Genomic DNA, 143,297 nt, shown 5'->3' on the forward strand with positions numbered 1-143,297 from the left:
CTTTTATATTTGGGGTTAGAGATGCAAAAACTTTCTGCCTAATCACCTTCACTAATCAGCGGAGATCCTGAGGCTCAAACGGTGAGGAGGGTCATTCATACAGTCATTCATCAACAGTTCCTTCCTTCACTGCGCCTATCCATGTGTGCTCATCCCTGCAGGATACCTGGTGCTGGGCTGGGCTTTGGGCAGGACGAATGGGCAAGACCCCACCCCGAATACAAAGAGCTTTCTGGCTCCACAGCCACATCCGTAGCACACAGGAAGTCAGGGGAGGGGGTGCTTACTTCTCACGTACGCCCCAGAGAAGCAGAGCACTGAGGTTGGGCCTGGAAGGATGGAGGGGTCCTTGGCAGGGAGAAATACAGCGCCCGGGAGCTCTGGGTGGAGGATTTGACAGAATGAGCAAGCTGAGGCCGCCAGGAATCGGGAAAACGGAGTAGCTAACGTGGTGGCTGTCTGGAAGAGGTAGAGTGGCGTGGCGGGTGATTACTGCCAAATGGCAAAACATTGAGAACCTTTATATATATAGTAGCTGGGAACAGAAATGGAATGAGTGGGGACAGGAAAAGGATCTGGGAGAAGTTTAGTCTGGTTTCAGTATGAAGACTGGATTAACGAGATGGATGGAGGTGCAGACCCGGGCAGAAGTCCGAGAGCGGGGCAGTGAGGTGCTAAAGTGGGGCGTCACTGGGGAAGGAAAGAGGAGGTGGTCTGAGGAAGGTGCTCTAGACCAGGAAGCCAAGCTCCTGGGCTTAGTCCTGGTCCTAGGCGGGGCAGCTGTGTGACCAAGATTCAACTCCTCTGGCTCCCAGTTCCTCCAGGGGGGAGGGGAGGGGAACTGGACATCCTGGACGGCAGAAGCCCCTGTCACCCTTCTGCAACGTTGTGGGGAAGACAGCTCGACTAGTTTGGAAAAGAGACACTCGGAGCTGGAGATGACCTGGGGGTGGGGGGGTGGGTCCCACACTTTGGTGTAGGTCAGAATTACCTGGCAGCTTGTCTAGAGGCGGGTCAAGAGCCCAGGACCCTCCCCTGGACACTGAGACGCCGACCGGGGCTGCCTTTGGCGCTGCAGACTTTGGGAAACCCCAACCTCACGTCCAAGGGGGTTACCCGACCCTCTCGGAATACAAGAATTGGAAGGCCAGCCTGGGAGGGGCACCCCCCATCCCCCACCATGGAGTGTGGGGGCTCCCAGCAAGGTGGCTGAGCTCCACGGACCCCAGGAGCCACGACGTGACACTGCAGGGTTCAGAGCAGCTGGTCCCATGTGGCGCAGGAGCGGCTGTCCCAGGGCCACCGAGACGCGTTGGCCGGGACTCACCACAGTCAGCAGCCCCTGCGGGCCTCCTGAGAGCGAGGGGGCCTTGGCCAGCATCATCCCTTCATCCTTTTTTTTTTTTTTTAATATATTTTATTGATTTTTTACAGAGAGGAAGAGAGAGGGATAGAGAGTTAGAAACATCGATGAGAGAGAAACATAGATCAGCTGCCTCTTGCACACCCCCCACTGGGCACGTGCCCGCAACCAAGGTACATGCCCCTGACCGGAATCGAACCCGGGACCCTTGAGTCCGCAGGCCGACGCTCCATCCACTGAGCCAAACCGGTTTTGGCATCCCTTCATCCTTGACGCGCCCTCAGGCCCTGCTGCCCAGAGCGTCACCCAGCACTGACATCTGGAGCGGGTCGGACATGCGGAACCATGGGCTCGCCCACACCCACACCTCAGAGGCTGTGGGTTAACAAGATCCCCATGTGCGCCCCTAGACCAGTGGTTCTCAACCTTCCTAATTCCTCATGTTGTGGGGACCCCCAACCATAAAATTATTTTCGTTGCTACTCCATAACTGTAATTTTGCTACTGTTATGAATCGTAATGTAAATATCTGTGTTTTCCGATGGTCTTAGGCTCTACAGCAGCGGTTCTCAACCTGTGGGCCTAGACCAGGGGTCCTCAAACTTTTTAAACAGGGGGCCAGTTCACTGTCCCTTAGACCGTGGGAGGGCCGGACTATAGTTTTAAAAAAAAACTATGAACAAATTCCTCTGCACACTGCACATATCTTATTTTGAAGTAAAAAAACAAAACGGCAAAAACACCCGCAAGTGGCCCGCGGGCCGTAGTTTGAGGACGCCTGGCCTAGAGAATAGAGAAGCTCGGGCTCTGCCTCTGAGCTGGCTGTCCACAGTCCTCACATCCAGAGTGAAATGGAAGGGAGGGGAGGGGAGGGGAGAGAAGGAAAAGGGGGGAGGAGAACCCTAGACCTGGCTCTTCCCGTCAGGGCGGCCTCAGGACATGCCTGCTCTCCTTGGCCTGTCTCCACAGGTGAGCTTGGATGAGGTCAAGTGGGACCAGACGGCGGGGACTGAACAACCTTGAAGTAAAAGCCCTCCCTGCTTGCCTTTCACTCCCTAAGGGGCGCGTGCCCTGTTCCTGTAAGAGAGGTTAAGCTGCGGATTACGGGGAGCGTCACCCCGCCGTCCGAGCAGGAAGTGCACTGAGCCCCGGGGTTGCGAGGCGGTAACTGAGCCTCAGCTAATCGGGTTGGCGCGCACCTGCAGGTGAAAAGCAAAGACGGGGAAAACAAACAGCACCTGGGCTTTGTCCTCTTTTCTTCTTGTCACGTCGGCCGCTGGTGGCGCAGGGCATGGCACAGGCAGCGCCAGCCCCAGGCAGTGGGCATGGGGGCAGGGGAGGGCACAGACCCAGGTTTCCCTGCCCAGCGCCCTGGCTCCGGCCCCTGCTCCCCCTCCGAGAACTGGTTCCTGGGGGGGTGCATCGGGGATTAAGACTAATAACCCAGTGCGGCTGTGGAGGGGGTAGCAGTTTGTGGAGCGGCTCACCTGGGAGAAGTTTCCTTCCTTCACTCACTCCTGCCCGGAGCTGTGCTGGTGCAGGCGGAGGCCCGGGGCCGGCCGCCAGGTCGCGGGGCCTTCCCGCTGAGAACGCTTTGGGTCTGGCCAGCGACGGGGCCAACACCAGGGGGCACAGTGGTCTCCCCACAGGGGGACCCCAGGGAAGGTCTGCTGTGTGTTGAAGCAACAATACAAACAGAACAGGAGCCCTAGAGTCAGAGGAGCCCCACCAACCGGTTCTCTTTCAGGAAACCAGCGCCATCTCCTGGACGTGAGCGGCATGGGCCCAGGCCCCTGGTGGGTTCACTGTCCTCTCCTTTCTTCTCTCAACTGGAGTTTCAGGTTCGAACCGCCCCGCCTTCTCCCCAGAAAAACACTCTTAAATATTTCTTTACAAAGTTCTTGGGTATCTTCCCCCGCCTCCCCCGCCACTTTCTTCCATCCAAACCTTCCTTCCTTTCTCTCTAGTTTCCCTGGGCCTTTGACGGTATCTCTGAGTTTCAGTCCTGGTTTCTAAAAATATAACTCCCTCCAGACTTTCAAAGAACCAGCTCTCTAAGAGGACTGTGGTTATTGTTTATCACAAGCTCCTTCCTTCTGCCCTCGGAGCCCTGAGACCCGGGACTCCGCTGCTAGGCCGCTGTGGCAGGGTCCACCTCCACGCAGCCCTCCAGGCGTGTGACCTCGGGCAGTGACTTAACCTCTGGGTGCCCCGGTTTCCTCATCAGTGAAACGAGGCTGACTGAAGAATGGTTGCTGTCCCGTTAAAGTGTTCATACCCAAAGCACGGAGAACCTGTCTGAGTATTAAGAATTGCTGGGCCCGGCTGGCGTCGCTCAGTGGTTGAGCATTGACCCATGAACCAGGAGGTCATGGTTCAATTCCCGGTCAGGGCACATGCCCAGATTGCGGGCTTGATCTCCTTTGTGGTGTGTGCAGGAGGCAGCCAATCAATGATTCTCTCTCATCATTGATGTTTCTCTCTCTCTCTCTCCTCTCTCTCTCTCCTCTCTCTCTCCTCCTCCTCCTCTCTGAAATCAATAAAAATATATGTATTTTTGCCGAAACCAGTTTGGCTCATGGATAGAGTGTCGGCCTGTAGACTGAAGGTCCCAGGTTCGATTCCGGTCAGGGCATGTACCTTGGTTGCCGGCACATCCCCAGTAGGAGGTGTGCAAGAGGCAGCTGGTCGATGTTTCTCTTCATCGATGTTTCTAACTCTCTATCCCTCTCTCTTCCTCTCTGTAAAAAATCAATAAAATATATTATATATATATATATATATGTATGTATTTTTAAGAAGAATTGTAGGTTTTCGGTGGTTGTTCTTTCTCACAGCACTTACCAGGATGGCATATGATTGCCCTTGACTTGGGGGTCACACCCTCCAGGCCAGCATCTGCGGCGTGTGCAGAGGAAGCAGATGTGGCCTGGGCCGCACTGGGCAGTGCACACCGCCCACACGCACACATGGCGATTTGGATGCAGGTGCTCCTCGGCCTCACTTGTAGACCCACTGACAACCGTGAACCCCAGGGGCGGTGACCACCACACCCACGCCTGGCAGAGGGAGCACCTGCCCCTCGGAAGTGCTCAGCTCATGGTTTTCTTCTCCATCTCTTTTAAGACCTGGTTTTCGAATGAACCAAGGACAGGCCGACTGGGTATGATGTTAAGACAACAGGACACTCTCAAGGCCACCACCCATCTGCGGCTTCTCTCCTCTTTCACTCCGCCCCTTAAGAATACACGTGTGGCCTAACCGGTTTGGCTCAGTGGATAGAGCGTCGGCCTGCGGACTGAAGGGTCCCAGGTTCGATTCCAGGTCAAGGGCATGTACCTTGGTTGCGGGCACATCCCCAGTAGGGGGTGTGCAGGAGGCAGCGGATCGATGTTTCTCTCTCATCGATGTTTCTAACTCTTTATCCCTCTCCCTTCCTCTCTGTAAAAAAATCAATGAAATATATTTTTTTAAAAAGAATACACGTGCGTGCACTTCCCCTGTGTTTATAAACTACCTCTGAAAAGGGGATGAAATAAAACATGAGTCTCTCACAACACAAATATATGGAAACAGGTTGCAGGTGAGAGGGACCGGGATTCCGGCTCTGATTTTGATGACGTCTTACTGCAAAGGAACGATGCTTCCCTCTTGCATCCACCATCAAACATGTAAACCGATTCTTTAAGCTTAAGGACACCTGACTGAGAGAAGGACAAAGCAGACCCGACCGTCACAGCACGTCATGCTGTTGAGTCACAAACACGCCACACGCAGTTACAACGGGGGCACATCTGTGTGCTCTTCCCAGGGATCCGCAAAGGAAAACACTTTGTCTTCATTGGAACCGTGACGGCAGCCCTCGGCAAATAACCCTGGCCAACTCTGGCTGTTCCGTGGCCCCTGACACCTCTGCCCTGTGATACAGTAGGACATGCAGCCACAAGCATGACGAGATTCCACCGCACCCCCGAGGGACCGGGCCTGGGGCCTGGAAGTCATGGCAGGGCAGAACCTGCAGGGGGTGCAGGTTTCTGTGACTGCCATGTCCCGCCTCCCAGCCCCACCAGGGCCCCGGTAGGTCTGCTGTCCCAAAGCTTCCAACGTTGGCTCTTCTCTGCGGAAGTTGTCCCCATCAGTATGAGCTGAAAGGACATTTCAAGGGCATTAAGAGCTCTGAGAATGCAGCTCACAGGCCCCAGACACACACACACACACACACTCACACTCAAAACGCATGTGCCCACAGGTCCAATCCCAGGCTCAGGGGATGCCTGCCCACAGCACACTGGAGATGACCTAGAACTGGCCTCTAACTCACTGTAGGGAGATGAGTGATACCTTAACAACCACATCTCCCAGGTTGTGAAGGTAGGAACTGGGTCTGGGTTCCCAGCTGAAGTGCAGTCCGTGCACGCAGCTCTGGCGCCACCTGGTGGAAGGACGGAATTCGTCCCAGCACTTGAATGTCAGCCCACCGCATCCTGCAGGTCCAGAATTCCTCTCAACCAGTCCATCTTAAGGTTTGGTGACTCCAGGTGTGTTCTAGAAATAGTTCCAGCATTGCGCCTTCTTTGGGGGGCTTTCTCCAGCAAGGAGGGGGCGCAACTCGGTCGATAAGAATTGAAAATATATTTCAAAGGACTTAGAGCTGAGATTGAGGGCCACAAAACACACATACCCACACACATACACACACACACATACAGGGACACACACACAGACACACACACAGATACACACAGACAACAGAGACTAACATGCATATACACACAAATGCAGGGACCACACACAGGGATATACACAGACATACACACTCAGAAACATAGACACACACACACACATACACACACAGGGACACACAGACACACACACAGATACACACAGACAACAGAGACTCACATGCATATACACACACATGCAGGGACCACACACAGGGACATACACATACATACACAGACATACACACTCAGAAACATAGACACACACACACACACAGGGACATTCAAAACCACGAGTGTGTGCCCAGTTCCTATCCCAAGCTCTCTCGGCAGCCCCGCCCAGGCTCATGGGGGCAGCCTGCCCACAGCACACTGGCCTCTCCAAACCTGGTCAGGTTCCAGAGTCGGGCAGAAGCAATAAAAACGGTGATTCCTGATGGCCACAGCTGCCTTATCCAGGTCCCCCTCTGGTTTTTAAAAAAACCTTCTCCTGCTCTGCTGCCTCCGATAAGGGCCCAGGAGAGGGAACAATGGGAAGCCGGGGGTCTTCCGGAGGGAGCGGCGTGGAGGACAGTTTACATTTGCATTCTCTGCCCGCGGCCCTTATCAGGGCGATGGCGGAAGTCGTGGGCCGGACCACACGCACCCCACCACCACCCTCCTGGGGGGCTGTGGGCCCACAGGCTGCCAAGACTTTCCTGGTGAGGGCTAGTGGCTCCGAGCCCCCTTCCCAGCGAGGGAACGAGAAAGCTCGCCCTGACAACCTGCAGCCCCCACAAGGCTCACCCTGCGGGAGCGGAGGCCAAGTCACAAGAGGCGGGGAGAGCGGGTCCTGAGCCCAAGAAGGAAACCGTAGGAACAACAGACCTACCGTGCCAGAGCCCAGGCCCTGACAGCCCGGCCGCGGGCAGGAAACGGCTCCATCCGCAGGAAGCCTCGGCTGCAGGCCTGGCTGGGAGTCCTGGCCTCTGCGCTGCGCGACCTTGGGCAGGCCACTTAACCTCTCTGAGCCCCAGCTTCCTCACCCGCAGAAGAAGATGTGAATAGCATCAGCCTTGCCATGGAGACCCAATGAGTCAACAGTATGCCTTTACCCGAAGACACGTGGCTTCCCTCCCAGACCCACCCTCCATGGCAATACACCCAGATGCCAGGCGTTGAATGCACACCCCCTGACAAGTAAGGTGGCTCTTTAACTGTCACCTGGAGGAAATAGAGCCAATTTCCACACAACAGAGCAAAACTTACTAAAACCCCCAAACTTTACCCACTTGACTTGCTCAAATCCTGACCTCCTCTCTCTCTCTATGGTCTCATCTCTCTCCCCCTAAAATGCTTCCCAAAATATTATTGTCCTTCCCATGCACTCTCCATCCCCCCAGAACTCATGGCTCTCAGCCCTGCCTGCCCTGGATGGACCCAAAAAGTTTTAAGAAGACTGACTCCTGGGCCCCAGATCCTCAGTGAACTCACAATTTCAGAGCTTTTAGACACGCAGGGTGATTTTATACACATCTAGGATTAAACGCACTGTTCCATTTTTTTTTTTAAATATGAATCAATTCACCACTCTGGCTTCTGCGGATTCTCCTGTGTGTGTGTCCATGCCTACTGCAGTGGTATCTGTGCAATCAGCAGGCTGGGAATCATCCCACTTCCTCTACCAGGGACACGTCAAAGAAAGCATGGCCCATCCAAGCAATGGCACACCATGCCGCCATGAAAATGAACCAGAAGGCATTCTCCAATGGACGGGGCAGGTCTCCAGGGTCCATTTTTAACTGGAAAAAGGCAAGATACACAGCCGTGTGTGTGGGGGGGGGACCTATTCTGCGATACTTGATCCAAAATGTCAAGGAAGATATGAGTTTATATCCTTGGTTTCTTGCATACACACTTTACAAACTATAAAGACGCACATGCACTGAACAATAGTTGTTATGTTGTCGAGAGGGGACCTGGGAGGAGGGGGCACAGTTTGGGAATAAGACTCGTCGCTCTATACTATGTCATATTTTCAAATTTTTGAATCATTACTTATTCAAAAGCTAAAAATAGGTGACTTAAACAAGAGAAAAAAACAAAGGACAGGGCACAGCTCACACGTGCATTGCCAGGGTCCCGTCAGGTGTGCAGCCACCTGGCACTGAGCTGTGGTCCAGGCATCGCCGGAGGCCGAGCAGCACCTGGTCTGGTCAGGTCAGCGTCCACTGTGCCCCTGGCCCTCCCATCGCTGCTCCGGGGGCTCCATCCTGAGATTCAGTCCCATTGGGAGCTGTAGAGCCGGCCCATTGCTTTCCATCAGGTGCAGAGTTGCCCTGCCCTGGAAGCTCACCTGTTCTCTGTGTGAAGGTTGCGGGGTGCGGGGTGCGGGGTGTGGGCTGAGGCCTCACCCCTTCACGCTGTCCTCTACCCTCACGTTCCTACCTGGCGCCTCCAGCCCCAGTTTCCTCTGTCACTGGCGGCAGGTGCAGGCCAAGGACAGGACAATGGCTCAAGAGAATCCAGGGACAGTAGGAATAAAGGTGAAGGGGGCAAGGAATGCCCTGAAGGAACCAAAATCTCTTGGGGTCGGAGGACGAAGACCCCGGGAGCAATTCTAGACCCCGTGGCTGGCTCTGGAAACAAGACCTAGTCCCCGCGCTTGGGGAACTTTCCTTCTGGAGGTGGACACAGAAAACATACAAACAGGTGAAGGCAATGGTGGTGACAGGTGCGAGGGAGGAAACAGTGAAGCAGGATGCGGGGACAGGTGCCAGGCCGTTTGCACCTGGGCCTTGCCTGTCTCCCTCACGCAGTGTATACTCCCCACCCTGGGACTGTGAACTTGGCCATGGGACTTGCTTTGCCTCAAGAGGTGTGAGCAGATGCCACCTCTGAGCAGTCTGAGGGCCCTTGCCTGGTTGGCTGTTGTTCTTTTCCCTCTTCTACAAGAATGGCCGTCCCAAATAGGGAGACTCAGGGGCTCTCCCTCAGCACAGGCCCTAGAACAAGAACACACACGTGCAAAGCCACTCACGCAACCCAAGTCCAACTCTTTTCAACAAATATTTTGGAGTGAGAGCATCTATCTTTGGCCAGAACACCACTCACAGTGGAACAAGCTATGAAGATCCTGGATTTTCTGACATCAGGGGTGCCATACCAGGCCTATACCATCTACATTTGGATTTTGACACAAAAGAGACACAAACTTCTACCTTGAATGTACCATTGTTTTTCTGTTTTATATCTACAAACAATCCTAAGTAACATATATGTATACTAGAGGTCTGGTGCATGAAATTTGTGCACGGGTGGGGTCCCTATGCCTGGCTGGCGATCGGGGCCGATCAGGGCTGGTGGCCAGGGAGGGACCGCAGGAGGGACTGCAGGAGGGCTCCAGGGTGTGTCCGGTCCCATTTCGCCCAGTCCCGATCAGCTGGACCCCAGCAGTAAGCTAACCTACCGGTCAGAGAATCTCCCTCCTGGTGGTCAGTGCACATCCTAGCAACCGATCAGTCAACTGCTTGGTCAGACACTTAGCACATTAGGCTTTTATATATAGAGATATATATTGGGTGACTAATATCTGCTCAAAAAATAAGGAAAGAGAACTTCTGAGGGGCTAAATGTATACCCACTGCCAAACAACCAGCAAGTGACAGAACTTAATGCATGGCTTTGGGGTTTGAAAACCCACAGGAGTTCCATTACATTCTTCAAAACCCAGAATTTCAGAGCTCTGCAATGTCCCTTTATCATCTTAGGGGTGGGTATTTCTTTAAACAATATTATTTAGCCTCATAAAAGCTGTGTGTCAATATCTATTTTGTCAATGGAATGAGAGAAGAATCAGCCAAAGATATTTCAGAAGCAGAGGGTGCACCTTGCAGATCTGAGGTCACCCCGGCTCTATCAGCTTGGCCATTCTCAATGTCGGCAGCCATTTTCTAGTTTGGGCAGAACTCACAGGCAGCAGTCCTGGGAAAGCAAGGTGCATTCGTTATCTACTGCTGTGTGAGAAACCTGCCTCAACTCAGTGGCTTAAACTAACAAATTTAATTCTCACAGTTTCTGTGGGTCAAGAATTCAGAAGCAGCTGAGTTGGGTGGTTCTGGTTCAGGGTCTCTCATGAGATTTCAGTCAAACTGTTGACCAAGAATAAGGTCATCTGAAGGCTCGACTGGGGCTGGCGGACTGGCGAGGCAGGGGGTCTGTTCCTCAGCCCGTGTCCCTGTCCATAAGGCTGCTGGAGTGTCCTCATGACACCTCCCCAGAATGAATTACCCAAGAGAGAGGGCAAGAGGAAGGTTACCACATCTTTGATCACCTAAGTCACACACTGTCACATCTGTTCCACTCACCAGCAGCCAGTCATTGATTCTGGCTACACTCGAAGGGTGGGAGTTAAGCTCTAGCTGTTGAAGGAGGGGGAAGTCACAGGGACTCAGACAATAACCAACTTGCCCAGCCGGTGTAGCTCAGTGGTTGAGCATTGACCTATGTACCATGAGGTCACCGTTCAATTCCAGGTCAGAGCACATGCCCGGGGTTGCAGGCTTGATCCCCAGTAGGGGGCATGCAGGAGGCAGCCGATCAATGATTCTCTCTCATCATTGATGTTTCTCTCTCTCTCTTGCTCTCCCTTCCTCTCTGAAATCAATAGAACATATATTTAAAAACAAAGAAATAGTAAGTAATTGACAGAGGGCTCTGGCAGAGGAAGCAAGGCCTTTGGGGGAATACTGAACCCCATGGTGGTGGAAGTGAACTCTCAGTCACGTCCCAGGAGGAAGCGGAGCATCCTCTGCCAAGGGCAGTCAGGGCTGCACATGTCACAGTACCGCCAGCCACTGCTTTAGCACAGCACCCCCGATGGGAGGGGAGCGGGGACTCAGTATGTCCTTACTCTTTTTATCCCACTATTTAAAACGTATTTGCATTGGAAGGTACATCATCTGTACAGAAGAGTGATTAAAATGAACACACAGCAAGTAAATAAATCACCACTATGATGGGAAATAGAATGTTGTCAGGTCCTTAAAGACCTACTGACCCTCCTTGACCTCCTCTCTCTTCTAGCTGGTGAGAAAGTCCCTATCCTGACTTTGAAATAATCAGTCCCTTGCTTTACTTCATATATTCTTTTACCCACCGCTGCGTGATCTCCACACAACATATTGCTTGTCTTTGCCTGCTTTTGAAGTCTAAATAAATGAAACCAAATTGTATATGCTTTCCTATTTGCTTCTTTGACTCAATATTAAGTGTGGGAGGGTCATTTGTTGCTGTATATATTTCCATTTTGCTGATATACCAAAATTGGCTTATCTAATCTACTGTTGATGGAATCTTGGGTTGTTTCCAGTTTTTATTATTATAAGCATCTTGTAGGGACATTGTGGTCCGTGTATCAGAGTGGACTTGTGGGAGATTCCGTTTCCTTTGGAATTTCCCTAACAGAATTTTGAGTATACAGTTTATCTGTTCTCCAGTGAGCGCCAAAGAATGCCAATCTGTTTCCCAAAGAGATCAGACCAGTCTCCATTCCATCAGGAGAGCCTGAGAGCTCCCCCTGATGTAGGTCCTACATCCTACAAAACAGACATCATTTTGGTTTTAATGTATATGTCCTTGATCACCAGGAGCTTGAGTACTGCCCATACATTTACTGTACATCATCTGTTCACTCTTAAGAAGTAAGGCTTTCAATTATTTAACAAATGTTTCTACTGTTTTTTTCTTATCTATCATCTATCTATCTATCCTCTATCTATCTATCTATCTATCTATCTATCTATCTATCTATCCATCTATCTATATATAAAAGGCTAAGCAACCACCTGACCACCCGACCATCCGACCAGTAGCTATGATGCACAATGACCACCAGGGGGCAGACACTCAATGCAGGAGCTGCCAAGCTGCGGTGACTTGGCAGTGGTGGTTCTCAGGAGAACCGCCCTCTCACAATCCAGGACCCCTCAGGGGATGTCGAAGAGCCATTTTCAGCCTGATCCCCACAGGCCAGGCCAAAGGACCCCACCTGCTGTAGGGACCCCGCTCACTCTACAGACCCCCTTCTAGCCACGGTGCCAACCCAGGTGTGGCCGGCTGGGGAGGGACTGCGGGAGGTTGGCTCCAGGGTGTGTCCAGCCCATCTTGCCCAGTCTTGCCCTGCTGGCCTCCTTCTAATTAATTTCCTTTCAATGTGCACGAATCCATGCACCAGGTCACTAGTTAATTTATAATAGTTATACATTCTAACACTAGTGCTTTCGTTTGATGGGTTATAAATATCTTCTCTCAGGGTGCAGTTTGTCCTCTTGCTCTAAAGAAATCTTTTAATGAAAATAAGTTTTTAATGTTAACAGACAATTTTGTCAATATTTATTTTATAGTTTATAGGTTTTGTGTCATGTTTTAAAACATCCTTTTGCACCTCGAGGTCATCAAGGTATTTTTCTGTAGTATGTTTGAAATCTTCTCACTTTTGCATTCTAAACTTTAGTCCTTGACCACGTGTAACTGATTTTTCTGTGTGGTTTTATGTAGCAGGACTTTGTATCTTTCCCAATGTGGATGTCCAGTTGTTCTAGCTCCATTTATTAAAAAGTCCATTCTTCCTACACTGACATTAAGTATCATTTTGATTATATCAGTTACTCATCTATTTTGGATTTGTTTATGGACTTCCCTTCTGTTCCACTGATATATTTGTCTTTCTCTGAGTTGTCTCATACTGTGATTCTCAAATACTATAACTTTATAATAAGACTAGAAGCCCAGCCTGTGAAATTGCATGGCCCCGCCCACCCATGCCGGTCTTTGGTCATTATGGCGTTAGGGCCACAGGCCTTTTTATAATATAGACTAGAGGCCCAATGCATGGAATTCATGCACTGGGGGGGCGGTGTCCCTCAGCTCAGCCTGCACCCTTTCCAATCTGGGACCCCTCAGGGGACATCCCTCTCACCATCCGGGACTGCTGGCTCCTACCTGCCTGATTACCCCTAACCGCATCTGCCTGCCAGTCTGATCATCCCCTAACTGCTCCCCTGCCAGCCTGATCTTGCCCCCAACTGCCCTCCCCTGCTGGTCTGATCTCACCCCCAATTGCCCTCCTCTGCCAGCTAATTTGGTTCTGATTGGTTGGTTTCTATGCCAGTCAGCATCAAAAGCTCCACCTCCTAGGCAGCCATTGGCTCCTCACAGTTGACACAGATTTGGTTCTGATTGGTCGGTTTCTATGCCAGTCAGCGTCTCTGGGCCTATCAACAGGGCCTGATCAGAAAGGCGGGGCTGATCAGCAGCCCAGTGGAGGCCTGAAGAGAAATGAAGGCGTGGCTGCTGGCCAGGCCCGGAAAGAAAGAGAGAGGCAAATGCTGATCAACAGATGCCACAGAGGCTACGGATCAGACCCTGCTTCTCTCTTCAGGCCTCTCTCTGGGCCTGATTTGCAGCTCCCTCAGCAGTCAGTGCTGGGTCACCACGCCTGTAGCCATAGCAGTCAGTGCTGGGTCACCACGGCGACCCAGCACTGACTGTAGGACTGACTTCTGGTTGGTCGAGCCTCCAGTCATTGTGGATGTGTCGGACCCAGGGTTTTTATATATTAGGATTAAGTATCTGGGAGGACAGAAAACACAAAGCATAGGCTGTGTTTTCTACAAAAGTGTCTTGGCTAACCTTGCCTTCTGTATAAATGTTAGAATCAACTTGTAAAATAAAATAAAAAATGTTGGGAGTTTTTGATAGGAGTTTCAGTAAATTTCCAGGCCATTTTGCAAATAATAGAAATCTTTATAATACTGGATCATCAAATCTATGAGCAGAAAGTATTTCTTTTTATTTAAAGTATTATCTTTTTATGGAGCTATCAGCTGTTACAGTGTGGACACATTTTTGGGGGGACACCCTGTAGAAATACATTCTAGACCAGTGGTTCTCAACCTTCCAGTGGGTAAAACTCATGAATTTGAAAAATTTGCCTACTGGTTAATTTGGACTTTCTATCTGCACAGCCATACTTTCTGTACATAACAAAATATTTTTTTCTTTCTTCCCAATACTTATAAGTTTTATTTCTTTTTTCTTGTCTTAGTGTTCTGGTGAGAACCTCCAAAATAATGTTGGATAGAAATGGTAATAGGAGGCATCTGTCTTACATTTGACATCAAAGAAAAACTTTTGATTTTAAACCTTTAAATGTGACATTTGCTGTATCCAGGTAAAGAAGTCACATTCTGTTCTTAGTTTGATAATAGTTAATAATATATTGATACTTGATTATCCTATATAATAAAAGGCTAATATGCAAATTGTACTTTCGACTGGGAGTTCGACCAGGGGGCAGGGCTGGCCAGCCAACTGCCCTCGGCCACTCCACCTGGCTGGACCCCACCTGTGCACGAATTCATGCACTGGGCCTCTAGTATTAAATAAATTTTCTGTGTCTATCAGATGACCATAATTTCCCCCCTCTAATGTGCTCATGTGGGAGTTACATTAATTCATATTCTCATATTTAACCCAACTTTGTGTTATTTTGATAAACCCAACTTGGTCATAATGTAATTTCTTTGTTATATGTGGGTGAATTCTGTTAGTTAATATTTGTTTAATATTTTTGCCTTACATTCCTAAGTGTGATTGGCCTTTTTGCACTGTTTTTTTGTTTGTTTGTTTTGTTTTTTGGTATCCAGATTATTTTTTTAAATTTTTTATTGTTGAAAGTATTACATATGTCTCCTTTCCCCCCCATTGACCTCTCCCCAGCCGCTCCCACCCCCCAGCACATGTCCTTGCCCCCCTACTGTCTGTGTCCATTGGTTATGCTTATATGCATGCATACAAGTCCTTTGATTGATCTCTTACCCCTCCACCCACCCTCCTCTGCCTTCCCTCTGAGGTTTGATGGTCTGTTCGATGCTTCTATTTTTGAGTCCCGATTGTTTTAGTGTTACAAATTGTACTGAAGAGTGTTTCTTCTTTTTATATTCCCCACAATATTTTAGATAATTTTGGAACTATTTGTACCTTGAATATTTGGTTGACTTCACTGATGATGTCATTGGGCTTATAGGTTTCTTTGTGGGAAGATTTCTGACTACTAATTCAATTTCTTTAAGGTCTGTAAGGCATTAAAGGAATTGAACTAGTAGTCATATGTGGTCAGTTTATTTTTTATATGAATTTGTCAACTTAATCTAATTTTCAAATGAACTGACATAAATTGCTTGGCATTAACCTCTAATCTTTTAAAAGTCTCTAGCAAACATACTATTATCCCCTTTTCATTCTTAATGTTACTTGTTTATCTTCTCATTTTAAACCAATTATACCAAAGATTTGTCAATTTTATTAATTTTTTCAAACAACTTATGTTAATTCTATCGAAGCTTGTTTTTCAATTCATTAATCTCTGCCCTATGTTTACTAGTACAACATCTCACTTTCTCCGTTGTATTTGTTTGTTTTGCTGTTCTTGTACATCACCAATTTTATCCCTTTTGCATTCCAATGTAAACATTTCAGACTATAAATTCTATGTACTGCTTTAGCTACATCCCACAAATTTTGATATACATTTTCATTCTATTAACTCATAAATATTTTCCAGCTTTCATTATAATTTCTTTTTTTAAATGCTATCATGTTCCTTGAGTACAGTTTCTCTTCTTAACTTTTTTATTTGGCATCTAGCATAATTCCTTTGGGTCAGAGGAGGACTACACCGTTATTTTCAATCCTTTAAATGTGTTGAGATTTGCCTAATAAACCTACATCCGTGTTTGGGGTGATTTCTGTAAATGAGCCATGTGTATTTCAAAAGGATTTATATTCTTCAGTTGCTGGGATGGTGCTCTAACTCCATTAGGTCAAGTTTGTTCATCTTTGTACATCTCTTCTTCATTTTTCTATTGCATCATCAATAATGGAGATAAGTATATTGATAAAGACACATAAATCTAGTGCAAGAAATCACATTGTTATTTGTAAATAAAAATGAAATGGACTTCACAGAGGGTTGGTGGGAACTTTAAACGCATCATCACTGTGGGTTCCTCTGCATCCTTGGGTCTAAAGTGATTGCTCTCTGGTCTCCAGGGCACACTCACTGCCCAAACCTGAAGATTCATATCCTATGTAATAAAAGGGTAATATGCAAATTGGCCCTAACGGAACGACCGAGAACGACCCGTCGCTATGACACACACTGACCACCAGGGGGAAGATGCTCAACGCAGGAGCTGCCCCTGGGGGTCAGTGTGCTCCCATGGGGGTGTTCCGCTCAGCCACAAGCCAGGCTCATGGCTGCAAGCGCAGTGGTGGTGGTGGGAACCTCTCCCACCTCCTCGGCAGTGCTAAGGATGTCCAACTGTGGCTTAAGCTGGCAGGTGGACATCCCCTAAGGGGTCTCAACTGTGAGAGGGCACACCCCGGGCTGAGGGACTCCCCCTCCCCCGAGTGCATGAAAATTCTAGTGTGTGTGTGTGTGTGTGTGTGTGTGTTTGTGTTGATTTCAGAGAGGAAGGGAAAATGAGAGATAGAAACATCAATGATGAGAGAGAATCATTGATCGGCTGCCTCTTGCACGTCCCCCACTGGGGATCGAGCCCGCAACCCAGGCATGTGCCCTGACCGGGAATCTAACCGTGACCTTAACCACTGAACAACACTGGCTGGGCCCAAACCTGAAGATTCTTGCTTCAGTGTCAGCGGAGTCCTCCATGAGGCTGCAGTCCCCAGGGCTGGAGTCAGCTCTCCAGGAGCATCATGGAGCCACACCCCTGAAGTCCCGTCATTACCCTCCAACTGTCTTCCCCTCCTACCAGTTTCTTCCTGCCTGGCCCAGCTTCCCGCCATCATATAAATAATAATTTGTTTGCCGGCCTGTGATGGTGGCCCACCCTATGAGTCCTACTCTTAGTTCATCTTCCTCTAAGAACTCGAACAACACAGGGAGTAGGCATAGAAGCTTTGGAGTCAGAGAGCCTCTGACTCAAATCCTGTCCCTGCTGCTCAACAGCCACGTGAACTTGGATAAAATTATGTTAACAAGTGCTCAGCCTCTTTTAAGTGAATGATCTGGAAACTCCATTGTCTTCTTCTTCAATGAAATAAGGCAGCTTTCCTGTGAGCATGAACCAGAGAGCGTTGGTTTAAAGCCCAGTGACCATTGCATCATCCCACCTTGAAGTGCAGCAGGCTCTCTGCCTCGTGGCCATCCTCTCTGAAGCAGGTGGTCACTTCCTGCACCCCTTCTTCCGGCTTCTTGGAATATCCTGGCCTTCTAATCAAAGACTTTATCCAATTGCTGCATACCTTCTAGCCCAAATTCTTTCTCATATATTCAACCTCCAACCCCATCTCTTCCTTAGCTTCATAAGTGGAAAGCCAGCCTTGGCTGCCTGCCTGATGCCTGCTGGGAGGTGGAAGTGGTTAGTCTGGAGCTGGGTTGAGGCTCCCTGGGGCAGCTGAGCCATGACTAATGCTGAGCAGACTGTGACCAACAACCCCAAGGCGTGTGCTTTTATGGAAGAGCGGTACAGTGTGCCGGAGGGGTCTCCCTCCTAAAAGAAAGTGCCGGGCGGAAGTTCAGCAGCCCCATCAGCCAGTGCCTCTCACCCTTCACCGGGGCCTGCAGAGTGGAACAGATAGGATGCATTTTAACCTCCGAGCAGAGTGGGCTCAAGTCATTTTGGAGACAAGAGTCACAGGTCAAGCAAATTTGAGGGATTCTAGTGCTTATATAATGTTTAACTCACCAATGTGCTCCCGCCCTGAGGACTAAGTGATTCTGATCAAGAGTGAGCTTCCAAGCCATCATTTCAGACCCCTCTCCCCAACTTTCCCTGTATGCTTACATGACATTTCATCATTTTGCATAGAACCCAAAAAAAGACCTAGCTAGTCAAGTAGTCCACCTATCATGTGCTGCTGAGTGGTCACATGGTCCATATGAGCACGCCCACATGCAGGAACGCCTGGGTGAAGGTTGGCCATTCCACACGGTGTTTCTCTAATTTAAAGCTCTTTCTGGAGTTTGGCCATTGGGCATCCCTACTGCTACCTTTCTGATGTTCATTTGCGCACACAGGTGAAGACATGTCCTGGTCGCTTCATATGGCCGTGCACCATGCTGGGTCCTGGGCTGATGGACCATAAATGTAATCTTGCTTCCAGCGGGAACTCCGGACAGTCCTTCAGCTATTCCTCCAGGCCCTAGGATGGGTGCCCTCACTCCCCTCGTCTCTCCACTGGGCTTGCTCTCACTGGCCTCCCCTTCCAGACCGGTGTTGATCGTTAGTCTATACTCTGGCCATGTCCAATCAGCCAGTCATGACCTTGTAAAAATCTCAACTGTTTTATGAAGCCCTCTCGAAATTAAGTTCAGCTACTATTTTGTCTCATGTTCTTTAGGGAGCATATTATGTGTCCATGAAACATAAAAAAAAACTAACTCTTACTGATTTTTTAAATAAAGTTCTTACATTTAATATGCTTCCTGTATAAGTCCATAGTTAAACATGTTCTGGCACAAATCACAATCAGGTGATATTATGTCTTGCTTCGCCAGAATAATATTTTGTGAAAAATGTTTATGAGAAAATTAATTGAAGCTATTTTGCTTTATAAAGTTGTTTAAAATAAAAATTGTAAGTTAGAAGAGTCTGCATAGCTCTGTCTCTTATAGAACTAACTTGGGCTGGCTTTTTAACAAAATCAAAAGAAAACTAAATACTGTTGAGAAGCTGGCATTAGCCCTTACATTTTGGAGACAGACCATCTGATTTGCACAGAGGTCCACGTTCCCAGCGAGAGAGGGAGCCATGGAGCACAGGGCTTCGGGTATACGGAACTTAGAAAATGCTAGAAGATATACTTACCCATAATGTGTCAGCAGAATTCAGACATGGCCCCTCAGATTTCCATTTCCTGGTGTACATGCCCTGCCCAGTCCTCTGAAATGTGAGCAGCTCCTGTGACTAGAAGGGAGTCTGATTCCCATGACTAGAATATTCCCAGGGTATATTCTCTGGTAAAAGTAATGTTTCATATGTAATTAAGGCCCTAAACGTTGACGATAAGTTAATTATAAAAAATAAAAAGATTATCCTGGGTGGACCTGGCTTAATCAGGAGAAGCCTTAAAAGAAGTCAGATTCAAAGTGAGAGTCTCTTGCTGGCCTTGAAGGAGCAACTGCCTTGCTATGGAGAAGGCCACGTGGCAAGGACCCTAGGTGGCCTCTAGGAGTTGGGAGTGGCCCCTGGCTGGCAGCCAGTAAGGAAATGGGATGTCAGTCCTACAACCGCAAGGAACTGACTTCTGCCAACAACCAGTGAACTTGGAAAAGGATCTCAGCTTCAGATGAGATCACAGTCCTGGCTGAGTCCTGCATTTCAGCCTGTGAGGCCCCGGGCAGAGGACCCAGTTGTGCTGTGTCTGGACTCCTGACCCACAGAAACTGTGAGATAACCAGATGTGTGCTATTTCATGCTGAGGAGTGTGGGTTCATTTGTTACTCTGCAGTAGGTAACTAATACACACAGGACCAGTTTAACAGTCGGGAAGAGAGTTGCTCAGAGGAAGCATAACCCAGGATGACACTTCAGAGTAACTCGCTTAACCTCATGGTCAACTGCCATGTGTGGCCACAGAAAAAACTTCAAGGGATTGAGATTTCACACTGAATGTTCCATACCCGGACACAGATCATCTTTTCTTCCATTGCAGCGGTTCTCCAACTTCATCCGGCATCAGAATCCCCTGCCAGGCTTGTGGGAGCCAGTGGCTGGTTGGGAACTGAGGGCTGAGTTTGTTTCAGGAGGTCTGGGGCAGGGTCTGAGAATACGCACGCCTCACAAGTCCCCAGGGCAGGCTGATGCTGCTGGCCCGGGGGCCAGGCTTTGAGAGCCACTGCTTGTGATAAATCAGGAGGTCCTCATTATCTCCAATACTTGATTTCTGTATCCAACCTTTTCCTCATTGGACATGAAAACATGTTAACAAGATTTTTTACAACAAGGTTAAGCCCTAGCGGGTTTGGCTCAATAGATAAAGCATCGGCCTTCGGACTGAAGCGTCCCAGGTTCAATTCCGGTCAAGGGCACGTGTCCGGGTTACAGGTTCCACCCTCAGTGGGGGGCGTGCAGGAGGCAGCCAGTCAATGATTGTCTCTCATCATTGATGTTTCTATCTCTCCCTTCCTCTCTGAAATCAATAAAAATGCATTTTTAAAAATTAAAACAAGGTTAAAATAAAGAGAAGGAACAGAACCTGGTATACCTTGAGTAATCCAAAGTGCTTTTTATCCTCTAACTAGTCATCCGAGAACCAAGCGAGTGATGAGAGACTAGTTAAGTCAGGTTTTTAAAGAACTATCTTGTTCTGTTCCCACAGTTAAAGATCCTCTTGGGTCCCACGGACATCTGTGTTTCCCCTCTTTGCCGTCACCTTCCCAGCTCCGAGGGTCAGATGTCCGTCTTGCACCTGTCACCCGAGGCACCCCTCCGGGCCCCGTAACCAGATGTCAGTGTGGAGAGGTGCTACGGGGCAACAATAAGTTCTCCAAGCGCACCAGTCCCCATCCACGACCTCGCCTTGAACCCCTCGGAGATGCAGCCAGAGCATCCGCCTGGAGACAGAGTGAGGTTCTGGCTGAGCCTCGGGGGTACGCAGGTTCCCGGAAGTGCCCCAGAGACTGGGACGAGGCGAGAGGACCGATCTCCTGCCAGCAGGAGCGAGACCGCGCGGGGGTCCATGGTGCTGGGAGCACGAGTTGGCGAGAGCTTGGAAACCAGATTGTGATGAGGGCAGAGGGTCAACGTTCTTTTATGACATAATTTAAGAATGATTTATTTGGGAGGACTCAGCATTATCATCTGATCCAAAGTCACCCTGCGAGTCAGAAAGCTCGATAATCATCGGGGGCGGGGGGGGGGGGGGGGCGGGGGTCTAACTGGAAACAGCTGAGAGGTTGAACGTGACCAGCGTGTCTTGTTCTATTATTTGGCTCATGATACAGCCTGGAAGGAGTGGGCCTGAGTGCTTATCCGAGCGCATCTGCATTTCTGTGTAGAATGTAGGTGTGCCTGCCTTGGCACCCCAGAAAAAATGACTGATCTTTCCCATCAGAGCAGCCTGGGTCCCCCTCAGCCTGCTTTTAGTTATTCTCCCCCCCCGCCCCCGAGAGATAGAAGCACTTCGGGGGGCTTTCCCAGGCTGCTGGAAAATGATTGATGGTGGAACGTCTTTGAATCCGAGTAAGGCAGTGGGAATCGAACCCCACGGACTTTGAAGACCACTGCCAAACACCCACAGCACCGAGGCCTGGCAACTTCACCTAATCACAGCGCAAGGATTGCGGGGCGCAAAGCAAGCCCCAAACCAGCTGTGCAGCGGCCCCCTTGGGCTGAGAAACTGGTCAGTTTAGCTTCCTCTCACGTTGCTTCGTGTCCCGCCTCAAACTGCCCTCCCCTTGGCCGAGGGTGTCAAAGGAAACTGACTTTAGGTCAGAGAAATACACCATGTCTGGTGCTATGCCCGGCCCGGGGCCGGTGCAGCCCACACCGTGGCACCCAGACAATGCCGTGGCGGGAAGATCCAGGCCACAGGCTACCTGGCGAGATCCTTGGAGAGAAAAAATGAGTGGAAAATTGAGAAGCTGTCCTGTTTCTTTAAAGCGAGGGATTGATTGCAGCTGTCTCTGACGCTCTATTTACCAACAGTAATACAGCTTGCCCTGCCCTAACCGGTTTGGCTCAGTCGATAGAGCGTCGGCCTGTGGACTGAAGGGTCCCAGGTTCGATTCCGGTCAAGGGCATGTACCTTGGTTGTGGGCACATCCCCAGTAGGGGGTGTGCAGGAGGCAGCTGATCGATGTTTCTCTCATCAATGTTTCTAACTCTCTATCCCTCTCCCTTCCTCTCTGTAAAAAGTCAATAAAATATATATTTTAAAAAAGTTATAGTTTGCCCTGAGAGCAATAGCTTGTTCACCCTTCGACCACAGAGGGAAGTCAGGGTGATGTGTGCCCGTGCTAACCTGGGATGTCTCAGCAACCACCTCAGCGTCTCGGCCTGTTTCCACTCGGGGCACGGATGTGGAGGCCCCGGCGGGGAGCCTCCGGTCCTTCTAGGACTAGGAATACGAGAGAGTGGGCAAGAAGGGCGGAGAGCCCACGCTGTTTGGGCGCCAAACATCCCAGCTGCTTGGCTCTCCCTCCCGCACGATCCCGGGGAGGTGATGAGGTTATAACACAAGACCCTCAACCATCCACTCAGGTTTCTCTCAGGCAACGTCAGTCACCGAAAAAGTGCGAACGCAGACGCCGGGGTGAATCCGACTCGCCGTGCTAGGCCAAGCTTGTTTTATTACATACATTCTGCACTCTAAGAACTAATAACTTCGTATTGTAAACATTAAGCATACAGAGTGAAATTTCAAGGCCACATTCTATCACTGATTGTCTCTTTTGTCATGTATCTTTGGCTGGCCGAGATCAACTCGTAGTGTATAAATGCATAAGTTATATAATTATTATATAAAAAGGGGGGGGGGAACCGCATGGACTTGTATACTTCATTCTGACAAACGCACAGCGTTCGCGACTCGAAGGGAACCCTGGAGCCCGCCTGGCCCAGAGCCGGTGATGTCGGAGCGCAGCGGCCCAGAGCGTCTCTCGCCGGACCCCCCACCCCCGGGGAACAGAGCCCCCCTGAAGCCATGCTGTCCCGAACGACTCTTTTAAATATCAGACAATTCCAGTTACAATTTTTCTTTGGACAAACAAACAAAAAAAGAGATGCATGTTTTCGTGTCTGAATCCCACCACTGCCCCTCGCTCCGTTCCGCCGCGTCCTCCCTCTCACTGGCTTTGGTGTAGCACTGACCGCATTCAACCGCGAGTCCCCGTGATGCCTTCTCCGCAGTCCCAACACCGTCCCCTGTCCAGCCTGCCCTGCTTGAGCTCCTGCCCAGTCCTGCCTCCTCCGGCTCGGCCCCTCCCACCCGCCTGCACATCCTCCAGCCCTCGTCTGCATCCACACTCTCTCCACACACGTGCTCAGTCCCGCGTCCGGCTCCTGGTCCCTGGAATACTGTAAAGGAGTTGGAAACTCTGGGTCGTCTTCACAGTTTGGGAGAGCTGACCGCCCTCCGTCAAATGGAATGAATCCGATTTCACCCGGAACAGCAGACGCCGATGAGTTCCGTATCAACGTCTGTTGCACAGTCTCTCTCTTTTTTCTTTTTTCTTTTTTTGCTGGTTTTGTTTTGTTTTTGGTATGTTTCTGTTTTTAAATACAGGTAGTTTTCCTTCCAATGGCATTAGGAACGGTACGGTAGGTCCAGACTGTGTGTTCTGGATTGCTTTGGTTCTATCCCGGTTTGCATGAGCAGGATCCTGGACTCTGAAGTGTACACACGTCTCCAGACCGCTTTTTCTTTGGCACTGTGTCCTATGACCTCATGCTTCTACCTACAATGTCTTTTACAAGGTTGGCCCAGAGACTCCAGGTCCGTATACGTCCCATGGTTAGCATCCGCTTGATTCCTGTAGTAATACTTTGGTCATTCCCTCCCGCTAAGAGTCTTTGGATCTCGTCCCTGGCTTCCTTCCCCATCCCCCGCCCAGCTTTCTCCTTCCTCTTGAGGCACTTTTTTTTTTTTTTTTTTTTTGATTCCTGGTCTCCAATAGAGTGTGTGGCAATGTCCGGGCGCCCGCGTGCTGTTGGGAAAGGCCTCTCTCGGGTCTCTAGTAGTAAGTGCCCAGGTGAGAAGGCATGTGGCTGGCTGGCAGCCTCGTGTTAGGGTAGATGCCTCCGGTCGGGGAATTCCAGTACGGGTTCGGGGCCGCGAAGAAACTGGACGAGGTCACGGGGAGGGCCGGGGGGTGGGGCGCCACAAAGTTCATCTTCTGCGGGTGGGCGTGGTAGGAGCCCATGTACGGGAGGTCCGAGGGGTACTTGTAGAGAGATGACTCCGGCGGGTGGGGCTGGAGGGCCTGGGCGATGCCGTGGAAGTCGAACTTGTAGGCGTAGCGCTTCCCGTGCACCTTGGTCATGATGTTCTTGTCGTAGTAGTAGCGCAGGGCGCGGCTGAGCTTGTCGTAGTTCATGTTGGGCTTGCTCTTCCGCTCGCCCCAGCGCCGGGCCACCTCGTCGGGGTCCGTCATCTTGAACTCCCCGTTGGTGCCCTCCCAGGTGATGCAGTTGGAGTTGGAGCTGTCGGAGAGGAGCTCCAGGAGGAACTGCCAGAGCTGGATCTGCCCGCTCCCTACAGGGGACAGGAAACAGACCGGTGAGGGCGGGGTGCACAGAGAGGCGGCCTTCCTTCAGTGACAAGGGGGTGCTACGGGGCACCCGGGGCCCTTTCCCAGGCCAGCACCCGTCCCTCAGATGCCGGGGCCTCCCCTGTTCTGATGATAACTGCCCGTGGCTGGACAGGAGCTGCCTGGCCCGTTCCCAGCAGCTGCGGCCAGAGGGACAGACCAAGGCTACGGGAGATGGGCCCCCGTGCCTCAGGGAGGGGCACAGTCTGGGATGCTGTTCATGCTCCCGAGGTTCCCTGCGATCAGACTGAAGCAGGGGTCCACTAGGGCCCCAGTGTCCTCTTCCCCTGCCCTGTCCTGCTCCCTCCCTCCCTCTCTCCCAGAACATGCCCTTAGCTAGTCACACGCACAAGGATCCTTATCCCAAACTCTGCATCCAGGGAACCTGCCCTAGGACGATGGCCCTTGGTGACTATCGGTCTGGTTACAAACCCAAGTCCTTCCTAAAACGCAGAGAATTCCTATGGGGCGGGTGGAGGGCAGGCTGGTCCCGTCCATTCCTGACTTCTTAGAAGAACAGCCAGGTCAAGGCGATGTTTTCCGGGGTGGGGGGTGGAGGGCCCATGTTTCCTATGTGGTGAGGCAGCCTGTGCCGTTATGTGGATGGCAATGATGACTTAATGCCATTTATATTGGCTAGGTCAAGTGAAATAATAAAAGTCAGATTTAGGAAATGAATCCTAAAGAGTTTATGGAAAAAAAATAAGAGAATGGAAGTAAACACCATTATTTCTAACATAACATTGCGCTGGCACTCGGAAAGCCATTCTGTCAAAACTTTTCCCAGAACAGCACGCGCCCACTCGAAATGAGGAAGTTTGGAGAAGCGCTGGCCCTCTTCCAGACCAGAGCGCCCCTTCCAGCAGGAGGCCAACGCGCCGTCCCGGAAAGCCACGTGTGCGCCCGCCGCGCTGCGGTGCCAACTGCGCTCACGAGTTTCCAAGGGAAGAAGAAGTGCCACAGTGAGTGGCTGCAGGTCCCGGGGGGGGGGGGGGAGAGGGAGGCAGACGCCAACGAGGTCGAGGGGGTCTTGCTTGACTGGGGTGCCCCGTCCGGATTCTCCTGACCCCCTGGGAGCCAGCTTTCAGAGATGCAGCTTTTATGTTTCCTTAAATTCAGAGACAGCCATAACCGGTTTGGCTCAGTGGATAGAGCGTCGGCCTGCGGACTGAAGGGTTCCAGGTTCGATTCCGGTCAAGGGCATGTACCTTGCTTGTGGGCACATCCCCAGTAGGGAGTGTGCAGGAGGCAGCTGATCGATGTTTCTCTCTCATCGATGATTCTGACTCTCTATCCCTCTCCCTTCCTCTCTGTAAAAAATCAATAAAATATATTTAAAAATAAATAAATTCAGAGACAAATCGGGCACAACATCCTCACCACGATGTTACGATACCTTAAGCTGATTCATGGCTCGCTAAAGGGGAGAAGCATTAAATACTGACAGTCATACTGAATCCCAGGGGAGACCCAGGGGTGTCGGACAGATGTTAGATGCTCTGAAAATGCATCAGAAGCAGGGCCTTTATCCTAGACTCCCAGCGACAGCGGCCTCGGGCTTAGGGCCACGAAGACCACCTTTTACCATACTCTCAGCGAGAACCCAGGGACGTGACCGGACGGCCGAAGTCGCTTTAACGGGCAACCACTCGGGGAACCGATGTCACGTAAACCTCAATGACGAGTTTGTTTTTCACTCAGTCCTTCTCACCAGCTCCCTGTATAAGCTGCCTGGCTCGCAACTCCTCGTTCCCACGCTGGCCACGTGGAGAGGGCTGTGTCTGCGAACCCACCCCCCGCCGGCTCCGTGAGAAAGGTCAGCCTCTCCTGGCTGCGTCCCGCAGGCGAGGGCGTCCGGTCCAGCCGCACATTTGAAAGGTATTAGCAGCTTGTAGGGCGTCACCCCAGAGCCTTGGCTTTCTCGGGACCACAAACTGTTCTCAATCAAGACTTCTTGCCCCCAACGTTTCATTAATATGCATGTTACACACACACGAAGGATGGTATGGGAGGACCATATGGTTTTAGTGTATATATTGTAACCAAAGGATTAATACTTGGGGGGAAAAAACACCCATATGGGACCTGGGGTAGAGAAGAACATGGATTTTTGATTTTTTTGATTTAGCAATCTGACATATGCTTCAGGAGAAACAGGGAAGCGGCTGAAAATAAATATTCAGTGAGCCTCCTCCCGCGAAGAGCAACTGCACAGATTTGTACACACACAGCCCTTCCTATGCAGCCAAAAGAATACTCGGTATCGACCCAAACCCGGCACTGCCCCTCGGGAGCCTGTCCCTCGGCCGCTTCCTGTGCCCACGTGGCCCACGGGACCAGCAGGCAGCGGGGCCTCCGTCTCGCCTGCTTCCGAAACACACGCTGGCCCGGACTGGAACCCCTGGCTGGACACTCAAGCTCAAGAACCGGCTAAGCATAGCTCACTGTTTGCCCTAAATGAGCTTTCAGGGCCCGGGCTCCGGCCTCTGAGCATCCCCAGCGTCTGTGGGGATGAGATCTGTAAGCAGCATCCATCGCTCAAACCTGAGAACCCCACGTACATGCAAGCTCAGCAAACGTGCAAGAAACGGACACTACGCCCGGCTCATTCACAGCTGCATCTGACACCCATCACCAACGCCAACATCTGACACCCATCACCAACGCCACCGTCTGACGCCCATCACCAACGCCACCGTCTGACACCCATCACCAACGCCACCATCTGACACCCATCACCAACGCCACCGTCTGACGCCCATCACCAATGCCACCATCTGACGCCCATCACCAACGCCACCATCTGACGCCCATCACCAACGCCACCGTCTGACACCCATCACCAACGCCACCGTCTGACGCCCATCACCAACGCCACCATCTGACGCCCATCACCAACGCCACCATCTGACGCCCATCACCAACGCCACCGCCACAGCATGAGCACGCTGCCTCCCAGGCAAGAGCGTCGGGTGCACGCAGTGGCCGGGAAATCGCAGTGGCGGGGGAATTAAAGGGATGCCTCATGGCCACAGAATCTCAACAGCAATCTAGTCGGTTCCTTTACTGTCAAAGCAGTAACGTTGAGTGCATTTTAGACGAGTGAGAACGGGTTCCAAGGCAAGACACCTAAGGTGTGGGAAGTTTAGAGTGACTTGGGCCGCTCGCTGGCCAAACACACAAGTAAAAGGAGGAGTTCTTATAGGACACAGGCCTCCTGTAAGCATCACCACCGGCTCCTCACGAATAACAACTGTCTCAAGAACATCCTTACCGCCAGGAAGGGGTAGTCGGGTCTGACCAGGGCAGACCTGGGTGGTGGGGGTGCACGGGGGCTGCCCGCCCCCAGGAGAGCCGGGCGGGGTGAGCAGCACAGGGCTTGTCAGAGGCCGAAGGCAGCCCTTCCCTTGTTCAGAGGAGAGAAGAGAAACAGGGCAGCAAAGAGTCCAGACTGAGCACAAGAGGGCAGAACATCAGAACGGTTTATAAACCGCACAGCAGAGCGGGCAGGGAGGCAGGGAGGCAGGAGGCAGGGAGGCAGGGAGGCAGGGAGGCAGGGAGGCAGGGAGGGAGGGAGGGCGTCAGCAGCCGTGGGACGAGCAGGGCTGTCCCTGAGCAGGACCCTGTGGGGACAGCCGACGGAGGGCCCAGCAGGCTCCACGGTGGCCGCCGTCTGGGGCCACTTTCTCCCACGGCTGGGGTTCCGCAGAACACCGCGTGCACAGCCCCCACCGTGTGAAAATCAAGGCGGCAGGCGTGGCCCCAGGACCCGTGTCCCGGGCTGCGTGTGGCTCAGAAAGGACTTGCTGGAGGGCCAGGGTGTCCGGCGGCCGCCAGGGCCACTGTGGTGACCGCACTGCTGGCTGGATCCTGGCTCCACCACGGATGGGACCCGGGGCAGCTCCCCCAGCGCTGTGCCTCGGTGTTCTCACCTGTAAAACGGGCTGATGGCAAGAGCACTGCCTTCAGGTCACTCTGCGGATGAGCGCAGTAGGTGAACGCTCCTATCTGACTGGTTTGGGCTGAAAACCCAAGTTTAAAGGAAGGTACGCCCCTGCCTGGAGCCGGAGGAAGCCCTGGCTGCTTCCTGGGTGCTAGAGACGCAGGTGACTCATGTGCAGAAGGTCAGCGAGGGTCGGAACCCTGCCGCAGGCTGCAACCCTGAGTCACCGCACAAACCTGCTCTCCGGCCCACGCCTGCGAGTCCCCTCCAGTCCCTCCCGGGGTCCCCTCCCTGGGCCTGGAGTTGGGAAGTTCCCAGTGGGAGACTGGCCACGCCGGAACCCCCTAACAATGAGCAGAACATCCTAAAACGGTGTCACCAGCAGCCACCCAGCGTAACGCCACGGGGCTCTTTCGTGGAAAGGTGGCCTCGGTCCATTCAAGGAGCCACGTGAAACGCTCGGCCCGCCGGACGGACACAGAGGAGCCGTCCGGACACAGAGGAGCCGTCCGGTCCCCATGGAAACCCAGGGACACCTTTCCCAGCAGGAGGAACACGGGCCAAGCGCACACCAGTGAACGCTGGGGGCGGAGATGGCGCGACGCTGACATCGCCCGTGCATCCACGCTCCGTGATGCCATCCTCCCACCGAAAAGTGCGCGCTGTGGGAAGAGCCAGCACTGGGAGTGACGAGGGGTTTATTTTTCAGATGCGGAGTAAGGGACTCCGACAGGAAGGAGCATTCACAGGAAGATGGGACACGCTGGTAGCGGGGAAAGGCCGCGTGAATCCAGCTGATGGGGCCCAAGGCCGGATGGAGAGAAGGCCTACTTCATGACAAGCTGAGGAAACTCCATCTTCGTGTTTAGGTCAGGAGGAGGGTGCCGCCACCTCCCCCAAGGCCGCTGAGAGAGGGTTCAGGGGTAGAAGGCGGTCCTTCACTCAGACGCGAGTGTCCCTGGCTACTTAGGTACCAAGACATCGTCCCAGGCCTCCCGCCTCCGCCCAGGCCCTCTCCCCACAGTGGGCATCCCAGCTGCTGGGCACCTGTGCCACTGTGAGAGCCGAGGCTCTGCTCACGGGCCGGCCACTCTGGGGCCCCCCTCCCCTAAGCCACACCTTGGCGCTGTGACATGGCGGGGGCCGGCATCTCACTGGCCAGCGTGTGCGGAAAGGCCAGTTTGGCACCCCTGGCACTTCGCTCCCTCCATCCCTGACCTCAGACCCCCCCCGCCCCGCCCCAGGGCACCTGAACAGCTGTTAACCGCATGGCGAGCCTTCCTTTCTCTCCTCTCGCTCCCCGTTCTCCAAGACCTTACCCCCCCACCCCTCCCCGGGCTTGCGCAGGGCAGTTTAGGGGAAGGCAATGAGAGACGTTGCGGACTGAGTCCGGGTTCAAACCTGGCCTCCCCGCTGACTGGCTGTGTGACCCGGGGAAAGTTACCCACTGTCTCTGGTCCTCCGAGTCCCCTTCCGTTGGATGGAGGTAATGACCTCCGGCTGCCGGGCCCCCAGGCGTGAGCGCCCGCGCAGGCATCATGGGGGGGAGCGGTCAGAATGGGGTCTCACGTCACCGAACTAACGCTCCCGGCTTCCTCCTTTCCTCGCTCGTGTCTCCCCTGAGCGCTGCTCCAGGCCCACCTCACTAAGCACCTCGACTCACAGCCATCGCTTCAGTTCGAAGGCCACGGAGGCCGCTGCAGACGGAAAGCCGACCCCGGGCACGAGGAGGGACCGAGACCCCGGAGACGCGGCCACCAGGCAGGGCTCGCATTTGAGGGAAGCGCCTGTGGCCGCCCTGGCTGCACCGTGTGGCCACTACCTACGGCCTCTCCATCCACGTGAGCTCCCTGGGGGTCAGGACGAGATCTTATTGCTCTTGCACTTATTTCTTCAACGAATAATTACTGAGCACCTGCCCTGGGCCGGGGGCGGGCAGTAAACAAACAGGCCCTCCTAACCCGTCAGACGCTTAGCCTTTTGCACTCGGATGTCGAGTGTGACTCGACACGGTTAGCATGGAGATTAAAATTACTCTTTGAATGTATCAATAATTTGAAATATAAAAAAATCCAAATAAATAAGTTTGTATGAAAAGAAACTCCAGTTTTTTATTCTACTGCCGCACTTTGTAAAATCTGGGGTATTTAAAAAATTAAATCCCGAGTAGAATAAAGGAATCGAGAAAAAAGCAAGCGAGTGCAAAGGGTTAAAGAGCATTTGCTGAATTCGTTGACGTGAACTAAAACAGCATGTGAGGATGGCAGGCTCTCCGTCAACATATTTCACGTCCCCGAAGTGCAGCCTCCCTCGTGGGGACGTGTGCCGAGTCTGAATTCTTCCACTTCCAGCCCGAGCTTGGCCTCAACGTTCAGGAAATGCACGTTCCAGCTTGGGCCGGCAAGGCGCCCGTGCCATCCTGGCGTTTGGTTTGCTGCTGAGAAGACGCAGCCGGCGCGGTGGGTTTCTGCAGCCCGGCTGGCTCGGATCCGAGCGCCAACAAATAAAGCAACGGGGTTGGCGCTGACAGGCGCCCACAGGTGCCCACCCTCGCCAGGCCCGGGCTACGAACGGGCCAGGTAAGAACCCGCCCTTTCTCCTGGCATGGAAGTGGAGACACAGACCATTCTGAAGATAACCCTGAATTTGAAATCGTAGGGTTGAAAGTAGCATTCTTCTTTCTGAAATATGATTTACCTGCTTGTGTAATAGGTTGAATTGTGCACCCCCGCTTCCCCAAATTCACATGTTGGAGTCCTAACCCCCCAGAACCTCAGAATGTGACCTTATTGGACACGGGGTCTTTTCGGAGGTGATCAAGTTAAAGTGAGGTTATCAGGGTGACCCTAATCTGATATGACCAGTGCTGGTATGAAAGAGTGACAACACTGGGTACAGAGACCCACGCAGAGGGAAGACAGGTGAAGGGACACAGGCAGAAGGTGGCCGTCTACAAGCCAAGGAGAGAGTCCGCACCAGGTCCCTCCTTCAAGACCCTCAGAAGGAACCAGCCCTGCAGACACCTTGACCTTGGACGTCGTCCTTCAAAACTGACACAGGAAACATCTGTTGTCTAAGCCTCTGTCCCCCTCCCTGGCCCTTTTTCTAGTGAACCTGGGAAATTCAGGCAGCGTGGATGAGGTCATGATGTCCTTTGCGGGAGCTAAAATCTTCATTTATAACCCGACCCGTATTTTTCCGCTTGGGCGACTCATCCAGCGAGACCTAACCCTGAAACGGGTTCCGTGGAAGGAATTGGTCACCCTTGCCAACGTGTCCTTCACAACAGCCACTGCCATAAAGGTTAGCAACCACACCAGCCGTATCTCACCTGGGTTTGCAAGACGGCTACTCGTTGGTCCAAGGATCTGATAAGGATCTACAGAGAAAAGAAAAGAAAGGGAGTCAGACCCCGAAGACACAGCTGTGACTCGGGGATGGCACTGTGGGCGTTCTCCTGACCGTCTTGTGCTCCCCGATCTCAGAGCTGAACGTGTCCCCCACACCAAGGTCACTGGCATCACCCCTGTGTTAGATAAAACCTCCCAGGGGAGCCGAGTCAAGTGCCTTGCTCAGGGCCTCCTCGTTCGGCTGAGCTCAGACGTGGCCCGGGGTTCACCCAGCCCCGTGCTCTCTCCACCCCAGGACACAAATAGGGCGCACGAGTTACGTCCCCAGTCGGCCGGCTCCGGGTGGGCCGTGCGGACAGCATCACTGGTAACGTGGACTCCCACTGCGCTGCCGCGCAGACTGGGCACCAGTGTGGGCACTGCTGCACCTGTGGCACCAGTGGGGTGTGTCTAGTCTGTAAGATGAAATTAAAAGGACTGTGGGTCACACCGAGACACCCCTGTGTGCAAGCGGGATGTTCCCTCCACGTTCACGGAGCAGACTGTGGAGATGTTTAACCAACTCCCCAGTCATCCTGGCCGAGGAGACGGATCGGTCCGTCCCCGACTGACATAGGAAGCAGTTGTTGTGGAGAAGACAGAGCAGCATGAGTCTCGTTGAGAAAAGGACACATTTTAGAAACAGGCCCCCCAACCTGCTGCTTCTCTCATGGCCACCGGGGCTCCCGGACACATACCTAGCTGAGGCCGCTGGTCCTCGGATTTGGGCACTGCCGAAGGAGATGGCTGAGCAGCTGGACGTGAGAGAACAAGGGAGACGATTAGCTGTGACTTACACGTGGCCACCAGTCTTGGGTGCTGTTGTATCATCGTCCCATCAACTACCTCAGTGATGTAACAGCCCCCCTTTTATAGTAAGAAACGTCTCACAGGAAGGAAACATGTCTTTCCTCATGAAACCAAATGTGCACATTGTAGCAAAAAAAAAAAAAAAAAAAGCACTCTGTATTATTTAAAAAATGTATTTGTACCCCCCTTTTTCCAAAAGAAAAAAATCTGAGATGGCGTACAAAACAGATTTAAACGAATCACAATCTAAAAATAAGTGAAAGGAAAATGAAATAAAGCAAGGGACACTTTACACGTGGCCAAGACTAGGAAACCACTCAGCGTGTAATCTGTACACAGCTGTCCTGGGAGGCACACGTGAATGCACACTGACGTCCACGACACCAGTCGTTTCTGTGTGTGTGGAAGTGGGTGTCACCCCAACAGAGAATCACTGCCTCTGAAGACTCGTTGTGCCTGCCTTGCCGATGGGAGGAACACGTTCCATGTTGGAAAAGCACAGATCAGCTACAGAAATGACGTTGACTCCACCGGGAGGGACCCTGTGACTGGTCGGTTCAAGGCGGTCGGAGCCAACACCGTACCTTTCGACTGGGGGGCGGGGTGGCCGTGACCGGTCCAGGCTGATCTCCTGGGTGGTTCATAAGGTAAATCTGTAAAGACAACAAATTGACTAAGAGATCAATAATTTACTTTCATCACAAGTATCTTCTATGCCTTTTGCTTTGTGTTTATTTGAATAAACACTGTGAGAGAAAAGCCAGGAATCCAAAGAAATTTTCAACCTGGATCCCATTAGATTCGGGTTTTATTTACAAATGATAACTTTGTGCATTTTATTGATCTAACATTTCTAACCATTAATCTGCAACCCCCGCTGACAGATTCCCCCAGAGCCTGCGGACTCTCCTACGGTAACCTCCAACCACAGGTCATGGCCACATTGAATGTTTCTTCCCATCGAACGTGTCCTGCACCCCAATGGGACTGACCTGTATCCAGCCACCCCGCTTTTTTTTTTTTTTATCTCCAGGACCATCCGAAACCGAGCCCACAGCTCTGACGCATCAACCAGTTCTTGCCTGAGGTCTGCACCTCCGCCCACCACATGATGCTCGCGTTCCTTTTCCGTTTTCTTCCGTGGAAATGAGCTCTGCCTTCTTATCCTTATTCTCCGGCTGCCCCTCTCGGCCACCCCTCACTTTCTCTCTCTAATCTCAGCCTTTTACGTTGAATCACTCTTAACTGTCTCCTTCTTTTTCTATGCAGATGTCTCCTCTTTCTTCTTCTCGCAATGAATTTAGAATTCCTCTAAAATAAGTTGCATGACATAAATGGCAAGGCTGAGAGGACAGTGTCCCCACCACGTGTCAGCAATGAGCGTCAGGGCCTCCGGAGAGCCCAATCATCCCTTTGCATGCATCACGTGTGACCACTTGCCCCATCAATCTTTATGCACTCTGCACATGCCCATTTAATACCCACTTCTGCATCCTCGGGGCGAGCTCTAGCAATGGTTAAGAAGACTCTAAATCATTTTAAGTTTGTTTCGAAAACATATTCCCAGGACAGTGTTATGCACACTCCAACTGTGCACACATAAAGCTGCTCCTACCTCCATCTTAGTACAGAGCCATTTCCAAAAAACAAACGACTTCTCGGACTGAAGGGTCTCAGTTCAATGCCACGGGTCATTCCGGGCCAACCGAGAGGCCACAGCCAGATGTTTGGGACGTCTTCGCTGCCAGGCACCTGGAGGTGGCTTTAGCATCGCCCTTGGAGGGCGGCGCAATGCCGCTGGTTCTCAGCCTCGCTTTAAACAGCTCATTTTACTGTACTTAAAACTGGCAATTTGGTGGGCCCATCTCCCCAAAGCTGGACTGCGCTGCGGGAGACGTGTCTCTCCCTATTTTCAATCCCAGAGAGAAGAGCGGTGAAACGCAACGTGATCAGCACAGAGTGGCCGCCACTTACTCGGCCTGCTTGGCTGCAAGCCTCCCCGGGGGGTGGTCGCAGAAACCCTACCCTCGGGCTGGACGACTTTTCTGCTTAAACTCGGCCACGGCTCGCCACTCCCTGTCGGCTGGCACCGACGCCAGCCTCTCCCACCCGGCTCCTCAGTCTCACTTCTCTGGTGTCGGGGTTGGTTACCCGCGGGGATTAAGCCGGCAGCCGCTATCCATTTACAACGAACGGAATGCCAACGTAAGTTTCTGGGAGTGTTTTGCATAGGAATGCTCATCCAGTTGCATTTCGTCTGAAAAATGGTTAGTTAGCCGGAGTTTCCACGGGAGAACTGTTTCAGCACAAAAGACAGGTCTACCGGCCAGGCCATCCTCCAGCATCTAGCCCAGTTCAGGGGCAGGGATGACACGTTTGTCCTACTTGTGTCCTGGGATGGAGAGCACGGGGCTGGGGGCTGGGAACCCCAGGGGCTTCTGTGTACCTAATGCTGAAGCAAGGTAATATGTAGGGTGTCCCCAAAATTATATCCACCCACATTGAATACTCATAAAAGCCGTGTTTTTAAAATACACTTCATTTTCAACATGGAGCTATCAGCTGTTACAGTGCGGACACATTTTTGGGGGGACACCCTGCAGAAATACATTCTAGACCCTCGTTTCTCCAAGTGCGGTCCGCAGGCCAGCAATACGGGCAACATCTGGGAGCTGGTGAGAAGGTCAGAATCTCTCTGCAGATGGACTCTTCCAGAACCCGCATTTACCAGGATCCGGGGACAGTGCACACTGACATCAAGCATTTCCAGGCGTTTCCTCGGCTGATTCAGCCAATCACTCAGAGGCACTGTCCGAGAGTGGCCACACAGAGAAAGGAGGGTGTGCACAGAGGTCTAGATCGAATGGTTTTATCTGAGCTATAAGAACACTCATAGAATTAATAGCAAGTGTCAGTAGGTTAGTTTGCTGCTATTTTAAAGTAAAGAAAAAAAAAAGTATTGCGGCTGGAAAAAATTAAACACCAAACTACTAAGAGAGAGAAATATTTTTGAGACTCTATTTCCGCGCCCCCCCCCCCCTGCCAATAAAATCCTCCTCAGGGTGTGGCACCATGTCCATTCTCCCTTGGAAATAAGTCAGGACCTAAACGACACCAAGTCTGGTCTTTAGCCAAGAATCTGCCATGTTCACATGAACAATGACTGGCATGTTCGCAAACATGTGACCAGGGAAGATAAGCGGGCTTTGTTTGCCTTTGTGACATCCTGGCCCGATGCAGCCTTATCAGGTGCCGATCACAGCTGAGGGTGCCCAGCCCCCGCCTCCACCTCGGGGGAGGGGGGTGTGTGACAGGGGAAAGGCTGGGTCGGCCTCGCTGAGATGAGGCATGGCCAGCGGTGACCCGGTGACCCGGCAGCACCGTCGCCCTCGGGGCAGAGGCCGAGGAATTTACTAAAAAATGGCCGCTCCCTGCACAGGGGCTGCTTCCCTCAGGGACAGAGCAGGGCTTCGCACACGGACCTGTGCACACTCCACTCTCCGGGGCCACTCAGTGCACTCTCCACGCCTCCCCAACCTTGGCCTTCAAGGCGACTAACTCTTGGCAGAAGGGCCTGCTCGGGGAAGGTGGATTTCTAGCAGCGATCTGGCTGTTTATTTCTGTAACAGACTGTGCGTAAAAACCGAGCTTTCTGCACCCCATTCCACAGGCAGCTCGGGGTTACAGAGAGCATGCATGTGCCATGATCCACACCCCCACCTCTGGGTACTTGCTGGGAGCTGGGATCAGTTCCTGACTCTGAAAGAGCCTCCTCCCCCCTCCCTAGACATCACGCAACCAGGACAGCACCCTCCCGGCCCTTCCTGCAGTTCGCTTCCTGCAGAGCTAACCTCACCCAGTTTACATGCTCCTCCCTCAAGCCCTCGGAAGAACCGCCCTCTGGCCCTCTTGACATCCACCCTCCCACTTAGTTTACCAAGGGCCAGAACCAGGACTGTGGGAGAGCCCCCCTCATTCTGCAGGACCCACCCCACATTGACAGAGCAGCTCCCTGGATGGGGAAGGGCAGGCCTCGCTGGCTCCCGATGAACTCAGAGGCCAAAGGCAAAGGCAGAGAGACGAGAGCTGTTGCCAGAACCAATCTCTAACCCAGGTTTCATGGGAGGAAGATCCAGACGATGAAGTCGCTCTCCTGTTTTCCTCCAGACATTTCCACAGCCTTCTAACCGCCCCCCGCCCCCCGCAAGGCATGGGGAGCTGGGGCATTTTACATGCCCCCCCGCCCCAGCTAGGTGTGCAGACCTCTGGGTACAGTACAGCCATGGAAAAGCAAAGAATGTGTGCTTAGCCATTCGCTAAGATCCGGGCTTTCCAAAGCACCCCACAAGGGAGAAGGGTTCCCCCACTGTCTGGCTGTGCCTGGGGTGCTGAGACCGGCACTACACTGCCAACTCCGAGGGAGGGCAACTCGTAATTCCAAGAAACCCTGGAGAGCAGCCGCTGGAAAGTGAAAGTCAAGGCTGCTTGTCACTCTCTTTGATAACATCCTAGATGGCTATCAGGATGCCGGAGTTGCCATGGCAATGGAGGATGGGGGAAGGGGGTTATAGAACGTCCTCCTTGGCACACACGAGAGCTTTCACATAAACTGCCCCTAAGATGCCAAGCGGGGTGGCACGTGTCGCGGTCAGAAACCAGCTTGCAAGTTCCTAGGAGTCAGACCTGTCTCTGTCCATGCCAGCCGAGACCACGAGGGCCGTGGCTCCAGAGGCCCGCGCTCGGCAGCGGGGGTGGGGAGAGGGTTTCTGATGCTAATGACTGACAGCATGGGGAACACATGAAACACATAAAACAATGGAATGTAAGTGATGTGCCTCCGCGCTACCACCTCCTAGGAGTGGGGGAGGGGCTGCTCTGAATGCTGATGTGTAGGAAAGGGACGGGGGGGGGGGGGGGGGCGCCAGGGAGGAGGTGCATTCTGAATGGGGAACATTTGGGGAGAGTTCCTGGGTAGCAGCCTGGGAAGATGAGGGATGAGCGTGAACGGAGGAGTGAATGTCCACATGTGGTTAGTCGTCAAGTCCCTAAGTCTTGGCCGATCACGGGGTCAAACGGAAATGCCACAGGGACGTGACGGGGCAAGCAGTAGGGGACTCGGGAATAAGGGGTGCATTTGGGAAGATCAGCCACAGGAGGGTAGACTGGGGGCAGCGGCCCAGGGGTGGGTGACTCGTGGCAGGAAGGGAAGCGGGGAGGTGGGTGGGCAGCGGGACTGGGCGGCAGGACACAGGCAGGCGGAGGACGTGGGAGCGGGGAACTGGAGTGCACACGCCGATCAGGACACAGCCACCCGAGGGTGCCGGGCACAGAAACCCAGGTGCCTCCCCGGGGCCCCAGGACCTCTCCAGAGGAAGAGTCCACGTCACCTCTTCTGACAGCAGAGAGATGCCCGCTGACCACAGGGACACGGTCACACTCCAGGGACCCCCTTTCCCAGGACTCCTGCAGCCTGGGGTCAGCTTGGCAGCCCCCCGAGCTGTCACAAGGATCCCACTGACACCGTCACGGGCTGCCACGTGCACAGGACCCTTCCTTCCAGGCCGAGCGCTGCCCCGCCCCACGCCTACACCCTGCTCCCCGCTCCAAGGTCAGTCCCCGCCTCTGGCTTTCGGCAAGCCTGCTCTTCTGGCTTAGCTTCATTTAGCTCAGGTCCCACCCATCACCACGGCAGTCCTCAACACGGGCATTTCTGACACAAACTGAGTCTCAGGAACATACGCTACTGCTAACGGAGATACGGAAGTGGGGTCTCTCCCAGGTCACAGTCAAATGACGGACGGAAGGAAGGACATGACCCGAGCCACGGGACGTGCATTTGAGTTTGACGCCCTTGCAGTTCCCTCCACTGAAGCATAGAGAGGGAGACCCAGCCATCACCCTCCCAGCCACCCATACACCCGATGGGTCGTGGATCCCCCAAATCCACCGCAGCCTCAGATAGGAAACCTAGTAGACCCAGGATCCACTGTTCTAGCCACGTAGCTACAAGCAGCCAGCCTGCTGCTCTAACCACTGGGCTACCATCCACTTTGGCCAACGCTGTCGGCCTCTGGCAGAACTCCACGCCAGCTCGCAGTCCCGCTTTTGCAACGCATCAGAGGCATCGTGAGATAGCTCACGCAAACAAGCAAGCCCTGGCCAGAAGCCCCACAGACAGCGATCACTTCTCTTTAAGTAAGGATGGGGATGACTTTAACACGCACACATGCTAGATCCCAGCGCCCTCGGCAGAGCCTCCCACTGGGCTGCCCAGGGCCGGGGCACAAGCGTCTTCTCTGCGGTCGGGGAGCCGGGCTCCAGGACGCTACCAGGCAGTGTCAGGCGGAATGACACCCAGAACCTTCTTAACTCGGGCTCCTCGGCCCCCTACCCTGCCCCCCCTTTCTCTCTGGGGAGAAACTGCAGCTCCAAGCTTAGCTCCCTCCCCAGCTCCAATGAGGTTCGTGAGCGGACAGGCGGTTGGGGTCCAAGGGCCACAGCCCGGGTCTCAGGAGACTGCGTTCCAGATCCGCGTGGAACACGGAACAACGACCCGCCGCCCTGAGTCACGGCTCGCTCAGCTGTGAGGCTGCCATGACGACATCCAGCTTGTGGGGCTGTTGTCAGCGTGGGGAGGGGACTGGCTAGGGCACGCTGTCCCCAGCCTGAAATGCCACCCCCCCCTCCTCCTCGGGGGGCACGCCGTCCCTCTCTGAGCCCCCCACCCCCTCCCGCTGCCTCTGGTGGAGGGGAACTCCTCCTCCTGCTCCGACAGCGCCAGGCGAGAGGTGGCTCCTCTGTGGTGAAACCAGGACTGCCTGTCGCCTACATGTCCCTAGTGTCAGGGGATTCCTCTTGCCCGTGCCGTTCCCCGAGGAGCAACCTTAACCCTCAGGCCTGCAGTGAACGCAGAAGCAGGCGGGCTCCTGCCTGCCGGGCACCCACCCGGTGCATCTCTGCCCGCCCGGCTCCCGGTGACGGGGCTGATCTGCTTTTCATTCCCCCGGGGTTAGAGGCGCCCTGAGGAGTGTGATCTGTGAGTGACATCAGGCTCCAAACCCCCAGAGGCCCATCGGACTGTGCAGGGCCCCCTCCGGGCCCAGGATCGGCTCTCTCGGGATCGCGTGACGCGGGCCGTCCCGGGTGGCAGGGAGCACAGCGCACAGGGTGTTTCCGTACCTGGCCTAGTTGTAATTCTTTGCGTAGCTTCGGGATATACGGAAGTATTGGGGAAAATAAAAGCTGCACCCCCTGCAGACAAAAGGAGAGACAAACAAGTGAAGGTCTTCGGCTGCGTCCCAGGTCCATCTCCGCGGCTCTGCCCGGCGACAGGGAGCAGGGGCCGGGGGGCCTGCGCAGCGCGTCCCGGCAGGAAAGGCCGACACCCGGGCCAGAGGCGGATCCTGGAGCTGGGAGCGGACACGGGATTCTCCGGGCCCCACGGGTGGGCAGGTGTCCCGTGTTTTGATTTTACAGCTTCTTGCTGAAGGCCATCCTGGTGCCCCTGCCACGTGCCCAGCAATCTCGATTTATTTTTTAAAATCCTATGCGGGGGGAGGGCGGTGTTTTGATTTTGAAATTGCTCACTCAAAAAAAGTGAAATATCTTAGAGCCCTTGGAAAGCAGCCCCAAATAATTGTATTTTGCCAACGACTATATGGATCTTATGAAAAATGAACCCACATCTCCACTCGAATGCCTCTTTTCCCTTTCTGTCTCTCAATCAGCACGTGTGTTAAGTGAGCAGAAAATATTCCCTGCTCTCGGCTCCGTCCATGCGGAGGTGGGTGTCCCGGTCTTCGATCGCTTCTACGTTTATCGATAACAAAAGGAATGACATCAGCGCTGTTCTGAAACTTTCACTCACTGTTCCAGTTTGTAAATAACCGTGAAACGATCACCAACACATGCCACTCAACGGTGTTTCCTAAGAGGGGGAAGTTACTTTAAATTATCTGTGATTTCTGGCCACAAGGTCATTACTAAGCTAACGAGTGTAACCCACATGGGGAGAGTATCCTACACAAAACATTTTTTTTTTTTTTACTTTACTTTAGCTTAAAAGCACAATGTTCTGAATTCTGAGGACCAAGATCAAGTGGTAATTTCACTGTGATACTCAAACCTGGACTCCCAGGATACGTTTTAAAATCAAATGGCAAGTATTCGGAACACGGCTGCGTTTCTACGTGAGGGCTGACCCTGAGTTGCCTGGCTTGCTTACAGGGGTGACCTAAGCCTCGCCCTCACTGGCTTTACCCCCAGCCCGGGCCTGGGGGGATGGCAGAGGGTCCCGCAGGCTGAACAGTGGGGGTGGGAGGGGGAAGAGGGGGCATGGCCATGCTCCTGCTCCTGTCCCCTCAGGAGGGGGGAAAGGGACCCCAACTTCGGGCACATTCATGGGCAGGAAGCCCAGCCCCTACGCGGAGCCTCTGTGATGAGGTGAGGGAGTGAGGGAGGGAGGTTAGCGTGGGAGAAGCACTATGTTACCGGCTACTGGGCTCAGGCAAAAATAAACAAACAAATAAAAGGTAGACTCCGTGGTTAGAGACAGAAGAGCAGGTACTCGGTTAGTAACTCGTATCATAGCTTCCAAAATCCCAACGCCGTCTCCCTCTCCACAGACCCGCGCAAAAAACACCGCCATCCTCCGACCGCCTTTCACAGGTGTTCAAAGTCTGTGCTAGAAAGACGAACGGCAAGACGGTGGCCTAAGATTGACCCCAGAGGAGAAAATAAAACGCCTGCTTGTCCTAGTCAACATTCCTCGAAGAATAAAAAAGAAAAAGAAAAAGAATGCTAAGGGCCCCTCTGGATGGGACATGCTCTTGGTGACTACAGCCAGCACAGCGCCTCCTACCTGTCAAAACCCCTCAAGCGTCCACCTCTGCCTCTGCCTTCCTGACGCGCAGACCGGCCCACACTCCACCTCAAAGCATGCACCTGCGGGAGCCCCTCGCCCGTCCGGGGCGGGGCAGCATTACCTGTGTTTCTAGCATGCATTAACCGCGGAGAGTTTTGTAAGGCTTTATCAACATCATCTGAAGTCAAATGTGGAAGAGGAGCTACAAAACAAAACAGCAACGTCAAAATGAAAAAAGGGAGAGAATTACCTTCCTTAAAAAGAAAAAAAAAAAAGAAGAAGAACCCCCCCTCCCCCCCAGACCCTACCACCACAGCTGCTTGGCAGTCTCTCACAGCCTGACTGGTTAGCGTGTTAAAACTTAGACAGGGCCCCCATGTGACCAGGGAGTGAGTGGTGGGGATGCCAGGCAAAGCGTTTACCCCAGCGGTTCCGCCACCCCACGCTCGCCCTGCGCCTGTCCCCCGACCATGCTCGCCGTCTGAGGAGCGGAAGCATGCAGCAGACTCTGTGGTTCATGCCTCTCATCCCACCGCGCCACCCCTTCCGTACGGTCCCGCCACATCTCATGAGGCCAGGGGGAGACGCCCCTCACACGTGGACGTGGGGTGTGACGGGGGCTTGGTTTAACGCGAGCGAAGGTCAGCCCATACACTCCATCCTCGGGGAGCTCTGCCACATGCCTCCAGCTCATTGGGGCATCGTGGAGACAAGATAACGCGACCAGGTAAAGCTTCCTGTCCTTGGGTCTTCGCGGCCCAGGGGACCCTGCAGGAGGCAGCTGAGTGCTAAGGTGACTCTCTGGCTTCCTCTAAAAGCGCCGAGGATTTCTCAGCCTGCATTCGCCTACGGCATCGCCTTCTAAGCGACCCGCTCTCTCAGACGCTCTCTGGGGACTGTGTTAGGGCAGAAAGGTGCTGTCGGTGAACTGGACGGAACCCTGTGCAGCTCACGTTGACAAGAGCCACACCCACAGGGGCCTGGGTCTGGAGCGGGGGCCCTCTTACTCTCTCTGAGGTAGTGGAGGTGGGAGAGAAGGATGTCGGCGTTGTAGCTGGGCGTGAGCCTCTGGAAGTCGTCCTTGGTCATCTTGCACAGCTCCTTGCCGTCGATGTTCTGGAACAGCAGGATGTCGACGTCCGGAAGGCCGTACTCTTTCACGGCCCACTCCAGCCACTGCCGCACGTGGTCCGTGCTCCACAGCGTGGGATCTGCGGGGGGATGGAAACATGCTAGGTCAACTCCTGGAGATGGATTTCTGCGGCGGAGTCAGGGGTGGAGCCAGGCTCCGGGGCAGGGCACAACCTTGAACCATGCTCTCGGACAGGTCATGACCTTGAGTCAGGCTCTGGGATAGGTCATGACCTTGAACCATGCTCTCGGACAGGTCAGGGCCTGGAGCCAGGCTCCTGGACAGGGCATGACCTTGAACCATGCTCTCGGACAGGTCATGACCTGGAGCCATGCTCTCGGACAGGTCAGGGCCTGGAGCCAGGCTCTGGGACAGGTCAGAGAGAATGTCTGGGGGAAAGACAAAAACACCCACTGGCTCACACACACAGATCACTGTCCTTAGCATGAACTGCTCTGGAAGTTTAGGCTTCCTCCCCCACGTGCCCCGCCGTTGCTTGGATACTCTAAAGTTTCCTGCAGGGACGGGGGCGGGTATTCTTTGCCCCCATTTACATTCATTTTAATCTTTTCGCTTAAAATAAATATGAATAAATGGAAAACTTCCTTAGAACACGACCAGTATCTTTATAGGAAATTATGAGTTAGCAACACATGTCAGGAAGATGCTAATTATAGATTACAAAAAGATCCAAAACAGCATTTACACAAGGACAGAATGGGACAGGAAGCACAGGTATAACCCTGGCCCTGCCTGGGAGCTGGCCCTGCTGAGAGCGAGCCGTCAGTTCCATGTTTTCCTGCCGAGAACATGGCTGTGCAGCCAGCTCGCACCTGCAGGCCCCGGGCTGGCCTGGCCGTGACTCACATTCCGCAGCTGTGGCGCCCACACGCCCACAGGATGCAGGCAGGCGATGGCTTCACGCTCCCCTGAGTGTGAAGGAGGGGACCTGGGAGGGCAGGGCACTGGGGAGAAGGAGCTGGCGATCCCCAACAGAAATGCAGCCAGGGCGCCCCACCCAAACGCCTGGGGGCCTGGGACTCAGGGCGCCCACTGGCAGAGGGAGCTCCTCCCCAGTGGCCCTGGGTTCCCAGACACCTGGGCCGGGAGCAGGAGCCCGGAGCTGTGACCCCAGCGCCTCTCAACTTGCTGCGGCCTCTGCAGGTGCCTCTCTTCTCTGTTTTACATGTAAAATGTGAGCTTAACCTCGGCCCGCACAGGCCCGCGGGGGTCAGGCTGCCAGGATGCTCTGGTCACGGCAAGTGAAATGTTCCGGCGTGGGAGTCAGTCATCCTATTGAATCACTGTTTAGCTGATCATTTTAGCCCTGTTTGGTCTTACTAACGTCTAGGCCAGTGGTCGGCAAACTCATTAGTCAACAGAGCCAAATATCAACAATACAACGATAGAAATTTCTTTTGAGAGCCAAATTTTTTAAACTTAAACTTCTAACGCCACTTCTTCAAAATAGACTCCCCCAAGCCGTGTTATTTTGTGGAAGAGCCACATGTGGCTCACGAGCCGCAGTTTGCCTACCACAGGTCTAGGCTACCCACGAATGGGGCATGGCGTGTGCCGGTGAAATCAATTTAAGTTTACAGGAGCAATAGTGATAGTGAAAAATCTCCAGACGGTCGTGTATCTGAGTTCTCTTCCCTCCCTCCCTTCCTTCTTTCACTCATTCCCTTCTCTTTCACATCTTTTTAAGAAGTTAAATGCATTGGGTGACATTGGTTAATAACATGTAAGTTTCAGGTGCACAATTCTGCACTACATCACCTGTGTGTTCCATTGTGTGCTCACCACCCTGAGTCTAGAGTCTCCTTCTGTCACCATCATATGTCTGACCCCTTTTAACCTCGTCATCCTCATCCCACCCGCTTCCTCTCTGATCACCACCCCACGGGTGTCTGTGTCTATGAGTCTGTTTGTTGCTTTCTGGTTCGTATCCCACGTGAGGGAAATTATAGGGTTCTTGTTTCATGGATATTTCTAATAGAAAGAAATGACTTCAAATCCAGTGCATGCTACCCTCGCCCCACCCCCTCCTGCACCCTCCAGGAGTAACCACTGAAGTGCATGCTTGCGTCACGGCTATGGATGCCAATACTGTCACCCTACCACGCACACGCATTGCTTTTAGAGTTCACAGCAGTGGCAGCTGACTGGCTTGGGGCTCTCCGCCCTGTATTTTCAAGATGTGCCCAAGTTAATGCGTGCAGGTACACTCAGCCATCTAAGTAGCTCTCCGCACCCCTCCCATACAAATATGTCCAATTTACTGATCGATGCACCTCATGTACTGTTTCTGCATCCATGTACATGCGAAGGAATCTGCATGGTCCACGGGAGATGGAAAAACTTCAGCTGCCTGGTCTTGCCCATGGAGGTCCTGACTTAATGGCTGGAGGGCAGCCCGGACATGAGGGTTGTGCAAAGCTCCCTGGGTAATTCCAACGTGCAGCCCAGGTCAGGGCCCCCTACCCGGGCCTCTGCTCAGTGTGACCCTGGGACCAGCAGCATCGCCATGACCTGGGAGCTCATTAGAAATGCAGAGTCTCTTGCCCTGGCCGGTTCTGCTCAGTGGATAGAGCAGTGGCTTGCGGACTGAAGGGTCCCAGGTTCCATTCCCAGCCAAGGCACCTGCCTGGGTTGCTGGCTCGATCCCTAGTGTGGGGCGTGCAGGAGGCAGCCGATCAATGATTCTCTCTCCTCATTGATGCTTCTCTCTCTCTCTCCCTCTCCCTTCCTCTCTGAAATCAATACAAATATATGTTTAAAAGGAAAGAAATGCAGAGTCTCGGGTGCCCCCGGGACCTGCTGAATCAGGGTGTGCATTTCCTCAAGCTCCTCAGTGACCCCCGTGCACACTAAGCTTGGGGGAGCCCTGGTCCAGGGTGCGTACCCAGATGTGCGACTGCCGGGTCACAGGGCGTGTGCCCGGTCACTTCACCAGCTGTGCTGGATTTCAACCCATATTCTAACCCCCTCTCCCCATCAGCAATCAGTGCGCCGACCCTGCAAACAAAGCGGAGCCCGGCTCTCCTGCAGAGACCAGATCATCTACAAAAACCCCCACCCCACCGCCCAAGACAGGAAGGCGTGCCCCCTCCGCCGTCCAAACACATGGGAACAGTCTGTGAGTCTGCAAGCCGAACGTGAGGTGCAAGGTTCACTCTCTCAGGCTCACCGGGGTTCAGATGGCTCTTTTTTTTAAAAAAAAAAAAAAAAGTATGTTTTTATTGATTTCAGAGAGGAAGGGTGAGGGAGGGAGGGATAGAATCGTGGATCAGCTGCCTCCTGCACGTCCCCTGTGGGGATCAAGCCCACAATCTGGGCATGTGTCCTGACTGGGAATCAAACCGTGACCTCCTGGTTCATAGGTCGGTGCTTAACCACTGAGCCACACTGGCCAGGCCACACAGCTCTTTGTCACTGGGGCAGGACTCTGCTTTCAGGGTGACAACGTGCACGACTCCAGACTGTGTTCACAGGTCTCTTCTCGCCTTTCCCTCACGCACGTCATGATGCTCACACAGACAGACACGCAGGGAACAGTGGCCCGGGCCCCTCACGCAAGTCCTCCTGTCCTCAGGGCCGTGCAGAGGACAGGGCCACCTCTGAGGCAGCCTCCCTGCCCCCCTCTTCTCCCCAAGGCATCTCCCCGTGACTCCTCCGGGAGACATTGGCCAAACTTGGCTTCTTTTCGCTTTGCTTTGCCTCGAACCACAGGGCAGGGCCAGGGTAACCACTGCCTAGAAACCAGCTCACCGGGAATGTCCTCCCCTCAGCGGCAGGACCAGAGTCTAAGGATGACACACAATTCCCTGAGAGCCACGGGGCCCTGCGCCACGGCGACAGGACGTCTTAGGAGGGCAGCCACCCAAGGCCAGGCCCTCCCTGTGGCCGTCAGCGGGTCTCCCGCCCGAGCCAGGCGGCTCCGGCTCAACTGTCTTCCAGTGACGCCGAGGCAGGACGCCAGGCACCAGCTCCTGCACCGGCACCGGCTCATCTGAGATTTCGGTGAACACCGTGTCCCCGGGCTCCGGGCGGGAGGGTACGCTGCACCCACCCCTCCCGGGAGCCCTTCGGCCGCGCGATCTCCGTGCCTTCTGAAAGAATAGGTGCACGTTCTCCGGACCGCAAACCCCACTCCCAGAAACGCATCCTAAGACAGTGGCAGAGGATGTGGGAAGTGATGTATGCCCACGGATGTCCTCTGTGGGGCTGTTTATGATGGTGCAGCGCTGGAAACACCCGAACGGCCCACAGGGCTGGGAAAGCGAAACCCCCACGGCTGAGCGCGTTTACCGGCAGGAAAAGCCGCTCGGGGCGGGGGATTCGACTGAAAAGTCTGACAACACTGCGGCGGCAGCATCGCATCTTGCGAAAGAAGAGAAGCATGTCCCGGGAAAGGATTGTGGAGGAATATGTAGCCAAGTGGCAACTGCCTTTTCTGGGGAAAAGGCGATGGGGATTTTAGATTTTTATTTTTTATTTTTCACGAAACTGTGTCTTCTCTTTACTTTTTCCTTCAAAAAAAGCAGATAATGCCTGGGTTAAAAATTATTTATTAAAAAACAATGTATCCTCCCCTCTGTTCCAAATCAAAACAAGGTCTTACGGGGATTAACTATAGATTTATATGGGTACTTATTTGTCACAGGGTTTTTATAAAATTTCAAGGGTATACAATTTTCATCTCGGCCCGGTCAGTGTGGCTCAGTGGTTGTGTCGACCTATGAACCAGGAGGTCACGGTTCAAATCCCGGTCAGGGCACATGTATGGGTTGCAGGCTTGATCCCCAGCGGGGGGCGTGCAGGAGGCAGCTGATCCATGCTTCTCTCTCGTCATTGATGTTTCTCTCTCTCCTCCCTCCCTCTCCCTTCCTCTCTGAAATCAATAAAAACATACTTTCAAAACATTTTTCATCTCACTTGCTTAGCTTGTTCATGGGAATTGCTTCATTTGAAAAGAATATAATTAAACAAAGTCAGGCTACGTCTGTGTGCTTTTGGGATCTGACGTCCAGGCCTCTGCCCTAAGAGTTTATAAGTAACAATTATAAAAAGGAAGTACGGCCCCTTGCTGGGGTGAATGAGGACCTCCCTCTGCGGCCTGGGCACCCCAGCTCTGCGACGACTCTCCGGGGGGTGTGACAGAGACCAGTTTGCGAGGGACAAGCCCACACTCTGCCGCGTGGAGCACGTGGCCCTTAGCTCATCCGGCCCTGCGGTCTTCCCAGACACTGCCCACCCCTCTGTCCCACAGCCACACACTATCACTGCCATCTCCGAACCAACACCCAGGCCTGTGCCCACACAGCACCCACTGCTTCTGCTGCCACCTTCACCCGCACTCACCACGCCCTGGGGGGCTACCCTCCGTTGCTCTGGAGCTGTAAGTACTTAGAGCGAGTCTCTGGGCAGGGAAGTGATAACAGGACCGGAGGCCAGGCCCCGCCCCAGGGACAGCCCACACCGAGCCCCGTCCGGGCTCCCTGGGCCAGCAGGGGTGCTGCAGCTGCAGACTGGAATTTTCTAGGGCTCAGGCCAAGGTGCTGGGACCCAGCTCACCCTTCCACTCCCCAGAGAGCCCAGTCGAGTCTCTGGGTCTCCTCTGAGACCCATGACATGTCAGCAAAGCTTTCCTGCTTCTGTCCCACCTGCCGTCTGTCCCACCTGCCATCACAGAGGGAGCTCACAAGGTCCCACAAGATTCAACGGGCCTCGCCCAGCGAGCGTGGGTCAGTGGATGAACGTCGACCTATGAACCAGGAGGTCACGGTTCCATTCCCGGTTGGGGCTCATGCCGGGTTGTGGGCTTGATCCCCAGTGTGAGGCATGCAGGAGGCAGCCGATCAATGATTCTCTCTCATCACTGATGTTTCTCTCCCTCTCCCTTCCTCTCTGAAGTCCATAAAAATATATTTAAAAAATGATTCTACAGGCCTTCCCTCCTTCCCTGACCCGCAGGCCTGGGCATGAAGGAGAAAGGGGAGGAGGCAACAAGGGAGTCCCCACGAAGCATCAGCTGTGCCCGCGTTCAGACGTGGCAACCACACCGTCCGCCTCCAGGTGGTGGTGCGCCTCGGGACACGTCACCTCACCTCCGACGGAGCCAGGTTTTCCCGGAAACGACTCCAGCAGGATAAGGGCTGAGATGACTTCAACTCAAGGAAGAGCCATCACTGAGGCTTACTCTGTGACAAGGACCCCAGGGTCAGAGGCGGCCAACAAAGGGATGCTGAGGACCCTCCGAGGGAGGCAGCTACACACACAGCGCAGAATGGAATGTGTTGTCCAAGCAGGACGTGCAAGCCCAGAGAAGCTGCAACTGATCCCAACCGGGAAAAAGGCGAAGGTTTCACCAGGGGAGGCGGGGGGAGTAATGGCTTGAGTCTGCAATAACGGAAAGGATGTGACAGAAGTAGGAGAGAAGCCCTTCAGTTTAGGGGAACGGCTTGAGCCCAGCATCAGACCCACGGAGGCACGAAATAGCTCCTGTGTCCAGGGAGACCTGGGCGTGGCTGGAGGGGAGGGGTTTCGAGGGACCCCAGCCACAGACAGATGGCAACGGAGATGAAAGGTGGGGTCCGGTCAAGGGGAGCCCTGAGTATCTTGCTAAGGAAGCTGGACTTTATCAGAGTCTTCGGAAATGTCTGAGGAATCAAAGAATGTTTTAAATTACATCAAACACCACGAACTTGGTGACAAAATAAAAGGCTTTACTGGGGGTCAGGATACCCATATGTGGGTCTGATTCAGCCACTTATGGATGTCAACGTTAAACTCCCGGGGCGTCGTTGTCGGTGGGGGGTTAAGCAGTGAGCTGTTAGGCGACCAGAGAAGTAAGTGAGATAATGTATGTGAAAGCACTCTGCCAACATGACGTATTGCAGCGAAGGAACGCACCCACACCCTGGGCTCTGCACTGCACACTCGGCTAAAATGAAATAAACAATCTATTATCGCCGGCAGCCTCTTCCTTTAAGCACAAAAGTCTGAGTTATCACTTTATTTTAAGAAGCTCTTGGAGGTGCTTCTGTCAGATGAATCATGAGCCACCGAAGATAAGTGGTGTTTTCAGCCTCCAGGCCAATTGTTTTGAAAACATCTGTGTCATCACTCCGCGTTTCACGGACATCCACGCGGCGAATCCCCGCACAGGGGCGGGGACGAGGAGCCGTCGCTCTCTGAAGCCTCTTATTGGCATCTTAGCCGACATGGTTAATATCCCAACGTTTTACGAATGCTATTTCAGTAAATTGGAATTTAAAGAATAAATAAAAGCAAAGCATAGAGTTCTGAAGTTGCAATGTTTCCTGTACTGGGTGGCTGGGCGGAGAGGCAGTGGATGGGAGGAGGGTTGAATTTTTTTTCACATTTCCCTGCCACTGGATTCTGACCTGGAGTTCCGCTGTTGCCAGGAAAGTATTAAGTAGATATTTAAATTAGCTGGAGGGTATTGCATTGCTGCAGACAGACTGTACACCGTCAGGAAACCGAATCCCTCGTGCAGGCAGGCATCCTATTTCGAAGACCCCTCCTGGGGAACGACTAGCAAGCTTAAGCAACAGCCAACAGAGTTCACTGGCCTGAACTTGAGCTTTAATCCGCCAGAAATTGAAATGTGATCTCTTTACAGCCTACCTTCAAGGCTGTGTCTGAAACCCTTGATTTCCAAACTTATGGGTGGAGGTGTTATCATTCTGATCATTATTAATTTCTAACTTTATTGCACTTCAGCTGGTGAATGAGGTCATATGACATGGATTTTCTTTTATATTGGCTGTTTCCGTTTTTGTGGGGGTTTTTTGGGGTATTTCTGTAGATGTGTCTTGAGTGCTCAAAAATTATAAGATCTCTAACTGTTGGGTGCAGGTTTCTATACATAACTACTGAATCAAAATTGGTAACCTGTATGTAATTTTTATGCCATCGATTTATCAATTACTGAGAAGGGCACATTAAAATCTCTCACTAAAGTGGATTCATCTGTTCTTTATGTATTTTTAAACTATCTGATTAGGCATAGACAAGTTTGTCATTGTCATACATTTCTGTAAATGCAATCCTTTTCCATTGTGTGATAATCCTCAATTATCCCCAGTAATGCTTTCTGCTTTCTATTTCCACTGTTGTCAGCTTCCTTTTTATTAGCATTTGATAGTATGTCTTATTCTGTCTGTTTGCTGTCACTCTTTCTTTGTACTAGATATTTTTGTAGAGAGTATACAACTCCTTTTGGAGTGTTTTTAAGAAATCTTTCACTCTCTGTCATTAACGACCAATTTGGTGTATTTACATTTATTGTTACTGATTTAGCTATTTCTACCACCTTATTTTGTGCTATTGACCTTGCTTTGTTCTTTATTTCTCTTTTCCAAATGTCTGATTACATGGATCTATTTTTCTTCATTTTTTTCCCTTTCTCTACTGGTTTGGCTGTTTAACATTCTAGCTCTATTCTGTTTCTTTACTTGTTAACCTTTAAACAAAACACATTTAATCATCAAATACATCCTTTTCCCAAAGAATGCAAGGAATGCAGAAATCTCCAACTCTCATCGTCCATCCCTAATCTTACATGATAATGTTGTCCAATGTTTTTATTCTGCCTTATTGTACTCCCTAGTTAGGAAGCTGTGGTTGTCACTTTATAGCCATTTCTCTTTAATCTGCCCTCATGTTAACCAATGTCATTGCTCTCACTTCCTTCTTATATCTCACTCCTTTGCCCTAGGGCCCATTTTCTCTCTTTATTAAATCCTGTTATGTCCTGAACTGGGGGGTCAGTTAGCAGCAAACTCACTCTTTGAAAGAGTCTTTATTTCACCCTCAATGGACCTCATAGATTAGACTGTGCTCTTAATAAACCTGTTTCATTTGCATCTTCTCAAGTTTACTTTCTTCATCTAAACGCATTATTCTAAAGAACCCATTACTTCCCCTGGCTACCATGACAGAAAAAAAGAAAAAAACAAACAAACAAACAAACAAAAAACGAGTTAAGAGCCCAGAGGACAGCTAGAATATGCCTGTTTCTTCCAGTCACAGGAGATCTTTCGTCTATGGCCCTGTCCTCCGCTCTGTTGCTGAGGAGTGTGTGCCCTGTAACTGGCATTATGTGCAGATGGTCTGTGCTTTTTCCTGAGGTGGCATTTAAGTGCTTTGTCTCTGCTCTTGCAGGCTCACCAGAATGTGATGGCTGAGGCTTATTCTTACTTTTTCCTTCCCTGGCTGGCGCTTCCTATATTTGGGAACCGGTCTTGTTCATCAATTTTGGGAAGGTCAGCATTTATCTCTTCAAATACTTCATCTCTTTCGTCCTCTGTTTCCTCCTTTCTGGAACTTCATCAGATCTGCACAGGACGCTACCCCGAGTCCTTCCCACTCGGACCGTCTCATGTTTTCCATCTCTGTCACGGTGCTGCACTCTGAGAGCAACCTCAAGTCTACTTCCTTCCAGTCACTCGTCAAATCAACTGTTTACCGCACCTTCTGAGTTTCTAACACTTTTTTTGAATCTTTTTTTGTGTTTCTAGCAGTTCTATTTCTTCTTCTTCAAAATAATATGTTCTTTTCCAAATTACCTTGTTTCTCTCCTTTTTGGTTCCTTCTTGTATGTATTGCATCATTTTAAAATCTATTTACTTTACATTCCCCATCCTATACTTCAATTATCTACCGTTCTTGAGAGCTTAATCATGTCAACTGCTGTTTCTGCTGAATTTTGGTCTAGGGAGACTGTCTCTTCCTATTTTTGTAATTTGGGGTTGCAGAGCCATCTTTGGTGGGTCTTTTCTTTAAAAAAAATGTTTTTATTGATTTCAGAGAGAGGAAGGGAGAGGGAGAGAGAAAAAGAAATACCAATGATGAGAGAATCATTGAACAGCTGCTTCCTGCACGCCCCCTACTGGAGATTGAACCCATAACCCGGGCATGTGCCCAGACTGGGAATTGAACTGTGACCTCCTGAGTCATGGGTCGGCAATCAACCACGGAGCCACACCAGCCCTGCTTCGGTGGGTCTTTATCTGCAGGAAATGTGTAAGGCTCAGATGGAAAACATGCCCCCCCCCCCCCCCCCCCAGGGAGATTCTGTATCTACTTCTGTCTGGGTTCTAGGAGCACCTTTCAGTGGTTAATTTCTCAGCCTGGGGGTTGCTGGGATAACACAGTGGTGTGCAGGTGTGTATAGGGATTGGGGAGGGAGCCAGGTTCAAATCCCTGTGAAAGCTCAAAACCTCATCCCTGCCCTAACTGACCTTTAAACTCCAAATCTCTATATTATAGGCACTGGTACCCCAACCCCACCCACGCCACCTAAGCTGACCGGTGCCAACGTGAGAATGGGCTGCTGTTCCCAGTTCCCTCCTTGTTTTAGTCTCTGAGGAACTCACTTCTTCCCGGTTCAGCTTTGCATTGAAAGGATGTGAGCCTCTGGGCAGCATTTCCAGGTTAGAAGTTCAGTGTCTCACAGAACCAAGAGCCTTTTCCGCATCGTTTTCACCTATTTACACCTTTTCCATGTTTACAGGAAGAGGTTCGTGATCCTCAATACCTGTCACCCTGACTGGGTCACAGGCCGCCCAGATATTTGGTTCAACATTATTCCTGAGGGGGTGGGGGGGGGGGGTGAGGGTGTCTCCAGAGGAGATTAGCATTTGAATTGGTGCCTGAGAAGCAGGTGGCCCTCCCCTGGATGGAGGGAGTCCTGACCTGGGGGCCTGAGTAGAACAAAGGGGTGGAGGCAGGGAGGACTGGAGCTGTCTGACTTGGGCTTGGGCTGTCTCCTGCCTTAAGACTCGGGCTGAAGGCACCACCGTCAACTCTCCTCAGTCTCAGTTTGCAGATGGCAGGTTGTGGATTCTACGATTAACTCAGCCTCATAATCACATGAGCCAATTCCTTATAACAGATGGATGAGAGAAAATGAGAGATAGATATGAGAGAGCGGGAGGGAGAGAGAGGGGGAGCTCTGCTTCTGTGAAGAACCCTAATACCAAGTTGAACAAAGATCATCAAGACTCTTTGCACCCTCGGTGATCCTGACTCCCACTAACTAAACCCGACAACCATTAGAGCCATAACTGCCGTTCACTGACCTCTGCTTGCTGCTCTGTCTGCTGACTAAGATGCAAAATCGTAATCACCATCCCACGAACCTTATAATCTAATAGACTGGCTCATAGATAACCAGCTCTAACAAGTTTGAAACATAATGTGCTGGCCTTCCAGGCGTGGTCAGAGAGCAGATTCTTCTATCCCTTGTCCTCCATCTGCTTTCGAAGCTCAGCCCCGAGATGCCACATGCAGGGAAGGTCCTGTGAGAGCAGCGGGAACCTCTGCCAGTGTGAGAACTCAGAGCCCCGACTTTGCACCCACCCTGGGCACGTGCTGGCTGCTCACCGAGCGGCTCTCCGATGGAACCCCTGCTCCCTGAGGGTGGGTGTCTCAAGAACCAGGCTGGTGGAACGGGCTTTGCAACCGGGCAGGAAGGGGGTCACGTCTCCAGCCTGGACAGGCTCGAGGGTCAAGCCCAGGGGTTCCTCCCTGGGACACACACTGCCCTCCCTGCGACACTTCTACTTGAACACAGGGATTGCTTCCCCAAATAACTCTTCTCACATCTTTGTTCTGGCTGCCAGGAAACTCAAAAGCCACACTGGAGCTCAGCTCCAGCATCTTGGCTGAGCCGGGTCAAAGGGCTGCATTCCCCCTCCATGGGGGCCTGGCTTTCCACAAGTCTTTTCATTTTTGTGTATTGAGTTTGGAGAGTGAGGAAGGAGGCAAGGGGGCGTATCAGGACGACACTTGAACCAACTGAGCTGCCCAGCCAGGGCCCCACTAACATTTTTAATTGCCTTCGTGGTGCCCCTAATTTCTATTGGAACAGGAGTCTGGTTCACATGCTTATCTGTAGTTCCTTTCACAAGGCATCTCCACTCTTTCATGCAATTAAACAGTGTACCTGTATGTAAGGAAGGATAGAGAATATAATCTAAAGCAGTGGTCGGCAAACTCATTAGTCAACAGAGCCAAATATCAACAGTACGACGATTGAAATTTCTTTTGAGAGCCAAATTTTTTAAACTTAAACTTCTTCTAACGCCACTTCTTCAAAATAGACTTGCCCAGGCTGTGGTATTTTGTGGAAGAGCCACACTCAAGGGGCCAAAGAGCCGCAGGTGGCTCGAGGGCCGCAGTTTGCCGACCACGGATCTAAAGCAAAATGAAGTGTTGTGATAAAAGACTTGCTAAGGTGCAAGAGAAGCTATTCGTTTGCCAAAAGATCAAGGGTGGGTTTCAAAGAAGCCTTGAGGAGTGAGAAGGGTTGCGGGCACAGACAGGAGGGGACAGCACAGAGGAAGACGCTGCGTTGGGACAATGCAGGGAGGTGACTGGCGGGCAGGACGTGGCGCAGGGAAGTGGCGGGGGCGGCAAAGGGATGCGGGAATCAGGTCACGAGGGGGAGAGGAAGCTGTTCTGGACCAGTCCTGTTTCCATCCATCTCGGTCCCCAGATGCCTTGAGGCATCTGTCTGAATCATTCATGGAAGTCTTAATCACACACCTCCTGCTCTCAGAGTGGGTCTTATCTACTTGTTCTTATCTCCTTCTGTCAGGGCGGGTCATTTCCTCGGTGACTCCTGTGAGTGACAAGTGCTCAGTGAATGCTGCTTGAATTAAGCAAAAGTCCCCGGCATGCAAGGTCTGAGTAAGACACAATGAGTAGTTTCAACCGTGTGTGTTTGGGGCCATGAAGAGGGGGTTTTAAGTTGCATAAAAGCTTTTATTCATGGTGACTGGAGCACAGTAAGTGCTCTGTGAATGAATGAATGAATGAATGAATGAATGAATGAACGAACGAAGAGAGAAACCAGTGAAGAGATGAATGTGGCTACTCTTTCTCTCTGAGACTCATCATTACCACGAGTTCTGAAGCCCAAGGTGGATAGTCAGAAGATAAGAGCAGCATCTTTGAAAAACCCAACACTTTGGCATCCATTTTAGGGAATAAGAACAGAGAAAAAGAAAAATCTTTCAAAATAATGTCAGCGGCTAGAACCAGAGGCCCGTTGCATTGTCGACAGCATTTTGCAACTTTTGAGAAAAGTGGATGCAGACGGTGCCTTCCTCTTTGTGAGCCTCCTGGTTAGCACATCGCGAGCACAAGTCACAGCCCCCAGAGCAGCAGAGGCCGCCAGAGGCACCCGGGCGGAGGGACAGCATCCCCGCGGAGCTGACCGAGCCACCCACTCACGCTCCTGAGAACAGGCCTGTTCCCGGGTGCCCAGGGGACCCGCTGACTCTACACACGGGCCTGTGCTCGCAGCCCGGGAGGCAGCCCTGGGGATACTGCCAGCCGGGGGCCGGCCGGGGGCTCACGAGGCCGTGGCTGCTGATAGGAACGCAGTGCCATGCACCCGGGCCTGGCTGGTGCTGATCCAATTTGTCCAAACGGAGCTCTGCGCTGACACCAGTGGCCGTTGTCGAGGTGCCCTCGGCGCTCAAGCTGTGTTCTGGGCCCGGGTGTCCCTGGCAATGCCTTGTCCCATGGCCTTTACCCAAGTGACTGTGCCCACCAATGACTAAAACCACATCATGAGGGAGAACTTTAGGAAGACCAAGTTCCCTCCTACCAAATGGGGGATGACGATGATGACTTTGGAATGTCAATGGGAGACTACTGCTTTCCATTCTTCCTTTGTGCCGCCCCCTGTTCTGAAAGTGACAGAGCATGCCTTTATTAAGAATAATTAACACGGATTAAAGTGAACTTTACTTAGTGTCTTCTGTCCAGATTAGAGGTCCTCACACTTTATGATGTGTGAAACCCACCCAGGAGCATGTTAACAAGGCAGGGCCCTCACCTCCCACCTGGAGGCAGAAAGTCTAGAAGCGCGATTCTTAAATCAAAGCTCCCAGGCGTTCCTCGTGGCCGTGGTTGGAGCAGACCTGGGGAAGCAGTCTCTAGTCGGGCTCCAATCAAGCAGAGCCACCAGGAGCTGTTTACCGGGCACAGGTCTCGGGCCCCTCTGATTAAGCAGATGCTAGAGAGCTGATAGATGATAGACAGACAGATGATAGACATATGGAAAGACAGACAAATAGATGGCACACAGACAGACGGATTAGAAGTGCAGATGTGATTTACTGTCTAACTAGTATGCTCTGAGAGGGAGAGGCACAACCCAACAAGTTTGCCAGGGCAACAGGCATAAGCCAGGGCCTCCCAGAATGTCTGCCGGCCCTGCCGATAAGGGCTTTTCTCGTGACTTTCCTGTAATCTTCCTGTAACAAGCCAAGGAACACGTTTTTCTCTTGACTCAGTTAATAGCTGGGCTTCATCTTTCCCACATTAGTTTCCTGCTGGATACTGAGCCATGAGTCCCCTTTGCACTGCCCGCTGACACCTGGGAGCCAAATAACACCCGCTTTATAGCTCGAGTTAAAGACGGTATCAAAGGCGGGGACACTGAGAAGTGAGGGTCCAAGTATAAGAACGCCCTCTGAGCACAGACAGGCCCGGGCCTGCTTTCGTGCCGCCCTGTCCACCCGCCGCTTTTCTGGCCAGTGCGTGTCAGGACTGTCAGTGGGTCTGGGACATGAATGTCGGTATGCAGCTGCTTGCTGGTACAAATACTTAGAAATAATCTTTTCTTTCAAGCTATCTTTCCGATGTGCACACCTAGTGTTCAGCAAAGCATCTAACTAGCACAACCACATAAACCCCTTGGACCCCCAGGTCTGGAGCAGTCTATCTCTGTATGCAGAGCCCCCATGCCCAAAATGTGCCTGAGGGGGGCCTGGATCCTGGAGCAAGGGTGCAGGTAGGGGTGCAGGTGCAGGTGGGGGTGCAAGTTAGGGTGTAGGTGCAAGTGGGGGTGCCAGTGAGGGTGCAGGTGCAGGTGGGGGTGCCGGTGAGGGTGCAGGTGCAGGTGGGGGTGCAGGTGGGGGTGCAGGTGCAGGTGGGGGTGCAGGTGAGGATGTAGGTGCAGGTGGGGGTGCAGGTGGGGGTGCAGGTGGGGGTGCGGGTGCAAGTGGGGGTACAGGTGAGGGTGTAGGTGCAGGTTGGGGTGCAGGTGCAGGTGGGGGTGCAGGTGCAAGTGCAGCAGCTGACAGAGTGGCCTCAGGTCCTGCAACCTCAGGGCCATGTTGGGGAATGATCTGGATTGTGCAATGCAGCTGTGTGTGTGCGTGCACGCATGTTCATCTGTGTGTCTGTGTATGAGCACAGATACATGAAGCTTGACCAATAACTGAAAGATACAACTTGCAAAACCAGCCACAACTAACTCTCTTACAAACACTGTTAACTGAATAACTGCCCGCACTCGCGTGAAGCAACCCCAGGCGGGAGCCGCTGAAAGAGGCCTTGCCTCAGGAGCTGAAACCGGCCTTTACACAAACGCTCTGAGCCAATCTGCGCGGCCAGCCCTCCACCCTCCGCACCGGCACCGGCGATGGATCAGAAACGGTGGGCGCTCAGACTTGATTAAACTGGCTCTTTGCCACTTGCCCGTGTGAACATCCCTCCTGTTTTCTAAACATGGTACTCAGCGAAGAAAGCCTCAGGTCGGGCCCATTGGGAAGGGGATGGATGATGTCAAAGCACAGCGATGGCGGCGCAGGACGATGGCCGCCCTGGCAAAGGATGGAAGGGGCACCAGGTTATCTCCTGGGCCTGTGATTCCATGAGGAACCAAGACAAGAATTTTCTTTTTCTTTTTTTTTTTTTAAAATATTTTCATTGATTTTTAGAGGGAGAGGGAGAGGGAGAGGGATAAGTGATAGAAACATCAATGGAGCGAGACATGATTGACTGGCTGCCCCCTGCATGCCCCCTCCTGGGGATCAAGCCTGCTTCCCAGTCATGTGCCCTGACCGGGAATTGAACCAGTGATCTCTTGGTTCACAGGTCGACGCTCAACCACTGAGCCACACTGGCCGGCAAGACAAGAATTTTCAATGCAGACCTTTCTTCAGACTGATTCTCTCATCTTAGAAATCGAACGACTTTGCTCTGCCTCCACGGAAGCAATTCCATTCTTGAGGAGGCGGAGGAGGTGAGGTGGGCCTGGGAGGGAGTCCCCTGGGTTTCCACCTCATTCTGCCCATAACCTGCTGGTGTCAGTGGCGCATCAGCCCCGCCCCCCACCGGCCTCCCAGCACAAGCCTTTCTGAGACGCCACACATGCAGGATGGGTACCACGGCCTGTTCGTTTCTATATTTCCCCGGTTCAAAAGGAAATGCCTCCTGGCCTAAGGCACAGGGTCAAGGTGACACAAAGTGGGTGTGCACCTCAGTGGCCACGATCAAACCAAATACACGGCATCTGTATAACTGTCCACGGTGCATCCATCATCATCAAACCTGTTTGACCCTAGCCGAAGGCACACGTGTCCTACGAGAGTCTCACAAGGCGCTTCAAGATCAGGGTTGGCCACCACTGAGGATGATCCTCTCCACACCAACTGCATCAAATCGGCTTCCTAGTTTGCCGAGAGCCACCCAGCGACAAGCCTGCAGAAAAACCGAGCCCACGAACCCAAGGCCAAGTGCTCTGCACTCTCCACTCTCCTGTCTGGAAGGAGACAGAGTCCCACTGGACGTGAGCTTCTGCAGAGTAAGGGCTGGGAGTCGTACCGCGCAGGGGACTTGAACCTGCCTGCCGTCACACTGCCCTGATGGAGGGACGGCTCAGTCTGCACACAGATCACCCCGGCATCCCTCTCAGGACCTACCACGGCCACAAAGAGTAGCCGGTGCGTGCAGCCCGGAGGCGAGGCTTCCTCCATCACTCACTCTTCCCTCAGCAATAGTCACTGAGCACCTCCCACCTGCCGGGCACTGCCCTGACCCACCAGACAGGCCTCTGTGGGGCTGATGCTGCCTGGAGGGAGGGAGGACATAGCAAACGTCACCTCAGTGCACTGTACTGACAGATAGGAACGAATGCACTCAAGAAAAACAGGCGAGGGGGACAGAGAGTCCCGGGGTGCAGTGGGAGTGACTGGAATGGTGTGACAGGAAGGGCCTCTCTGAGGGGGTGTTTGCACAGCCCCAGGAAGGACCCGACTACCTGGAATCAAGGGTCTCCGGCTGAGCGGACAGCAAGTGCCAGCCCCAGGAAGAAGGGCAGGGTGACCAGATGGCCGGAATGAGCAATGCGAGGAGCCCACAAGGGCTACCGTCAGGCGCTGAGATTTAATCCCACACCGAACGCGAGAGAATGAGGGATTCGGGCAGATCTGTTCACATTCCAACGTGGTCTCTCATGAGCTGTTTGCCCCGGCCAACGTCAGCCGACCTCTCAGACCTCCCGGGGAAATCGGGATAAGATACCTGTTTCCCAGGACGATGTGAGATGCTGTCTCCCCATCGCTAAGGAAACGCCCTGCGCAGAGCAAGGCCCACCGGGCAGGGAGGGATGGACGCCGATGCTGCCGTCGTGGTGGTTCTAGGTTTACGTCACCCAGTCCCTCCCAGGAGCTCTGAGTCCTCCGTCCTATCACCTTTAGTTTTGCTAAATAAATAAGTTCCTGGCATTTCCCTCAAACCCAGAGTCATGCTCTGGGCTGGGTTTGGAATGAATTTCAACCAGACTTTCTCTGGTTCTGGAATCTGTACGGTGGGCCAGTGAGAGCGGCGATTTAGATTCTACGGGCCCGCAGCATACTGCTCCCAACTGTTTGTTTTCCCAGGTAAAGAAACAACTTTTTAACAACCAGCAAGGCTACCACCTGTTATAAATAGCACTTCATAAAAGAAAAGATCTTTAACACCACATAATCGCAGGGAAAGGGCAACTCCTACCTGTAGGTCACTTCCATGGACATCCTCTCTTTCTCTCTCTCTCTCTCTCTCTCTCTCTCTCACACACACACACACACACACACACACACACACGCACACCAGTGAACGTTTCACTGTATGTGCACAAACGCCTGCTGGCTCCCATGTACAACCCCTGCTGTAGACCAGGGAGGGGGCGGGCGCCACAGGCGGGAAGGACAGTTCGGGGACCCCTGGGAAGGGCACCTCACCTGCGGGGACGATGACCCTGCGCTCGCTCGTGGTCATGTTCGGGGGCGGCAGGTGCTTCTCCTCCAGGTAGCTGCCGTAGCTCATGCCCACCTCCGGGCTGCCCACCATCTTCCCGCCTTTCGCCACACTGCACTCATCGGGCGAGTTTCTGGTGGAGAAAGAGAAATTGCTCCATTACTGTGGCAACGGACACCACCCTGCCTGGCGCTGACCTGAGACAGGGAAGCAGGAAGGTGAGGCGGAGGAGACTGGGGAGAAAGGAGGAGACGCGACAAGGCAAATTCAGGGCCCGCTAGGGACTGAAGGTGTCCCCCAAAGTCCAGAGGTTGACGTCCTGATGCTCAAAGTGATGACATTTAAAGACGGGGCCCTTCTTTCTTGTTTTCTTTTTTAAAAAAATATATTTTGTTGATTTCAGAGAAGAAAGGAGAGGGAAGAGAGAGAGAAACATCAATGATAAGAGATGTCCCCCAACCCGGGCATGTGCCCTGACCAGGAATTGAACCACCACCTCCTGGTTCCTAGTTGATGCTCAACCACTGAGCCATGCCTGCCGGTCAGGTGGGCCCTCCTAATTAAGTTTAGATGAAGATGCAAGGTTGAGGCCAACACATTGGACTCGTGTGTCCTTATGAGAAAGAGGGGAGACCAGAGAGCTCGCTCCGCCCCATGAGGAGCTGGCCCTCCACAACCCGAGGAGAGGGCACTCCCAGCCCACGACCCGGCTGGCACCTTGACCTTGGGCTTCCAGTCTCCAGAACCGGGAGGAATCCTGTCTATTGTTCCAGCCCCTCTGAAGTGCCCAGGCTCGGGCCCAGCCAGGAGCGGGCGCGTGGGAGCGAGGCGGCCACCTGGCTTCTATTTCTTCAGCAGCTCCTCCTGAAACTGTCATGTCAAACCTCCATCTGCAACAACGGATTGGAAACACGTGCAGAAAACGGCGAACCGCCGTCTGTTCTCACTGCGTGACAGTAAACAGGCCACGCAGACAGATGCTGGGACGGACGCCGGCGCCCTCCGCCAGGCTCAGCCTAGAACCAAGTTCCTCTTTCTCAAAACCTCAGAACACCATCCTCGGGTGGAATTTCCGATTCCAATTTCACGCCCATCTTTAGTTATGGGGCTTGGAGCCTCACCATGTCCCAAGCTCGGTGCCAGCAGGCAGGCTGAGGGGGGAGCAGGGGTGGCACCCTGAGAGGGGGGCATGCAGCGAGCTGTGAGGATGCAGAGGGACTCAGCCGCTGGCCCCCGGGGCCAGTTCCCAGGGCTGTGTGAATAAGGCAGCCACAGCCATTAGGATAAGGACCGCCTGCCTTGCTGGACAAAGAAAACAGGGAATTTTTTGAGATTCAAAAAACTTGAATTTTTTGGTACAATCATATTAATATTTGATATAAATAATATTAATAAGGAAACTCCAAATATAAAATCCAGCTTAACCAGGAAACAGAAAAATACGTAAAATCCTTCTGAGAGGGTCCCCCACGGACAGCGAACCCAGGACTACTGCAGAAGCCTCTTCATAGTCAGGTCATGTCTTCCCAGGTGGCTTTCTAGACATGGCCTCTCATCCTCAACCCTACACATGCTTTCTCATTTTCCCAGGACACCCCGAGGCTCCCCTGGATTTTAAACTTCCTCCCCGTGTCCAAGGCCTGAGGGTGTGTGGGTGTCCTCCAAACTTCATTAGTGGGGGATGTGCCAGCCACCCGGCATGGACTTGACCTTCATGTCTGAGAAGGTCACAGCCAGCCAAGGCAGGAAGGCCCTCTCTGGGTGGCGCGGGGCTGGGGTGGGATGCAGAAGGTCATTCCAGACCCCAAGGCCACAGCGGGGGAGTGGACAGGAGGGGCAGAGAGAATCCCCTCAGCATCTGGGACTTGGAAAATGTACGTCTGTTCCCAGCGCCACTTGCTCATGTGCCTGGTGCTGCTGGAGGGAGCTCTGGGCCGGCCATGAGCGAGGAGCCGTTTGTGTCTGTGGATGGAGGCTGCAGTCGGGGCCACCCAGGCCTGAGGCTGGACCACGGGCCTGGAAACACCCCGCCCTGCTCCACGGCATCCTCGCAGCTGTACTAACACGAAGGAGATTTAAAAATAATAACGGTCTGCGTTCCCATGGCGAGGACCCGCGAAGTTTCCAGCGCTGCCTACACATGCATTATTTCCCCTCGATGCCGTTTTTCCTGGCTTCCCACGTTTATCTCCGAAAGACCCATCCTAATATCAAAGCACAGAGTGTCTTCGCTTCAGCCTTGGTTTCCTATCCCTTCGGAAAATTCCACCCGTTGAGCGGAGGGTATGTTTGGGTCTATTTGTCTCAAGGAGAGAGAGTTACTAGGCGAGTGAGCTACAGGGAACTAGATGGGACTCAGATGAGGGGCCTACCTCAAGTGACAACCCTAATGTCCAGGCTGAGACTGTTCAGAGTCCTTCAGGCACTCGGCCATTCAGGCCATCGTTTTAAAAAAATATATATTTTTGTTGATTTCAGAGAGGAAGGAAGAGGGAGAGAGAGAGAGAAACATCCATGATGAGAGAGAAACATTGATCGGCTGCCTCCTGCACACCCCTTGCTGGGAATCGAGCCCGCAACCCGGGCATGTGCCCTGTCTAGGAATCAAACCGTGACCTCCTGGTTCCTAGGTCAATGCTCAACCCTGAGCCACACCAGCTGGGCCGTGCCATTTTGATTGAGTGCCTGCTGTACACCAGGCACCCTAAGTTCTTTCTTCTCCAACAAGGCAGTTACCTACCTAAAAAGTGAAAGGTCAAAGAGATGTATGGAGCCACAGAAATAGGAGACTTGGGGGTTATGGACCCTTCTGATCAATGCTTTAATTTTCTTCTAATTCTTAACAGTTGCATTTCCGTTATCTGAGGACACGTGCTCTGGGCATGGGTCACAGTAGTTTTCCCACAGCTTTACAACAGAACCCCCGTCAGATCCCGAGAGGTGACAAGCCCTTAAGTCTCACTGTCCCGAGCTTTCCAAAACCGTGTGCAAGTATTTAAAGTCGGGGCCGTTTGAGTGAAGTTCGTTTGTTTTCGTGCTGTGACCACAAGACATAATTCATCGCCTGAAGCTTCCCCATGCCCGCTGCCGTGGTGAAAACAGGCCTCCGGACCCCATGTCAACAGCCGCCCCCTCAGGACAATGAAAACACAGTCCTTTCCCACCGTGTCTGGTTTTAGCTTCGGGGGAAGGGAGGATGGAACTCTGCTTTGGACCATTTCAAATAGCTGTTGTAATAAATCTACGGGAACTCCCACCGCAGAGTGGGGAGAGGGTCGCCCGTGGGGCCGCGTGCTGGACTCAAGGTCGACGTCGGCGACAGGGGCCCAAGGCGTTCTAGTCTCAGTGTTTAGTCATTCCCCCCGGTTTTGACTCTTGGAAATTCCAACAGCAAAAGAGCGGCGTCTGTTGTGCGGGCCCTGATCTGAGAGGGGAGCCGTGGGCCTGGTGTGGTGGGTGCAGCTCAGCCCCTGTCTGGAGGTGTGGACAGGAGAGAGGGGCTCGCTCCGGGACACAGAGCCAGGGGGACGCGGAGGAGCCAGGCTAGAGGCTGGGCAGCCTGAACTCACTGTCACTGCTGGCCCCTGCCTGCACCAAGGAAAGCTGGGACGCTGCCCCTAAAAGGTAAAGGAGCCACCGGCCAGTGTGGCTCAGTGGTGGAACACGGGCCTGTGAACCAGGAGGGCACGGTTTGATTCCCAGTCAGGGCACGTGCCCAGGTTTCGGGCTCGAGCCCCAGTGCGGGGCGTGCAGGAGGCAGCTGATCACTGATTCTCTCTCATCACTGATGTTTCTGTCTCTCTCTCTCTCTCTCCCTCTCCCTTCTTCTCTGAAATCAATAAAAAAATATAGTTTTAAAAGGTAAAGACAATCGTAGCTTCAGAAAGGCATCAAGAACTCCCCACCCACGTGTCCCTGGGCTGCAGCCCTGCAATACCCTTGCCAGTCCTATTCCAGGACGCCATCCCCGGGGACTGCTGCGCCCCCAGCACGGCAGGCGGCAGACACAACCAGCACGGGTGTAAACAGACATAAGAAACGGAGGCAATTCCTGGAGGAGCACATTTTTCCAGGGGCGTCCATTAGGCACAGCTTTAAATAAAGGAATCCTGAACATGACTCGGAGAACGGGAAGTCCGCACTGAAAGCCTCCATCGCTGCATTTTCACCCCGTGCCCAGGTGTGGTGACAAGGGACCCACGCGGCGGGAGGCCGGCCTCTTTGCCGACGGCGCTGTACACGGCCATCACGCATCCTGATTCGAGTCACGGGGGGACTTCCCACCACATCCCGGGGTTCCACCCACACCAGGCCCTGCCTGGAGGGAGGGCCACGCGTCCTCCGCTCTAACATCACAGGGATTTGCACGTTCCACGCGTTGCTCTGGAAATGCACACGGCAAGGAGCGTTCCTGTCAGCCCTGGATTCTCAGTGTTCATGTAGGTGCTGTCTAGCAGCTGCCGTGAACATGCCGACGCAAGTCAACAGATGCTCGCTAAACGGAGCCTCGTCGGCGAATAGGAAGTGCCTCTGTCCTACTGTCTGGGGCATAAACGTCTTTATTGCAACTAAGCACGGTTAAGGCATTTCTCTCAGACTCTTCAGAGCACACGCAAGTTGTTATGCAAATCAGAGCCGCAACGAGCTATCACCTCGCACCTGTCGGGAGGGCTGCCTGGGAACCAACTCATGCTGGGGATGGCTCCAAACTCCTTTCATGGAATATTTACATCAGAATAAATACGTGGGCAGAGCACTTAAAATGCTGCCTCGCACACACGATAAACGCTATGGGGTAGCTGTTCTTATCCTTTTCATCAGCACGCCACCACGAGGTACCTGCAGCAGGGATGTTACAGGTGAAGCCCAGAGAGGGGGATACAGGTCATGCCCAAGGTCACATGACCAGCAGTGGAGGAGCTGGATTGGAACCTAGACCACGGGAGTCCTCAGTCCAAGTCCTTGACCCCACACTATAGGGTCCCCCCTGGTAAGGCCACGGGCGTGGCCTCTTTCCCAGACATAAAACACGATTGAAGGGCCCCTCAGAAGACTCTGGAGGGTTTTCCGAAGGACATCCTGGGGGGCCCTGAAGACAGCCGTGCAGAAGGCAGATGTGAGCGCGACAGGGGAGGTGCACTGTTTACTTGGACGCACGTGTGAATGTTGGTAAGTCCGGCTCCGGAGACGTTGGCCCCCTCAACGTGCAGCTGAATGTCATATGCTCCTCCCCAGCCCTCCCTCGAGGGGCTCGGCGTGGGGCGCGCTCTGCAGGGGACGGGCCAGCATTCCTGAGTGGGAGAGGGGCTCAGAGGCAGCGTGGGCCGGAGTGCACTCAGATCCTGGGCCTGGGCAGAGAGCGAACCGAGGACCAGGGCAGAGGCTGGGCCCCCGGGAACGCAGTCAAGGTACGTCTGTAAGGTCACCTGGGACACAGCCCAAGACAGAGGCTCCCTTCAGCTGTTCCCACCCGTCATGCCTTTTCTGAGGGAGGGGCGGCCTCGGGGGCAGTGATGTGCCTGTAAAAATGCGCCGAGGAATTAAAAGAAGGGCTGTGGTTGTTGAAAAGCGAAATGAACTTGGCATCTGACATGGGTTTTCAGAGCCGACTGAGAGCAGGCAGTCCATCACGGACAGAGCCCCCAGCGACTGGCACCGGCGGGGCCGGGGGCCTGACAGGGATGGAGCCCGGCCGGTGCTGTCGTCTGTGCCCGGTGAATGGACCTCGTTTATCCAAGATCGACCCCAAGGCAGCCCCGAGCCACGACCCCGGGCTCGCCAGCCACAGCAAGCCTGTGATCCCCCCTCGGTCCAGAACAGTGAGCGGAGACTCGGGCCTGACGGGAAGTCCAAGGCGTGCCGACGTGGAATTGAGGAAATCAGCAGACCTCCCTCCTTCTGGGGGCGGAGGCACGGCTCATCCCCAAAAACCGACCCATCTTCCGAGACCCATCCTCCAAGACCCGCCCTCCTTCCTGTTCCGAATTCCTCCTGCCCCGGGAGACAGCCCCACTGCCCTGCTCTCCACCACGTGCTGGGGGGGGGGGGGGGGGGGTCCCAGCTTTACTGCAGAGTGATCTTCCCAAATACAAACCCACCCGCCCCGTGCAGCCCAGCCCTCCCTGACCCCAGGCGCCCACGGATGAATGCACACTCCCTAGATCCTCCTCGGCATCTGGCCCTGGGCCTTCTCTAGTCATCATTCCTTTAACAAATATTACAGAGTAGCCCTAGCCGGCTGGGCTCAGTGGATAGAGCATCAGCCCGCGGACCAAAGGGTCCCAGGTTCGATTCCAGTCAAGGGCATGTACTTTGGTTGCAGGACCAATCCTTGGCCTTGGCTGGGGCACGTGCGGGAGACAATCAATGTGTCTCTCTCACATCCATGTTTCTCTCTGTCGCTCCCCCTCCCTTCCACTCTCTCTGAAAATCAATGGAAAAACATCCCCGGGTGAGGATTAACAATAAGAAAGAGAGAGAGAGTGTCTGCCACCAGTCACTGTCCCAGGTGCTGGGGATACCTGAGTGTCCCTATTGTCATAGTGGCTGTGATTGTGTGGCTTAAGTCCCTCTCCTGACTCCCCGTACTCTGCCCCAAAGACCCCAATCCACGTCACCCCGACACCTATGTGGGTACGCAAGCCCCTGCTGCCTCCCACGCAGTCTCCATCTCCTTACTGCTCATTAGAATGTCACTGTCTTCACGAACGTTCTTCCGTTTATTGGGTGGTTTCATGTGATGAGCTCCAGGGCGGGGGGAAGGAGGGGGGGGGGAGACAGGAAGTTTCCCAGGCAGCTCCCCTCTGTGAGCCCAGGATGTCAGTTCCAAGGGAGGGCTCACCGCTCACCGGGCCGGCTGGCACTCCAGGCCCGGCTCACACCTCGACACCAAGTTCCCTTTGCTGCCCAGCGGTGTGTATCAGTGGTCGACCCATGAACCAGGAGGTCGCTGGTTTGATTCTGGTCCGGCACATGCCTGGGTTGTGGGCTCGATGCCCAGTGGGGGGTGTGCAGGAGGCAGCCGATCAATGATTCTCTCTCATCATTGATGTTTCTCTCTCTCTCTCTCCCTCCCCCTTCCTCTTAGAAATTAATAAAAAAATATTTTTTAAAAATTCCCTTCACACGTGATTTTCTTCCCAAGAACCCTGAAAGCACACACTTAGCCCTACTCGAGTGAACAAACGCCTAATCAAGGTTTGGAGCAGGAATTGAGGCAAGTCCCCACAAAAGGTATTTTTAGGCCCGAGACAAGGAGGGGGTTGTCTGGAGGGCTCCGGGGTGCGTGGCGGGTCTGTTTTGTTTCTGAATCAGAGGCGATGGAAAAGCTGCTTCAGGCCCCGAGGCCGGGCGGCGGGGGGGAGCGCCGTGATTCATGGACGGCCCGGCTCGGGCTGACACTGGGGCTCTGTCTTCACAGCCCAGCACTGCTCTCACCCTCGTAAACACCCCCTGCACCTGGCATCGCAGCCTCTTCCCACCAGCCCGCCGCCCCCTCCCTTTTCCCAAAGAGCTGAAGACCAAGTTCATTAAAAAGTCACCACAACCCACAGCGGGCTGTGTCCCTCCCTCCGCGGCCTGAGTGTCCGGGGAAGAGCCTCGATATTCAAGGACACATTTCCCCATTTCTCTTCTCAGCTGGGAACGGGGATTGGCAAGGCCAGCCGACAGTTAGGCCTGGAAACCTGGGGGTAAATGCATCCTTCCGGGGGCCATCATTTGGAAATGAAATGCTCTGTACGATAAGGTATCCACAGATAGTTACGCGACAGAGATGGGTCGTGACATCTTTTCTGTGTAGTGAGGTTTTGTGTTTCTTTTTGTTTGTTTGTTTGTTTTGCTGGGAACGCTTGCATTTCTCAAGAGAAAAGACGTAAGCCCAACCATTACGGTGCTTTGGGTTTTTCCCTGCCTAACAGGCTATGGAAATTCTGGTTAACCCAAACCATTTCCCTTTCGAGGCTAAAAAGTGCCCAGGCCGTGGCCCAGTGCCCGCTGCCCGAGCCCACAGGGACCCTGTGGGACTCCCCGCACCTGGGCCCTCCTACAGGCGGTGCCCGTCATCTGACTTCCGAGTGATGGCCAAGACCAGGCGGAGAGCCCGCCTCCCTTCCTCGCCTTTCCCCGCGTGCGGCTCTCCGTCCCTCCGTCCCCTCTCAGCTCCGCAGCCGGTGAACTGACATCCCGAGTCCCAGGCCCCTCACCAGCCAGACACGCTGCACCTGGACCTCATAAAAACCACCCGTTTGCGGGTCCCCAGCACAGGGCCACCCACAGCGGGGAAGGTGCCAAGCCTGAGTGGGAAACGGTCCGGCCAATCCGCCTCACACCCCGGGCGGAGAGGGGCACGGGCGGCCTGGCTGTGACTCCCGCTGCCCTGCAGTGATGCCCAGGCTCAGAGGACCGGGAGTGTGGGGGGGGGAGGGGGGAGAAGTCAAACCTCAGTGAGTCTCAGGAGGAAGGCCGGCAGGGGGCGGGTCCCAGTGGACCCCTTTCAAAGAGCAAACCCTGAGTGCTGCACGCGAAGCGGGAGAACCGGACGTGCCAAGGCCATTAGCCGAGACACCACCCTGCAGCCGGGATGGGGCACAGCCCCTCTTCCCCCACGGTGACAGCCACCACCCCGAAACGGACACGGTTTGTTTCTAACTTCAGCCCAACAAGTGTCTGAGGAGGCTCCCTCACACGGACTCTAGGAGGTGGCTGGCTGGGAGACGCCCCCTGAAGACAGCGGAAGGGGAGGCAGGGAAACCGGCCTGCTGGGCCAGAACAAACCGGCCCTCCTAGGCCAATGTCTACCGTGCAGCATCTACAGGACATCACAACACTGTCTGGGTCCGTGCCCCTCAGCAGAGCGGAGAGAACATAGTGCTTGCCCGTCAGCGGAGAACACTCGGCTGTCCCAGCCGAGAGAGAAGATGCCACTTTACAAGGAGCCTGGAGGGCGTGAGGAAGAGCACAGGCTGTGGCCGCACGGCCTAACGGCAGGAGACTCGATGGTCTCCATCTGTGAAATGGGTCTAGGCCAGTGGTCGGCAAACTCCTTAGTCAACAGAGCCAAATATCAACAGTACAACGATGGAAATTTCTTTGGAGAGCCAATTTTTTTAAACTTAAACTTCTTCTAATGCCACTTCTTCAAAACAGACTCGCCCAGGCCGTGGTATTTTGTGGAAGAGCCACACTCAAGGGGCCAAAGAGCCGCATGTGGCTTTCGAGCCGCAGTTTGCCGACCACGGGTCTAGTCCAATGGTCCCCAGGGGGGCAACTGGAGAATGAGTTATTAACAGTGAACCTTCTTCATTTCTTATGGTCCTCGGGGCCTGATATACAGTGTATAAACACATATTGTGACATATGTGTGCATTTCAGTTCTCTACTATGTTTGGAAACTTTATTTGCTATGTTTTCATATCACTTCATATTATTTTTTTAAAACAATTTCTTAGTGATTCCTTCCTCAGTACCTCAACTGTCATTTCATTCTTTGATTTTTCTCTCTCCTGGCTGCCACGTTCTTTGGAAGCTTGTTTAGACCAAGTTCATGGCCTTTTAGGCTTCCTCCACGTGAATAGGAGTTCACTTTTTGAATAAGAATTACATGTCACGGGGATGACGGGGGGAGGGCGGGCATCAGGATTTTAGAGATGCTTAGGTGGGGCATGGCCTAGTCACAATGCCATCTCCTAGATTTAATGAGGAAACTGGATGACATCGTGTGTATTATAAATCATGATGTGCTATAGAAGTGTTTAATATTACTCCTCAAAGACACTCTCCTTCCTGCACAGGTGGTGGGAGTCACCCCCTTACCCCCTCCCCCTCCCCCCGCTGGGACGGGGCCCTGAATACCCCTCCGTCCTTGTAGTTGCCCGTGTGACCTCACGGGACCGTCTCCACCTCTGCTGGACCCATCCTCACAGCAGCCAGCCCCGGGCGCAATGCAGAGGAAACCCCAATCACGGCTGCCCTGGCGCAGGGCTCCCACCTCGCAGATGGCTGGTGCTGGGCCAGCTCATTCCTTTGGAGGGAGGTGCTACCCTGTGTTTAGGACATTGAGCCTCATCTCTGGCTTCCTCCCACTAGATGCCAGGACACCCCCACCCCCGAGTTATGACAATAAACATGTCTGCAGACATTGCCACATGCCCCTGGAGGCCCAGCACTGAGGCCGAGAAGGGACGTCCTGTGTCCAGGCAGCGCGCAGTCAGCTCAGTGACAGCGAGCGCTGTGCCCGCTGAGGCTGCGGTGGCGATGACCCCACTCACTGGCTCAGTCGTGGTTCCTTCCTTCCCTCTTCCCTCCAGCGTCTTATGGAGATCTGTCGTCAGGGCAAGAGGTCCCACCGCCCCACTGCCTTTCATTTCAGGAGCTCTGAGCCGCAGGGCTGAGGTTTTGTGGCATTCCACCGTGGGGTCACAAACGGGCCCTCCCTCCTCCCAGAGCCCGGGGCCTTTTCCTCCAGGGCGGCTGATGGAAGGACACGGAGAGGACCGTCCCCAAGGAAGTGCTCTGCGTGGGAGGAGCCGGATCCTGTCCTGGCAACTCCTCTCCCGAATCCCTGTGGGCACCCCTCCGGCGGGGAAGGCTGCCCACAGGGCAGGTGGGCATGGCGCTGGCTACTGAAGGCGGCCCGGGCCCACATCAGAGGCAGGTGGCTGCTCGCCCTCCTCCTCCTGCTAACGCAGGAGCAGCACAGAGAGAACAAGAGAAGCCCTGTTCCTGCGGCCCCGCTCTCACCTCCGCACCGAGGCTCTCCGAGGCTCCCTAAATCCGGCCTCGGGGAGCTGGCCCTCGCCCCACCCGGGAACAGGGGCCAGGCACGCCCGCCCTGCCACTGCCAGCTGGGCAGCATCTCGGTGCCCTCTGCCCGAAGTGTGCTCTCTCTCTCTCTCTCTCTCTCTCTCTCTCACACTCTCACACACACACACACACACACACACACACACGCATTTCCTGCACACAGAAACGGGGGTTCGAAGAAGAAAGCTCTGGAAATGCATCTTGCTCTCAGTGTCCCCCCATGACTCTCCTGGGTGAATGGGGGGGTCACGTGACCCCACCGAGAGAGAACCCACTCAGTTCCCAGGGTTCTCTCCACCCTCCCCTCCATCCCTCCGCTGCGTTCCTCACCACACGGCTACATACACTCCGTCCTCCTAAGTCCCAGAAGTGCAGGGCGGCGGGGGAAGTAGATGTGTGTGGAACATCACACAATAACTAACTCATATCCACGCAAGAGTTCACTCCGCGTTTCGTGCGCTTGCCACGGTAAACCTGCCTTGGCCCCGCCCGCACCTGTGCTTGGTGGAAACACTACCACACGGGACAGGACGGACCTGTAGGATCATCACACGCATCACGTAAGTACCCGGGACTCAGGGATCCTGGACCCGGGGCGGCGTTTTCTACCCGGGACCTCTCGGGGGTCTGGGAATGAATCCCTTGGCGAGGTCCGACGTGGCCTGCCTGGGCCTGAATTCCACGTGAAGCCCCCTCGCCACAGCAACGCGCCCCTTCAGAGCCATACTCCCAGAGTCAGGGAGAAAGCAGACCGCAGAGGCCAGGAGAGGCAGGCTCTGACCAGCGCCCTGCACGCACGCTCCACACTCACGATCCCCTCTAACGTGCTGGGACCGGCACCTTCATCGAGGCCACCCCAGAAGCGGACACACCGTTTCCAGCTCCTATAAAAACGCAGTTAGCGTTAAAACATAGGGTGTGCCCCAAAAGGTATACACACACTTTGAATAGTTCTAAAGGCAGTGTTTATGAAAACACATTTCATTTTCAAAACTGAGCATGCAGCGGTGACTCAGCTGTCACTCAGCTGCTAAGCTGCGCGTCCATTGTTCTGGGACACCCTCGCCACGCGCGCAGCAAAAAGGGCCGTTTAGTGGACAGCGCCCTCGGCGTGGAGTCAGACACCCTGGGTTTGAATCCAAATGGAGCCCCGTTAAGTGGTGATCTTGAGTTAGCCAGAACAAGTCTAAGCCTCGATTTCCTCACCCGTCCAATGGGGACGAGCACCCCTCACCGGGCGGCTGGGGGGCGCGCGGGGGCACGGGAGGAGGAGGGCCTTGCGCACGGGGAGGCGGCTCCAGGGCGTGCGAGCTGTCTCGCACCTCCATGTCGGATCCTGCAACATGTTAAGAAATTACCCTTTCTTGGTCCTGCGATTTTATATGCTTCTTCCTGAATATAGATGGGGTATGATATCATAATTGAAACCAACTTTACTTTTCAAAACTACATCCGACGAAACGCTTGCGAGGGCCAAGGCTCGTTCTGCGTTTGAGAACACATTCTATCTGACAGCCCCGGGACGGTAACGACCAGGGCGCTAGGGGAGCCCGGCTCTCCCTGTGAGTCAAGATGAGAAGCAGCAGCGAGCGCGGAGAGGAAGGGACAGAGGAGGGGCGTTGGGGGGGGGGGGGGGCGGGCTGGTGAGGGCGGTGAAGGGCAGATGGCTAAGCTGCTCCCTCAGCGAGGGCAGACGGCTCGGACAGATGCTGCCGCCTGGCCACTAGCTGACACTCTCTCTCCATACAGACGTAACACAGCCTTCTCTTCCGGACAATAAAAGCCAGAGATGAACTCCGCCACATGTGTGCAGGCCCCCCTCCCACAGCGCCCTCACGCCTGGAGAACTGGATCGAACACCACATCTTCAAAGCGAGTGCTCGGTAAACACACCACCAGTTTTACAACCTCCGTCCTCAGCACGGAGCCGTCGGCGAACACGTCTCCTCAGCCGGGGCCCACGGGACCCCTCCGCGGCCTTCCTTCCCGAAAGGATCTTTGTGGGAAAGAGGGGCCGAGTTCCCCTGGGCCTCCACAAGGGACAGGGAAGCCGGGGGAGGGACAGGAGCCCGCTTACCTGGAGCCGTTCACCTGGTTAGGGTTGCATTCCATCTTGATGGTGACCCTGGCCGGGGGTTGCGACAGCCAGTCCTGCTGAGGGACGCGCGGGCTCATCTTGGAGGTCTGTCCATAGTCGCCGGAGGAGGAGGCGGTCATGTCCGTCTTCGCCAGGTGCGGCGTCCCGTAGGCGCACTCGAACAACGACTGGTCCTCGCTCACCACCGACAGCGCTTCCTGCAGCCCAGAGAGACCCAGTCAGCGCCCTGGAGGACAGGCCTGCCTCCAACGGGCCTTTCTAACCGGGACCGCGGCTCAGGGGGTTGGAGGGTCTACCTTCCAGAATTTCAAAAAAAAAAAAAAAGAGGACCTGGCTTTCTCCCCTGCAGACCCTGGGAGCGGGAGCAGGCCGGCCCAGGGAAACTTTTCCGCAGGTCTCCGCGCGGCCCGGGCTCGACTGCAGCCGCCGAGGGACAGCCCACTTTAATCTCCACTCAAGGAAGTTGGATTTCAAAGGTCTTCGAAGACATCCAATTGCATGTGTCATTATTTGACAAATGCAATCTATAATTCAAGCAGACAGGGTACAGGACGGCCGTGAAGATGAAAAAAAGAAAAGCGACGGCTCACACCTAAGCATCTGGCGGAGTGGCCACATTCCCCGGAGACGCCGAGGAGGAGGAGGCCCTATGGGAGGAGAGCGGGGGGAAACGGAGCGCGAAGGACAGACACACAGATATGAATTTTTCCACTTTGGAGTTATTAGCTGCAATAGGCTCGCAAGTGGTGGTTCCATGATGGCGAACATCTGGATGATAAATGAACCAGGAAAAAAAAAAAAAAAGCTGTGAATTATCCAGATGCCTCCCGATACCAGGATGTTTAAAATATCTGGATCAGCGACTCACTCGTCTTTCCCCCTTCCTCCCCATCACCATCTTTGCTCTTTTGCGTAATGTGGTGAGAAGAAGTAGACCGTCGTTGTGGGTGGACCATCCTTCCGTGGTTTTAAGCCAAACAAGTGGCCAGCCCACGGCAGAGGCGACGTGGGGCCCTCCCCTGCGTGAGCGACACGCTGCACAACACCCACGCGCCACGGCTGAGACGACCCAGTGGTGGTTTCTGTCACACACACAACACCCACGCGCCACAGCTCCTTCCGATCCCAGCCTGTTGGCGAGCTCAGGGCTGCTCTCAGCTAGAGAGATGCGGGTGCGGGCTGCGTCCCACGGTTTTTAAAAAGGGACACTTTGGAGCCTGGGGGACTGTGGAGACAGCCTCATCCCCACGAGAAGATCTGAGATCAGAGAGATCCAGACCTTGATGTGCGTGGCCCAAGGTCAGAGGGGCATCAGTGATGGAGCTGACTGGTGTCTGGTCATCTGCTCCTCCTGCCCCACAGCCCACGATGCCCTGCTTCTCTGTACTAATAACAGCCTAGGTCAGTGGTCGGCAAACTGCGGCTCGCGAGCCACATGCGGCTCGTGAGCTGCCATTTGCCACTCTGTTGGCTAATGAGTTTGCCGACCACTGACCTAGACTCTTGATTCCAATAATTACAGGCTGTCGTTGTTCCTTGTGATTAAGCCCCTATACCAGTGGTCGGCAAACACATTAGTCAACAGAGCGGCAAACTGCGGCTCGCAAGCCTCATGTTTGCCGACCACTGGCCTAGGTGGTCCTCACGCCATCACAATCCCACAATTCATCACCAGGAGGCTGCGTGAACAGCGGGTGCACGTGGGTGGGCGGGGACTTGACGCTGCGTGCCCTGTGTGCCGTAGAGGCGGGGCCCGGCAACCGCTCTGCACAGCCAGGCCTGGGGGTCCCACGGCCCCGCGTGGCACAGAGGAGGTGGGGCCCGGCCGCATGACTCCCGGCTCTGGCCTACCTCTTTGGGGCAATCCATCGAGGAGCCCCGGATGGGTGGGTGGGACCTACCTCTTTGGGGTGATTGATCGCGGGGCTCCCGCACTGCAAGAGAACACAGGCCAGGCTGGGGGACCGCCCCCCCAAGTGCAGCAATTTCGTGCACCAGACCTCTAGTATGCTGATATTTCCTGATTTCAAATGTGTGCTCACATTTGCACTCCCTTCTTATTCTTTGAGTTGATACTTAAATAAGTAAGGATGCTCCCCGACAGTAACAGAGCCTCACGGAGCAGTTGTTCTAAGACCGAGACCTCCCCCCAGCCCCCGGCCCAGGAGTGTCAGAATCTTTGTGGAACACATGGGATTTCACAAACCCAGCCCGGAGTGCTCCCGGCCACCTATCCCACCGGCCACCTATCCCACCGGCCACCTATCCCACCGGCCACTCTATCCCACCGGCCACTCTATCCCACCGGCCACTCTATCCCACCGGCCACCTATCCCACCGGCCACTCTATCCCCACCGGCCACTCTATCCCACCGGCCACTCTATGCCACCGGCCACTCTATCCCACCGGCCACTCTATCCCCACCGGCCACTTTATCCCCACCGGCCACTCTATCCCACGGGCCACTCTATGCCACGGCCACTCTATGCCACGGCCACCTATCCCACCGGCCACTCTACCCCACCGGCCACTCTATCCCACCGGCCACCTATCCCACCGGCCACTCTATGCCACCGGCCACTCTATCCCCCACCGGCCACTCTATCCCACCGGCCACTCTATCCCCACCGGCCACTCTATCCCACCGGCCACTCTATCCCCACCGGCCACCTATCCCACCGGCCACCTACCCCGCCGGCCACTCTATCCCACCGGCCACTCTACCCCACCGGCCACTCTATCCCACCGGCCACTCTATCCCACCGGCCACTCTATCCCCACCGGCCACTCTATGCCACCGGCCACTCTATGCCACCGGCCACTCTATCCCCACCGGCCACTCTATCCCACCGGCCACTCTATCCCCACCGGCCACTCTATGCCACCGGCCACTCTATCCCACCGGCCACTCTATGCCACTGGCCACTCTATCCCCACCGGCCACTCTATCCCACCGGCCACTCTATGCCACTGGCCACTCTATCCCCACCGGCCACTCTATCCCACCGGCCACTCTATCCCACCGGCCACTCTATCCCCACTGGCCACTCTTATCCCCACTGGCCACTCTATCCCCACCGGCCACTCTATCCCCACCAGCCACTCTATCCCACCGGCCACTCTATGCCACCGGCCACTCTATCCCCACCGGCCACTCTATCCCACCGGCCACTCTATCCCACCGGCCACTCTTATCCCACCGGCCACTCTATCCCCACCGGCCACTCTATCCCCACCGGCCACTCTATCCCCACCGGCCACCTATCCCACTGGCCACTCTATCCCCACCGGCCACTCTATGCCACCGGCCACTCTATCCCACCGGCCACTCTATCCCACCGGCCACTCTATGCCACCGGCCACTCTATCCCACCGGCCACTCTATGCCACCGGCCACTCTATCCCACCGGCCACTCTATCCCACCGGCCACTCTATCCCCACCGGCCACTCTATGCCACCGGCCCCAGGACGGACTCCTTCCTTTGCTTCCCAAGTACGTGAACGTCTCGCTGTGAATCGGTGAGTGGGGAGAATGACAAGGACCAAGCTCAGTGCTTTGGCTCAGAGTGTGGACACACCACCTTGACTTCTTCTTTTTTTTTTTTTTAATATATTTGTATTGATTTCAGAGAGGAAGGGAGAGGAAGAGAGAGAACATCAATGACGAGAGAGAGTCATTGATCGGCTGCCTCCTGCATGCCGCACACTGGGGATTGAGCCCGCAACTCAGGCCTGTGCCCTGACCGAGAATCAAACCCTGACCTCCTGGTTCACAGGTGGACGCTTAACCACTGGGCCACACTGGCCAGGCATGACCTCGACTTCTTTAAGATCCCTAGAATCTGCGCCCTGGGACACGTTGGGAAGCAGTACGCTAGGGTTAAGCAGTGCCACCAAACATACCAAAGGACAGGCAATGCCAGCCAGAGAGCCAGAACCAGGCACAAGAAGAAAAAACAAGAAAGGCATGGCGGACACACAGCGGCTCAAAGACAGCCACAGACTCACAGCAGCAGCCTGAGGCTCCAGCACATTCGGGGTGCAGAGCCTGGCAGGCCGATGTCGGGGGACCCGAACGGCAGGGCTCTGTCTTCTGGTCACAAACCGAGTGAATGATTTGGAGGCATCTAACATCACAGATGGGATTTCCAAGTAACACTGGCCCCCTGGATTTAGGTAGCCGTGCTCATTCATCAAGACAAGAATGGCCGCTTCCGAAATCATTTTGGCCAAACAGACTCGCTCCCCTCCCGTGGCGGCACCAGAGAGAAGGGTTTTACACACTTGGACCAGGGACGGGGCCGGGGCTCCGCGGGGAGTCACACACTCGGCGATGCTGGCGTTGGCTCACCGACCAAGAGGACCGTGAGTAATGGTGTGGTTTATGTCAGAAATTACAGAAACAGGTTAGACAGAAGAACCGGGCTCATTTTAAAATTACAGATAACAAAAGAAAAGGGCTTTGAGGGCGGAAAGAGAAGCAATGCTACCATCTCACTCTGCCCCTCAGAGAAGTCCGGTGCCCTTACAGACACATCGAAGGGCCACGTCCACAGAGTGTGGGGTTTTGGAAACGGACTGGAATGTCAGAGCTGAGATGAGGCCAGCGTGTGCTGGGGCGGGGGGGTGGGGGGGGAGCCCGCGCCCACATCTGGCCGAGCGTCACTTCAGCACATGCTGTTCTAAAGGAAGGAATCAAAGTTAACTGAGATCGATTCAGGGGAAAGTGCATGAAAGCTAGAGGTAAGGGAGACACACATCTTTTCCCTCGGATCTCAAAGTCCTCCTCAGAGTCCCTGGTGCAGTGGTCGGCAAACTCATTAGTCAACAGAGCGGCAAACCGTGGCTCGCGAGCCGCAGTTTGCCGACCACTGTCCTGGTGCATAAGCAGGAGGGCGGCGGTGTGACCAGAGCAGCCAAAGCTGCTTTTGTTCACCAGAGGGAGAGAGAGCCCAGAGACGAGGCTTCAGGGTGAACATTTCCGAAGGAGCGAGAGACAGTCCACAGCTCAGAAAGACAGAGCCCCCACAGTGTTCTTTTATAAAAATAAATGTATTTTTTATTGATTTCAGAGAGGAAGGGAGAAGGAGAGAGAGAGAAACTTCAATGATGAGAGAGAATCACTGATTGGCTGCCTCCTGCTTGGATCAAGCCCGCAACCCAGGCATGTGCCCTGACAGGGAATCGAAGCATGACCTCCCGGTTCATAGGTGGACGCTCAACCACCGAGAAGCGCCGGCCGGGCCAAAGTGTCCTAACCCACCCGAGACTGCCCCAACGTGGAATTAAGTGCAGGTCAGGAAGAGAAAGCAAACAAAATCACGCGCGCGCACACACACACACACACACACACACGTGCGCACATGCCAGTGGAGCATGCTTTAACAGTGGGGAGTGAAGAGAAGCCGCAGGATGGTCCGGAGACCTGCTTGGACAGGGATGATCTCTACAGACAACACACGCGACAGACCAGGTGTGTCTCTGCTCCCCACGGCCCCCCACATCCTGCCCAGCAGCCCTGGGACGCCAAGGCAGGGAGCGGCTTAGCCCGGGGGATTCAGACCAGAACGAACAGCTCTGAGCGCAGGCTGGCACCCAGGAGCTCGCACGCCAGCCCCCTGCTCGGGCTCCAGCAACTTCCTGCCTTGACGGAGGCTGTCCCGCCTCCCCCCTCTGCGGCCACCTCGCTGCCCACCTGCCTACCTGCCCGCGGGGTCGCCTCAGCTGGCGGCACAGGCGGCTCTCCCAGGACCTTCGGCCAGCCGCGGGACTTGGGGACTGCGCTGCTTGCTTTATAACAGAGAATTCCAAAAAGTCAGACCCTGGCAGGAACGGGGCATAATAATTTAATATGCCTGCCTCTATGTTGCTATAAAAAGACCTGAACTTTAGATTGGTGTGTGCGCGCGTGGGGGGGTGTTTTTTCCTGCAGCTCCAGGAAAGCTGGGATATTCTGATGTGGCGAGTGGCAGGCGACCAACGCCATTTTTTATGAACGTCGGAGAAGCACATAAATTCTAAGCCAATGGCCCCCAAACAAAGGGGCCCGCTGTGGGGGTGCACGGTGTTTACGATCTCATGTGAACGCCAAACACACGGATCACGTGTGAAAACGATGCCTTTGGGTTTCGGTCAGAGGGTAACAGCTGACCCATAGTTCCAGAAACTCGGCGAGATTGGATTTCATACCGTAAGACTAAAATATGCTTTTATTTTTTCCATAACAAGATAGATTTGGGTATATAACAAAGGATCCAAAATGTTTCAATTAAAAACTAAAAAAAGAAAAAGTAAAACGTTGAATGTTCTTTGTACGCAAACAACCATTTCCAGCCCGCGGTCCCCACGCCTCTCCTAACAGGTGGGTGTTCAGAGAGGCCCCTTCATTTCCAGTGAAAGGATCTGGGCTCAGATTTGCTAAGTTGTGCCCGATGGTGATTCATAAAAATGCTAGAATGTTAATATAGAGAATCCAACACGCTTAAATGTTCATGACGAGCTGGGTGCGGTCCCGTGTTGACAGCAAGAACGTCTTAAAGAACGACGAGCTCTCTCTCTCTCTCACAGCTGGAGCCTGGGGAGCCCACACAGGGACGTGGGCCGTAGGAGGTTTTAAAAAATTCAGGAGAGGCCCAGCCAGCATGGCTCAGCGGTGGAGCTTTGACCTATGAACCAGGAGGTCATGGTTTGATTCCCAGTCAGGGCACAAGCCCGGGGTTGCGGGATTGATCCCCAGTGGGGAGGTGGGGGGGGGGGGGGGGGGGAGAGTGCAGGAGGCAGCCAATCAATGATTCTCTCTCATCACTGATGTTTCTATCCCTCTCTCCCTTCCTCTCTGAAATCTAAAAAAATCAATAAAAAATAAATTCAGGAGAGGCCAGAACTGGATGTGCAGGGACCAGATTTCCAGATCGCTCTCTGGTTTCCTCAGGCCCGTGCACCGCCCGTGGCTACAAAAAGCAAATGGGATGATCGTCAAACCTCAGAGGGAAGGCAGGGGAGGTGGGGGGGAGAGATCAACCAAAGGACTTGTATGCATGCACATAAGCCTAACCAATGGACACGGACAGCAGGGTGGTGAGGGCATGAGTGGGGGAGTAAGGGGTAATGGGGGGGTAAGGGCACATATGTAATACCTTAATCAATAAAGGAAACAAATGGGAAAGCTGAGCGGGGCAGGCCTGCTCAGACCGTGGTCCTGCTTCAGAAAGTCATTCCAACCAGAGTCCTCGCTGTCACACGCAGTGTCCACGCGGGGAAGCCAATGTCAGCGTAACCACCAGCCCCCTCTCCTCGGCAGGTTCTCATCTCGTTCCCGCCCAACCCTTCCTGCCTGAGCTTCCTCCCGCACACAACCAGCCCACGTGGGCTCAGCCAGAGCTCCCTGCACTGCACACGGGAGAACTTTTAGCCTCTCTCTCTCTCTCTCTCTCTCTCTCTCTCTCTCTCTCTCGGCTCAGAAGCAGCTGCTCCGTCTCCTAATAAACCAGGTGACCTTGGGTAGCACTTTGCACGCATTATCTTTCCAATGTCCGTGTCGCTGCTTTTAAGAGAATCCCATTTTTCACGTTTCACCAGCTCTGGGTGCCTCTCACAACCCGTGGCACGTCACAGCTCGTCGGCCGCGTTCCTTCTTCCTTCGTGGCAGATACCAGGATGGCTCATTTGACAGCCAAGGGCGTCTCACATCTTATGAACTACGGCCACTCCATCCCGACCACAGTCCGGTGAGCTCGGCCGTCATTCCTGCCCTCAGAGGACTGAGGAGGACGTGAGCGGGAGGACGAGGCAGGAGCTGGGGGTGTGTCTCTAAGCGGCATCACCTCCTACAGGCTGGACACTCACTACCTGGGCGTGACCAGAAGAAGGAGGAGGCTGGGCTCATGGAGGCCTCGAGCAGAGGGTCTGCCCCGCCCCAGCTGCACATGGCCTTGGAGAGAGCAGAGACGCTGTCACAGAGAGGATGGAACCACCTAGAAAGGCAGAGAGGCCGGCAGGGAGAAAGGTGGGAGAAGGGAAGGGATAATACCGACTCCGGGATTAGGATGGGATGCAAGGGTCGGGAGAGTGGGAGTCCTTGGCAACAGTAAGGGGCTCCCCTGCAGCCTGCTCCCCGCTGAGCGCAGCAGCCCCGGGTCCCAGACACACCTCAGCACCCCTCACCGCACGGCTGGAATCAGCAAACTGCTCTTCCCTTGGGTCAGTCAGGTTATTCAGATGCAAGCGGACAGCCATATAATGGGGTGCGTTCATTCTGGGGGGATGCCTGACTTTCCTTAGTGAATAATACACAGGAAAAACCGGGCAGGGAGGAACCCCGATTATAAACAGGCTCCAGCCAGTCCCCCCCCCCCCTCTAGAGGCCGTAACTGGGGGTCCGCAGACCGAATGCCATTGGAAACTCTCTCTTAGGCTGCCTCAAGCCCCAACGTCCATGGCTTCTCCTCAAGGCAGAGCGCACGCAGGCGAAGCTCTGGAGCAGCGGTCGCCAGCCGGTGGTCCATGGGCCACTGGTGGTCCGTGAGGTCCGAAAGGTTGGCGACGGCTGCTCTGGAAAGTCTCCTCCGCATCCCACGTGGAGGAGACAAAAGCCACGCAAACCCCACAGACGACACCCCTGTAACCGCCCGCCCAGCAGCGTGCGCCCCGGCCCCTGGGTTTTATTCTAGATGCTGACAGAGCGGGCGTCAGGGGGACGGGAGATGTATCTGGCCGGCGTGTCTGTGACCTGCGGCCCGCAGAGGCCAGCGCTATACGGTACAGATGCCTCGTCACGCGCATGCGAACCACTTGCCCCTCCGACAGGCTTTTCCTTTCTGCAGTGGCGGAGACATTAAACCACATATTAAAGGCAGCATCCAGCTTTGTGCTCACGTTTTTCTCATTTAACACGTTGCTATTTTAGTCCTTCAAAAATATAAAAAATCTTGGATTAGCCTCAAAGGAAAAATGTACATAGGCAAACGAAGTCCATCTCAAGAGCGTATTTCTCCAATGTGGTATCACTTCAGTGTCAATCAAGTTTACAGCTCGCAATAGCTGCCGGCGGGAGGAGAACGAGAACCAGGACTGGTGTGAAGGAGCATCCACACATATACGCCACGCACATATAAACACATTCACATATATGTGCACATACAGCACATGCATGCTCATACACACATACACATATACACATACAGAGCACATATACTCTTATGCACATATGTATGCACACATATACATATAGCACATATATACTCATATGTACACACACATACACACATATACACATATAGCACATATACGGCCATATACTAGTGCACATATGCATACATAAATATAGCACATAACACTTATGCACACATGCATGCACACATGCACATGCATACATACTTATGACGCATATACACTCATGCACACATGCATGCACACATATACACATACATGTATATATATATACGTATATACATATGCACATGCATGCACACAGACATACCTATCTACCCATCCTTATTATCGTGGTTCACCCAGCACTGTTAGCAGGTCCCAGGGCAGATGTTGCCTGAGAGATGGAGACGACCTGGATTCCCCCCTCTCGCCTTTACTTGCGCCTCCTCCTTGTCCTGGAAGGTGCTGCCTTCCGCTCAGCACACCCCTTTGGCAGAGAATGCGCTGGAGCCGGATCCCCGGGGACCTGGAGTGGAGTTTCCTGCTCTGAACTCCCTGGCCTTCTCCTGGGCTCAGGCGTGGCCCCCGGAATTCTCTTTGCTCACATACTTCTCGCCCCACTCCCGCCTTTATTCAAATATAAGCATTTTCAGGGCAGGATGCTTTGTGTGTGTTCCAGCATCCAAACAGCTTCCTCACATCACATGTTTGTTGATATCTTATTAACCATAGAACTAAGTCAAGGGAGGCTGTGCGAGGACTGGGCCGTGCTCACTGCCCTTGGCCTTTCCCTGCAGGCCTGGTACCCCGAGCACATGGCTGCAGGCTGTCCCTGAGATCCACGTGGCTGGAACCAGGGACCCCACACAGCCAGGGAACATACGGGAAACATGAGACGACGCTCCACATAATGCAAGGTAGACTGAAGGGAGCCCTGAGGAGCCAGAAGCCCATTGTGCAGCCCGGTGTCCCAGCCTCTCCATTCCCCCCCACCCCCCCGACCCCTCGGCGCTCTGCAGGACGCCCTTTGAAATGCCTGGAAGGGGGACTGATGGGACTAGTTAGCCTGGCTATCGAGGACCCACGGTTTCACATATGCAAGAGGAGTAAGTCCTAGAGAGCTACAGCTCGGCTCAGTGCTACCGTTAACCACACTGCACGGTGAACCTAAAAATGTGCCCCGAGGTTAAATCTTACGCTGAGTCTTCTTATCGGAACAAGTAAATCAGGCGAGAGGAAGTAAACCTCCCGAGGGGATGGATGTGTGCATGGCACTGATTGTGGTGATGGGTTCCTGGAGTCTGAAGTACTTATCTCCAACCTCCCAGAGTTGTATACATTAAATTCGTGCAGCTTTTCGTAGTCAGGCAAGCCTCAATGAAGCGGTTCGAAAACAGCCCGAGGAACACTGTGTAAGGGATGTCGATAGCTTCTTTGTTCTCCGGGGAAGGAACGCCCTTTTCCCACAGGCTTCTTTCCTTGTTGGTGATGAACAGAAAGTGTAAAAACATGTGTGAAAACATCCTGTTTGGGCATCCGAAGTCTGAGTGCAAAGGGTGCCGTCGTCCTCCGGGGTCTGTGAGGGGCTGGCAGTCAGCACTGATGTTTGCTTTGTGAATCATATCCATCACAGGACACTTGACTATATTCACCAAAAGCCTTCATCTTACTCATGCCTGGTTTTAGATAACCCACTGGATATACAAAGGTCACTTTCATCTCGCTTTTTATAAGCACATTTAGGATAAACACGGAGGCGCACCCAAATGCAGGAGACAGCAGCGTAGAGAACCGTGGCCCCGCACTTGGGATCGGAAAACCCGAGTGGGAAGCCCGATTCTGCCCCGGCTGTCGGTCTCCCCTGGGGACCTTCTGGGACCCCTAAATCCACCTCCTAACATCACCCCCCACCCCGTGAAGGGGGCCAGGCAGGGCCCACCCGCATATTCACATTTATTCTTGTTTGAGTCTCAACTTCCTCAACGATAAAGGTGGTGCTAACAGCTGCCCAGCCCCCGGCCAGGGTTGTTCAATGGGCCAAATGAGCGAGGGACGGAAAAGGCTTTTCTAAGCCTTAAACTTCAGTATTGTCATTGGGATCACATTATAGAAAGTTGACGTGATCGCCCCAAATCCCCCACGCGGTTCAAGGCAGAGGTTTGGACCATCCACTCCCAGTCACGTTACCCTAACAAGCCACAGCCAGGAAAAAGGACAGTCTCTCCTAGGCGATGCCGCTTACTCCTTACTGGAGGCCCGGTGCACGAAAATTCCTGCACTGGGGGGGGGGGGGGGGGAGCCCTCAGCCCGGCCTGCGCCCTCTTGCAGTCCAGGAGCCCTCGGGGCTGTGCTGCACATAAACCCACCGTAATGACTAACAGACACTGGGGCTCAGGCCAGGGAGGAGCACAGGCCCGGAGCCCCCGATTTCTCCAGGGGCACCAGGGACCCCCTTCTTCCCCTCCATCCCCTCCCCGAGTATCTGTTGGCACGGGCCGCGCTGCATAAAGCAGACAGCAACACGGACACTCTTTTTCTTGGACGTGGACTCCCCTGTGGAGGGAGCCAAGCGCTCACCCACGGCGAGGGCCCGCCCCTGCCGAGCGCTGGCCTGACTCCCGGAGCCGTGACGCCCCCTCCTCCCCGGGGCTGGGGGGCTAAGCCCGTGCTACAGACTTCCCAGCGCATCAATCCGCCTGGTGCAGCCCCGGAAGGGGACCAGGGTGTCCGGCCTTTGTTCCTGCTCTGCCCTGAGCTCACTTCTCTCCCATGATGCAGTTTGGGGCTGCAGGGACACCCCGTCTCGTTGGGGACAGTCTCATGCACCAGCGAGCTGGCTGCTGCAAGACCTGGTTATGTGTATGACCCTGGGAGCGCTGAGCTCCACCTAAGACATTGTCAATGCGGCCACGAGTTGCAGACGACACGTACACGGATCCCACCCAGCAGGGCCCCCCCGGCAGAGCTATAAATGGGTCCCGGGGGCAAGTCAAATCGCCCTGAGAGTCTGGGGACCCATTCACACCAAACTAATCCAACCTGCAGAGCAGCTCGCTGGCCTGCGAAGCCCCATGGGCCCCCACGAGGGCCCACACCTCGGGTTTGGGATTGCCTCCTTATCCGGGACCTCTATTCCCCTTACCCCGAATCCCCCAGGAAGCAGAGCCTGGGAAGTCCATGTCTGCCCCTCCTATCCATGAGGAAGAGGAAGTGGCCAGGGCTACGGGCCGTGTGCACCACTGTACAGCCCCCTGCTGCCCCAAGACACTACCGGACAGGTGAGGGAGGGCGCCGGCCGCCAGCCCTGTGGCCTGGAAGAGCTACCTCCCCTCAGAGGTCAAGGGGTCTAAGTCACCCCCCCATCCACTTGGCACAATGAGCTTTGAGGATGGCGAGTGTGGCTATGCCCGCTTAAAAGGGCAACTGGCTTAGGACAGAGCTGATTTGCCTCCCTTGTTGCCCAGCCTGAGGACTGGCACCGACCACAACCGTAAGCACAGGTGCACTTGAACTTAACAGTTACCACAGGTGTGGAGACGGTGCAACCGGAGGTCCCATCTTGAGCTGTAAGCTCCTGATCTAAAAACAAGCGGACGGGAGCCCCGCTGAAGTCCTGGCCAACGGGGGTGAGGCAGCTTCCCAGGGGCCCCCACATCTGAGGCCAGATTTTTATTCATGCATTTAATGCTGGTGCAGTCTTTCTACAATCGGAGGCCCTTCCACGCATCTATCCACCCACGTGGATCATACTGATCACTTTATTTTCACTTGGGTCCATGCCTCTAACCTGCATACTTTGCTTTCAAGCAAAAGAGAGAGAGAGTGTGCGTGTGTGTGTGTGTGTGTGTGTGTGTGTGTGTGTGTGTGTGTGTTTCATGTCGGTGCCAGTGGGTGGGGTGCAGCGGGTGATGGATGGACTGCACAGGGCCACACCCCAAGCCTTGCAGTGTGGTCCGGTGGTGCCTGCCAAGATCAGCACTGAGCTCTCTGTACACCCTCAGCTCTGCACTCCCAGCCGTTCCCTTCATCATCCACTCACGGACAGGCAACAGAAAACGTTTTAAATGCAAAATAAACATGCAAGTTCTGGAGCGGATTACAACCTTGCTTTTCGAAATTTGACGCTGGACCAGTCGCACCCGCAGCACCTGGGACCCTGTGGGATGTGCAGAAACCCAGGTCCCACCCCAGAGTTAGAACCCGGGTTTAACAGATTCACACGGTGGGTTGCACACACGTTACGTTTTGAGAACTGGGTTAGAAGGTGGGTAGGTGCTCTGAAAAGATAAAAAACAGAAAGGCAAAACTGAACGAGGAGGGTCAGGAGGAGAGGGGCCGATGGGTGCTTTCACTATGGAGTGGTCGGGGAGGCCCTCCCGGAGGAGGTGTGGCCTGAACAAACTTGAAGAGAAGGAGCCAGTGGGCTCCTGGGGAGTGAGCCTCCCAGGCCACAGCAGCGGCTAGAACAAGGCCGGAAGTGGGCGCTGAGGTTTGAGGGTGGGGCATGGGGTTCAGGGACCGCCAGGGAGGAAGAGCGGCCACTGGAAAGGAAGGGGAGAAAGTGCGTGGCGTGGACGGGGAGGTGGGCCAGGTGAGGCTGGGCAGGCGGAGCCGGGCAGGGCGCTGGCAGGGCCTGGGCTGTGCCGAGAGGGAAATGGGCACCTCGCCAGCTCCTGTGACTAACAACCCAGGAATTGTCTTCGTTCCCGAGATGTATTCATATTTTCCGCCTGGCAAGGCCTCTGCACAAGAACATTCTTCGGAATTTTATTATTTGCAAAACTGGAAGGATCAGGATGCAGGTGCGCTGCGTGCCCTGTGCACACGGAGCCGCGCCCGCGAGGACGTCAGCGCCGCCCTTTGCCCTGCGCCGCGGGAGCTGCCAGCCTCTCGCCACCTCCGGAGCGAGGCCTCGGGAGGTCGGAAGAGGCTGCACCGCTGTGACCGCTTTTACAGGGGTTCGCCCACGTCGGAGACGCCTCCGGAGGCTGCCCTGCATCCCTACAGCGGGCGGCCCTCGGGAGACCCACCACAGGTCCCCCTGCCCGCAGGTCCCTGCCGACCGTGCAGAGCCTTGGATGTGAGGCCTGCGCGTGGCGTGGGGCTTGGGCACGCGTGGCAGCTGGTGGCCTCCGTGCCTCTTGCCCTCCCCGTGCTGGAGCTGGGGTGGAAGCTCGAAGCTGGAGCAGGGAGGCCGAGGGCCAGCGTTTCCTCTCTGGACCAGATGATAAACTGGCCTTCGGAAGGAGCATTTATTTCATGTCTCCAGTTGAAGTACAGCGGGCGCACACTGCTCCAGGTTCCAGGCACACAGCACAGTGACTGGGGATTACCTCCCGATGCAGTCACCTCCCTCGGGCCGGCAGCCGTCTATCCGCCAGCCGAGTTCTCACTATGACTCCCTTCCCCGTCCCTTTCTCACCATCCCCCCACAGGCGAGTGTGGGGACACACAGGTCAGCCTGCAACAGGCTGTGAGCTCCAGGGAGCAGAGGATGTGTCCCTGCTGGATCCCTGGGCCTAGCACTGCACCAGGGGCCAGACTAAGCACTGCAGGCCAGTAGTTCTCAAAGTGCGTCCCAGGAACCCCCAGGGGCCTCCAGACCCTCCCAGGGAGTCTGCTGCTCGGCGCTGCATTCATAATAAACTGTTATCTGCCTTCCCTGCGCTCACCCTCCCCCAGGTGCGCAACGATTTTCTGGAGGCCGCGTGACCCCTGACAGCCCAGCAGATGGGCGGAGGCGGGCCTGGGAGCCTGCCACTCAGCCAGAGGAGCAAGAATGTGAGTCTGGGCCTCTTCTCACCCAATATCTTTTTGGAAAACGTACTGATTTTTCATAACCTGTTACTTAGGTTCACACATGATGGGGTGTTATTGTTATGCTTCCATGAATCCATAAATACCTGTTTAATAACATCTCAGCTTCTACTGCTCATTCGGTGAGTGCCAATCTCTGTGACCCACCTAAGCAAAGGCTCGGCAGCACCCTCACGCACTGCTCGGCGTGGGGAGGGTCCTGGGACCGGAAGTTCAAGGACCGCAGCTACGACCAAGTGGCCAAGAGAGTCTGCTTTCTCTGATGCCACCACAGCTTCCCAGTGACAAGAGGCTTTATAACAAACACAATTTTAGTAACCAAGTGTCACGCAAAAAGCAAGCCTGCTGGCCAACCCCTTAAGCTGACAAGAGCTCTCATTAAAAAAGAAAAGAAAAGCCACCCTCAGCGCTCCCACGATCGCACTAACTGATGTGTTAACTAACCTCAGCGCTTACACGCTTAAACCACCCAGTCGGGGGCCGGCATTTCCATGCACCCCAGCTGCTGAGCGCCGGCCCGGACTCTAACCCTGGACGGAGCTCCTACAGAGGCAGGCTGCCCACCCCGCCCTGGCTACCAGCTACCTGCGGGCCTCCGTTCCCAGCTGAGCCTTCTGGAAAGCGCTGTGTCCATGGCGACGTGGGAGGAGATGTGTGAGGGGCCCCAGACTAGCGGGAAATGAGCAGAGGCTGCAGACCACTGACCCGCTGCCAAGCCCCAGAGAGCGGTCCCGGGGCCGAGACTGGAGAGCCCGGGCGCAGACGCCCTGCCCAGCTCCCGCATGTCCACCGTGGCACATTCGGTGCGTCTCTGGGTTGGCGGGTGGCGCTCTCCCATTGATGGTAGGGACCACCAACGACGAGGTCAGGCATCGACCAAAAAGCAGGGCTTCTCTTCCAGAATGTAACTCCACCATGTCACCTGCTGCCCCCCCCATAAAACCCAACTTCCCACTGTGTTCTGGCCCCTGAAGTCCTGCAAAGAGGGGTCCTGAGCTTGTCGTTCTCACTAAGGGCTCTGGCAGTCGCTGTGAGTGACGTGCACTAGGAAGGCAGCTTCCAGTGAACCAGAGGGGCAGGTGCGCTGGGCAAGGCCTGGCCCGCACGCACGGTCACTGCTGGAAAGCCCGCCTCCTGCTCCCTCAGGAAACACCTGGATGCACCGGTGAGCCTCAGGGCCCACGCTCGGGGTTCAGGTCACGGAGTTCAGGAGCGTGTCCTTGATCTGGATGAGGTCCCACCTTGTAGCTCAGAGAAAGAGCCACCCAGTGAAAGCAGAAATGACACGCCACAACCACCAAAAGCAAGAGGCGCATCCGTGTACAAGTCGTGTGCTGCGAACACTTCCAGGCGCGTGCTGGAGGGCAGGGGCCGGGGTGCTCTACCATGGCCCCAGACAACCCTCTCTCCTGCTGGCCCCGCATCTCCGTACACTACACAGCCCCCTAAAACCGTCAGAACCAAAGTGTGGAATCAGAAAGACACATTTTCAAAGAACCAAGAAAATGCATTATCCTAACAAGTCAGGTGAGGAGGGGCAGTGGGGTGGAGGGAAGGAGAGAGAGGAGGTCAGGAGGGTGTGCGTGAGGATTGGAAACACGCGACGAAGAAAGAACCTCAGCAGACACACGGAGAAGGTGCTGTGACTGGCCACGTGCTCTCCAGAGCGCCAGGTCCAAAGGACGCGGATCTGAGGCCAGACAGTACCAGGGACTTGTACCTTGACCTTGGGGCTCCCAAGGATTCAGTGGTTACACCTCAGGGCCAAACGGCAGAGAAACAATACACATGCAAGTCACACAGTCATTTTGGTTAATTCTAAGGAAAGCCGCATACCAACAACACAAAGCACACTTTTCTGGCATATGCTGTAGACGTCGCCTAATTAATGCACGCGCAAGCTCCTGCGCGGTGTGTGTGCGCATGTCACCCACGTACGGGCTACGCGCACACCCACGTCGTGGCCTTTCGTGCCAGGGCCTGCTCCCCACTCCGGGAGTTCCTCAGCCTTTGTCTTTCTCCTTCCAGCTCGGGCCTTCTTCAAACAGGCCAGCGGCCTCAGCCAGTGCCCGGAAGCTGGGACACAGGGAGGAAAGGTGAACCCCTCCGAGTGCACAGGGTCCGCCTCGGCTCTCCAGGTGAAGGTTCCCAGTGGGAGCCCGGGAAGCCAGGTCTGTGGTTTATGGGGACCTGCGCCTCCCTCACCCCCCCAGCAGGCCGGTCAATCACCAGAGCTCACCCCCGAACCTCCCTGGGCTCACCCCCAAACCTCCCTGGGCTCACCCCTAAACCTCCCTGGAGTTCACCCCCGAACCTCCCTGGAGCTCACCCCCAAACCTCCCTGGAGCTCACCCCCAAACCTCCCTGGAGCTCATCCCCGAACCTCCCTGGAGCTCACCCCCAAACCTCCCTGGGCTCACCCCCAAACCTCCCTGGAGCTCACCCCCAAACCTCCCTGGAGCTCACCCCCAAACCTCCCTGGAGCTCACCCCCGAACCTCTCTAGAGCTCACCCCCAAACCTCCCTGGGCTCACCCCCAAACCTCCCTAAAGCTCACCCCTAAACCTCCCTAAAGCTCACCCCCAAACCTCCCTGGAGCTCACCCCCGAACCTCCCTGGAGCTCACCCCCGAACCTCCCTGGAGCTCACCCCCAAACCTCCCTGGAGCTCACCCCCGAACCTCCCTGGAGCTCACCCCCGAACCTCCCTGGCGTGCCTGCCTGCTGCTCTCCCCGTTGGCCTGAAGCTGTGCCGAGGGAGAAATACGTGCTTGGATATTGGGGGGTCGGGGAGTGGCATGGCCTGGACACTGTGAACTCAATTGCTTTCTAAAGGCACAAATTAAACTCGGGGGAAGCAGAGCTTTCCTAAATGCCCACAGCACCGGTCAGTCCCTAAAGACGGGCTCCTGGATAAGGATGACGGAATGGCTTTGAGGGTCTGGCTGTCCCGGTGAGCACAGTCAACGAATCTTCAACACACGTCACAGCAGAGGCAAGAATGGAACATTCTAAATCCCCTCTTTTCCCTTTTTTAAATCGTTACTGTTGGGAGTGTTACAGATGTTCCCCCGCCCTTTTCCCCTCATTGTTCCCCTCCACCTGGTTCCCAAGCCCCCCCAGGCCTTCATCACCCTATTGTCTGTGGCCCTGGGCGATGCATACATGCAGCTAAGTCCTCTGGTTCCTCTCTTCCGGCCCCACCCCCTGCGCTCCAAGATGCTCAGTCTGCTCCATGACAACTGCAGCCCAAAGGGAGCCTCGGGGGTCTTCCGTTCCCCTCGCAGATCCACGGGAATGAACCGCCCCCCCCCGCCCCCCGCCTCCCAAAAGCAGGTGCCCCACCACGAGGTGAGGCTGAAGACCAGCTCAGGTCCCACCCATCCCCTGACGGAACTGACGGTGCCACTGGGGTCATGGGCTCCGTCTCCAGTGTAGATGCGTCTCTAAGAAAACCGGTTCCGGTCAGAGAACCCGAGCCACTTGGGCCGAAGCTCAACCTCTTCTTCAGACTCTGGACGTTCTTGTTGTTAACATTCCAGCTCCGAATCCTGGGCCCGTTCATTCACACGTCAATCATTCACATGTCAATCATTCACATGTCAATCATTCACATGTCAATCATGCACTGACTCCTCCCTCTGTGCTGTGCCCTGCAGCACAACTTCACCACTTCCGACCGACCACCCGGGGCCCTGGCCGCCTGCCTGGCAGGCCGTGGCCCGAAGGCGAATTCCCATCTCCCTGGATGGGGACGGTTCGTGGAAATCCAGCCGCACATGCTCATTAGATCATCGGCATGAGCTGGATGCTGGTGCGGGGAAGACCCTGCTCTCTGAGAAAAATGAATGAGGGCCTACGGGTGCAATTAGCCGCATTATCATTTCCCCTGGAATCGTGGTATTTATTGCTTGGGGCTATTCTCTTTCTTTTCTTTTAGGAAATAGTACAGACTATTTCCTCGTGGGCATTATTAATTATGTAAGAAACTCAGGCTGATGACATGATGCCTTATTAATTATGTAGGAAACTCAGGCTGATGACATGATGTTGGAGTAGGAATGATAACCCCTCCTAGTCCCGCCTATGAGCTCACAGAGTGTGTCTACTTAACCATCTCATCTGCGTCCCACAGACACACGTCTGCTACCCGCACTGCGCTACGCGTACTGCGCAGGCTCCTCGGAGAGCCGGAGTGCTGAGATGAGGAAGATGGAGCTCTGAGAGGCAGGAGGGAAAGGAGAGAAAGTGGACATTCTGAGAAAGGCACCCAACTCCTGAACCACAGTGGGAGGGGGAGACAGAAGTTCTTTCTCCTTTTCAGGGCCTTAGAAGAAGGACATGACGGCGCACGGGCCAACGTAGAGCTCCGGCCCGTGGGACTGTCGAGGTTTGCCTGCCGTGTCTCTTGGTGTTCGCTCTGCTCCCTCTCAGGAGCCCCCTGGGGCCACACTTGACCTTGGCACCTTGGGCTGACCTCGGCTCCTTGCCGGCAGCCCCAGCGTGGGGCAGGCAGCAGCAGGGCGGGGCTGCCGATGCCGAAGACCTGCCTGCATCCTTCTGAGCTGGGATGTTGACGTGTAGCATGTTTCCAGAACAGTCTGCAGAAATGTGCTTCCAGATGAAAGGGCAGAAGCACTCAAGAAAGAGGCGGAGACATGTCAAAAGTGCTCAGGGACCAACGAGAGAGAGAGGGGGGGAGGGGGGGGCGGGCTCCCGGTGGCTGAAACTGGGACCAGGGGAGCAACAAGGTAAGTAAAGAGAGTACTGGATTCTAACCCAGAGAATAAGTATCCAAATGCCCACAGGGCTGTAAGTACAAGATGGAATTCAATCAATAAGTGGGGGAGAAGGAGAATAGAAGAGCCCACATAACGGACACAGAAGGAACGCGGCCAGTACGAATCACCGCCAGCACTCCGGTCTAACTGCTGTGGGCAGGATGCTCACATTCGTGCCTGCCACCTTAAGGAGAAACAGGCTGTCTGAACACCTCCCCTCCCATATTGATCAGTTGCCGTCATGTTAACACATGTCCACGGCGTCTCTGACCATCCTCCCTCCAGGGGATGGCGGTGGGCGCCCGTCCCCGAGTGGGGGCTCACTTGGTGACGAGCTTTCAGGCATAAAGCATGGGAAGGGAGAAACAGCCGCTCTGTGATGGGGAGAACGGGCAGGCGAGGCGGCCCCTGAACCCAGGATCCCGGTCAATGCCACCAGCAGGAAGAGACTGGTATCATGGAGCCCTGCCCTGACGCAGCGAGATGCCCACGCCAGGTCCCAGGGACCCTCTTCTAGGCACCTGGAACCCCCGCCTAGACGGGGCCGGCCCATAGGAGGCACGTCCCACCAGATCCCTGAGCAGCGCTCGTCAAAGAGGTCAAGGTCACACAAGACCAGGAAAGACCAGGAAACAGTCCCGGGTGGAGGAGACTGGTGCAATGCGGCATCCGGGACCGGAAAAGGGACATCGGTGGAAAATTGGGGGAATTTGAATAAAGTGTATCTTTTCCTTAAGAGGGGGAGGTGGCAATTGTTTATTTTTTTCTATCAAGAGCCAATATGTCCTAGTAAATGTTTTTGGCTTTGGAGACCACTTAACCCTGTCACTGTGGCTCAAAAGCAAGGACAACATACACTGAGTGGCCAGATGATGATGATCTCTGAACGCATAATAATCTGGCCACTCAGTGTATATCCTATATAATAAAAGGCTAATATGCAAATTGTCCCCTCGACCAAGAGTTCGACCAGCAGGCAGGCCGGCCAACCGCCCATGTCCCCTCCCCCTGGCCAGACTAGCTGGATCCCACCCATGCATGAATTCATAAACTGGGATATATATATATATATATATATATATATATATATATATATACACACACACACACACACACACACTGAGTGGCCAGATTATTATGCGTTCAGAGATCATAATAATCTGGCCACTCAGTGTATACATGAATGGGCATGGCCATGTTCCAATCAAACCTCACGTACAAAAGCAGGCCGTGGGCTGGCTTTAGCCTGTGAGCCAAGTGTCCTCACTCCTGGACAATGACATTAAACCCGTGTTAATCTCTTCGTTTTGATCGCTGTGCCTGGTGATGTAAGATGGAAACACCGGGGGAAGTGAGGGAGAAGGGACTTGGGAACTCCCTGGGCTCCCGTTATGACTCTTCCGTACATTGAAAATTATTTCCAAAACGTTGCAGAAATAACCTGGTGATGGTCTTGGTCACCCCTACCCTGCACCTCTTCCCCCGGGGGACCCCACACACGGGTCCTGTGAACATGGCCCAGTCCGTGAACTGTTCTCCGTGTCTGCTCTGCACAGAATGAGAGGAAGCAGGCTCATGACATCACACGAGTGATGAAAGCGATTGCAGGACACACTTCCTGAAAACGAGGGGTCTGAGCCCCAGAATGGATCTCCGGAAGGCGGGAAGAGGGGTGACTCTGAGCAGCAGTAGTCCCCCCCACACCGTGCCTCTGTTCATAAAATGCTGGGCCGACATGGCTCAGTGACGGAGCGTCGACCTATGAACCAGGAGGTCTGTGTGCCATTCCCAGTCAGGGCACATGCCTGGGTTGTGGGTTTGATCCCTGGTGCGGGCTGTGCAGGAGGCAGCCGATCAATGATTCTCTCTCATCACTGATGTTTCTCTCTCTCTCTCCCTCTCTCCCTTCCTCTCTGAAATAAAAAAACAAAACAGCAACAAAACATCCTATCACCTTGGAACCCGTTCTCCAAGCGCAGTCCGAGGCGGGATGCGGTGCATACAGTGAGCAGCTCCCAGAGAAGGGACATGGGCCTTGGAGGATGGCGAGGGCTTTGGCAGCACGGGAACTGAGTCTGAGAGCCCCCCACGTTGGAGAACCCCGACTGTGGCCCCCGGTCGGGTGGTGGGACGCACCTGCGTGCTGCCCTGAGCAGTGTGGCCTGTCAGGGGCTGGGGGCTGGAAGAGGGTTTTCTTCCGGGGGGGGGGGGGGGGGGTCAGGGGAGCGGGTGGCACGGCCACGCTTGTATTTTGGAAAGAGGGCACCATCGTGGAGGTGGGTCCCCGAAAGGAGGCTGACATGCCCAGAACCAAGAGGACGAGCTGGCTGGACCCTATGGGGTCCACAGCCCCAAGCCCGAGACCCCGGAGCAGGCCTGGCCGGGAGAACGCAGCTCATTCTCCTCGGGCCTGGGGCGGGTGCAGGCCTTGACCTTCTTAGCGGAAGGACGAAGGTCTTGAGCCCGGGGTTCCCCTGCGCCGGCCCATTTGGGTGGGGTCTGAGCCCCCGAGTGGGCCACCTCCGGGAAGCTGCGTCTTCCCCTTGCTCTGCACCGGGCTGCTCGGGCTGGGTTAAGGAGGTGCTAATTGCCTCTGAAATGTAAATTTACGACTCAGATTTCATAAGTCAGAGGCACAGCCAAGAACACCCTGTGCTGACGGAGCCCGTCGAGCAATTTCCTGCACTGGGTTCCCAATCGCCTCGGCCCGTCTCAACATCACGCACTCCGTCCCGGCAGGGGGTGCGCTGAAACCATTCGGCCTGAGGACTCCCCTTCTTCTGTCTCGCTCAGCGTTGCACTTTGCTGTGGGACACTCAGCCCATTTTTTTATATTAACACTAGAGGCCCCATGCACGAAATTCATGCAAGCGGCTCGGCCCTCGCAGCCCCTCGCAGCCCCGCCTTCGTCCGGACAACCTTCCGGACGACCTTCCGGACAGTCGTTCTGCTGTTCGGTCTAATTAGCATATTAGCTCTTTATTACATAGGATGATCCTACATTTAGTTCCATATGTGAAACTGTTCTCTCTCTTTTTTTTTTTTTAAGAATCCTTAAATAAGACAACAATTATTTTAGCTACCAAACTGTGATAAAACAGTAATGGTTCAAATGGAATCCTATCTTGACGAGCGGAAAACGGACTCAACTTTGGGAGTGTGAAAAAATCAAGAAGCATCGACAAACGCCTGGAAGGGGCTACCCCACTTCGGGGACAAGGAATCATAGTGGAGCTAGGGGAAAGGGAGGAAGACAGTCGGACGACACCCCGATTTTGGGAAATGAAGCTGCTGCGTTTCAATGTGTGGTGCAGATATGACTTCAAAGTTCACTTACGTTCTACCGATCTGTAAGGCAAGGGAGCTTGGGACCAAACCAAGTACAAGTATATTTTTTAAACATGTTATATACGTACATGATATATAAATGATGTAATGAATAATAAACATGTACCTATAACATCAGAAGAGGAAGCAAGTTGAAAAAAATAAGCTACAGATTTTTTTCCCCCTCAGAAAGGCATGAGGTCGGGGCTAACAAAGAATGGTGAACAGTCTACTCCTGTAAGTCTGTCTTTAAAGGAGTATTTCCTCCCCACAAACAGCAGTGGAGCCGGGAGCGAGGGCGGCTCCTGGCGATGCCTGAGTCATTCACGGGCTGACTGTAAGAGGTGAGGCCCACTGCCGGTCCAGGAATCCACTGACAAAAATGGTCATGCCCGAGGACGCCCGGTCCCTTCCCTGGGCCGCACCAGCCCTCCCGGCTGTGCATTCCTGACAAGGCCTTGCGACGCAACAGGAAGTGAGAAAGCCATGCCGATGGGCCCCACCGGGTGCAGCCTCCACAGGTGTCCGGAGACCGTGCAGATCTGCATGTGGGCCGAGCATCTTCGGCTCAGGTGACCTCGGGCACAGAGCCCTGGGGGGTCCAGGGGCCGGTCCCCTGCCCTCAGAGGCCCCGGAAGAGACTCTGCACCAGCCACTCGGACTCCACCCTGCCTCCCTTCTCTTCCTCAGCTTTTTGCCCTGAAAACCATGCACGTCTTGTGGGTTTAAAAATCTCACGGAGCCACGTGACGGCTTGTGGGACAGATAAAGCACTTGGTCTTACAGGCCACGGGGAAGCACTGCGATTCCTGCCTGGGGAGGCGGTGGCTCTTTAGCCCTGGTTTGGAGAATACGGAAACAGGGCAAAATGACAGCCTTAGCTCCGGCTCTCTCTCTATTTTTTTTTTTTTTAAACATTGTGATAAGTCTCTAGCCAACAAAAAAGTCCCCGGCCTTCATGATAATGTATCCTTCCCTTTCTCGGGGAGAGAGATGCCTCTAAGTAAAGGAAACACAGACCATGTGGGGGATCTTCGTAACACCAACAGCTAACATCACTGACACAATCACAGCGTGGCAGGCCCGTGACAGCTGCCCCTGTGAGTTCACACTTCTAGCCTGCCCACTGGCCTTTGAAAGTCGGAGCTGCCATTATGCCCATTTTAAAGATGAGGAGACTGAGGCTCAGCAAGTTGCCTGGAGCAGAATGCTGGTAAGTGTCAAACCCGAACCCAGACGCCTAATTCCACGGGTGTGTGTTTACCCACAGAACGCACTGCTCCAAGTGGCCTAGGACGGACGTGGCTGCGAAGGCCCTCAGACATGGGGGGAACTGGGGGGAACTGGGGAATAGGGAAAACCAGCCCGGCCCGTGGGAAGAGGCCACGGAACGAGGCGGGAGGACAGGGGAAGGGAAGGGAACCGGAGTCACTGAAGTTTCTCTCCAGGTCTTTCACTCCGGGCTCCTGAAAAGGGACCCCATTTCACCGCTCCCCCAGGGCCGCGTCACTCCCCAGTCTTTCCACACCGGGTCCCCGCCGGCCCCTGACGGACACATAAGCCGATGGACCTCTTCGTGAGAGCGGGACTGTTCCTCTTACGGCTGCCGCTGGGAAATTAGGCTCCGAGAGGCCGTGTGCCACCTCCCGTACGCGGCTCCCCTGAGCGCCCGCTGTCCCTGCCTCCGGCCTCTCCACTCCCTCGCCCACACACTGTTCCCGGGCCCCACCTTTCCTGCGGGGGTCTGCTCCCCGATCCCCTGACCACACCTGCTCCCCTGCCCCCACCTCTGTCATGCTTGCCCCCCACCTCCTGACACAGTCTGTCGTCGCTGCTGCCCCGTGTTCTCCTTGTCACACCTTCCCCATCCCCCGTGAGCCTGGCCCCCAGGCCCGTGGCCCCCGTGAGCACCAGGACATGGTTGGTGACTAAATCAATGAGTTGATTCACACACGCCAAAGCGATCAAAGCTCCTTGGCCATGCCCGTGGGAACATGTCTTGTGACAAACCGAAGAAATAAAGCCACTAGTTCCCAAATAAAGAAAAGCCTGCCCCCCCACACACACCCTGCCCCCGTTTTGGGGAAAACGTGGGATGATGGCATCTCAGAGACCCCGGACACAAAGCAGAAGCCGGGCAAGCGCACGGCTGTTCCAGGGAGGGGTCCCCGGAGCGGCCCCCGGCCACAGAGTCCCGTGTGGACGCTGCACAGAGCCAGCTCCCTGCGCGGAGGGGCCGGAGGAGGGGAGATGGGATCAGGGCGAGGCTGTTCTGAAACCCTCAGAGGCAAGCACAGCCCCGGCGTCTCCTCGGAGAGCGGGTCCCGCCTGCCTCGCGTGATTTCAGGGAGCACTGGCTGGCGTGGCCCCGTCGTCCCCCGCCCACCCCCCCCCCCCGCCGTGGATGAGCCCCCATCTTCGCACCGTCCCTGGAACGCGTCCCCCTGAAGATGTCCCCTGAGACAGGACACGGCGAGGCATTGTTTCGCCCACGCCAGCGCTCGGATCCCGGAGCGATCCGCCCTGCTGTCAACGGCCGCTGACAGCTCCGAGAGCTGGGCAGAAATCAGTTGAAGGAAAGGGAAGTCTTGTCGGAAGCGAGATTAATCTTGTAACGAGTGTTCAGCCCTGATAACCCATCTGGGCACACAACTGCTGAAACTGGAGAGCAATTAACCTTCACCCGACAAGCTCTGTCCAACCGTTATAAACATTAAAGAGACAGAGGCCGCGTAGACTAAACAACCAGATTGGAATTCCACGTACACGGCCTCTCTCCGCAGATGCGCGGCGGGGACAGGGTCCCAGGGCAAAGGTGGGCTCGGCTCTGCCCGGCTCAGGTGGCCGGGCCACCGTGGGGGCAGGCTGAGGTCACTCGCGTGAGAGACAGACAGCTCAGGGCGTCCTTAAGCAAAGCCACGCGCTTTGGGGCGCCGGACGGAGTCGGTTTCATGCGGGAACATGTCTGCTAATGGGAACACCCTACGGGGGGGGGGGGAGGGGTCCTTCTCTCTTCCTTCTTGCCCCACAGCAGGCATATCTGCGTGAGCTCCCTTCCCACCTGCCTCGACTCCTCTTCCAAGCCCGGCGGCACCTGCCTGAGCGACGCAGGTTGTGGTCGCGGAGGGAGATTTTCTTTTATCGCTAAGAAGTCACTGGCTTTCACGGGGAGCCAAGCTGTGACCTCGCCTTATCTGTGTGCCCTGTACCCGAATGGGCTGAGCAGGCCGGCCTGTGTGGAATTCCGAGGGGCGGGGAGGCGGCCAGGAGCCCTCCACTTAAAAACTGCTTTCTCCACTCGGAGGGGACATCTGAGGCCGTTGAACTCCCCACTCGGGCAAGAGCTGGCCCTGGCATCGGTGTACACTGAGCCTCCGACTGCGTTCTGGAGGAGACCCATGCACCTTACAGGGGGGTACAAACCAATGTGGGTGCAGGACATACCCCCCCACCCCCCAGAGGTATGTTTAAGCACAGGCACAAAGTACCATGAGGGGCAGGTGCTCGGGGCACCTAACCAGCCTGCCTGCTAGTGTGACCACACCCAGAGTGTAAAAGGCAGTAAGAAGGTAATTAAAGGGGGGAATGGACACACGCACCTAGCATGTTGTCAACAAACTTCTCTCCGAGGTGTGAATCGGCCTTCGTGATGGCCAAAGACAGCTCTCAAAACCGTCCCTCCAGCACGAGATCGTCCACCTCCGTGAGCCCGTTTCTCTCTTCCCGGCGGCCGGGTCATGACCTCCCGCCTCAGGGATGTGTGCACACAGCAGGCTCAGTGTCCGAGGCCCGTGTCCCCGGGGTCTCAGCGTGGCCTCTGATCACAGCCCTGGGGAGCGGCGAGAGAGAGGTGTGCGAGGTCCAGGGCCAGGGTCCCAGCCCCGGGGTCTCGCTTTCCCGCCTGCCTTGCTGCGCCTTCTCCTGCCATCAGCCACAGAGAAACCCCTCACGCTCCAGGGCAGGAGCTGTGACAAGGGAGCCTGGGGGGCTGACGCCTGCATCGCAGGGACTATACCATCAGCATCAGCAGCTGAGGATGCCACGGCCCAGCTCTCCCCCTCACCGGTGCCTTCGCCTGAGGTGAGGGGCGATGAACACAGGCACCTGAGCCGCCAGCTTCCATCCCCAAGGGCCCATCCTGCCACCTCGGCGCAGACGGGGACACGCAAACAGCATGGCGAGCCCCCTCCCCTCCCCCGCCCCCCCCCCCCCCCCCCCGCCCCGATCTGGATCTCAATTTAAAATGTGCGCGTCTTTCCCAAGGAAACCGTGCAGAGCCTTCCCAGCCGGTGACCAGATGAAGGTCAATGTCTGGCTGGGAGTCAGGTGCGTGTGACCACGCCTCACACCAGAACGCCTAGGGGCGGTCCACGTTTCTGGGCCCAAGTCCCCTGCGTGTACACCTCCGTGGACATCGGAGACAGAAGACAACAATGGAAGCACAGCCCGGACAGTGACCCAGCCTACGCCACCACGGCGTGAGTTCCGTCTCGGAAGCACGGGCTCCATCGGAGGACTTCAGCGCAGAAGGACGCCCGCACCCATTTCATAAAGGCAGGCAGCCCCTCACCCATCAGCCTGGCAGCGTGAGGACCACAGGCTGCCGAGGAGCAAGTGCCCCACGTGGCCTGAGGGGCGGGCGGGGGCTGCCCCAACCTCGTCGAGCTTCTCGGCACTGACCGAGGAGAAGCGGGAGATAAGAGAAACCGCAGCACCCACGCCGGGGGCTTGTGAAACGGACCCGGCTGCAGGGTGAGCGCTCTGCCTGACCGTGATTTCTGCTGTGATCCCCGCACGGGATTCCCCGACGGCACGGCCGGCGTGGGTGCTAGGAGGCTGTGTACTTTTTCTTCCAATGAAACCCAGTGCATTTTCAGGTTCCAAAACGGCATCTCCAGGTCAGTGATTCCCAGGTCCGGAGGAACGTGAGACTCCCGGCTTCCCCGCCTCCGTGGCCAGGCATCCTCAGGGGGCAGTGTCCTGCTCGGCCAATGGGAAAGCTCCATCCAGAGGAGAAGCCGGTACCCTGGCAACCCGAGGTGTCTCCCACCTACCCGCAGCGGGTTAGAGGCGTCCCCTCCACCACCGCCATCTGAAGGCCACCTTGTCTGGAACCTCACTGTCCCCACGGATGTAAGTGAAGTAAGGACTGAGAGGAGATCACACTACACTAGGGTGGCCCCTCCCCTGAATGCTACCGAGAGCATCCTGAAAGGAGACCCCAAAGAACAAAGACTCAGAGAAGGCAGCGGGGTGAAGACAGGTTGGAGTGATGCATCTACAATGCAAGGAACACGAGGGTGTGGGAGGCCCCGGGGCTGGGAGGGGGCTTGGGAGAGGTTCTCCTCGGGGAGGGGGGGAGCCCCAGAAGGAACCAGCCGCTGACACCTTCCCTCGGACTGCTGACCTCAGAAACAGCAGGAGAATGAAGGTCCATTGTGGTAGGCCGCCCGGCGGCGGGCGTTTCCATGGCAGCCCTAGCAAACGGAGCCGCGACCAGGGCTAGTGTTTTTCACCAGAGTGTTGCCATTTTAGGGCATTCTATGGCCCATGCTTTGATTTACAGCGTTAGAATCGCTTTCAAAAGTGCGCCAGACTGTGCTAAGAATTAAGGAACTTCCTGGTTCCAGCGACCAGATCGCCTTTTTTTTTTTTTTTTTTTTTTTTTTTTTCAGAAAAACACTGGTTTTGTGAAACCTTTCCATGTAAACTCCTCTGGTGGACCATGCCCTGCCTTTTCTGCTTAGGAAAACATGCCCTCAGACCACTGGGGGGTGGGCGGGGGGAAATGTCTACTTCACATCCTAATGGAAGTCGGGCGGGGACGTGTTTGGACAACTATCTTTAAATCTCCCCCGAGTTTCGTTTGAAAATAATGTTAGAAGTTTTTTTTTTTAAAAAATGGAAGTTAAGATATAATTTCTTTAGTATGTTTTTCCGACCCACATTTGTGGGCAAATTAGTCCCATTTGGATGGCTTCATGTTTACTCCCCAAAAAAAGCCTCGTTCTCTGAGGAGTTCCTTGTAATTATCCCCAAAACAAGAGTCTAGCGATCCAAAGTATCACTGGGCCGGGAAACACTGGAACTCGAGAGGACCCATCGGGTTTCTTCCAACGTTTGCACTCCCCAGTAAAAGCGGCTTCCTCTCCCTCGCCTCCTTACACACCCGACGGCAGTTCTGCTGGGAGAGCCACCACGCCAGGTTCCTTTTAATCACGTGCCCTGCTAGAGACGTGCCTCGCCCAGCGAAAGATCTGCCGCCCCATTGGTCATTCACTCGTAGGTTCATTCACAGCAACTATTTATGGAGACGCACTGTGTACGCCACGCGCTGTGCTGGGGAAAAATCCTCTCACCAAGATGAAAGAATACTTCTGGTTTTATGAAAGACCTCATTTTCTTAGGCTTATACACAGGGTGTCCCCCAAAAATGAATCCACACTTTAATAGCTGATAACTCAGTTTTGAAAATGAAATAAATATAAATACTGCCTTCATGATAGTTTGACCAGTGAAGCCTGTTACGTTAAGCAATATGTTTGCTAAACTTAAAATTTCAGTAGGGAATTCCATTTTATTATCTGACTTAGTGACATTGATTGTTCACGGCTATGAAAGTTCATCATTATCATAAGGCAGATTATCTTGCCCTTGAATACGAATAACTTAGCTATTTATGAAGATGCTCTAGCACCTCATTTCTACTGCAGATGTCACGTATACAAGAATGACAGTGCACCCGACCAGCGTGGCTCAGTGGTTGAGCTTCGACCCATGAACCATGGGGTCACGGTTCGATTCCTGGTCAGGGCACATGCCTGGGTTGTAGGCTGGGTCCCCAGTAGGGGGCGTGCAGGAGACAGCAAATCAATGATTCTCTCTCATCATTGATGTTTCTATTTCTCCCTCTCCCTTCCTCTCTGAAATCAATAAAGGTACATTTTTTAAAAAAAGAAGAGTGACAGAGCTGGAGGAGCTGCCTGGGTTACAGGGAACACAAAACCCTCGGTGGAATCCACGTGGATACGAGCAGATGTGCCCTAGCGACTAAATCACAGCTTCACTGACATCCCAAAGGAGGGACGACAGTCCAGAGGAAAAGCCAACAGCGCCCATCAGAGCCCATTAAAGACAACCCGTCATGGCGTCGGGGGTGTGCAGCGCGTGGACATTGAGATAACCCCAAGCAGACCCTGGCTGTGTGAACACCGGGAGGTGCTGCCACTCCGTAAAAGCCGAACGCCCGCCTGGTGCTGGGCCTCGCGCAGACAAGTGTCACGGAACACAGTGCGGCCCCGAGGGCTGTGTCTCTGCTTGTAGGAGTCAGAAGCATCCCCAACGATGGCCCCGCAGAGAGTGTGTGCTCATCGCTCAGGTGCTCACACACGTGCAACACCCAACCCCATTCCGGGCAGCGGCACCATCCCCCCACCCTCCCAACACAGGCAGGCTCTTCAGGCCACACAGACACTGTGTCTCACATAGGCACTCAAATCATGCCGACGCTGGGCCAAGACACATAGTAATTCTCTCCTGACCAAGAAGCACCACTTCACCCAGCCGGCGTGGCTCAGTGGTTGAGCGTCGATCTATGAACCAGGAGGTCACGGTTCGATTCCCTGTCAGGGCACATTCCCGGGTTGCAGGCTTGATCCCCAATGGGGGGGTGTGCAGGAGGCAGCCAATCATGATTCTCTCTCATCATTAATGTTTCTATCTCTCTCTCCCTCTCCCTTCCTCTCTGAAAGCAATCAAAAAATATAATTTAAAGAAGCAGCAGCAGCACAACTTCCCTCCCATCTCCTAGAGGCGACTTACAGGATGCTCTGCACGTCAGCCGTCAGCAACTGCTCATGGGTTAAATGAATGCATTCTCTGTGACATGGGATCAGGTCCCACCTCGCTAATGAACGCGCTCACTCATGCACTTATCACCAGGCAGATGTCCATTCACTTGTGGAGTTTTTATCGACCAGACACCGACTGCTTCTTACAGGCATGGTCGGCCCAGACACAAGATGACAAGACGTGTAACTCAAGGTGGAGAGTGCTGAACGTGAACTCCCAGAGCTGCAAGAGTCTCTGGTGGTCGGTAAGTTCCGTCATTCGGAAGGATGACCATTACCTGGCAATGTGACCGCTCAGGACATGCCTGCCCCTCTCCTTCTCTGCCGAAGGTTCCAGCGCTAGTCGTCAGTTCTACAGAGCAGCGGACGCCTTCCTCCCACCCCAGGGCCACTCCAGAGACCAGCTGTCACTCGCACTGAAGAACCTGTCCGTTCGCTGGCCAGCGGGGAGGCTCAGGAAGAGACCGGAACACCTCCGGGCCTCCAGCGCGGCTTTTCCTTGCAGCCTCACACCATCGGTCTCTTGAGCTCCTGAAAATGCGGCCAAGTTCGGCTGCTGGAAGTTGGGTCGACCTGTTGCTTGAACCAGTAAACGGGCTCGTGATGGGGACTCTACTGTGTTCCCTCTACTGTCCTCCAAGGAATAGCATGAGATGGAAACAAATAACATAGAGGGATGTGCATTCATCTCTTCAGAAGCTATAAATACCCAAAGGGTATCGGAGGGGTCCCTTCAAAAGGCAAACATTGGAAACAAATACAGTCACGAATGGGTTACGCCAGAAAAAGCACATAAGATAGGAGAGTGAATTAAATACTAGGATGAGACCAGCATAAGTGGCCAAAAAGAGCCCCTAACAGGGAGTACTCTTTGCACACTAACGCACACGACTGTTCAAAGCACGCACAGGTATTGAGCGGTTTTATCCCTGCACCACCGCCAGGAGGCGGGTGCTGTCATCATTACGGAGTCGATTCTCCAGATGAGGAAACTGAGGCACGGGAAAGTGAAGTCAGCTCGCCAGGGCGGTGGGGCAGGCCTGCCCTCAGCACTCGCATTCTGCCCCATAAGAAGGGCCCTTGGGAAGAGATACGGGGCCTTAATCGCTAAAGGAAATCGTATCAAATGCAACCCTGACTCCTCTTTTCTTCACTGTCCTGTAAAAAAGGGAGTGAGTGGAAAAGAGCTACCAAAAATGAGTCTGGTTGCTCATATTTTATTATTCTTTTTAAAAAATATGTCTGTGTGCATGGGAAGAAAAAAAACACCACCCTAAATCCAAAAGAATAAAGTCTTAAAAGACTCTTGGTGGTGTAATACCAATTACTTTAATTTCTTTTTCTAAATGTTCATTTCCTAATCGCCCCCCAAAATTGTTTAGAAATGGGGGGAAAGAACACAGTCTGATTTTGTTGTTGTTTGAACGATATGTTATTCAATGGACAGGTCGGACCTGTATTCCCTCCGGGCTAAAGAAAACACAACATACACCCCCCTCCCCAATCCTTAGGCAGACAGGTGACTTCCAGGGAGAATGCCAACGGGGCGCCTTCCCTCTGGCGTCAAAGAGGAGCGTCTCGGCTGGACGGTCCTGCACCAGCATCCCACAGCCGAGATCCGGGCGCTGGGACCAGCGAGGACTCCGTTGGTCTGAGCAGTCACTGTGCAAAGCATGCTGGGAGATTCAGGGATGCCTCCCAGAGTTCCCTAAAAGCTAACAACGCTGTACCATAGAGGTATCCAGGGAGCAAACCCAGAGAGGCAAGCAGTCTTCCTTCAAACCGAAGGGTCCTGAGATTTTACAGGGAGCTAAAGTATATAAACAAGTGAGTCCTCCCAAGACCGTGTCGGCAAACCGCGGCTCGCGAGCCACCTGCGGCTCTTTGGCCCCTTGAGTGTGGCTCTTCCACAAAATGCCACGGCCTGGGCGAGTCTATGTTGAAGAAGTGGCGTTAGAAGAAGTTTAAGTTTAAAAAATGTGGCTCTCAAAAGAAATTTCAATCGTTGTACTGTTGACATTTGGCTCTGTTGACTAATGAGTTTGCCGGCCACTGTCCCAAGAGAATGTCTCTTTGGGTAATTTCACCATCAGTTCAACCAAGATACGTGGATTAAGCGTGTAGACAAGTCACTGGTGTGTATTCATGGACTAGCACCTTCCAACATGACTACATGGAACCACGTCTGGCAGCTTCTCGGGGTCAGACACCCCTGCCTCCCCACCTATCAGTCAGCCACACCCGTGGGCTGGGTGCTGAAGGAGGGATCTCTCTGGGCCAGTCCCTTGGTCCATTGCAAGGCAAAGCTCCCAGGCCCTTTGTCATCAAAGGAGGTGTTTCACCAGGACCGGAGCCAACAATGAGCAGCTGCTGGGTCTTCCGACGATTTCGTGGGCGATCTGGAGCCGTGGGCTTCCTTGCTCGGAGAGGTAAACATCACTCGCTGGCGTGCGGCCAGCGCTTCAGTTGTGTGGCGCTCAGGTGCTATTTATTTTATTTAGTTTATTGTTCAGGGTTACTGTTTATTGACTTGATATGTTTTTTCCCCCTGCACAGGGGCCGGTCGCTAAGGACATATCCTGTGGATGGATAATTGATGATTCCCTATTGTTCGGTGTTTGTGTGTGATGGTTTTATTTGCTTTTTGGTTCAAAGGACCTAAACAATGCCTCCGCTGGAACTTAATAACTAGTGTAAAACCAGCCCCGGGAACAATCTGTGCCCTGAGATTGTTGTACCCAAATCTGGCGATCTCGGCTCGACTCAGGAAAGCAAAATCTCCAACGACTGTTACCCGGAGGAACCACAGAGAAAACCTTCAACCGAATCTCAAAGCGGCTCATTTCCCAGCAAATACAGAAGCAGACCCATGCATCTCTCTCCGTGATAAAAAAGGCGGCCGAGATGCCTACGGGACACGGATCTTAGCACAGACCTATCTGGTCCAGTCACAGTCCTCGCCGTGAAAACCAGCACGCGGACCAGCCCCAGCGTGAGAAGGAGGGGCTGAAGCCATTCCTGGAGGAACATTCTCACCTCCTCCAAGACGAGCATCCTGCCCGAACATCTGTGGCAACAGGCTATTCCCCTTGGAGGGGAGATCACGAGGCCGGGGCCAGCGCTCTCGCGCAGAGGAAGCGTCCGCGGGGAGCCCTTCCCGCCCTGCGTGCCCCTGGGGGGCTGGCTACGGGCGGAGGAAGTGAGCGCAGGAAGTATCTGTCTACAGACCCTTCATCCTCGAGGTAATTGCTACAGCAGCATTTTGCTGTTTACCAGAGCAGTAAACACGGGGGCTAAAAAAAGATGTTTTCCATCTCCGAGGACAAGGCTGGAAAACACGCACGTGCGCTTTTTCACAAGCAGCTTCTTATCAGAGCCGTTTGCCATCTGACGGGGCTCCCAACGGTGAGCCGGTCCCTGCCATCCATCAGCCTTCTGGGGAGAACAGAAGGGACCCTCTCAGATGCCCAAGAGACGGGGCGGCTTCTCTCCCGGGGACGCTGCTCTAGCCCAGGCAGCGGTGTTTCTCGACTGTGCGTGACCCAGGCTTGGCCGTCCACAGGCTTCGGCGTGACAGGGGTGGGGACCTGTTCTCCTGGCAAGGGCCATTGGGATATTTATAACATCTTTCCGGGGCCATACACCATTACCACCCTGAAAATGAGCCTGCTACATTTGGTCAGACATTCAATGAACTCAGCCCTCACGCTTCTGAGGGCCTTCTACGGCCCGCGGGCCGGGCGTTCCCCACCCCTGGAACAGGTAACGTCTGTGAGACTCTCCATGTTAAGTCAACGTGGTGGAAAGGATACTTCGGAAGCCAGAGAGCTCACAAGGTCACTTATATTTGACCTTGGACAATATTCTTATTTTACATGTGAACATCAAATTGCTTCCAATTCCAGGAGTTCCCACGCAATGACGCTGAGGTAAAACACAAGTTGAGGTGTAGCTACTGCTTCTGACGCTGTGCCCTCGCCCAGGCAGAGCCTCCTGCCTCATCCCTTTATTTCTTTGGTCCAGACCCCAGGTTTGCAGCCAAACTGTCCCCGACGTCCTGGGATGAGGGGAGTGACCCAGGATCGGTGAGAGGCAGAGGGAAGTGGACGAAAGCAGGTCTGAGAGGAACCCCTGAACATCTGAGATGTTCTAGGAGCCCCTCATTCTCATGACTGTCTTTCACATTATAAAACTCTCCCCTTGGCCCGGCTGGCGTGGCTCAGTGGTTGAGCATCAACCTATGAACCAGGAGGTTACGGTTCGATTCCCGGTCAGGGCACATGCCCCAGTTGCAGGCTTGATCCTCAGTGTGAGGTGTGCAGGAGGCAGCCGATCAATGATTCTCTCTCCTCATTGATGTTTCTCTCTCTCTCTCTCTCTCTCTCTCTCTCTCTCTCTCTCTCTCCCCCTCCCTTCTCTGAAATCAATAAAAATATATTTTTTTAAATATCTCCCCTTGGCTTATTAGCTATTTGCAAAGCAAGAGGACATGCAGGGAAGGGGTGTGAGCGTGCGAAGTGCGAAGAGAAAGAGGGTGACAAAGGCTCGAAGGTCATCCCCGGGCCCAGCTGGGCAGGGGCCAAGGCTCACCCAGCAGCAAGTTTCCTAGCCCTGTCTCAAGTCATCGTGCCGATCAAGTGCTCGGAGCCACGGGCACTCACTGTTCTGGAAGAGTCTTTATTTCATAATAAATAGAAAAGAACGTGTTAGGGAAAAACTGGCTTACCTAAAAAAAAGTAAAAAATAAAAAAATGTCAATTCACAAACTGTCGTAGAAATGGAAAGAAAAACAGAGCTTTTATGGATTTCCTGATTTGAGTCCTGCAAGGAAAATGTATTTGAATGGAATGAATAACAAAATTAGCGAACAATGGACCCAGCTCCATTCATCTCGCCACAAGCCCTCAGGGCAGAAACTAGTGTTACCGAGGGAAAGGCCCAGGTATCTGAGCGGAGACCAGGCAAGGGTGAAAGGTCAGGAAGCCCCTGTCCCTGGTTCCCAGGAAGGAGCAAGGCCAGGAGGGGCGAGTTCACCTGCTGAGGTCATGCAGCATCAGAGGGACGCGGCAGCCACCCGCTCCCTCCCCACGTCCCCCCACCAGCCTCTGCCTCTCGCCTCCCTTTCCGTGGGAGCAAGATAAGACCCACCCCTTCCCCGCAGAGGCTATTTTAAGGAAGCCCTGGAGAAACAGCACCCAGGGCCTCCCTGGGAGGGAGACAGACATGGGCTGTGCTTGCTCCCTCCACCCCTTCACATTTCTGACGCTCTGGGCACATCAGGTCACACCTACGAGCCACACAGATCCAAAGAGGACTTCGCAATATAAAACCACATACACTTTTTTTTTTCTTCTAAACTTGGAGCAACGTCTTGGGAAATCTCCCTCAAATTGAGACACAAACTAATCGTGTTGACACGCTCTGGGGTGTTGTTTCAACAGCTCCTCTTCCTCTAAGGTGAGCACGGACCAGCACTCGCACAGAGCTCACCCTGAGCAATGACACTCGGGCAGACCCCCCCGGCGGGGCCCATGCTTTGAATGCGTGGCTGCTGGGGGAATCTGAGTGGGGGCTGAGGGAGAAATTCTCTCTCCAGTGCTGGCTTTGCTGATAATGGTGCAATGCCCAAAAAATTCACTTGCCACACTGCAATATGGAAAGAAAGACGCTAAATCCGCGAGGAAGAATGCCTGGGAGGTGGCGGTGTCCGACTCAGAGCATGCTCTAAACGTCCTTTCTTTTCTTCTCCACCATGTGACAGGCGTGGTCTTGCAGCAGCCCTGATGGAAATGTTCTGACGGGACTATGATGCGGCTTTAAAAATAAATGACGCTGCTCGGCCTTGGCCCTTCTTTTCTAGATGTCCCTGCCCTTATCTGTGGGCAGCAGCAGACCCCCCCTCCACCTACCCCCCCGCCCCGCAAATAATTCCATGACCGCCCGAAGGTTGGGTGACACCGGATGGAAAACTCGGAGCTGCACTTTCAGTCCCAAGACGAGAGCAAGGAAGTTGACACTTGGGACGAGGAGGAAACGCCAAGCAGCAGCTGGTCCGGGACCTAGAGCCACTGCCCCTTGGCAACTGCCTAAAAGGGGAAGAACCTGGTCCCCAGGCAAACACGGCGTCTGGCGCAGGGTTCGGGGCCTGAGGCTTCTGGCCCCTTCGCTGGATTAACCACCGAAAGTGTAATCATTGTCGCCTGGGTGTGTTGTTACTGTTTTAGACAAAAGCAGTAACGTAAATCAGCCAGTTGTTTTCATTATTCAATGAACTGCATCACTGTGTCACTGAACATCGTTTTTTTTTTTCCTGCACCGTAGTTTACTATTTGAGGCTGGGGCAATGAGCAGGAAAAGGAGGTGATCTGATGATAAATTGAGGGGAAACCAGGAGATTTGTGTGACTTGAGCAAGGTTCTCAGCCTCTTTAATCCTCTGCCTTCACTGGTGCCAACGCAGCGGCATCCAGGTTGTGTGAGGAGCGCATGAGACCGTGGGAGCGCCCAGCACGGCGTGGCCTGGACCCAGCGGTGCTGAGGATGATCATCAGTGGGGTTACAAACTCAAGATACAACAGCTGCCTTTAAAGCTGTTTCTCTGTGCTCTCTGGAACATCAACATACCTCTGTTTAATGTTTACTTACCTAGGAGAGCTCTCTCTAAAGCAATACGACGTCTATTTAAAAATCCACAGGAATGATTTGACTACCGTGTTTAGAACTTCAGAATGAGCTAGTCTCTGGGGGAGAATGTATTCATTTTTCTCTTCGGGACTTCAAAGGATCTTAATTAAAATTTATTTTTTTCAGCAAATTTTTACTGAGTCCCTACAGTTTGCCAGTCACTGTGGAGAACACCCAAGAGATGGAGCGTCTACACGGAAGGCGGGTCCGATGGCGGACGCGGGTCTACGTGAAGTTTTTGGAGAACATCCACAAACGCAAGCGAAGCCAGGGAACGTGCTGACGGCCGAGGAACGAAGCGGGAGGGAGTGGACAGAATGAGGAATGGTCTCAAACCTCACACGACGCGCCTCAGCCAAGTTCAATAGGGGAAGTACGTGGGGAAGAGGTCTGATCAAACAAGGAATGAAAGGACGCAGAAGAAAAAGATCCAGGGGTCACAGTGGCCACTCGCTCAAATAAGTTCACAGTCAAAAAAATGGAACGAAATACCATAATTAAGGAAATACAAATAAAAGTGAGATTCCAGCTTTGCCGGGCAGAGTGGCAAAGATTCAAAGAGGAACATATTCAGAGTTGTTATGAGTACAGAGAAACCAGCCTCATCTATGGCTGGAAGAGGTGGAAATTGGCACAACCTTTCCAGAGAGGAAATGGGCCAATTTTTTTTTTTAATTGGCAAATATTTATATTTGGCAGAGACTTAAAAAATTATGGATACCCATTGGTCCAGTCGTTCCTTTCCTTAAGCCCCAGGACTAAGAAAATGAATTTTAAAAAATTAGACAGAGGCTGAGCTGCAATCTAGTTAGTGAAAAACTGAATCTAGTGAGTGAAAAACTGAAAGCAGTATTATTTCCTACAACAGGATATCAGTTAAATAAATTATAATGTTATTTTAAAAGGAATATAATTAAGCATAAAAAGCCTGCTTACCCTTACCAAATATTTTGAGTGACCTGGGGACATGGTTGTGAAACAATGTTAACTGAGAAAAGCAAGACAGGCAGACAGAAGGACAGAGGGAGACACACAGCAGGCAGACACACAGATGCGGGTCACTTTCTCTGGCTGGTTGGAATTAGGAGCAATGTGTATGGACTTTATCATGTTGTTGTTGTTGTTTTCCATTTAAAAAACAATCAAGTGCATTTGTCAACATTCCCGAGAATACGAAGGACTGGCGGTACTCCAGTAGCCTGCTCCTGCCCCAGTCAGGACAGGCGGCTTCGTAGGCTCTGTCTCCTTCAGCACAGAGCCCGCCGCTGCCCGCTGTGGGTACCTGACCTGTCACATCCTTAGTCAAGGACACCACAGGCTCCCTCCTCCTGACCTCCCCCGGCTGCGGCCTCCCAGGCCGGTGTGCCTGCCCTGACATGCAGAAGGGACCTGCTATTCTACCTCTTCAAAAGCTTTAGGCTAAAATCCGCGGGCTCTGGGTTTCACAGCTGAAGCAGGGCAACCGAACAGCAGAGAGTTCAGAGCCGGGCCGGGCCGGTGCGATCTCTGAGGAACGGACTGTCCTGCGGCAGCTGCCATTCGCTGAGCACCTGCTAGAGGCTCTGTCCAGCCGTCACTAGCACCAGCACGGGACAGGACAGCCTTTAAAGTCCCATTTTACAAGTGAGGAAATGAGGTCACACAGGTGAGGGCCCTTGCCCGGGGTCATGGGACTGTATGGATTCCAATGCAGGTGTGTCTGTGGCCACAGACGATAAGCAAAGAGAACAGCTGCCCTCCATCCTGGCCTCCCCAGAGGAGGGACGAGTCCCCTGTGGCAGCTGAGGCTCCCCTCGCTCTCGAGAGAAGACCCTTCCCGGCCGAGCACCGAGCACGCCCCTCCGCTCAGAGACCGTCCCCCAGGGCCGCTCCGACCCCAGCTGCCCCTGCCGGAGCCTGTGTCCCCTCCGCACTGGCCGTCCAGTCAGTTCCTGGGGCCAGTGGGGTTCTCTCTGGTGGGCTGTGCTCCCTCGGGGGGAGCTGGTTCCGAGGCTCAGACAGGAGCAGGATTTCCCGGAGGCATCGGTAACGGCTGTTCCCTTATTCACTTCATTCTCTGGGCGCTTTTCCGGGAGATGTAAAAACCATACGTATGTGTGTGTTTGTGAGGGTTTTCTTTCCAATAAAGGTGTGTTTTTTAAAAAAAAAAAAAAATTGTGAAATCATCACTTTAAAGAAAACGTAATTAAGAAATGGTTCGGCGTTTCAGAAAGTTCCCTGAGAGCCTGGCAGTCCCATATAAATGTACTTCATGGGAAGTAATATCCACAAATTCAGTGGCCCGATCCGCTCTCCGGGCCGCTGAGTCAGGTGCCCGGGACGAGTGCGCACAGCGGCTCAGAAACCAAACATGCCCCCGAGCCACGCCGCCGCGCACGCCGCGAGCCATCTGAAATAATGGCCTGAACTCCCACTCTCGGCGGTCCTCTGGGGGGAAGGTACTCACGGAGCAGGCGGCGGCATCTTCCGTGTCCCACGCCTTCCACTGTCACACACCCGCCCCCCAACAAGGGATGAAACGGTTCTTATTCCGCGTAAGCCGATGGGTTGATGAAAACCATACGTACACCCAGAGCTATTAAACTCATCAAAACCCGAGGAGATGAACTTCCTCCACAGAACCCGGGGCTTTTCGGTAACTTTCTGTGCTCACACATCATGGCCGATGCGCAGCAGGCGCCTGCGGGGTGCAAGGCATGAGATGTGGGGAAGGGGCTGCCTGTTGGTCAATGATCGCTTCAGGTTGCAATTACCGTCCAACCCGGCCACCTCTGTTCAATCAGAGAAAGTGACTCATCTAAACAACTGATTGGAAACTGTACTATCTGCTTCCCCATCAGGCCGCGGTGGTAACTTTCCATATCCTGCGGGATCCTCGCCTGCTGCGTGCTGGGCTGGCTCCCTCCTCCTCCTGCACCACCAGGTTGCTGGGATAAAGGAAAATCCCCACATTCCCCCCCCTCCCCTTTTTTAAAGACTCAAACCCATTCAACTCTAGCAGCAGGGGCTGTTACGGGGCCCCTGGACCACCCAAGGAGTCCAGGGAGAGCAAGACTCTCACCAGATGTAGCGTCTCCTGCCCTGCGCACGGCTGCACTGCCTGCAGGTAAAAGCAGCATCTGAGAGGGGAGCGTGGCTGCAGCAGCCTTCCCAAGTGGCCTGCCGCTTAACGGGAGGATCGGGGACGTCTCGGGGGGGTGGATTAAAAACACCAACAGAAGCACAGATAGCGCCCCGGGGCTACCGGGCCCTGCTGTCTGTGGGAGAACAGGGCGCGGTTTTGAGGGGCAGCGGGGGAAGGGGTGTCAGCGCGCCTCCTTACTGTCCCATGGCGCGGAACCAAACCCGATCCGTGACCTGCACGCGGGGACCTCACCCTCAATGTTCACTGGCTTTCTGACAACTCGTGATCTGATCTCAAAATCCGGGAACACTTCGAGATATGCGTGAGCCCCTGAAATCCCTCTACTGCTGCCCAAAAAGAGTGTGTTCCCAGTCGCAGACCAGCCCGGGACGATGAGGGCGAGGGTCGCCAAGGCGGCCTCAAAACATTTAGCCTGTCAGCACGCCGCACGGGGCCTGAGCGCCGCGCCGAAAAGCCAGCGCCCCTCATCTGTGGGACGCCGCCGCACCAAGGCAGCGCCTCCGGCACTCCATGGACCCCCTGGTTTATTCACGGAGAGCACAGAACACGCAGGGCTCGCGCGTGGGCCTGGCACCGCCTGTCGGGAAGACCGCGTCCTAGAGCCGCGGACAGCCTCAGCCTGCCCTCCGCCGACGTGAGCTCTGCACTCACAGAACAAAAGCTGCGGTCCACGGCTGGGCCCACAAACACGTCGGTAAAACCATCTCCTGAGCCTCCCCAGGAAGGCAGACAGAAACCTATCTTAGAGGAAGTTGCCTATACAGAGGGGCCATTCCGTTTTAAGGGATTAAAAGGCATTCACTTGACGTCATTTTAAAAGTCCGCCCGAGACGCAGACAATCCACAGATAACGCAGCGCAGTGAAACGGGACAGCAAGCCGGGTACCCCGGACAAGTGGCAGCGCTGCCCCCAAAATGTACTCTGAAAGCCCCCGCACGCTCCGGCTCCAGGAACGGCTTCCCGTCTTCAGAAGCGTAACGCTGGGGTGCGTGGCGAAGGCACCCACATTCTGAAGGGTGGTCTGTTATTTTCACGTCCTTGAATGCATGGCCTTTTTGAAACACACACACACACACACACACACACACACACACCCCTAAAATCGCACTCCAGCTAGCCAAGGTGGACAAAGAATATCCGATGTAACTGCTGTGCCATAGGGACTTACTTAAGGGCGAGGCTAAAATGCAGAGGGTAGCATGCTGGCTTAATAAAAGAAAGTAATTTCTACTCATAAAGCTGAAATGGAGCCCACGCCACCCCCAATGCCACACGGCTTTCGGTGAGTGGCATTTCAGCAGGCTGTGATCCCTGAGCCAGAGGAAGAAAAGTCTCTATGAGGCCAAAGTCTCTGATGCCTGAGCATTTGGCTGTGTTAGTGAGCAGAGGTGGAGAAATAAAACCAGCCTGGAGACGTGAAAACTCAACAGAGCTTCCGAAATGCAGCTCAGACGGGGGGCGTTCATCGAATCCCCTGACACAAGCATTTCCAATGACAAAAATCCCAAACCAAGGCGGATATTTGAAAATGCCCTGGCTCCATTCTGGGCAAACTTTCGTTTTCAGGAGCTTTCAAATGAACTGAGACCGGCGATGAAAACACGCCCGAACGCTCCTCGCCTCTATGCCACCGAACAAAAGGCACGCAGCGACCCAAAACCGTCTTTTTCCTCCTTTCTGGTGACTTGTCTCGTTTCTACAGACGTCACCCAGGCACGGTGGCCGGGGACATATTCTAACAGACTGGCCCTCCACGGACTCCATGCCGCTGACTTGCACTGACACGGACATGGGTTTCACTTCCAGGAATGAGGCCGCAATTTAGGTTCCCACCGAGACCGAGTCACGTCCACCTTAACCTCTGTACACTAGACACCGGACACGTTTGCAAGAAAAACACATCGGAACCCACAGCCCCCAGCACGGCGCCCGGACAGGCCATGCCTCTCCAACCCCCACAAAGCAAACAGCGTGGGGAAGGAAGTGTACTCACAGCGCACAGAAAGGCAGGCATTTTATTAAAGACGGACACAGGACGGAGCAAGCCCAGTGACCAGCGTGTGAGTTATGAGAACCCTCCGTCCTCAGCATGAAGGATCCAAAAAGCAAGTCAACATTGGCGTGTCCGTCCCATGACCAGCAGCCGCTGGCCGGGGGGGCCTCTTCTCCTCCACTGGGCCTGGCGGCGGGCACGCCTGATGCCCAGGAATCCACCCCAGAGCATCCAAAAACTCCGCATCCGCAAGCCCATCCTCGCCTCGGACCCTGCCCTCCAACCGCTCCACGTCCACCGCCGCCCGGCCGAGCGGCGTCCGGCCCGTGGGGGACAGGGACGGGGCAGGGGAATGCAGACGCGCTCCGCAAAGCCCTCGCCCGAGTCCTCCACGGCCCGCCGCCACCGTGAATTTCGGAACCCCATTTTTTTCTGAGTTTGAAGTTTTTAAGCCTTGCGGATGGTTGGAGTAGGAAAAAGGAAATTTACTAGGCAGCGCAAAGGAAATCTTGTTGTCCTCTATTGTGGCAGCGGGGGTGTTGCCCAATCCTCACTTATCTGCCTTGATAAAGGAAACCAGAGAAAAAGAGTAAGAAGCACAAGATTTCTGCCCAACCCAAGGTACCCTCTCCTTACCTTAATGGTGCTGGCCATAATGCAATCGCGTTTATTGATCGTTAATAAATGTTAATAATAATTATTGCTTCTCCCTGACCAGAAAGTAGTTTTGATGAGGTTGTTTAGAGCGGATGAGATTGTGCTAAGTCTGGGAAATGAAGTCAGCCAATGGCAGGAAGGGCTTTCTATTGGTCCTGGCCGCCCAACCCGAAGAAACAGGATATTTGGGAGTGGAGAGATAAGAGACCCCGAAAACAATGTTGTTTTTCTTGATGATATGCAGCCAGGAGTTTTGTGGGGTTTTTTTTTAATTAAAAAAAAAAAAAAAAAAAAGGCCTCCATTGCCTGGGACTGGGATGGTCACAGCAGGTGTGACCCCGTGTGCCCGTGTGCCACGCCGCGCCGAGGCAGGATGCAGATGTGGCGGGACTCCGCGTGGCTTCACACGGGCCGCCGGCACCTCGGGGACCTGCTGCCGGTGCCGGGCCTGCTCGGGCCCCGCCCCTGGAGCTGCCACTCCACTCGGACCCAGGGCCGGAGCCGGCCCCCTGCTCCTTCACCCGAAAGGAAACGGCAGGTAGAACGTATTTCTGGACGATGTTTCACGATGGCCCCTGGCCTGCGGGTTTTTAACCACCTTCCTTTAGTCCACATCTCGTGGGAATGCCCAAAATCGTTTCTTTTTTTTTTTCCCTCCAAACACACCATTTCTATTTGCTCCGCCATAAACCCGCTGAAAACACAAAGGCTCTAGAATTAAAGGAAGCTAGAAAAATAAAGAGAAAAATAAACCTGTCAAATCCTTGCTCTCAAATATTTATTTAAAATCCAAATAACTACCCGGCTGGCGTGGCTCAGTGGTTGAGCGTCGTCCTATGAATCAGAAGGTCACGGTTCAATTCCCAGTCTGGGCACATGCCCGGGTTGTGGGCTCCATCCCCTGTGTGGGGCGTGCAGGAGGCAGCCAATCAATGATTCTCTCTCATCATTGATCTCTCTCTCTCTCTCTCTCTCTGGAGTCAGTAAAAATATATTTAAAAATAAAGTAGAAAAAATAAAATCCAAATAACTAAAATCAGGACGAACACTTTTTAACATGGCAGCGAGCTGGTCCCACCCGGACGCACCTCAGACGCAGACCCGAAGGCCCTGTTGCCCAGAGATGCCCCAGAGGGCCCGAGCCAGTGTTCCAGGACCCGGGCTGCAAGTTCAGGGCCACACACACATCTGTGTTCCACCCGAAGGAAGTCCAGCTCGTGGAGGCCTGGACATTCCTTGGAGGACCGCGGGTCTTTAAGCACTCGTTTTCAGGAAATTACTTGTTCTCTGGAAGAATCAACATTTCGCTTTGGATCTGGCTACATGAACGCTGGCCCCGTCAAGAGGTGTGGTCTCTGCAGGGGCCACAGGACACAATGGACGGAGCCCTGAGTCGCGGGCAGCGCCTGGTCTCGGGGCCGCACGGCCAGCGAGTCCTAGAATGGCACCTCCGATTCCAGGCCTGCGTGTGTCAGGGCTCCATCACTTCTGTTGTCCCGTGATCTCCCCACTCAGGGGGAAGGCTAGATGGGGGGGGCGAGGGGGGAGCGCTGAGAAGGAGGGAAGAAGGAAGGAAGGAAAGAAGGATGGAGGGAAGAACAGAAAGAAAGAAAGAGAGAGATCAAGGAGAAAGTGGAAGACATAAAGACACAAAGGAAGAAAAAAATAAAGAGAAAATAAATCCCGGTCTGTGTAAGAATCAGACCCTGACAAATTCTCAGCACCCATGGTTTGAAGAGACGTGGGCTTCCGCTCTTTTCATCTCTGAACAATGAATGAGATGGTGGCGGGCTGATTAAAATTTTGTTTGCCCTGAAATTTCAAAGCACTGGGTTGTTTGATCTGGGGAGCTTCCATGGGCTGGGTCAGGAGCACTGAGAAAAACACCCTGCCCGCCCCCTGCCCCTCACACCCCCCACCCCTACAAGGCTCCTTGTTTGCTCTAAGAAGCATCAATTTCAAGTGTCGCCTGTGGTACCCATACAAGCAGGGCTCTCGTGTGGTTTCTCAGAGAGCAGCCCTAAGGAGGACGGCTCCTTTAGGGGGACCCCCTCGCCAACGCCGTTGCCGTGGAAGAACTTCCACGTGGTCCGGTCACCCTGACCTGGTTGACTTCCAAGCCCTTGGCTTCGGCAGCAGGAAGCCCTGGCATTCCTACGGGGAACTCCTTCCTCACTGAACACGGACATGTTTTAAACTCTCTAACTGAACGCCATTTCAAACCTACAGGGAAGTTACAGAGTAACGCAAAGAACTCTGAATATCCTTCACCCAGTTCCGCCACCTCCTGGGGTCATGTACATCGCTGGCTCTGCGTTCTTCTCTCTTATTGAGGTGAAATGCATGTACATATGTATTCGTGTAAAATGCACAGACGTGTGTATTTTTATTCTTTCATAAGAATAAAGAAAAGATATAAAACCAGATACTATTATTTGATCGATTTCCCGAATTTATAGCCATACATTTCATGATGTCTGATTTTTAAAACGTATATCAACTTAAAAAGTGATCTAATAAAAAGCTAATTTTGAGATAATGAATCGTAGGAAAACAAATCTTCATTTCGAATGGTGCAATGTTTGACTGATTCTCATCATCTTCAAAGAGAATAATTGCTGAGTCCTAGAATGGCACCACAGCATCCCAGCCCAGTGTTCTCCAAATATTTAATGCAAAGTTCTGAAATCAATGAATATATACACTGAGTGGCCAGATTATTATGACCTCATATATATATATATATATATATATATATATATATATATGAGGCCCAGTGCATGAATTCATGTATGGGTGGGGTCCGGCCAGCCTGGCCAGGGGGAGGGGACATGGGTGGTTGGCCAGCCTGCCTGCCAGTTGAACTCCTGGTCGAGGGGACAATTTGCATATTAGCCTTTTATTATATAGGATATACACTGAGTTGGCCAGATTATTATGCATTCAGAGATCGTCATCATCTGGCCACTCAGTGTATATAAAGGTGCTACTTTTAATCCCACTTCATTTCTGAGGAGGGAGCTGAGGGCAATACCAGCTAAGGCGGCAGCTAATGGGAGCAGATACTCCCACCGTGGGAGTGACGTTACAACCAGCTCTGCTGTCCCCCTACCTGGTACAAGGGAAACAATGTGTGTCGGCCAAGACTGTGCTCTGCCTCTTCTTTATTGATTCCAGAGAGGAGGGGAGTGGGAGAGAGAGAACCATCAACGAGGAGAGAGAATCACGGATCGGCTGCCTCCTGCACACCCCACCCTGGGGATCGAGCCCGCAACTTAAGCATGTGCCCTGACCAGGAATCGAACCATGGCCTCCTGGTTCATGGATTGATGCTCAACCACTGAGCCACACCAGCCGGGCTGGTTCACCTATATTTTCAGAACATTTACAATAAACATACATTACAGTCTAATGCCAACGTATGTAAGTAACGTAATTTTCTATGTTTTTTGTAAATATCTGTATCATATGAGCACAGGATCCCGTAGCTGTCAGCCTCTGTGTGCGCGCACACCTAACTGCACAGTCCTTCCCTGTCCACAACAGGAACAGAGCAGCTCTCCTGCATGAACTGTAATCAGACACCCAGGAGACACCTGTGTTTCCTGACGGTCCTCTCTCCACATCAGCCCACCCCGTCAGACCTGGCGAAGGAAGGGCCGCTCCACGCCAGGTGCTCGGCCGGCACGAGGAAGCAGGGTGACAGGGCTTTGTCCAGTCACTGGGTGCGGGGAGGTCAGGTTAGAGGCCAGGAAGTCTGTGAATCAACTTACATTCCACACACATCAAACCCGCGGAGGCTGGGCCGGCCCCTGAAACCCAGACTTTTTAAGGCAAAACAATGGGACCCAAGTGCTGTACATTGTTCCTACAGTGACACACGGATCTCAGATCGTGGAATGTTGGGATTATTTATGAGGTTCCTGCGAGGAGGATGTCCCAAGGCCTCGCGCCAAGACCTCCTGAGACTGCAGATAAGGATCGCGCATCTGGACCGGCCGCGCCATGGAAATCTCCGTCCTCCGTGGGGCTTTTCCACCCGTGGCCACGGGACCCGCGGAGAGCAGGCAGCGCGAGGCACGCCGAGCCCCACGGCGCCCACTGCACACTCCTCAAGAGCCGTTTCTCTGGTGTGTGTTTTTGTTCTTTTTTTAATATATTTTTATTGACTGCAGAGAGGAAGGGAGAGGGGGAGAGAGAGAGACAGCAACATCAATGCTGAGAGAGAATCATGGATGGGCTGCCTCCTGCAGGCCCCACACTGGGGATCAAGCCCGCAACCCGGGCAAGTGCCCTTGATGGGAATCGAACCCGGGACCCCTCCGTCCACAGGCCGATGCTCTATCCACTGAGCCACACCAGCTAGGGCAAGCTAAAGCAGACTTGGTGAGCACAGCTTCAGGCCATTGGGTAAGACCACGTGTGTGTGTGTGTGTGTGTGTGTGTGTGTGTGTGTGTGTAGCATATCCTCCCAGCCCCCCCGTGAAGCAATCATCCAATGACCATGTGAACAGCTATTGTTTCACCACTGTCTCTGGCGGTGACCACCCCTCAGCGCCTCGGCTGCTGGGAGCTCGTGGAAACCGAGGAAATTATCACACCCCGCGTCCCCAGCTTCTCAACACCCGGCGCAATTTCCTTTGCTGCGCGGCCCGTGTCCGCTCAGCTCGGACGCCCGTGGAGCAAGGCCTCCGTGAGCGGTTTCCTGGGCGCCGCTCCGTGCCCCGTGCTGCCCGCGCGCCTCATCCCCGACCCCACGGGCCTCCGAAGCGCAGGAGGGCTGGCCCCGGACCCGGGTTCCGCAGGTGGCGATGGGTCGCTGCGGGCTTTAAAGACTACCCTGAGGGCAGAGTACTGATTCCGATGCAGTAAATCAGATTACAGAAACTCGCAGATCTTCCTGTTTCAATGGTCACGTTGCCACGTACAGAAGTGGGTACACGAAACACAACGAGTCCGTGCCTGCGTTATTACTTATTAATTATTGCATTATTTTCCACATGGACCACGGTGAACCTACTTCTTGGCCACCCCACGTAATCTGGGAACCGCTAACTGCATGTGAAGGTCCGTGTCCACAGAGCTGGGCACACAGAGAGAGGTGAGGCTCGCCTGACGGCCACAGGTCGCCACAAGGCTTGCTCCAGCACCCCCGACCCATGATTTGGGGGTGCGCCCTGCCTAGTGTCCTGCTCCTCTGCCCCCTGCTCAGATCTGGAACCCCGTGTCCAGTCCCCCTCCTCAGACACCATCCCGGCCACCCTGAGAAGCCGCCTGGGGCCGCCGAACTGAACTTACGTCTGGACCACTGGCCAGACTTTCCATGTGCTTTTTACATGTATCGATCTCATGGGTAAGCTATTGCACAGCAACACTTATCTGTCTTGATCTGTAATTACTTTATAAATTCATTTTAATAACACACACTCCTTCCTCAGGAAAGACAATCAATTGCACGACAGCGTCAGCAAGTGGCAGGGCCCGCCTAGAAGCCGGGACTGAAGACGCTCCCTGCGCCAGAGAGGCCGCTGTCCTTCTGTCCGTCTGCGATGGCCGTGGCCTCTCTCTCCACAGCCTCCCCCTCCGCGGCCTCTCCCTCCACAGCCTCCCCCTCCGCGGCCTCTCCCTCCGCAGCCTCCCCCTCCGCGGCCTCTCCCTCCACAGCCTCCCCCTCCGCGGCCTCTCCCTCCGCAGCCTCCCCCTCCGCGGCCTCTCCCTCCGCAGCCTCCCCCTCCGCGGCCTCTCCCTCCGCAGCCTGCTCTGCGTATGTGTTCGCTCACGGGGAGTCTCACAAAGTGACCACAAACAGGCCCAGGAGCACAGTGCTTCTCTTCAATGCACTGACATCAGGAGGGCCATCGGGCCCGCACCCACTAAGCCAGCCAGCGACAGCGCGGGGTCAGTCCCGCCATGGAGCCGCTGAAATGGCCCCCATGCACTGCCCCCTCTGCACTGCCCCCTCTGCACTGCCCCCTCTGCACTGTCCCCCCTCTGCACTGTCCCCTCTGCACTGACCCCTCTGCACTGTCCCCCCTCTGCACTGTCCCCCTCTGCACTGTCCCCTCTGCACTGTCCCCTCCGCACTGTCCCCCCTCTATACTGTCCCCCTCTGCACTGTCCCCTCTCTATATTGTCCCCTCTCTGCACTGTCCCCTCTCTATACTGTCCCCTCTCTGCACTGTCCCCTCTCTATACTGTCCCCTCTCTGCACTGTCCCCTCTCTATATTGTCCCCCTCTGCACTGTCCCCTCTCTATACTGTCCCCCCTCCGCACTGTCCTCTCTATATTGTACCTCCCCTTCTGCACAGGGAGGTAGAGGAGCTTCTTAGATGAAGTGCAGTTCCAATCCAGGAGCCCAGCTCCTTCCCAGGTCACCGTTCATCTGTGCGTTTAATTCAGTGTGAACGCGCTGAGTGGAATCCAAGCTCTGATGTAGAATCAAAGCTCTGATGCGGACTAATTCACCTTTCACCTAATCCCAGTGCAAGTCCCAGCATTCCCGGCGGGACACGGAGATATTCCCTCTTAACATACTGTCACCGCGAGGCCAGGAGACAAGCGCTGTTTGCCGAGTGCCTATGACTGCATCCTTTACTCACAGCCACGAAGCGCATCCTGCCGCAGGGTTTTAGGAAGCAACCACCTCCTGGCCAAGCCTTGCCCTACTGGGGCATCCGCCAGCGGGGAACAGCAGGCGGGCGGGAGTCCTCCTGGAGCGGCTTGCATTGCTGTCACTAGAGGGCGCTAAGTGTCCCTCCAAAGGCCCTGAGAGGGGCCTGTGGGGATGCCTCATTCTTGACTTCACATTTCTGGAACGGATATTATCAGTCTCAGTTTTATCCATTAAAATTAAAGCCCCAATTTCATAAGGTAGAAGTTGTTTCCCAAAAATGCCAACTGGTCCTCATTATGGAGCGTAAGGAAGTATGCGTGTATGAGGAGCAACGATGGGTGATGCAGGTCTCACAGAAGACTAACGGCATCGCTGTTCTGGCTGAGATCTGACCATGAAGCTTGTCTCCTTGTTCTACCCCGCTGTGAGTAACTTCAAACCCGGCAAAGATCCCGCTTCCCAGGAATTCTCAATGGCTTGGTACATCCCCAGTCCGCGCCCCATCGAATCGACAGGTACATTTGAGCATCCGTTCTCTCCGTAGACAATGCCGGTCTCGGCGCTATCCCCTGGCCTCAGCGCAGGTATTGTAGGTCCTTTCCAGAAACGAGAGCTGGAAGCACATGGGTTACACTGCACACGCGTGTGCAAGGGGCTTTGTAATACTTCCTCTTATTTAAAAAATGGCGTGGCTCCGGCCAGGTGGCTCCGTTGGTTGGATCATTGCCTCATACACCCAAAGGTTATGGGTTCGAACCAGTCAGGGCACGGACAGGAGGCAACCGATCAATGTTTCTCTCTCTTTCTTCTTCTCTCTAAAATCAATTATATCTATATAACATATAGACTGAGTGGCCAAATTATTATGATCTCTGAATGCATAATAATCTGGCCACTCAGTGTATATCCTATATAATAAAAGGCTAATATGCAAATTGTCCCCTCGACCAGGAGTTTGACCAGCAGGCAGGCTGGCCAACCGCCCATGTCCCCTACTCCTGGCCAGGCTGCCCATACCCCACCCATGCACGAATTCATGCACTGGGCCTCTAAGATATATATATATATATATAGTACAGGGTGGGATAAAATTAGGTTTACAGTTGTGAGTACACAAAACACAGTTTACTCTATTTTCCATATGAACAACTGTAGACCTACTTTTGCCACACCCTGTATATATAATACATAAACGTATATCTCTTCAGGTAAGGATAAGGAAATGTGGAGCATGGGGTATGCCTACAGTGCATCACTAATAATAAGGGCATACAACATTAAAATATATATATGAGTGTGAAATTAAATAAGCTTTCAAATGAAACATGAGAGCTTTCTTGAAAATAATTCCACAATTACCCTTAATTTCACCAACAGGCTAAGCACGTCACGCAGAAGGCAGTGCCCCGGAAACGCCTGCAAAACCTAAGAGGTTACTGATTTGGCAACTTGTCTCTCTCCGTCCTTGCTTGTACTTAAAACACTCTGCGTGTTTCCTCCCTTTGCGCTCCTGTCCCCGGACCGAGGCCGCGTGGGGTCCGTGGGTGAGCGCCGTGGGTCCGTGTCCCCGGCTGTGTGGGCGGGTGTGGGCACCGGCCGTGCGGTCGGCGCCATGTTTCCCTCCGGCCCTGCCCTCGGAGCGGAGGTTCACGTTCAGTTGCTCCCAGGAGGACAAGCCGGCCCCGTTCCAGCTGCTGGTCTGCGATGCTTAAAGGGAAACGAGCTGTACGTGGCACGTCAATGGCACACGGTACCCCAAACACTCCTCGTTCCTCACTCCTGAACGGAATGTGCCCAGCACCTGTGCCAGTCACCTGGCTTCCAACGGCTTGCCGACCAATTCCTGAGAAGAGTTTCACTCAAACTTAAGTTGTGAGCCACCCATGCCTCCCCCATCACACACACATAATAAACGATGACGATGGTGATGAAGAAGATGAAGATAAATGAATGGATGGATAGATAGATAGATAGATAGATAGATAGATAGATAGATAGACAGACAGATAGATGATAGATAGATAGATAGATAGATAGATAGACAGACAGACAGATAGATGATAGATAGATAGATAGATAGATAGATAGATAGATAGATAGATATGAATGGGTGGATGGATGGATGGATGGATGGATGGATAAATGCAGAGAAAGAGACAGGGAAGCTGGCCATCTGCCTCACCACCATGCCCCTTCCCTCAACAGTCTGCCAACTTCTCTCCCAGTGCCCAGGCCACAAGCACTGGGTAACTTTAGAGGTGACTTGCTTCAGCAATGTTCCCAGATCGAGGCCCTGGGGAGTGAAGAAGGCAAATGGTCTCTAAGCGACTTGCCGTCTCTAGATGTTATGGACTTTCCCACTCCACCACTGACCTAACAGGACCTGGCAGTGAGCGGATCTTCAATTTAAAAAAGACTGAATGAATGAGCAAGTGAGTGAATGAATGAATGAGTAGATGACCTCTCTTTTGCCGGCAGCATGATGCATTCATAGCAGACTCATGGGAATTTCAAAATAAAACCGCTCCCATCTGTGTATTACTTAGCCCTTACAATTTTCCAAAGCAACACCGACGAAAATGATTTCCAGCTAAACTATTTCAGCTTTCCCATGCCCTGGCTGGAAACCATGAGCCTGGCAGATTCACTGCATGTCTAGACACGGGCCCTAGCACCCAGGGCCCAATAAGATTTCCCATCACACACTCCCTTCTTACAAGGTGACGCTGACAGGGTTTCCATCAGAAACGGGGGCCCGTGTGTGTTCCCACTCCTCGAAGCCGGTGGGCCTGTGACCACAGCACAAGCTCAGCGCCATGACTTCCAAGGCTACCTGTGCCGGTGAGACAGCGTCCACCTGGCGTTCCTGGAAACACACTCTCCCACCTCCCCACCATGCTGGAAGGAAGCCCAAGCCACACGGGGAGGCCATCTGCAGGTACTCCAGGCGTCCGTCCAGCCAACAGCCAGCACCTCCCCCAGAGATGGAAGTGAAGGAACCGTCTAGATGACTCCAGACCCAACTACCACTTGATTGCAACGGTCTATGAGGTCCGGAGCAAAAAAAAATAAAATAAATAAATGCCTATGGCAGCCCGGTCACCCAGGAACCACGAGGAACTGGGAATAACATCATCATTGTGACGTTCGGCCAGTCAGTCTGGAGTGCCTCGCCATGCACGAAAGGTGACTGGAACGCCACCAGTAGGTTCCTTATTCAAGGAGCGATCCCGCAGCCGCCAGGGGGGAGCAGCCTTCCTGTGAGAGGGACGCCCCGTCCATTCGGCGGATCTTCGCCCGCATCCGCTGCAGCCACAGCTCTGTGGCAGGAGATGCAGGAGAAAAGGAAGCAGCCCTCAAACACACGCAAACACACACGCCAGCTGGAGAGAAACCGAGGCCACGGCATCCTGACTCGAGAGAGAGGGCAAAGCCAGGGCCATCCCACCTCCTCCCGCTCCTCTTCCGCCCCCCCTCCTCTCTCCACTCGTTAAGTGTCCGTGTGCCCGGGGGTCACTTGGCCCATCCGGTGGGACACCCCACCCCGATTTTCCTCCTCAGTCTACGCCCAACGCCGGCAGCGCCCCCAGGCATCGATGGCTGGTGCCCCATGCCCATTTTCTAGAAACATCTCTGCCCATCGAGCCCAGATTGCTTTCCCGAGGAGACGTGGGAACACTCTGACTTCCCCCTCTGTGGCTTCCCCTGCGACGGGGGGGGTGTGGATGAGAAGCCGGGGAGAAAGAAAGCCCTAGTGTTCAGGAGGCGTTGTCATTATTTTCCCTGAAACACTAGCTCCTTGCAATGAGGGCCCCGTCCCCGTGTGGTCTTCGGGGCGGGGGCGGGGTGGGGTCCCCATCGGTCAATGCCGACTATAATGAGAGCCGTCTGGAAGACTGCCACGGTGGCCCGGCCAGCCACCAGCCACCGGACGAGAACTTTCCAAGAATCACAGTCCTGTGCGCCCCTCCCCCAAAGGCACAGGAGCTGAACAGCCGTCCTGCGGGGAAGTCGCCCCAAACATCTGGAGGCTTCTCGGAAGCAGGTAAGTTATCTGGCTTTGCGACCCGCAGGATGAATTCCTGGAGAAGGCGACGCTCTGACCCCAGAGGCGGAGCGCCCACACTCACCCCCCCACCCCACCCACCCCCACGGGGCTGGGACCGGCGATATTTGACTCCCTACGACTTAAAGCTGTTCCCAGCTTTTCATCGGGCATGGAAACCATTAATGTGTCTCACACGCCACTCTCCGTTTTATGGAATTCTTGCACCGGGGAGCCCTTGTTATTTTATGATTTTCTTTAACAGCCAGAAAGCTGGGAAGTTCACAAAGAAATTTTTCAACTGCCTTCAGTGACCCTTGACCCAACAGGTTTGGCCTAATCTGTAAATTGGAGTTAAAAGTATTCCCGGGCCTTCGGAGCGGGGAGCTCTTTGTCTCGGGGCGCGGGGAGCCCGCTAACAATGGGGCGACACAGGCCCGCGCCTCTTTGTTCGTTTCCGCAAACCAGAAACAGCTGGGGATCCAGCGGCGGCTCCCTGGTGCTGACCCGGGGAAGCCGCGGCTAATCCAGATCATTCTTAATAACTGCAGACGGCCACCCGTTCACGCTCTCGTTTCTTTCTCACTTACCAAGGCCGAGGAGAACTGACAGGACACGTTAAAACCCATTTCCCTCTGAACACACACAGATTCCCCCGGTAAGACCGGGGATGGGAGCTTTCTCCCCCACGCGGCGCGGCTGTCCTCTGGGCTGCAGTTGAAGGGATCGGGACCGCTGCCTTGAACAAAATGAAACCTGGCAGCAGGGAAGGTTCGCTGGAAAGGAGATCCGCCTGTTGTTACCTTTCCCCAAGGTCCTGTCAATGTGAGAAAACCTAGAAAACCAAAGGATTTCCCTGACGCGGAAACCGTTTGGATTTCCATCCTCCTGAACTTACAGCAGTGAGTGCACATGAAGGAGAACAATCCACGGGTACAGGAAGGAGGCAGAGCCTCCCAGATGCAGAAACCCACCATTCCGCACTACCGGTGAACACTCCACCCACACTGTGCCTACCTGCTGGGCCCGAGAGGGACTATTTTAACGTGAAATCCAACATAAAATTGTTGCAGACACTGAATACTGCTTTTTACCTTAAAGTGGGCACAACGGTGGCGGAGTAACTTTATTTCTTTTTTTGATATATATTTTTATTGATTTCAGAGAGGAAGGGAGAGGGAGAGAGAGATAGAAACATCAATGATGAGAGAGAATCATTGATCGGCTGCCTCCTGCAGGCCCCACATTGGGGATCGAACCCACAACCCGGGCATGTGCCCTGGCCAGGAGTCGAACCGTGACCTCCTGGTTCAGAGGTCAACGCTCAGCCACTGAGCCATGCTGGCCTGGCCAAGGTGGAGTGACTTTAGACGCAAGGCTAGACACTGATTGGCTGATTCCTAGCACTGGTAACTATGGCAATGACGCTGTCCTGCTATAGCACGGCCTAGTCCAGTGGTCGGCAAACTGCGGCTCGCGAGCCACACGTGGCAATTTGGCCCCTTGAGTGTGGCTCTTCCACAAAATACCACGGCCTGGGCGAGTCTATTTTGAAGAAGTGGCGTTAGAACAAGTTTAAGTTTAAAAAATTTGGCTCTCAAAAGAAATTTCAATCGTTGTCCTGTTGATATCTGGCTCTGTTGACTAATGAGTTTGCCGACCACTGTCCTACTCCTACACTGAAATCAGACGGATGCAAAGGGAAGGGGGGATCAGAACAGGCACGCTACCACACTTCACCAAGGCACGGCTGTGGATGGTAAGGTGTAAAGCTCACCAGGATGCAGGTATCTCCAGGGAAGAAAGAAAGAAATCTGCCCAACAAAATGAGCCATACGACAGTCTTACTCGTCAATTATAAGACGCGTCAAATTTTTTAAAACGAACGTGTGCCTTAGAAGAGCTGCACCGGGATGTACTTACGAACAAATCCCGGAAGCGCGGAGAGGTTACTTGGAGTGGACCGCAGGGGCCACGGCCTCGGCGCGATGGACACGCGGGGCTGGGTCAGTCTTTGCTGTGGGGGTCTGTCACTGAGGTTGTTGGCTGCCACCCTGGCTTCTAGATGCCAGGGGCACCCTCCTCCCCTGAGCATGACAATCCAAACTGTCGTCAGACGTTGCCCATTGGCCCTGAGGGTAGAAGCAAAAGCACCCCAGCTGAAAAGCACCGCTGCAGAGCAATCCCATTGGATCAGCTTCGCAATATGGTTCAGTCTCCGTGTCAATGACAGACGTCCGCCAAGGGAGACTGTCCCCGGGGTGAGACATCGTGACCTAAACACAGCACATAAGCAGACGGGCAGTGCACGTGCAAGAGTGGATGCTGGCAATGGAATACTACGCTGCCATGAAAAAGAAGGCAGTCTGACCATTTGCAGCAACCTGGATGGAACTGGAAGAGCATTATGCTAAGTGAAATAAGCCAGTCAGTGAAAGGAAAATACCACATGATCTCACTCATTTGTGGATAATAAAGAACATTATAACCTGATGAACAAAAAGATAGATACAGAGGCAGTCAAGCATCGAACAGACTGTCAAATTACAGCGGGAAGGTTAGGGAGAGGTGGGGGAGATAAGAGATCAACCGAAGGACTTGTATGCATGCATATAAGCATAACCAATGGACGCAAAACACTGGGGGGTGAGGGCATGTATGGGAGTGGGGTTGGGGGGAGGGGGCCATGGTAAGGTATGTACACATATAATACCTTAATAAAAAAAAAGAAAAAAAAGAGTGGGTGCTGGCCTTCCCCGCCAATAGGACGTAAAAGAGCGTGGGGAAGGGTTTCACATCCCTCATCACCCACAAATGAGACAGCCCCGCGCACCTGTTCGAATGGCTAGTTTCAGGACAAAGAAATAGCAAGTGCTGGTGAGGGTGTGGAGGAAAGGGAACCCGCGGGCACGGCTGGCGGGACCGTAAGCCAGAGCCGCTTCTGTGAAAGCAGTATGGGGGCTCCTCAAAGAATTAAAAGTAGAACCTCTGACCCAGCTACTCCACTCCGGGTACGTCCTCCCAGGGAATAACCTGGCTGTCTTGGAAAGACACCTGCGCTCCCGTGTTCGTGCGGCATCACGCACAACAGCCCAGAGGCGGACAGGCGCGGGAAACGTGGCGTCCACACGCCGTGGAATGCTGTTCAGCCATAAAGAGAAGGAAATCTGCCGTGTGCCACCTGGGTGTACCTTGAGGGCGTTAGGCTAAGAGAAACCACTCAGACCGAGGAAGATAACACCGGATGAGAGGATTTCTCCCTTGTAGGTGGAATCTAAAAAACAACAGCAAATGCACAGACACCGAGAACAGAGGGGTGGCTGCCCGAGGCAGGAGGCGAGGGGTGGACAGAGGGGTGAAGGTGACTGAAAGGTACAACTTGCAGTGATGAGACAGGTAAGTCTGGGACGGAATGGACAGTGTGGTGGCTGTACGCGACAGTACCATATTGCATATTTGAAAGTTGCTAAGAAAACTGTAGAAGTTCTCATCACGATAAATGAAATGTGGAACTAGTCCTAGCCGGTTTGGCTCCGTGGATAGGGCGTCGGCCTGGGGACCAAAGGGTTCGGGTTCAATTCCGGTCAAGGGCATGTACCTCGGTTGTAGGCTCCTTGGTTGCAAGCTCCGCCCCGGCCCGGGCCCTAGTCGGAGCGCGTGCAGGAGGCAATCAATCAATGTGTACATCGATATTTCTCTCTGTCTTTCCCTCTCCCTTCCACTCTCTCTAAAAGATCAATGGAAAATATCCTTGGGTGAGGATTAACAAAACAAAAAATAATAACAAAATAAAATAAAATGTGGAACTATGTGTGGTGATGGATCTTAACTAAATTTATTGTGGTAATCATGCAATAACATATACATATGCCAAATCACTAGGTTGTACACCTAAAACAACGTTATATGTCAATTGTATCTCAATCCTATATAATAAAAGCCTAATATGCTAAGTGTCCAGTCAACTAGTCAGCCGTCAACCAATCAAATCATGATATGCTAATGACATGCTAAGGCCCCCTCAACTGCTCACTATGATGTGCACTGAGCACCAGGGGACAGACAGTTGACCAGTCGACCAGTTGCTATGATGTGCACTGAGCCGGCGGGGAGGGGGAGGCACGCTCCAACCAGTAGTTTAGCTTGCTACTGGGCTCTTGCCGATCAGGACTGAGCATGACATGCCCTGGAGCCCTCCTGCAGTCCCTCCCCGGATGGCCAACCTCCCCCGTCCCTCCCTGGCCCCAATCATGCACTGGTGGGGTCCCTTGGCCTGGCCTGCACTCTCTCGAAATCCGGGGACTCCTTGGGGGATGTCAGAGAGCTGGTTTTGGCCCAATCCCACAGGCCAGGCCAAGAGACCCCACTGGTGTATGAATTCATGCACCAGGCCTCTAGTAAAAAATAAAGAAAGAAAGAAGTTGGGTGAGAGCGAGTTACTATCACAGGATTTCACAATTTACAAACTATCCAATAAATATGAAAAGAAATTAAAGACAATCAAAGTAAGGAAGCCAACAACAACGTATTTCAGGCCTATCCATCCCTGTGACAAAAATGAAGAAGTTTAATTTTTGCAGCCTTGGCAAGAATGTAGAGGAGAGAGTGCTCCCATTCATGTCTATTAGGAACACAGATTAATACCTTATCAGAAGGTAATTTATCCTTTGACTCAATAATCTTTATTCTAAAAATAATCTCTAATTATTAATACATGGATTTAAAAAAAAATCTAAATCCTTCTTAAAAGAAAATGCCACAAAAATGAAAAAGAAAAAATCCATGCGCAGAATGACTTATCAGCAAATCCTAACACATTTATAGAAAAATTATGCCAGCCTTACACAAATGTGTCTGGATAATATGAAAAGGGGGAAGCTTGGTATCACACTGATACAGTACATGACGAGAAAGGAAAACCATAGGCAGATCTCACACATAAATGCAGTTGCAAAACAACCTGAGCAAAACCCCAGAAAACCAAAGCCAACAGCATCTAAACCAGAATAATGTATACCATCATCAAGCTGGGTTTATCCTAAGAATGCAAGGTTATTTCAAGCAACGTCAATGATCAAAATTACACTGTAAGAAAGAAAAATCAGAGGATAACCTCACATAACTGAGGAAAAAGCATTTGATAAAATTCAATAACAATTCACAATAAAAGTCCTTAGTAATTTAGAAATGAAAGAGAACTCTATCAGGCTCATAAAGGGCATCTGTCAAACCCCCAGTAACCACACGTTTTAATGGTGGAATACTAAAACGCAGCCCTTTGAGGCTGGGAGAAACAACAAACAGGCTCACTCTTCCCACATCTGTCACAAATTGTCCTGGAGTCCTAGTCAGTATGTAAGGCAGGAAAACGAAACAGAATGCCAAGGACTGGGGCGGCAGGGGGCGGGGGGATATAGACAAACCTTTATTAGCAGGTAATACCATTTTTTTAGATAGAAAATCTGAGAAAAATTAGAAATGAATCATTAGAATTAATGATTTTAAAAAGTTTGCTACCTGTTCGTCAATATAAAAAACTCAATTTTACTTCTATATATTGGCATCTATAGAAAATGAAGTTTTAAAATGATACTATTTTCATTAGCATCAAAAATATATTAAAATGTGAGAATAAATATATTTCCAGAGGTACAGGACCTCTGCACACCAAGTGACAAAACGTTATGGAAAGATAATGATAAATAAATGAACAGCTATACCATATTCATGGGCTGAGAGACTTAATACTGTAGAGAATGTCAATTCTCTTCAAAGTGATCAACGGATTAGATGTAGATCCCATCAAAATCACAGCAAGATATTTGTGCCACTTGGCAAATGGATCCTAAAATGCATGCGGAAATGCGCAGGGTCAAAAATACACAGGATCGGATGCTCTTCGAGAGTGAGGTAGGATAACCTGTTCCACCAAACATTATTCCAAAGGCGCAGGGAGCAGGCCAGAGTGGGTTCGTGCGCCCACACAAACACACAAAACCGCGGGAAAGGAAAGATCCCCCAGCAGCAGATTCACACGAAGACGGGGACTCGTGATTTCTGGCCACGGGGCACACAGAGCAGTGGAAGGAGGTGGCGTTCAATCAAAACCTTCACGACAAATAGAAACCATTTACAGATTCGGGGAAGCAACCCAGCAGGTGAGGGACCAACGAGTCCAATCTCTCCGAGCTGGGTATAAGCCTGGCACACCAGACACACAGACAGAATTCTGCAGCACCACGCGCCAGGGCCGCGTCATTTCATCGGCGTCTGCGAGGTGGGCAAGGCCCCATCGTATTGAGGAGTTTGGACTTCATCCCATGGCGGAAAGCCACTGGGCTGGAGACCAAGCAGAGATTGTCGGAGCTGATTGACATGCGCTAAGGGCTCTCCGGCTGCTGCGTGAAGGAAGGGTTTGTCAACGTGACAGAGGGAAGCTGGGCGATCCCAGGTAAGATGCTACAGCATCCATCCAGGCGCGGGCCAGGGACCGGAGCTCCTGCAGGCACCGCTGCCAGGACTGGCTGACCCTCTGAAAGGAAAGGAAAGAGACGCAGAGGTGGTGTGTGTTTCTGGCTGCTGTCTGGTGTTGCTGTCCGGCCTCGGCAGCTGGGAAGACAGCATTTCCACGTCACCGCTACGGGGGAGACTCGGAGAATGCAAGTTTGGGAGGACAGATCAGGATTTGTACTTAAAGTCTACGGTGGTTATCGGTATGCACTTTGAGATACCAACTCCGAGATGGTTATGGACAGGGAGGTAAGGCTGAGAATCACTGAAATCTGGGTGGTGTTTACACCATGCCATTTTCGGGGTCAGAGGCGAGTGACCGAAGCTGAGCCTGAGATGGCCCATCGCTCAGTTAGAAGCTGAGCAGGGGGAGAAGAGCCAGCCGAGGACCCGGGAGGGCAGAGGCTTTCCACGCAGCGTTGGGTGCCCAGCGGACATCTGTGGTCACCCATTCAGAGGGAGGCCAGCCAGCCGAGTCCTGCATGTTTTCTCAGGCAACATTCAGCAGCTCAACGTGCAGCTACTATATATGGAGCGACGGCCTGGCCAACCATCACAAAACCTGGTGAGGTGTGTCTATTATTAGCCGAACTTTATAGCTGGAGGTGGGGGCACAGAGAGGTTAAGTCACTTGCCCACAGTCACGGCAAGCTACGATACCGATCGGGGGGTGGTTATCATTGGGGAGGTACGGATGGGAACGACTGGCTTTGAGCGAAGGCTAAGTCCACACTTCACATCCTGAAACACTCCTGTGATGCCTCCTCCAAAGTGGGGGGAAAGGTCCTCGGGGACCGAAGAAGCTCATAAGAAGGAAACTGAGAAAAAAACAGACAGAGTGTGGAACTCAAATGAAGAAGAATATCACGGTTGTAGGGAAAGGTGTCCTCCATATAAATCGGAGACGGTTCACCCCGGAGTGATGAAGAAAACGAGAGAGGAAAAGGACAGAAAGCTCATGGAGTATGTTTGCAAGAAACCATAATTCCGGTCTTGACATGTGGAAACTAAAATAAAGCCGTAAACAACTTAAGAGATGTTTTTAGGGAATTGCAGCCAAAAAATAGACGCAACCATGACATCGCGCCTCTGAGCGAGAGTTCGGACCTCGCACCTCCAGGGGCAAGGTCGTCCCCTGGCCGCCGGGATCGCCATACGTTTGATCAGAGGAGCACTAGAGGGGCTCCGGGTGCCTTGATCACACCGGCAATTTGTGTTTTGAATGTTAGAAATACGGCGCGAGCCCTGGCTGGTGTTGCTCAGTGGTTGCACCGTCATCCCATGTCCTGAAGGGTCACGGGTTTGATCCTAGGTCAGGGCACGTGCCTGGGTTGCGGGTTTGATCCCAGGTCGGGGTACGTGCGTGAGGCAACCGATCGGTGTTTCTCTCTCTTTCCTTCTCCCTCCCTCTCTTTCTAGAACCAATGAAAAACATATCCTCGGGTGAGGATTTTTAAAAAAAAGGGTGTGAATGAACCTCAGATTATCTGTGGGTAAATGTGATAATGAGTCCTGTCGTCAGCCGGAGTGTTCAGTACTCAGGGTTGTAATTCGTGTTCTGTGTAATAACTACCAAAAGCACCAGATGAAAATGGAGCGTGTTCTATAACAGAACTGCTTAAATCTAAACGGAGAGTAGCATTACTAATTTTTCATAATATGTGGTCCCCTCTCTATGAATAACCTACGAGACAAAAAAAGGTTTGCTTTTTAAGAAGTGGTAGAAGTACGGCCTGTTTTATCTGCAAACATTGGCAAAATATAAATTAAAATATGTAAAAGTAAGATTTGTACTGTCTCTCCAATGTAAGGAGAGATTTACTTGTGATCTAATGGTCTTTACAAAATATGCATTTTCGGTTTTCTATTTCTTACTATATCCATAAATTTACTAATAAAAGGTTTTGTCTTGATTTACTAACATTTGAAAAGATGGATTATATTGGTATTGCAAGAAAAGGATATCATAAATTAAAAATCCATACATAAACTGTATTCTCTTCTTTGCAATATGACAAATGATTGTGTAAAGTTACAATCAATAAAGGCCATTTGAAAGTTATAAAATGGACTTGGCCAGGAGGGCTCTACGAGCAACGTGAAAGCACCCCACCTACTTTTAATTATCAGGTTAGAGTGCAGACCCAGAATGTCAAAACATTTAATTTTAATCAAGCCAATCTCTATACGTAGCTTCATATTACAATGTGAAAGTTCGATCAAATATTCCCCGGGTATTTGTCAAAGTTCAATACAGGTCCTATCTCATAAATCAATTTCAGACTAGACAAAAGGAATAAGCGCCTTCTTGTTTATTTCAGTATTTCCCAAGCCAATCCCGAGACAAAGGTGTTATTCTCCTACGAATTTTCAGTAGGAACCCGAGCGATCTCGCTCTGACAATCTGTTTAGATACCATAGGAATGGCCATAAAACAACAACAAAAAAGCATAAGCTCCATTAAACTATTTCTCTTGGACGTCAAATATGTTTGGGGAAGAAATGAGTTGTTCCATATGAGCGACGGCAGTTATTTCTTACGTGGGAGCCGCTTTGGCTCCGCGACGTGGTTTATCAAAGGAGGCTTTGTGTCCGGGTGAGACCAGTTTTCCACTCGAATCACTTCAATAAATTCCACTGGATCGCACGCTTCCAGGTCCCCTCCCTGAAATATGGTCTACGGTTCTTAAAAAAAAACACACCTCTCCGAGGTGGCAGCGAGGGCATGCTAAAAATAACGAGGGTTCGCACATGTGTCCCGCCTGTGGTCGCTCCTACCTGAGCATCCAGCCTCTTCGGATGAGCGGGCCGACGGCTGCCGTCCCTCACAGATCAACAACCCATCATGAGCCCATACTGAGTACCTCTCCACAGAACCCAGGGAGCGGTGTGATGGTGGCTCTGGCTTATAAGACACCGGGTCTGTATTTATAATAAACATTCCAGTGAGTACCTGTCACTGCCATCTCCTCCAGAAATACTCAGGAAACAATCCCCAAGGAAACACCTTCTCTTCTCAGCTTCCTCTGAAGACTGGCATTGGCTATGGCAGCAACGATACCCACCACTAATGTATCACACGCCACGAACCGCAGTAAACGTTCTGTGTACACTGACCATCTGAGCTCGTTCCTTCCGTCATCCGATGATCGACAGGCTATCCCCCCATTCTCCAGACAAAGAGACTGAGGCTCAGGCAGGCTCTCGGTCTTTTCCCCACGATCAGAAAGTGAGAGGCGGGGCCGGCGTGGCAACGCAGATCTCTCTGGCACGCGTCGGAGGAGGGTCGTCCTGAACGTCTCCGGTTGACGCTCTGTGCCTGACGCTCACTCCATTCGTCACTGTAATTCTCGACCAAACCCCAGGTCCCCAGGTGGGATACTCATCTACATGGAGCCCAATTTGCTACTGGATTTCAATGTTATTTCATATGAAAACAATCAATAGCAGAGAGGGCCTGGATCTGGTTTCAAAAAAACATAACTGGAAAGGAATTCGCTCTGAAAGCTCCCGGCAGCCCAGCCATCTCCGTCCAGGGCCCTGGAAGGGCTTCCCGGGTGCCTTCGGCTCCCCGCGGGTGCCTCCTGCCGTCTAAAAATACGCGCCCGGCTCCCCGGCTCCCGGACAGAAACAGAGGGGCCCAGTGTCCCGAGGCGCGGCTGCGCTTCCAGGAGCGACTTTGTTTTTGTAGGTGTTCAAGGATTTGGAATCAAAGCAGCAGAATTATTAAAATTAATCCAATTTTCTCTCATTTATTTTGTTAGCTCATACCTCTAAAAGATGTATTTGTGAAGGCACCGTTCAGCCCAGCCATTTACAAATCAAAGCTTTCTTTGGAATCCGGGGACCTAACCAAAGCTAGACGGCGACGCGCTGCCAGCGCCGGGCCCTCGCCCCCGGAGGGGACGTGGAATGCGCTCACATTTAATTACAGTGTCAAAAATCTAACGTAAATGGCTTTAATCAACTGCCAGCACTATGAGTCTTTCTGGCTTGGATTTCTATAAACACAGGATAAATTCAAATATGTCACAAAGCGGCGGCAACGCGTTGACCGCTGGACGGGGAGTTATGCAACCTCTGGCTGCTGATCGTTTCCAGCGCTTCGTCTACAGAGCCCCGTGCCCTCGCTGCCCTGAGCCCCTCGGCGTGGGCCACGCTCGCCGCAGAGCCTGGGTGAAGCTGTCGCTGGCCGTCCCTGCCCCGCCCCCGAGCACGCGTGCTCAGAATACACCACGCCAAGGACGCGTGGTGGGAAAACGTCCCGATTGGAAACTCCCAAACAGGGGAGAGGCGGCGACAGGTTAGGTCTCCGTCGGGGAGGCGGAGAAGACGGAAGCCGCCTGACCGTGGACGCCCCCAACGCAGAGAATTAGGTGTCCTTTATCTTGGAGACATGTGACAGGCTGAAAGGAGAGAGGTCCCAGTTGAACCTGGGCACTTCTGGAAATATGTGCTGGAATGTTCCGCCAGAGAACGCCTGCTGGAGAGTCTTCCTCGAGAAAGTACAGTCAGAACAACAACAAACTACATTGGACAAAAAAAGAAAGTGCAGAGCCCGCCTGGCGAGGCTCAGTGATTGAGCATCAATCCATGAACCAGGAGGTCACGGTTCCATTCCCAGTCAGGGCACATGCCTGAGCTGCAGGCTCGATCCCCAGGGTGGGGCGTGCAGGAGGCAGCCGATCCACGATTCTCTCTCATCATTGATGTTTTTCTCTCTCCCCCGCCTCTCTCTGAAATCAATTTCAATTTTTTTTTAAAAAAAGAAAGTACAGAGATGCTACAAAACACAAGAGCGCATGCTCGTTCCGCACAGAGACCCACGGTCACCAATTAGGAACCATCACGGAAGGTACAGATGCTGCTCCCGGCATTCAGCCGCTGCGGGGAGGAGTGGAGGTTGATGCGGAATTGCTAGCATTTGTAATCATAGAAAGAGACCAGGAAATTAATTTGAAAAACTGAAAAGGAGCTGTACTTCACACAGTCCAGGAAAATGTGTAGAGACAACCTAAGAAGACCCTCAAGACCCGTCTCCCCTGGTGTGACGCGAAGGTCCCGGGAGTGGAGGGGCCACGGCTCACACCTCCTTCCAGGCCCTTCTCCAGCCACCTCCCCTCTGGCACTAGTCCTCTCTGCCCGGGCACAGAGGGAAGCTGGGCGATCCCAGGTAAGATGCTACTGCATCCATCCAGGTGAGGGACGATGGGCCAGGCGCTCCTGGAGGCACAGCGGCCAGGCCTGGCTGATCCGCTGGAAGGGAAAGGAACGAAAAGCAGAGGTCCCTGCCCGTGTTCTCCGTGGAAGGACACGCTCACACCCACGGAGTCCCCTGCCTCTGACACCGATGGCTCCACGGCTGCCCGAGCTCCCCCGCACCTGTCCCTCCCAACGCCGGCCACGCGTCTCGCCTGGATGACCAGCGGCACTTCCGAAATCGAGCGCAAAGTTCTACTCGGCACTTTCCCTCCAAGGTTCCTCTCGCCTCGCGTGCTCCACTCGGCACTGTCTCCCTCTATTTGATAACTCCATTTCTAGAACTTTATATGAGATAAATTAGAGCAGGGGTCCTCAAACTTTTTAAACAGGGGGCCAGTTCACTGTCCCTCAGACCGTTGGAGGGCCGGACTATAGTTTAAAAAAAACTATGAACCAATTCCTATGCACACCGCACATATCTTATTTTGAAATAAAAAAACAAAACGGCAAAAACACCCGCATGTGGCCCACCCGCATTTGAGGACACCTGAATTAGACGACTGACTATCATATTAAGGACTAGAGGCCCGTTGCACCAAGATTCGTGCAAGAATAGGCCTTCCTTCCCCTGGCTTTGCTCCGGGCCGCCTTGGAGCCAGCAAGTCCTCACCAGCCAGAGCACCACTCCTGTAGCTCCCTCCGCCACACCCCCCCTCATAGCAGGCGTCCTGCCCTGCCCAGCTGCTCTGCATCTTCATATGCAAATTAACCCGCCATCTTTGTTGGGTTAATTTGCATACTCACTCCTGGCTGTGGGCGTAGCAGAGGTACAGTCAATTTACATGTTTGTCTATTATTAGGTAAGATACTTTTGTCTGAGACAGCGAAAACCTGGAAGCTCCCTCAGAAAGTCAAAGTCGGATTGTGAGAGTATACTGGAGTCTACGCCACATCTTTGAAGACGAGGTCATGAGAGGAGAAGGTAAGTCCCAGCTTTCACCCCGACAAGAACACTGCTTCTTCGCACACAGCACACGATAAAGTGGAAATGGCTGAGTGACTGGACCACCTGACCCTTAGTAGAAAATTAGGACACTTCCAATATTAAGATCAAAGTTCTTCTTAAACCTGTCCAATTATTCGCTTAGGGGGACAATCCTAGGAATACTATTGTGTCAAAGGATACGAACGAAATTAAAGTTTCTAATCAATGACCCAGATGTGAGCCTCACACTGTATCTTTCAACCCATCCTATGGGGATGGTTTCCAAGCGGTTAAGCGTTTTTACAAGGTTTGGGCCCAACCCATTAAAATAGGATGTAAAATTCTGAATGGAAAAAAACTCTCCAGGCCTCCTTCCTGGCTTAATACAGTGAATCCCACGTTGAGGGGAGGCATGACCCGGTCGCAGGTAGGACCCGGGGGGGGGGGGGGTCTGTTGACCTCTGCACAGACCAGCCAGTGAGGGTGCCCGGCATTCGGCTCTCAGCCCAGGGACGCGCACTAAAATCTTCAGTCGCTCGAGTGAATGTGTCTGTTTAGGAAATGAGCTACTTGTAGGAAGTTACTAAGAAATTCACTAGGCTTAACATTTATAATAATTTCTAAGTAACCTTTGGTCTATTTTATTTGGTTGTTATTTTAAAAGCATTTCGCCCGGCCGGCATGGCTCAGGGATTGAGCATCGACCTATGAACCAGGAGGTCAAGGTTAGATTCCTGGTCAGGGCACATGTCCAGGTTGTGGGCTCGATCCCCAGTGTGGAGCATGCAGGAGGCAGCTGATCAATGATGCTCTCTCATCATTGATGTTTCTATCTTTCTCTCCCTCTCCCTTCCACTCTGAAATCAATAAGAATATATATTTTTAAAAGCATTTTAAGCTTAGTGAATTTCTTAGTAATCTTTTTTAACTGCTTGTTACTACTATCTTTTTTTGAATTTTACTAGAGGCCCTGTGCACGACATTCGTGCATGGGTAGGGTCCCTAGGCCAGGCTGGCGATCACAGCCAATCTGTGGGGCATCCGGCGGGGCAATCGAGGGCCCCCACTGGCACCCACCTTGGCTGTCCTGGGGCCTGCGGGCTGGGGGCAGCTCCTGCATTGGGCATCTGCCCCCTGGTGGTCAGTGCACATCATAGCGACTGGCCGGTCCACAGGTCATTCCACCATTCAGTCGATTTGCACATTAGGCTTTTATTACATAGGATTAGCTTAATGAATTTCTTAGTAAGTAACCTCCTGGACTCTCTGGAAGATTCCCAGCCCTTGCAGTTATGTAAACCACGTGATAGGCCTGTGGGAAAGCGTGGCAGGTGTCCCCTGGGTCCCAGGTGTCACACACAGCAGGGGCGAGCGCTAGGTCTCTTCTTTCCTTGCCAAGGACGCCCCCGAAGCCATGTGTTGAGACAACGGTGTCCTGGGAGGGGGGACTTCTGTCTCCCTGAGCGGCGGTGGGTAGTGCGTGAAACTAACCCATGAGGCTGAGCCGCTGGGACGTGGAGCTCGGCTGTCCCCACAGCGTGACTTAACGGCACAACTGCTCAGAGCTCCCTTCATGGGTCGCGGGTTTCACGGGTTTCCTTGTGTTCCTGGTGGGAGGGACCAACCCAGGAACCCACCTGCCACTCTTTCCGCTCCTGGGGACCAGACAGGAAGCATTTCCAACGTGACGACCAGCGGTGGCTCAGGCGTGCACGTCAAGAGACAAGAACGGAGAGGAGAGTTCTCAGCGGCGGGAAGTTGTTCACGGTGCCCGAGTGGCGCCTGCACCTTCTCCTCGTCATGTGCCCACCACACGGGGGACACACTCTGACTCCAGTGCATAATGCCCCCCCCCCAGGAGACTTAAGGGAGAAATGACCACTACATGTAACATAGATGTTGCAGACGAAGGCAGGACAGAGTTCAGATCGGCAGGCCCCGGATGTCAGATGAAGACATGCTAAAACACAGAGACCACCAGGGGATGAGAAACGGCTCCTGTGGACAGCGTGGTCCGGGCTGGGCTCTCTGGGGTGACTCCCGAGCAGAGAGCCGACTGATGTGCAGGAGAAAGCCACGACAGGTTAGGGAGTGAGCGTTCTGAGCAAGGCGGAGCAGTGAGCACAGGGCCCTGAGGTGAAAACGAGCTTGGAATATTCTAGAACCAGCAAGAGCCAGTGTGCCTGCAGCAGAGGGAGCGGTGGCGCTGGGACACAGGCCTGATCGTGCAGGGCTGTGGGATCGTGACAGAGAGGCTGGGTCCTACTCAGATTGCCCAGGGACACGCAACACTGTTCAGCAGGGCAGTGCTGTCAGCACACTTGCCCTGGGAGGCAAACACTCTGACTTCTGCTGGAGAAAAGGCTGGAGGGGCCATGAGTGGAGGGGGCGGGGGGGTCCATCATCCAAGAGAATGGCCTCGTGACTTGAACTGAGGCACCGGTGGTGGAGGAGATGAGGATGACCTTGGGATGTGTTTTGAAGACAGAACTTGTCTCTGGATTGGCTAGGAGGGGTAGACAATGATACCAACGCTTGGGCCCCAAATACTTGGGTGAATGGTAACCCCATTACTAAGGTGGGTTAACTACATGAAATTCAACAGAACAAGTTAGAATCAATATCTAACATACTGATGTGCATCTTCATTCCTCCTGTCAAGAGGCACATTGCCGCCTTAGGTGTTTGGTCCTTTCTGAGAGTCTTGATACAGACATAGACATGGACACACGGAGGCGTACAATACCGACGTAGCGCCTTCTTCTTATTAAAAGTCACATCATCATTGACATCTGGGTACCCATCCTTTTGTAACTCTCTCTAAACATAAAAATACACAAACATAGGATTGTACAGCTACGGATCCCATTTTATTCCTGTCATTTTTCATGGTGGGTGGCATTGCCTATCACCCTTATTTCTGGAGGGTAGGGTCCCAGACTGGTTTTTAACTTTATGCTTTACATTTTTGTGAATTATCTACCCTTTTAAATGAGCAATTATTTAGATCGCCACCCATATAC

General features: G+C 53.6%; 1 protein-coding gene and 1 long non-coding RNA gene across 3 annotated transcripts; one reads left to right on the forward strand and one right to left on the reverse strand.

The window, feature by feature from the left end:
* Nucleotides 1-22,417: 22,417 nt before the first annotated feature.
* Nucleotides 22,418-116,773, reverse strand: ERG (ETS transcription factor ERG). Its single transcript, XM_054713548.1, has 10 exons — nt 116,262-116,773; nt 73,493-73,710; nt 60,597-60,745; nt 42,416-42,619; nt 41,530-41,610; nt 39,725-39,796; nt 33,130-33,198; nt 32,434-32,490; nt 31,678-31,725; nt 22,418-24,348 (listed from the first exon to the last, which is right to left on the reverse strand). The coding sequence occupies exons 1-10, from the start codon at nt 116,280-116,282 to the stop codon at nt 23,828-23,830; spliced, it is 1,440 nt and encodes a 479-aa protein (XP_054569523.1). The 5' UTR covers nt 116,283-116,773; the 3' UTR covers nt 22,418-23,827.
* On the forward strand, nt 76,963-82,364 carry LOC114233037 (uncharacterized). Of its 2 annotated transcripts, none has more exons than XR_008555496.1 (3): nt 76,963-77,034; nt 81,094-81,520; nt 81,928-82,364. It is a non-coding gene; the product is annotated as an uncharacterized LOC114233037 (long non-coding RNA). The 2 variants fall into 2 exon arrangements; XR_003619152.2 differs by having other exon boundaries at nt 76,963-77,008.
* Nucleotides 116,774-143,297: the final 26,524 nt, after the last annotated feature.

This window comes from Eptesicus fuscus, chromosome 3, assembly GCF_027574615.1.
Source record: "Eptesicus fuscus isolate TK198812 chromosome 3, DD_ASM_mEF_20220401, whole genome shotgun sequence".
Lineage (NCBI taxonomy): Eukaryota > Metazoa > Chordata > Mammalia > Chiroptera > Vespertilionidae > Eptesicus > Eptesicus fuscus.

What these genes read in the sequence shown, in the direction of transcription:
- ERG (XM_054713548.1), bottom strand. Translation starts at nt 116,282, where the DNA reads ATGCCTGCCTTTCTGTGCGCT. An exon ending in AATGCATGCTAGAAACACAG is followed by an intron (nt 39,797 to 41,529) that starts GTAATGCTGCCC and finishes TTTTGTCTGCAG; the next exon opens with GGGGTGCAGCTTTTATTTTC. An exon ending in AAGAATTACAACTAGGCCAG is followed by an intron (nt 33,199 to 39,724) that starts GTACGGAAACAC and finishes TTGTCTTTACAG; the next exon opens with ATTTACCTTATGAACCACCC.